Source organism: Mytilus galloprovincialis, chromosome 5, assembly GCF_965363235.1.
Source record: "Mytilus galloprovincialis chromosome 5, xbMytGall1.hap1.1, whole genome shotgun sequence".
Lineage (NCBI taxonomy): Eukaryota > Metazoa > Mollusca > Bivalvia > Mytilida > Mytilidae > Mytilus > Mytilus galloprovincialis.
The window spans coordinates 82,871,289-83,015,467 of NC_134842.1; the positions used below are offsets into that span (position 1 = coordinate 82,871,289).

At 32.2% G+C, this 144,179-nt stretch overlaps 1 protein-coding gene and 4 long non-coding RNA genes across 6 annotated transcripts; all 5 read left to right on the forward strand.

Moving 5' to 3' along the window:
- Positions 1-4,811: 4,811 nt before the first annotated feature.
- LOC143076530 (uncharacterized) lies at positions 4,812-22,576 on the forward strand. Of its 2 annotated transcripts, none has more exons than XR_012978683.1 (3): positions 4,812-4,870; positions 11,923-12,011; positions 22,461-22,576. It is a non-coding gene; the product is annotated as an uncharacterized LOC143076530 (long non-coding RNA). The 2 variants fall into 2 exon arrangements; XR_012978684.1 differs by lacking the exon at positions 22,461-22,576 and adding an exon at positions 22,338-22,377.
- A 2-nt stretch (positions 22,577-22,578) lies between these two features.
- Positions 22,579-26,128, forward strand: LOC143074170 (transmembrane protein 45B-like; the record flags this gene model as incomplete). The annotated part of the gene is made up of 2 exons (XM_076249719.1): positions 22,579-22,813; positions 25,237-26,128. Coding segments are annotated over 2 exons (855 nt in total), but the record flags the coding sequence as incomplete, so codon positions are not given.
- A 37,019-nt stretch (positions 26,129-63,147) lies between these two features.
- On the forward strand, positions 63,148-70,059 carry LOC143076532 (uncharacterized). The gene is made up of 2 exons (XR_012978686.1): positions 63,148-63,985; positions 69,476-70,059. It is a non-coding gene; the product is annotated as an uncharacterized LOC143076532 (long non-coding RNA).
- Positions 70,060-74,565: 4,506 nt separating this feature from the next.
- On the forward strand, positions 74,566-79,602 carry LOC143076533 (uncharacterized). Its single transcript, XR_012978687.1, has 2 exons — positions 74,566-75,664; positions 78,983-79,602. It is a non-coding gene; the product is annotated as an uncharacterized LOC143076533 (long non-coding RNA).
- Positions 79,603-86,827: 7,225 nt separating this feature from the next.
- LOC143076531 (uncharacterized) lies at positions 86,828-91,704 on the forward strand. Its single transcript, XR_012978685.1, has 3 exons — positions 86,828-87,292; positions 89,277-89,412; positions 91,574-91,704. It is a non-coding gene; the product is annotated as an uncharacterized LOC143076531 (long non-coding RNA).
- Positions 91,705-144,179: the final 52,475 nt, after the last annotated feature.

Below are 144,179 nucleotides of genomic sequence, written 5' to 3' on the forward strand. Positions count from 1 at the left end.
AAAGGTTTGTACCAAATATTATGATAGAAGCATGTTAATAACACCTTTTCACATACTAGCCTTCGATATTGGGCTAATTTAAGTATGATGTCCGCCATTTTGAATTTTACCGGAAGTGAGTTATGTTTTTCAAATGCCTCCCTATCTGAAATAAAAGAGAAATAGTTGAGGAAGGTATATCCCAAATTTCATGCTTGTAGCAGGATGTGCACAATTTTTCACAAAGCCGCCGTACTAGGATGGATGCCTTGCTTTAAGCCTCAAAATGTTCACTGGTCCATGAACATTAGCTGAAGAAGTGTTTGTTATAGTTAATCTTTTACGACTTCTCTTGGCTGTTAACATACATTTACTATTGGAATAATGGTATCTGTTTCTTCATATTCATAAAATCTATATTCACAACCTGCTCTTTTTAATATCTGATTTTTTTCTTTTGAATTGTTGAACATTTCTGGGGAACTGTTTCGGCATTGTATGGCGTTTGCTCGAAAAAACCCAAGTGCGTGATGTGAGTGCCATTGGTGCATGATTTGAACCTTTCAATAGTGTTGACGGACAGCTGCGTCGAACTTCGTCGACTCCAACATATAGCAGTTGACCGAAATCAGGTTTCAGTCAGTCTTGTTTCCAACCTTCCGTGAAAAATGATTTCCTGTAATCTATATCTCCATTTAAACTAGAATATGCGGTCTTCGAATCTGTTGAATCTATGCATTTGGTTGCATCATTGACAGTTGTGTTACAATAAGAGACGAATAATACTGCAACTTTTAGTATCTGGAAATGAAGTAACAAAACGTTAAACAATTTATGTGCAGAGAAAGAATCAAAACACATGCGTAATACAACAGGATTTACTTTCTTTCTCATCATAGTCCGATGTGTACGCCAGTAATTATCATTATCTTTGAATAAACACAATTTTTCACTGGCTTGTAATACTGGGATGATCTATAACTAATTTACAGTTTTAAGTTAGAAATGACCGCCACAAGTCAACAGACGAGAATAATATACATACAGGTTCTCATAAAAAAATCTTGCATATTAAAATCCAACAATGCAGAAATTAGCTAGAGTGTTCCTCTGCTTATTTTGTGTTTTTGCTCCTATCCAAAAGCAAAGAAATGTACCATGTTTTAGCAGAATCATTTGATAATCCATATAACAAGCACAAATAGTGTTTCCTCATGGACAATCTTAAAATGAACATTTGTTTATAACCGACACTGCAAATGTGCATTGTTTAATTCGTGTATGATATCCAGGGTTACACAGATTAACATAGAACACTATGGGAAAAACAACACAGAATTTTATTTTTGTCAGAAAACACTGTCAAACATTCAAGCATACAATGTATGTTCCACACTGATCAGTGTCCACACTTGTCTTAAATATAACATTGATATAAGACGACAGAATTTTTGATACTTAGGCATCATGTTATGAAAATTTAGCCTGTTGATATAAACCCTGACTTTGATAATGCTTAATGCTGAACCCCACCAAAAAACTTGGGTTGATCTCAGGTGCTCCGGAAGGAAGACCCTGCTCCACATTTGACACCCGTCTTGCAGCTCATTGCAGTAAAAACCCGGTAAATAGTCTAGTTATTAGGTCACATTCGCGAAAAGGGAACGGGATTGTAGTTTCTACATTTCTGCTATCATCTATGAAACGGATATCCATAACGGTCAACAAACTCGTGATGGCGTCCGTCGAATTTACGGAGGGAATATTTCAACTTCAACATTTGGAACTCCTGGTTTTTATAGCTCCATTGTGAAAATCATGATAGGAAATACAAGTCCCGGAATATCAGTTGGGAGATATATACTTCATTGTATGAGCTGCTGTAATGCTGCTACATAAAAATGGAAAGTTCACAATTGTGAATCTGAATTCATCTCGTGTATCGTAAATTTATATTTTCAACCGACCATCGTTGTTATTTTCTAGATGTAAGTCAAGATATGAGGCATATACTTATGTTGGCACTAGAGATGCTCTGGTCAATTATTGTATAACAACTTGTACAACTTGTAGAAATAATGAAATGTTAGTTTCTATTGTATTACATGAAATAGTTAACCCTTGTACACATATTTATATAAATTATTAAACGAGTGGATAACTGGTCTTGAAAGATATGTAGTTATCATTATTTTGCAGGATGAGTTACATGAAATTGTATAAATTGTTTTTCTGTTTGAATTGTTTTACACTAGTCATTGTTGGGCACTTGATAGCTTGCTGTTCTGTGTGAGCCAATGCTCCGTGTTCAAGACCGTACTAAGACCTTTAATGGTTTACTTTTACAAGTTGTGACTTGGATGGAGAGTTGTCTCATTGGCACTCATACCACATCCTTTCATATCCGATTAATTATTATAATGTATTTCTATTTGATGAATTTGTGCATGAGTTTACTTGAACCCGGTATCATTTTTGAAAATGTCAGTGCAGTAAATTATTAGAATAACTTGCTTTTTCTATTATCCTAAAGTTTGAATTTATTTCTAATACATAATTGACCCCGTCAAATGCAAAATGATTTTCTAAAGTTTTCATATGCCTTACTCAATACTTACTTTTCAAATATATTGTAACATCAAATGAATGACATAGCGAGAAAATGAAAATGAGAAACAATATTTAACTTTCAATTTCAGTTTTCTTCGTATGCGCTACGTCATTATAGATCTAATATCTATAACAGTTAGACAGATAAACAGTTTGTGGATTTAACGCTTTTCCAAACAATTCTTTTTGTAAAACATTTAAAATATTTCAAATTCTTGTCATGTAAGTACAGTATCATATCGATCGCCTGGTACTTCCTACTAACTGGATTATTCAAATTCATAAATGAATACCAAACAAGAATGTGTCCCCAGTACACGAATGCCCCATCCGCACTGTCATTTTCTATGTTCAGTGGACTGTGAAAATGGGTGAAATCTCTATTGCCATTACAATTAGAAAGATCATAGCATAGGGTACATGTGTACTAAGTTTCAAGTTGATTGGACTTCAACTTCATCAAAAACTTCATCGACCAAAAACTTTAACCTGAAGCGGGACGAACGGACGGACGGACGAACGAACGAACGGACGCAAAAAACAAAATGCCCATAAATGGGGCATAAAAATGAATAAAGCAGATAACGATAAGATGTGTCTAAAATTAGAATACATTATACATGTTATAAATAAGGAGGTGTGCTATGGATGTCAATGACACATCAGTTTGCTGTCAACCAGAAACCAAAGGACTGGGACGCAAACAACTATAGGACAATGTACATCAACAATTAGAGAGACCCAAAAGCTATAAAATGCCTGGCATGCAAACCATAGTTTTAAAAAAAAATCGAAAGAGAAAACTAACAAACTGTCTGATTTATGCTTGTACCAATAAAAGAAACCAGCGAAACACATATGGGGCAGAAAAGTTCTTATAATATACAATAACGTAGTCCAAAGGCTGAGAGAGATTTATTATAGCAGTAGAATAAAGAAACCAACAACTCTCAGGATATATTTTTCTCACAATTTGGCCAGTTTGACATGCAATACAAGTTATTCCAAATCCTAATCTGAGCATTTCACTTAATTAAAAAGAATGCATTTGATTTGAAACTGTTACAAAGTTTAAGAAGGAGCAGTGGTATGAATGCCAATAAGAGTATGCCCAAGAGTTCAAATGAAGGATATAAGTAATTATAGGTCGTACATGTACTAACTAGTATGGAGTTTAACCATAAGGAAAAAAACACATGATGTAAAGTCAGCTATATAATAGCATGCTTAAGGTGACCAAAAATGCTGAAATACTTAATTGTAGCAATCTGAGGGATGAAATATGACCCAATAGATTTTTCATCAAAATGTTTATGATTTCTCACAACAAATATTCGAATTCCTAATGTTTTCGGTAATAGAAATACAACCAATGATTCAACATGTTCATGCAGGCCCCATTGCTTTTTATGTAAAATTTAATTTCTGATTCTCTTCATTCCGTTTTTTTTTTTTTTTTTTTTTTTTTTGTTTGTTTAATTAAATCGATTTAATTATAAATTAAGTATATCAGATGTCTAATATATTTTTTTATAAAATATCTTCTAAAGTTTATAAGTTATCTCAAGGACGTATAACTTTCTATGCTACTAATCATATAATTAAAGTCAATAGAGACGAGTCCCGTTAGTATAGACTGACCCTGCTAACATATACGTCCTTGGTTATCTTGTAAGCTGTACATAAACTAAATAATTGTAAAAAATTAGGCAATTTCTGTACTAAGGTTATTTTTTTTTTATTTCGATTCCTATTAGTTCAACAGAAAAAAAGGACATTAACAAAAATGTATGCTTCTTCCGGATGCTGATTGCAATGCCGGTGAGCTTAAATGAACGGTGACCCCATTTTTTTTTTTATTTCATTTATCTTTTAAGTATATGATAAAGTTTATTTATAAAAAGTTATAGCGAAATCCTATATTATTACTGAGACTACTATATAGTAGTCTCAGATTGAGAATAGTAGTCTCAGATTATTATTAGAAAAAAAAAGATTTATACCCAGGAGCCGCCACTTAAGTGTGCTTTTCTTCATCAGTTTATATGAAACTTAATTCATTGTTATGTAAAATTGTATTATTGAATTGTTTTAATTTCGATAATAAATACTGTTACTGTACCATTTTATATAAATGTTTATCTCTATTAGACTAGAGCTACGGTTCCGCAGCTATATTAGACAGAGCTCTATAATAGAGTCTATTTCCACAATACACACGAGTTACCTCCCTTACACTCGACTTCAATGGATGAAAAAGTTTACAAACAAAGAAGAAAAGGTTTGTTATGTTCGTGCTTGGTAAGCTATGTAAGACATGTAAAGCATTTCAATATGACTTTAAGATTTATATATCCACTGAATTAATGATTACTGCTGCCATGACGTAGATTTTACTTATAAAGCGCTACTGTATAATTTACTGAAAAGTTTATGATCAAGAAGATGATGATACACAGATGCACAGTAGACAGTGTAATCGCAATCCTTTCAAAGATCATATTTCATTTCAGATAAGGGTGCTTATCTTCTATGAATTGTGAAAGCAACCGCAAAGCGATGTTGAGAAGTCATAAAACTTTTTTTCTGACAGTGTAATTCCAAATTAGTAATTACACCATTTAGCAATTTTATAAGTGAACGACCATTTTAACTTTAAAAAAAAGGGGGGGGGGGGTAATGGTTTTTCTCGGAATCTTCTTAAAATAAAAATTCTGATCCCAACTTTGATGAATTTCAACTTTTTTAATATGTTCACACCTAGTGTTAAAACAAACTTTTCTGACTCAGACAATAAACCTTACCCCCTCCCCCCCTTTTTCTTGGTTGCTCCCATGAATACTAGGGGAGTTTGGTACAATGTAGCACTTGATTAGAGTAACTGACTTTCATCCATCAATTCTGTCAGGTTTTTTTTCTTTTTATGTAGAATGAGCTAAAATATTTGGAATTTTTGACAAATTAGGAAATAAGTTATCATCATGATCATGGTTACTGTACATGTACTAAGTTTTCATGAAACACGTGAAACACAAAGTTTGTATTATTTTTTTTATTTCATTACAATTTCTTGCAAGAATCATTCTGAAATCTTGTAAGGCTAATTTTAATTTTTACTCAGTGATGCCTTTCGTGGAAGGAAGACATCGCTGCAAGAACAAAACCAGCCTTACAAACCTTCTAAATAAAACCAGCCTTTGGGGCCCTTTATACATGTAGCTTGCTGTTCGATGTGAGCCAAGGCTCTGTGTTGAAGGCCTTACCTTGACCTTTAATGGTTTAATTTTATAAATTGTTTTTTGGATTGAGAGTTGTCTCATTGACACTCATACCACATCTTCCTATATATCTATTTACAAGTCGTCATAATTATTTGGATTAACAAATTTTTTATTTTATTTTAAAGTACTTTATACATGTAAACTAATACCATGAATAAAGTTATATATGGGTACTAGTAGCTACGTGAAGAAGTTAAAAGTAATATACTCATCTAATAAAATTGAGAATGGAAATGGGGAATGTATCAAAGAGACAACAACCCGACCAAATAAAAAACAACAGCAGAGGGTCACCAACAGGTCTTCAATGTAGCGAGAAATTCCCGCACCCGGAGGCGTCCTTCAGCTGGCCCCTAAACAAATATATACTAGTCCCGTGATAATGAACGCCATACTAATTTCCAAATTGTACACAAGAAACTAAAATTAAAATAATACAAGACTAACAAAGGCCAGAGGCTCCTGACTTGTGACAGGCGCAAAAATGCGGCGGGTTAAACATGTTTGTGAGATCTAAGTATATTAGTAAGATACTTTTGAAATATTAATGATATATATATGCAATTGAATTTTACTTGTATAAGCATGTGATAAAGTAAATTATTTTAATGTATTGTACATTTGTAAGACTAATCATGAATGCTAATTAGTTATGATCTTGTAGACTTTCAGATTTTTATACTTCATGTACTTTTAGAAGTAAAATCTTTTCTTGAATTTCACAGTATTTCTTTGCCATTCTTGCAGATGTCTTTTTATTTTACTAATCTTTTAAGTAAAATTTCATGGACAATAAAAATCTCATTTGTCTGTTATCTTCAAAACACTGCTCATTTAAATTAAAAGCTGCCAAATGGCAATTTTTAAAGGCCTTGTAGTTTCTTTGTTGGAATTTTATGAGATGTTAATAAAAAAAAATAAGCGCTAACCAAATTGTTTAAGGTCTGTTTTTACATATAAAAAAACTTGAGAATTTTAGGGATTTAAAAAAAAAAAAAAATTATGGTGAGATTATTCAAACTTTATAAGAAATTATGAATAACAGGGCCGTAGCATAATGTAGGCAACTGAGGCAAATGCCTTCCCTCACTTTTGAAAAGACGACCAAACTTTAGAAACTTGTGTCATTTTTTTTCAATTATGTATTTTACATTATCAATATACGACAGTGGCGGATCCAGAAATTTTCATAAGTGGGGGCCCACTGACTGACCTAAGAGGGGGCCCGCTCCAGTCACGCTTCAGTGATTCCCTATATAAGCAACCAAATTTTTTCCCAAAAAGGGGGGGGCCCGGGCCCCTGGCCCCCCCTCTAAATCCGCCTCTGTACGAGTTTTGAATTTTAAATTATCTACTGTCACACTACATACAGTGTGTCCAATCTGCAGCACGTTAAGGTTATAAAATAGCCGTGACGGTAGAAAAAAGTGTTCCAAATACAAATCAATATAAAAAATTGAAACAAGTCTTAATGTTGTTACAAAACTGGTGGAAGACAGGTTCTTTAAAGAGAAAAAAAGATGAAAAAGATAATTGATGAGTATAAACACCCCCTAAAAGTATTCCTTGCATTGGTTTATCATGAGTTAGGGATGACATGATCAAAAGTTCAATGTAGGATAAATAACTTAATTCATATAGTTTTTTCACTGCCCCCCTACCCCCCTCTTAACTTAATTTGGGAAAAATTGATTGACCAATAAGGATATATATGAAATTGATGTCAATTAAACAAAAACTTGCAGCATTTTACCTTTAATAAAAGTATGAAATATATTTTAGGTATTGTTTGAAAAATCTCGGGTTTTTCATTTTCTGATTATGATCAGATCTGGTTGTATGCTAGCGTGTTCCATTGATTGTAGTGCGGTTGACAAAGAACGTGTGTTGAAGCTTGTCGATTGTACAGGTCACAGGAGAATTGGAAAGTTTTTGTTGACCAACAGAGATTAACTTTAATATTGAAACTTCTTTTGTTACTTACTTAAGGCTAGATAATAAAAAAACGCATTTCTGTTATATTTTATAAATGCATTGACCTTTCCCATAGTAATACTGAAATAAGCTTCTCCAGTTTCTGTCAAACCCTAAAAAAAATTTTGCTCAAATTTTTCGCCTGGCACCACTCGTCGATTTCCCTCATTTGATTTGGACAGGCGCAACGGCCTTGAATAAAACAAATTTTCTTATATAAATGTAAATATGATACATGTATTATTTATTTCTTCAATTAAATAAAAATCATTTGTAGAAGTACCCTTGACTATAATTTTGGGATAATTTAATGTCGGCAGTTATTTTTTGATTCAATCATAACTTTGTCAGATTTTAAATGACAGGACAAAATCAAAAAGTTATACATGTTAAAATATACAACATTTGTACAATGTATATATGTCATGTATGTAATGTGACAGGACAAAATCAAAAAGTTATACATGTTAAAATATACAACATTTGTACAATGTCATGAATGTATATATGTCATGTATGTAATGTGACAGGACAAAATCAAAAAGTTATACATGTTAAAATATACAACATTTGTACAATGTCATGAATGTATATATGTCATGTATGTAATGTGACAGGACAAAATCAAAAAGTTATACATGTTAAAATATACAACATTTGTACAATGTATATATGTCATGTATGTAATGTGACCATGGTGACAGGACAAAATCAAAAAGTTATACATGTTAATATACAACATTTGTACAATGTATATATGTCATGTATGTAATATCTCTATATATCCATCTTTATCATGTTTATGAGCTGAAAATTGGCTGATACATTGCACATACAGTTTGTTTTGAGAAAAAAAAATATACAATTGAACATGTACATGAAAAGTTGAAAAAATGGATAGTGAACTGTATTGTTTTCAACAATTTTAAGAAATGAGAAATCATAAACTGATATTTGAGTTAATCATTGTTAATCATTATCAAATAGATATAGGAAGATGTGGTGTGAGTGCCAATGAGACAACATTGAACTCTCCATCCAAATAACAATTTATAAAGGTAAACCATTATAGGTCAATGTAAGGCCTTCAACAGGGAGCCTTGGCTCACACCGAACAACAAACGGGAAAACCAACCGTCAAAGTTCATATGTTCTGTCAATGTGTGAATAACCAAAATAAGCCTGATATTTTAGCCTGGAATTTTAAAACACATCTAAGCAATACAAGCCAATTGGAAACACTGAAATCATTAACACTTTATATAATAGATAGACTGCACAGCATGTGAATAAAAGCAACCCAACAACACAATGAAACTTGAAAGTACATCAGTAGCCCTTTTCACAATAAATCTCAAGTGTAAAATTTATTGTAAGTTTTAAATATTTCTTAATAATTCAACTAAACGTACATGTACATGCTAAATATTTTTATCGTAAGATTAATTTTACACTTAAGATTTTTTGTGAAAAGGGCTACTGGTACCTTAAGCAATGAAATACATGTAAGTGTCTTTACAGAGGGGGGATAGGACCTTTATCAGGACTCCTGGATCGGGTGTTTCGGGATTGACCCTATCGGGTTTAGGGAAATCTTTTTTAATTTTTCGGGATGTCAGGATTTCAATTTATTTAAATTCAGGACCTCAGGATTGTGTGTTTTTAAGCCAGAGATTTAGGGATCAGGACCCCTCCTATCCCCCCTCTTTACAAATATGTGTGAACCACTGAACATAATCATTTCTTACATAGATGAAGCTAAGGTCATTGCATTTATATACATTGTAGTTGAGTTTCTTTGGAGTTTAGTATAGATATCAATGTACAGACATGATATCTCAGAAGCATGAGTTCAAATCCCATTGAGGGAAGTACAAAAAATTTGCAAAAGCAAATTTACAGATCTAACATTGTTGGGCTGATGTTTAGACGAATTATATATATACATTTATGGAATAAGTGAGAAATCCACACCTACTAAAAAAATCAATTTTGCTTAACAGATTTAGATAAATTAGGTATCTAGGTATTCATTAAATCACCCCAATCTTATTATTCATATATGTGGATAACACATAGGTGTAAAAAGGTATAATTATCTATTAGAAAAGGCCACACTAAAGCAATATTATATGTTACACATCAAATTTCATAATTGTAATGAAAAAAACAATTGGCATACAATGGTCATGTTATAATTTGTGTATTCCACCTGTTTTAATATAATCTTTCTTCAATTTTTTTTTAGAAAATTCATGTTTTTTTAAATTTTGATACCTGATGAGTCAGTCAGGGTACTACATTTACTTGTATAAGTAAGTTTTACTTACTTGAAGAAAGTTTTATGTATATACTTATATAAGTAAATTTGTAGGATACTTATACAAACTTGTGAACCTTATTTACTTGTATAGGTAAAAAAAATGGTTTAGTTATTAGACATTCAGATTTTTTTCTTATACAAGTGAAAAAGTCATCCTATCTTCTTTTCTTAAATTCTAAGACTTAGGATTTCTTTGCTCTAATAGAATTTTAAATTGTCTGCCCTTTCCAGATGTCTTTACTAATCATTCAAGTGTAATGAAAATCCTATTTGTCGGTTATCTATTTTAAGTCAGCATTTACCGTACTGTTAAAAAACTGCCATTGAGATCATTTTGTTTTCAATTTTTTCATACTGAACTATCCTAAAAAAAAATAAGATAAAAATATATCTCAGTAGCATGAGTTCAAATCCCATTGTGGGAAGTACAAAAAATTTGCAAAAGAAGATTTTAATCAAACCCTTGACTCAATTATAATAATGACCTCCCCCCCCTCCCCCTTTTAATCCTTCTTATCCTTTGTCATCTTGTGTCTTGCTAACCGATGGTTTGATCATGTTGATGGTTTTATGTCAGATCGTTATTTAAAATCATTAAAATTGCCAAGTATTCAATTTGACTAAATAAACAAATGTCTGCCCTTTCCATTTATATATATATAACTCGTCTAAACATCGACCCAACAATGTTAGATCTGTAAATTTGCTTTCGCAAATTTTTGGTTCTTCCCTCGCCGGGATTCGAACCCATGCTACTGTGATATCGTGACACCAAATCGCCTGCACTGCAGCCGTCCCGCTAGACCACACGACCACCTGGGCTCTCAAAAAAGGAGCTTTTGCTGGCCGTGTGTTACCTTTCCTCGTCAGTTTTAATCTAGTGGCGTACTACAGTACATGATATATACATGTAAGGCATGAAGATGTTATTGTTACAGATCAGCTAAATTATCTATAGTAAATTTATAAAGGATCCTACAAATTAATGTAATATACAGTCACAGAAAATAATTATATTTATAAGTACGTCTATATATAAACACAGAGGCAGATTTAGGGGGCAGCGTGCCCACCCCCTCCCTTTTTGTGGGAAAAATTGTTTGATTATATAGGGAAGCACTGAAGCATGACTGGAGCAGGTCCCCTCTTAGGCAGTCAGTAGGCCCCTCTTACATATAAAAAAAACTGTATCTGCCACTTTTACATGTAAATGACAATAATACAACACTGTTTTAAAAGGGTGTCTTAAAAAGAGGTCATTTGAAAATCCTTTAACTTCTGTTGGCTAGTTAATCTAATTGTAGTATGATCTAGGGTCTTCATGGGGTTAACAGATTGAAAAAAAGTGGGGGGAAAAGGGCAAAATAAAGGGTGAAAATACAAAATAGAGAATGTGGTGTAAACATCATTGAAAATATAACTAAAAGAGAAAACTGGGCAAAAATGAATACAGACAATGACAGATAGAGAAAAATTTAAGAAAATTAAAAGAAATGAAGAACCCCCCTCCCAACCCCCCAATTGCAGCTGACTGTCAGTATTTGTAAGAGACTGTATTTGTGTCAACATTCTACATACTAATCCATAAGAGAATATCTTCAGGGAAAACAATGTGACGTATAGAAAGATGGCTATACAAAACATAATTTGAATTTAATAGTTTACTCTTTTTAAAGGGCATCAAATACATAATCATTCATGTAAAATTTCCTTTTAATTTAGAAAATGATATTAGCTTTGCCTTTATATTGACAGGTTTTCATTGTGTACAAGACCTGATATGTTTTTCAACAGATGAAAAGAATTGTGTGGTATATTAAAACAGATAAAGTTCCTTTGTAAAGGTAAATATATCATGGCATGAATATAAGCATTTATGTTACAAAAATATCAATGTTTAGGAAAATAATCTATGTATAGTGTTGGAATTCCTAGATAATATGTGTTATGTTGAAGGTAAGGTAATGTATCATGTGTATAGCTACATGTAATATAGAGAGAAATAACCTTATCTTATTGATTTAGATTAACTGATTTCCTCTACATATTAATTATCCTCAGTGTTTAAGGTCTCATTGTGACTTTGAGATGATGAACAGCAATAAAACTGTGTTTTTGTGCTCTTTATCTTCCTGTGCATATCTGATTTATACCCCCAAAGTGGCGGAGGAGGAATTTTAAGTTTTACCCTTTATCTGCATGTCTCTACCTCCATGTCACCTTCGAAATTAGATTCCTTTCTCTAACTAAAGTTTGCATCAACCAAATGTTATGAAACTTATATTCAAACATTTTGCAACAAAACTTAGAAGTTAGATTAAGATGAATTGGAGTTAGTGTCTACTTTCCATTTCAACATTCTTGAATTAAGTACCTTTATAACGTTCTATGCAAACAATGGCATAATCTGTGTCCCACCAACTGTATTATTCCCCTTTTATTATCCCCCTTTACAGATTAAGTCTAAATGGACTTTTATTTTTTGGGTCCTGTATAGCTTGCTGTTCGGTGTGAGCCAAGGCTCCATGTTGAAGGTCGTACCTTGACCTATAATGGTTTACTTTATAAATTGTTAATTGGATGGAGAGTTGTGTCATTGGCACTCATACCCCATCTTCCTATATCTATTTAGTCAGTCAGTCAGTCCAGCAAATCAGTTTTCCACCCTTTTTTTCTTTTCCTGCTTGAAGATATTGATTTGATATTTGGTATATTGATTTATCATGACAAGCTACAGATCAAGTTCAAATTTTGTGCAGGTCTGATAATGTTGTGCAGAGTTATGGTCCTTGGACTTAAATTTACACCCAAATAATCAGTTTTCCACATTTTTTTGCATCATGCTTGAAGATATTAATTTGATACTTGGTATATATAGTTTTCTCATGACAAGTTACAGATCTCAATTTAAAATTTGTATACAACCTGATGATTTTGTGCAGAGTTATGGTTTTTGGACTAAATAATCAGTTTTCCTTTTTTAGCTCACCTGGCCCAAAGGGCCAAGTGAGCTTTTCTCATCACTTTGCGTCCGTCGTCATCGTCAAAAATCTTCTCCTCTTAAACTACTGGGCTAAATTAAATCAAACTTAGCCACAATTATTATTAAGGTATCAATTTAAAAAAATGTGTGCAGTGACCCAGCAAACCAACCAAGATGGCCACCATGGCTAAAAATAGAACATAGGGGTAAAATGTAGATTTTGGCTTATAACTCTGAAACCAAGCATTTAGAGCAAATTTGACAAGGGGTGAAATTGTTTATCAAGTCAATATTTATCTGCCCTGAAATTATCAAATGAATTATTATTAGACAACTGGTTGTTGGGTTGCTACCCCTAATTTGAAATTTTGCCGTTTTTGGTTATTATCTTGAATAGTATTAATAGATATAGTTAAACTGTAAACAGCAATAATGTTCAGTAAAGTCAGATCTACAAATAAGTCACCATGACCAAAATGGTCAGTTGACCCCTTAAAGAGTTATTGCCCTTTATAGTAAATTTTTTACAATTTTCATTAATTTGGTAAATTTTTGTAAATTTTTACAAAATATTTTCGTCTGTAACTAAAGGGCCAAGTTTATTATACATGTAGATAGAGAAAATTGTAAGTAGCAAGAATGTTTAGTAAAGTAAGATGTACAAACACATCACCATCATCAAAACACAATTTTGTCACGAATCCATCTGTGTCCTTTGTTTAATACATGTATGCACATAGACCAAGGTGAGCGACACAGGCTTTAAGAGCCTCTAGTTTCATCATGCTTGAAGATATGGACTTGAAATTTGAAATAATAAGTTTATACCATGACAAGTTATAGGTCATGCTAGCAGTTCAACCAGTTGGTTCCAGTACAATGAAATTATTTACTGGTAGGGCACTATATGTATTGCCATGCAATACTCTCAGAATGCTTGTTTTGTCCTAAATTGATAACCCCATATATCCTTTGTTTTTATACGACCGCAAAAATTTTAATTTTTTGGTCGTATATTGCTATCACGTTGGCGTCGTCGTCTGCGTTGTCGTCGTCGTCGTCCGAATACTTTAAGTTTTCGCACTCTAACTTTAGTAAAAGTGAATAGAAATCAATGAAATTTTAACACAAGGTTTATGACCACAAAAGGAAGGTTGGGATTGATTTTGAGAGTTTTGGTTCCAACAGTTTAGGAATAAAGGGCCAAAAAAGGGCCCAAATAAGCATTATTCTTGGTTTTCGCACAATAACTTTAGTATAAGTAAATAGAAATCAATGAAATTTTAACACAAGGTTTATAACCACAAAAGGAAGGTTGGGATTGATTTTTGGAGTTGAGTTCACAACAGTTTATGAATTAGGGGCCAAAAAGGGGCCCAAATAAGCATTATTTTTGGTTTTTGCACCATAACTTTAGTATAAGTAAATAGAAATCTATGAAATTTAAACACAAGGTTTATGACCATAAAAGGAAGGTTGGGTTTGATTTTGGGAGTTTCGGTCCTAACAGTTTAGGAATAAGGGGCCCAAAGGGTCCAAAATTGAACTTTGTGTGATTTCATCAAAAATTGAATAATTGGGGTTCTTTGATATGCCGAATCTAACTATGTATGTAGATTCTTAATTTTTGGTCCAGTTTTCAAATTGGTCTACATTAAGGTCCAAAGGGTCCAAAATTAAACTTAGTTTGATTTTAACAAAAATTGAATCCTTGGGGTTCTTTAATATGCTGAATTTAAAAATGTACTTAGATTTTTCATTATTGGCCTATAGTTTTCAAGTTGGTCCAAATGGGGGTCCAAAATTAAACTTTGTTTGATTTCATCAAAAATTGAATAAATGGGTTCTTTGATATGCCAAATCTAACTGTGTATGTAGATTCTTAATTTTTGGGGGTCCAAAATTAAAAAAATTAAACTAAGTTTGATTTTAACAAAAATTAAATTCTTGAGCTTATTTGATATGCTTTATCTAAATATGTACTTTGATTTTTGATAATGGGCCCAGTTTTCAAGTTGGTCCAAATCAGGATTTCATATCAAGTATTGTGCAATAGCAAGAAATTTTCAATTACACAGTATTGCACAATAGCAAGAAATATCTAATTGCACAATATTGTGCAATAGCAATTAATTTCCAATTGGAGTTATCTTTCTTTGTATAGAATAGTAGTTGATAATATATGTTGGAAATTTGCCAGACATGACTATGATGTCATTTTCTATTTTTATTTGCCAATAACTTTATGTAAATAACTTCATTGGAAATTTGCCAATATAAAATGTTGCTGATGAAGCTTTTTTTAGTGGAAGAAGACGTCAAGTCTTCTGAAGACTTAAGGGGCTGACCATTGGCATTGAGTCTCCGTATGCCGCATTCATTTCGTGTATTACAATTTCAAAACAACTTAAGATTCCTGACACCGATTTTTACGCATGATTAGGCATCTGAATCATTTAATTTGTAAATTATGATTGTAAAACAATCACTATCGTAAATATGACCCTTTTATTTATGTAAATTATTAGATTTCATCTCATCCACATGAACGTTATTTGTTTACTTGTAACAGGATGTTTTAACTGTAGATATTTGTATTACGCATGCGTGAATTTGGTATCGGGACAACTCGCCCTGTTTACAAGTTCGCCCTTGAAGTTACGAATTTGCAATCCTGCAGACAAGAAGATTTTGTTTTTATATAAATAAAAAGGATATATAAAGTGTTGTCTTTATTCATGGTTTTCCTTTGTCATGTGAATTAGATGCCCTTCGTAACATACATGTGAACCTCCCGACTGGAGCACAAAACTCCCGTTTTCAGGGGTCTCCTCCCGTCCTCCCGTTTAGGAGAAAAAACTGCCGTGTATGAAATATTTCATGAATGAAAATTTTCAGACGCCATATTTGATCATTTCTTACTACTGTACGGGTGTAATTGACACCTGTGTTAAATTTTACCTGAACATCAAAGAAGATGTATAATTATATGGCTTCACTTGACAGCTTGGGTGTCAAACATACTGGTAATCAACGATGTTTACCTCCGGCTAACTGCCGTTGTGTTATCAAAACGATGTGTATTGGGAATATTGAAATACTTTTTTGTTACTTCCCTTTGTTTTATCCTGTTTTCAGTTATTTTGCTTTTAAAAATGTAAATTGTAAAAAGACTATAAATGATTAATATTTTAATCAAATAATCATAAAAGGATGTTGATTAAATGAATTTAAATGATTTTGGACAAATAAAAAAAATAAAATTTATAAATTATTTTAGCAATCTAGACCTCCTTTCAAGGATTAAATTGAAGTTTATATGATAAATTTGTTTATTACTGATTAGAAGCCAACATACAATATGTGCAACTAGACAAATATTATCAAACAATGCAAAGAAGATAAACTGAAATATGACCCTCTAAAAGGTTGGGACCTCTTAAAAAAAACAAAAAAAAGAAACAACAATAAATTTCTCAAGGGTTCAAGCAAAAATTAGTAAATCAAAGTTGAATAAGTTATATGACTCACTTTTAGCTGAAGAAGCAAAACCCTCTCAAAACTGCTCTATAATAAATACAATTAAGGACGAAATAATAGCAATTGAAACAAAAGAGAAAATAGGTACATTAATCAGATCACGTGAGTGTTTTTATAAAGAAGATATCAAAAATATCGAAATCTTTAAAATAGCAGAAGAAAAAAGAGGCACAAAGAAGGAAATAAAATCATTACTTGATAAAAACAATAAAGCTACTGACGATAAAAATTCAATATTACAAATAATTCTAGATTTTTATTCTGAGCTATATACTTCTGATGGCTTTAATGATCAAGAGGTTGATGAATATCTAGGGAAAATAGAATTAAATGAATTAAAAGAAGAAGACTGGTCAGTTTTAAACCAATTTATAAGCAAAGAAGAATGTCTAAATAATATTAAAGATTTCGAAAACAATAAATCCCCAGGTATAGATGGCTTAGGTAAAGAGTTTTATCTAAAATTTTGGAATGTAATTGGGGATGAAGTTGTTGAAATTGTAAATAATATATACTTAAAAGGGGAATTAACCGAAACAATGAAAATGGGTATAATCACATTAAATTATAAAAGTAAAGGGGATAAAAAAGACCTAAAACAATGGAGACCTATAAGCTTATTATGCTTTGATTATAAATTATAAAGTAATAAATAAACTAGTTGATATAAAACAAACAGGAGCTGGCGAAGAAAAAAATATTTTGATAATATTATCTCGATTTCAGACATTTTCGACCATATGAATTTGAACGATATAAAAGGTTTTTTAATAAATTTTGACCAAGAAAAAGCATTCGACAAGATTAAACATGAATTTCTTATTAAAGTTTTAAAGAAAATGAACCTACCAGTAGAATTCGTAAGATGGATTAAGATACTATATAAAGATATAAAAAGTAAAATACAAGTCAATGGTCAGTTAACAGAAGAAATTTTAATTACAAGATCAGTTAGACAAGGCTGTCCGCTCTCTATGAATTTATATGCCTTAGCTATTGAAACACTGGCAAGCTCAATAAGAAGAAATAAAAACATAAAAGGCATTAACATTCCAAATTTAAAAGATCCAATAAAACTTTTCCAACATGCTGATGATTGTACAACAATAACAACAGATATTAAAGATTATTACTTATTTATGAATGAATTTGAAAAATTTGGTAAAGCATCAGGAGCAAAGATAAATAAAAACAAAACAGAAATATTAAATATTTGTAATGCCCCAGAAGAAGACGCTTGTTTAAAACTTTTAACAAAGGAGAGCGTAAAAACACTGGGCATTTGGTTTGGTAAGTCGAGTCAAAGTCAAAGTTGGCTACCCATTATTCATAGTATAGGAAATACAGTAAAAAAATGGGAAAATAGAAAGCTAAATTTTAAACATAAACTTATTGTTATAAATACCTATATCATAAGTAAAATCTTATTTGTTGCTAGAGTTGTGTCCCCTTTACCTGAATATATCACACAAATAAATAGATATATTTACACTTTCTTTTGGGGAAGGAGTAACTCGGAATATATAAATAGAAAGTCTCTATCACAAATGTATGATAGAGGTGGACAACAAATACCGTATATAAATCTGAAAATAGATGCCATGCTTCTCCAAAGAGCAACTTGTTTTTTACAAGGAAATACATCTGTTTGGACATGTTTTATGATATATTACTTAGGTTACACATTAAGGGAGTTTAATGCAGAATTAGGAAATAATAAATATCAACATACTATGATCTTACCAAGAGTTTATACAAAATTAAAAGCTCTCTTAATAAATCATAAGAATAAAATTGATCTACAAAGTATAAACCCCAAAAATATTTATAAGAAAATTCTCGAAATTGATAATCATAAACATAAAATTGAAATAAAGTTTAGCTATGTCGATTTTACAGATATATGGAGTAATATTAGGAATATCAAAAGCAATTACCAGCAAGATTTTATTTATAGAGTTGTGCATAATGCTCTTCCTACTAAAGATAATAAAAAAAGACGAAATTATAGTAACGTTTTTCCAATATGCTTTTTCTGTAACTCGGAAAATGAAACACTAAATCATTTACTGCTACATTGTAAAAAATTAAGACTATTTCGAAAATATATAAATGACTTCATTAGAATAGAAATAAATGATGAAACTTTTGTTTTAAATGAATTACACTGTTTGTTATTTAACATACCACAGGAACTATTCCCATCTATGTATGCATATGTTTATTCAATTTATCAAATTAGTTATGTAAACAATTCAGGTGGTTTAATTCATACTCTTAACACCACATTTCATAGAAATAGAGATATATATATAGATAAAAACAATATTACTTAGTAAAATATGTTACTTATTGTTATAATTTGTGTGTATATGTTATATATTTTTTTTCCAATAAAATACTTTTAATGTTCGGAGCACAATGATGACAAAATTTTGGCCACATATACCTCTTCCACCAACATGAGAATGAAGGTTGAGGCCTGCATCCCAATATTTTTTATTATGAATAAATTGTTTTTAAATTATTGGTTAAATATAGCTTTGTTAACTCACTAGACATCCGTTAATAAATAAAGCACAAACCCAGCTTCTTTCTATGCATATATGTTCATCACTCTTTAACAGCTATTAATTATTAATAATAAAAGGTCTAGTAGTTAGATTAATTCCTAGTAAAATCTTCAAATTTAAATTTGTAAATGTTAGTATATATTAGATTTTATTGTGTAAGCTAAGAAATAGCAAGACATTTTACACTGTTTTTAAGTCTTTTTAAGCTTTCTACAAATATGACTTTCATAATGCTTAAAAGCCATGCAGTACTAGTGTTAGTGTATGTTATTTTTTTAATTAATTTACGATGTTGCAAATATACATGTGGAGCTTATTTCTTTCTTATTTGTCTATACATTTACAAATGATAAGGAGATGGAGACATGAACAAAAATATATACAGATAAGATATATAAATATAATGATTCATTTGCAAGCAGTGAACAATCATTTGTCAAAAACAAAACAAAACAAAACAAGAAACAGATTCTTCTTATTATTTTATTTTATTCAAATAGAGAGGCAATAAGGGAACTATAAACATTACAATTTGATGGAAATTTGAAGAAAAAACACAATTTCTACATCATTTGGTTACATTTACGACAAAATTTATGTCGATAAAAAAACATGATGTTTTGACCATTCAGTACTTAATAGATGCATAGTTCTTGGGGAAAAGTTTCATCAAATAATATGAATATAAATGACTTTTTTTGTGCTCATTTTTTACAGTGGGTTGTGATGATCTTCCAGTTAGGTTACCCTCATTTGGAGTGTTGTTCCCAACCTGTTAAAGGTCCATCTTTGTGCATAATTCAAAATTGGAAATTTCAACAAGCATCTAATATTCTTAATCTGGAAAATAAACCCTGGTCTGCTAGCTTCATGTATATTTTTTCTACCGATTTAATATATAACTAGAATCATGCAAACAGACTTAAGGAAAAGGCATGTAAGTTCATCATACAAATATGACACTTTTTCTAGACAATCCAGATCTTGCAAAATACGTCGCTAAAAATTGTAACCTTTAAAATTGTTGTGCAGTAAAAACCCATATGGGAACTTTCAAAAGTTGGCGGGTATGTAACAAGTCTTACTATTTTTATGCTCCATTTATGGGCAATATGTTTTCTAGTCTGTCCGTCCGTCCTGCTTCTGGTTATAAAGTTTATGGTCGAGGTAGTTTTTGATGAAGTTGAAATCCAATCAACTTGAAACTTAGTACATATGTGTTCCTCTTGATATGATCTTCTTAATTTTACTGCCAAATTAAAGATTTTACCTAATTTTCATAGTCAACTGAACATAGAAAATGATTGTACGGATGGGAAATCCATGTACTTATGACCTTTTCTTGTTTGAAGAAAAAAATACATTTTAACGATAATGGAACAAAGCAGTCTGGGTAAGTGGGGCTGCTTCTATGGTAATTCAAGTTACCTTTTATTCACCTTCTTCCACCTCAGAGCTATCAGCTCTTTGATTCCTTATCTTATCTAAAATGTTTTTAGATAATGTATGTTGGACATTTGCCAGACATGACTATGATGTCATTTTCTATTTTTATTTGCCAATAACTTTATGTCAATAACTTCATTGGAAATTTGCCAATATAAAATGTTGCTGATGAAGTTTTTTTTATTGTTTTATACAATAAACAATGTATATTCACTTTTACTACCAACCCATCTTTACCATTCAGTGATAACAAGCACTTTATTTTACATTTTAATATTTTATGATGTATTTAAAAGAGTATTTATTGTTGCAAACTCCATTAGAAATTTGAATTGATATCAGTTTTGGAAAAAGGGAAACAGGGATGTGAAAAAAAGGGGGGGGGGGGTTAAATTTTTCTCATTTCAGATTTCATAAATAAAAAGAAAATTTCTTCAAACATTTTTTTGAGAGGATTAATATTCAACAGCATAGTGAATTGCTCAAAGGCAAAAAAAAAACTTTTAAGTTCATTAGACCACATTCATTCTGTGTCAGAAACCTATGCTGTGTCAACTATTTAATTTTAGATTTAAAAAGTTTGAAGAAGAAATCTTTAATTGATTTGTAAAATCTTGACATTTGTTTTGTGTAAAAAAAAAAACACCATGTAATTTCAAAAATTTGATCACAATCCAAATTCAGAGCTGTATCACGCTTGAATGTTTTGTCCATACTTGCCCCAACTGTTCAGGGTTCGACCTCTGCGGTCGTATAAAGCTGCGCCCTGCGGAGCACCTGGTTCTATTAGCAGAAAAAGATGATTAAGTTTGTTTATCTTTCTCTAAAGAGAAAAAAACAATAAATTTAAAAAATATAATCAAATTAAACAATAATTATCAAAAGAAATTCATAATCATAATAAAAAATAATCAGACTAACGTTAGTTGTAAACAAACAACTGAACACACTTGTCTTAATAGAGTTTCTGCCTTGTAAAAGATCTGCAATTTTTTTTATCAAATCATGTTAAAATATGCATATTTTAGAATAATATATATTTTCGATCAATTTTATTTGTAAGATTGATTACTGATAGTTTATCCCCTTTCCACAGGCCCTACGTCCAATACAGATCATTAGAATCCAGTGTCGGATCCAGAAATTTTCATAAGTGGGGGACCACTGACTGCCTAAGACTGGAGCCTGCTCAGTGCTTCAGTGGATCCCTATATAATCAACCAAGAACCAAGAAAGGGGGTGGGGGGGGGCTTGGGCCCACTACCTCCGCTAAATCTGCCTCTAGAATCTACAGTGGATACAATTTTTATTTTTCTTAAATATCTGTGTTGTGCAAAATTCATCATAAAGACGCCCTGCCAACTGAAAATTTTTAAATTAAAATAAAGTCTTTGGCCATTGTTTTAAAAAAATAATCAGACTTTTAAAGACAAAAGACTAACTAACTGGGTTTAAAATACTAACAGAAGTATTTACAGTCATGAATTGATTGTTGGCATAAATTAATTTTTGTGCAAATCTGTTCAAATAATGTAAACTTTGTGATAGCATATCAAACATGTCAAAGATCATGAAGATTCTAATTAATGATGGAAAATTGAAACAGATATATTGATTGTTGATTGCAGAAAAATAACTGTCCTGGACGTAACACTACATTTATCGGGAGTGATTTTCCTGATGTATGGAAAATTGAAACAGATAATTTGATTTTTGATAATTTTAAATTATCTCCCTTCTTTTTATTCCAGAAAAATAGCTGTCATGGAGGTACTACTACATTTATTGGGAGTGTTTTTCCTGATTTGTAGAAAACTGAAGCAGATAATTTGATTTTTGATATTTATTTAATTATCTCCCTTCTTTTTCAGAAAAATAACTCTCATGGACGTATCACTACATTTATCGGGAGTTTTTTTCCTGATTTGTGGGATATGGTGGAGCATCCAAATCACGAAAAAGTTTTACTATGCAAAAGATCAACGAACCGACTTTAAAAGCTCAACATCCTATACATGTTGTTATTCATGTCGAACATTTCCTATAGAGAGTTTTACCAAGTTTGCCTTCAGTATTAGTTACATCATTTACGAAATAGTATTAGGCTTAAATTAAAATATTGTTTGTTTGCATTTTACCGACCGACCCTTGAAAATCCTCCCGACTGTGAAAATTTTATTGCTTTAAATTTGAAGAATTTTTTTTTAATACTTCTATTGACGTGATCCGGAACTTTGGGTCTTTTCAGGAAATGATTTAAAGTCTGGGTCAATTACGCATTTCAAGTTCGGTTTTTCTTAGCTTCCCGTCAAGCGTTCATGTGACCATGTAATGATAAAGCACATGGAAATTGGTTACAGGTATCCATGAAGTCACGGAGGAGTACTTTACGCTGTCGTCTCGTGTCAATTTTAAGACAAATAACAAACAAAAAAGTTTATTAGTAAACTGTTTATACAGATTCAGGCACATGTAATGATGTGTGATGATATCATTGACGATGATGCAGCGGATATTCATAACTGACACGATAACCATTCTGTCTCAAACAAATCGGGTACAGAATCTGTGGAGCCTGACTTTATGGAACCAATTTCATACAGTGGTTAAATAATTCGACAGCAGCTTGAAGTATGGCATATTTTCTACAAATCGTTGTGAAGACGACAAAGATGAAACAACTCCTCCGTGACTTAAATCTTCATGGATATCTGTAAACATGCCTGTACGGAGGAAGGGCTCATTTGAAGTGTTAATGGATATAGATCATGCCAAATCAATAAGAAGCAACCCTAACTACACAAAGATTTAGGGAAAATGAATGGTTAGCTTGAAAAATAAATATACTCTCTCTATATTAAATCTATCTTCGATTGCAATGAGTATGCTCCTTTAGGATAAGGGGGGGGCTGCCCCACTCATTGCAATTATTCTCTTTCTTACAATATTAAATAAACTCAAACTGCATGAACTGTGTGGCCTGTGTGAATTCAATTAAAACATGTCCTTAGGAGCTATGCTGCCAATTTTTTTTATGCATTAAAACATTTCAGTACAGACCATTTACTCTTAATGGGGTGCTATGGATTTCACCCCAAACTTTAGATTTCTTTGGTTTTCATTAACATGATTAAAGCCTGGCAAAAATATAACATTATCACGTATAATTAAATATATTGTTAGAAATATGAAAACAGTCAAATGTCTTAATACTTTTTTTTCAAGTTCCCTTTTTTAGCTCACCTGGCCCTTGGCCAAGTGAGATTTTCCCATCACTTTGCGTCCGTCGTCCGTCGTCCGTCGTCGTCGTCCGTCGTCGTTAACTTTTACAAAAATCTTCTCCTCTGAAACTACTGGGCCAAATTACACTAAACATGGCCACAATCATCATTGGGGTAACTAGTTTAAAAAATGTGTGGCGTGACCCGGCCAACCAACCAAGATGGCCGCCATGGCTAAAAATAGAACATAGGGGTAAAATGCAGTTTTTGGCTTATAACTCAAAAACCAAAGCATTAAGAGCAAATCTGACAGGATGTAAAATTGTTGATCAGGTCACGATCTATTTGCCCTGGAATTTTCAGATGAATCGGATAATCGGTTGTTAGGTTGCTGCCCCTGAATTGGTAATTTTGAGGAAATTTTGCTGTTTTTTTTTGTTATCTTGAATATTATTATAGATAGAGATAAACTGTAAACAGCAATAATGTACAGCAAAGTAAGAACTAAAATTAAGTCACTATGACCAAAATAGTCAATTGACCCCCTAAGGAGTTATTGCCCTTCATAGTCAATTTTTAACAATTTTCTTAAAATTTGAAGATTTTCAATAACATTTTCCACAGAAAGTACTGTTATAGGTAGAGATAATTGTAAGCAGCAAGAATGAAAAGTAAAGTAAGATCTACAAACACATCACCATCTCCAAAACACAATTTTGTCATGAATCAATCTGTGTCCATTGTTTAATATTCACATAGACCAAGGTGAGCGACACAGGCTCTTTAGAGCCTCTAGTTTCAATTGAGGAAGATTCAATGGTTATTTTATTTTTAAAATACACTCTTTATTACATTGTCTTATAAATCTTTAATATCTACATTTTTCTGATGAAAATACTCTACTCATGAAAACATTCTAGTCAAGAAGCATGCATGTCTGAATATATTTCTTTAAAACAGTTCTAGTCATAATGACATTCCTTGTTTATAAGTGTTCCAGTATTTAATAATTATACCATATTTTATGTCATAAATTGGATAATGACACTATGTTAAAGTTTCAGTTTTGGTTAAAAAGTTTTATTATCTGAAAATGCCTGTTCATTTGATGTTAGTTTTCAGCATGTCCAGTGTTTGTTGTTTTAAAATGTTTTTTTTTCTTCACAAGAAACTTGGTTTAGTGTAACTGCTTGTTCAAACTGTATTTTGGCTGATAAAATAAAATATTTTTCCTACCTACCGACCCTTCAGTCTGAAGGTACAGTCGGAAAACTGCAAACAAACATATTTTTAAGGTTGGCCTTAGCGACAGATTTTGGTCATGCTAAAAATTTACACTATGAGAATCTCCTACACATGACTGTTTTTGCCTTTTTTTCATTTAGTTTTATCATTGAGATTATTCAGCATTATAAGATCAAGTTGATTGTAAATGACCTTGAATATGTGACCTTGATATTTGCCTTTGGTGCTCAGGCCTTACTTTATGGCTGCCATTTTGCAACAGAATATTCGGTAAAATGTGTAGTACACAATCTCATTCAGTATACAGCCGTATTATGTTGTGTTGTCACTGCCTTAGAAATGAAGTTTCGAACTAACCTAATTTTCCCATTGTTTCGTGGAGTCTTCGTCATGGTACTTGGAACATGGACTTTACACACGTCGATCATTTTGGAAGACAAAGAACTGTCAATAGATACAAAAGACAATGCGTGGATGGTCACACTATATTTTACGTGGCATTGTGCAATAAACGGAGTACTCATGTTGTGTATTTGGTTGATTACATACAAACTATTTACCCACAATAAGTGTTGTTGTTTACCTTTAGATTATAACATCACAGATGATAATGTTTGTTTACACAACAGAGTTCGCTTTGATTATCCACTATTGAACAGATTTGATTCTGATGTTGAATAATGTTTATAACAATCAGAAAGAGTTGTCTACCCTTGTTTTGCTTTTTTCCCTATTATATCATGACCATGGTGCTTTTCTGTAGATTTGTTGTTGCACATTCTGTACATGAAATAATTCAATTTAGATGCTAAAATATTTTAAAATTCTACTCAAATTAATGTGACTTTGAACAATTGTGAAGCTTTTTGATTATTTTATATATCGGAAATTCAATAATGTAAAGCATTAGAATCTAATTTTTTTATCTTAATATCTGGGTATTTTTTAGTTACGTTGAACAATTGTGAAACTTTTTGATTATTTTATAATTTAATAATTATCATAATGTAAAGCATTACAATCTTTTTTTTTATCTTGATACCTGGGCATTTTTAATTTTTTTTTTTAATATTCTGCATTTGGAAAACAAGGTTGATCAACCAAATTTCTTAATCAGAGATTAAATTATATCATGTACAACTTTACCATATTTTTTTAATATTTATTTGTCATATTCAAGCCAAATACAGCCAATAACATGATTAAAGTCCCAAATCCCTATAAAGAATTTTTACAAAATGTGTTTGTGTAAAATATATATACTTGTGCATGTACTTTTTACAATACTATATTTATTTGTTCATTTTACAAAATGTGTGTTTGTGTAAAATATATGTACTGGACAATGTGCATGTTCTTTTTACAATACTGAGGTAATATTTGTTTAAATATGGTTAAGAAATTGTTTTATTTTTATGCATTGTTTTTTTGTAGAAAATACATTACATGTTTGTTTCAAGATTTTGTTAATATTTTTAGGTCTTTTTTTAAACCAAACCATAGATATATTTGTATAACACACAGATTTTGAGTAATGGGCATCTTTATATGGTTAATGCATCTACTTTTTGCAATCCTTCAACTTGTATTGATTTTATATTTTTTTAAGGTGTTTTAACGCCACTTTTAGCATCCTTTTGGGCTTCTATGGAATCTTTTATTTTCGTGAGTACCAATTTTCATGGATTTAGAAAAACTTGCATTTTTGTGGATATTTGAATTTGTGGTTTTGCCAATGTATGCACACAACCTTATGGAAAATATGTAATTCATTAGACTTTTGATTTAGTGGTTAATCTGTACCAATGAGATACACGAAAAAAAATGGTGCCACACCAATAAAAATGATGCCGCAGTATTTCATGTCATTTATTGGTGGTTGAAGCCGGAGTTCCAAGACAAAACCACCGCTCTTCGATAGGTAAACTGACAATCCTAATCAATTAAGATTGAAGTCAAGTGCACCTGCACGAGAGGGGTCTAATTCAACAACATCAGTGTTGACTGGCTAGTGATTATAGTAGTAACTACTTAGACCCCCTCCCCCTTTTATGTTGCATTGTATTATTATGTTTTGAGCAGTGCATAATACTTTCCATACATGGTATTTTGTATAGATAGTATTACGCTGCACAGTACATTCTATTGAAAATATGCTACCATCTTTGTGAATGAAAGATTTGTGCACCGCACAGAACATTAAAAAACAGAATAAACATATAATTTATTAAAAAATTCAAAAAATAGAAATTATGCAAATTTCATATTAAAAAAATAATTGTAAGTTGAAATATTAGCCTGTTCATGCTGTTTAGAGCAATGCTTTCAAGAGAAATTCAAAAAAGGAGAAAATAAGACTTTTAACTAATTGAAATTTAAAAAAAATGAATTTCTAAGGGATAATACTCCACCTCCTATCTATTTTGCCAGTAAATAAATAAAACACTTGTATGAGATTTACCCCTGACTGCTATTGTTGTCTATTTTATGTTAATGTGTGCCTGTACCAAGTCTGAAATCTTCATTCATTTTGTCAGTGTCACTTTTTTTTTTTTTACAATTTTTTGTGGGCATTATATATATCTGGAAGGTAAATTTTATCCATCCAGATTGAGTTAAAGCTTTATATGTTGTATGATAGCTAAAACGTTGTGAAGATTTGTTAACCTGTATAGTTCAGTTGCTGTCTTGTTGACATTTACGTTTTATTAAGTCTCCCAAACAAAGTTTGGAGACTTATTGTTTTTGCTCAGTTCTTATTATTTTTATTATTCTTCTTCTTCTTCTTCCTCTTCTTCCGCCACTTTAAAAAATGAACTTGTCCGCAGCGTTTCTCCAAAACCACTTGTCAGATTGACTTAGAATTTCATAAAATGGTAGACTAATATGTCTAGGTGAGCCATCAATCTTTCGTTTGTGCATTTGGGTCTATTAAGGGGTATTTTGGGGGTTAGAAAGGAGGAAGGGGTTTACTATAGAACCCTATGGGATTTTATTTTCTAAAATTTTCAAATGAATATGACTTGAAAACTGTTAGTGATAGATACATGCAGTCTTCAGAATTGATTATAGGACAATAAAACAAATCACATGAAATATAGGGAGAGTCCCTGGGAGTTCATCCCCACCCCCTTCAATTTGAGAATATGCTTATATTTTGTAAACGGTCCAGATCCCCACCCCTAAACCATATATATTCTTGAATGGGACGATAAAACAAATCAAATGAAATTAATGGGAGGTCCCAGGGGGTCATCCCCACCCCAGTCAATTTGAGAATGTGCTATTATCTTGTAAACGGTCCAGATCCCCACCCCTAAAGTACATATATTCTTGTAGGGGACAATAAAACAAATGAAATGAAATTAAAGGGAAGTCCCTAGGGGGTCATCCCCACCCCCTCTTGTTTGAAAACTTGTAAACGGTCAACATTCCCACCCCTAAACCATATATATTCTTGTAGGGGACAATAAAACAAATGAAATGAAATTAAAGGGAAGTTCCTAGGGGGGTCACCCCACCCCCTCTTATTTGAAAATTTGTAAACGGTCAACATCCCCACCCCTAAACCATATATATTCTTGTAGGGGACAATAAAACAAATTAAATGAAATAAAAGGCAATTCTGTAGGGGGTCACCCCACCCCCTCTTGTTTGAAAACTTGTAAACGGTCAACATCCCCACCCCTAAACCATATATATTCTTGTAGGGGACAATAAAACAAATTAAATTAAATTAAAGGGAAGTTCGTAGGGGGGTCACCCCACCCCCTCTTATTTGAAAATTTGTAAACCGTCAACATCCCCACCCCTAAACCATATATATTCTTGTAGGGGACAATAAAACAAATGAAATGAAATAAGAGGGGAGTCCCTAGGGGGTCACCCCACCCCCTCTTGTTTGAAAACTTGTAAACAGTCAACATCCCCACCCCTAAACCATATATATTCTTGTAGGAGACAATAAAACAAATGAAATGAAATAAGAGGGGAGTCCCTAGGGGATCACCCCACCCCTTCTTGTTTGAAAACTTGTAAACGGTAAACATCCCCACCCCTAAACCATATATATTCTTGTAGGGGACAATAAAACAAATGAAATGAAATAAGAGGGGAGTCCCTAGGGGGTCACCCCACCCCCTCTTGTTTGAAAACTTGTAAACAGTCAACATCCCCACCCCTAAACCATATATATTCTTGTAGGGGACAATAAAGCTAATCAAATGAAATTAAAGGGAAGTTCCTGGGGGTTGCCCCACCCCGCTCAATTTAAGAAAGTGCTATTATCTTGTAAACGGTCCAGATCCCCACCCTTAAACCATATACATTCTTGTAGGGGACAATAAAACAAATGAAATGAAATGTAGGTAAATTCCCTGGGGTCACCATAACCCCTCCTGTTTGAATACTTGTAAATGGTGGAGATCCCTACTCGTAAGCCATATATATTCCTGTATGGGACAAAAAATCAAATCAAATGAACATGGGACCATATGAATGGCGAGTTATGGGAGCTTTGTTTGGGAGACTTCGTAACAGCATCCTGTTACAATTACTTCTTGTTTTATTCATATTTGGTGCTACATGTACATGTACATTGTATCATGTCTCTGTAAGTTAATATTTTTGAAGATGACAGTCACCTTTGCTCCTTTTGTTTTTTGCATTTTTGCCAGATATTCGGAATCCTCTGGTTTGATCCCTGTAGTGCAATTTTAAAAGTTTCCTCACTAATCCCTTCTTTTTTCTTTTCATAATTTAATTATATAAAGTTGAAAAAAAACATATTTGAAAATGCTGTAAAATTATGTTACCGTTTCCTAATTTTTGTCGAGCCTGCAACTTTTGTTGCAGAAAGCTCGACATAGGGATAGTGATCCGGCGGCTGCGGCGGCTACGGCGGCGGCGGCGGTGTTAGCTCACTTCTTAAAAGCTTTATATTTTAGAAGGTGGAAGACCTGGATGCTTCATACTTTGTATATAGATGCCTCATGTTACGAAGTTTCCGTCAGTCACATGTCCAATGTCCTTGACGTCATTTTCATGGTTCAGTGACCACTTGAAAAAAAAGTTCAGATTTTTCGTAATGTTGAATTCTCTCTTATTATAAGTAATAGGATAACTATATTTGATATGTGCGTACCTTGAAAGGTCCTCATGTCTGTCAGACAGTTTTCACTTGACCTCGACCTCATTTCATGGATCAGTGAACAAGGTTAAGTTTTGGTGGTCAAGTCAATATCTCAGATACTACAAGCAATAGGGCTAGTATATTCGGTGTATGGAAGGACTGTAAGGTGTACATGTCCAACTGGCAGGTGTCATCTGACCTTGACCTCATTTTCATGGTTCAGTGGTTATAGTTAAATTTTTGTGTTTTGGTCTGTTTTTCTCATACTATATGCAATAGGTCTACTTTATTTGTTGTATGGAATGATTGTAAGGTGTGCCTATCTAGCGGGCAGATGTCATGTGACCTTGACCTCATTTTCATGATTCAGTGGTCAAAGTTAAGTTTTTGAGTTTTGGTCTTTTTATCTAATACTATATGCCATAGGTCATCTATATTTGATGTATGGAAATATTTTATGATCTTTATGTCAGTTGCGCAGGTTTTATTTGACCGTGACCTCATTTTCACGGTTCATTGCACAGTGTTGAGTTTTTGTGTTTTGGTCTATTTTTCTTAAACTATAAGTAATAGGTCAACTATATATGTTGTATAGAAGCATTGTTAGCTGTACATGTCTGCCTGGCATGGTTCATCTGACCTTGACCTCATTTTCAAGGTTCATTGGTCTTTGTTTAGTTATCTTGGTTAATGTTAAGTTTATGTGACAGTTGTATTAAAGCTTAGCTTTATACTTAGGACTATCAACATAATATCAATGATTAGTATAGAAGGCGAGACATTTCAGGGTGTGCACTCTTGTTTAAAGAAAAAGGGTCCCAATTTAAAATATATGAAGAGTCTAGAGAGAATTATTTCCAACATAATTTTCAATGACTTACATGTGTATATATCTAGAAAACAAGCACACTGACCCTTAATTTTTTTTCCTGCTTTTTTCGTTACAATCAATGTATTACAGTTTTTAAAAAACTTGTTATTTTGAAGCAGAGTAGTAATCATCTTTAAGATAGATGTCACAGAGTTCACATCTGCATTTTCTAATACCACCGTGCATGGAATTACTGTGGATTCATTTATTTTCATGGGTATTAATTTTCGTCGATTGCTAAAAACTTTCATATGAATTCGTGGATATTTGATTTCGTGGTTTTGCCAATCTCTGTATACAAAGCCTATTGAATGCATTTTATTCGTTGAACATTTGAATTCGTGGTTAACCTGTATCCAAGAAACCTACGAAAATTGGTATCCAACGAATAATAATGAATCCGTCATATAAAAATAGCATTATTTCCTTTAAATTATACTGCTAAATTATAGAGAATTTCATATAGCTTTTTCAATATTACACACTGTATCAACACAAGACACCAATATAAGCCAAAGAGCTTTGCACTTTGTAATATATAAATGTACTAGATGCTTTTCACATCACATTATACAGATTAGGTGGTTTGATAAATCCTTTTCAAACATCACATGAACTAATATCAATAACATAATATATATAGATATATATAGATAAATGGTTTGATAAAGCCTTCACAAACATCACATGAATAAGGTTATATATCAGTGATTTGATAAAGCCTTTGTAAACATGACTGACAGTTTTACCCTCACATCTGGCTGAAACAGCATGGCCAGTAGCCACTGATTGTATAATTTATAAAATTTATTTGTTATCACAACTTAAAATATTGTGGATTCATTTATTTTATTTTGAACTAATTTCCGTGGATGAGAGTTTCGTAGATTTAATACCTTGGTTTAGCCAAAGTCTGCATATATACAATTTATTGGAAATATATTATACCTTGAATATTTAAATTCATTGTTCACCTGTACCCACGAAATCCACAGATATTGATATCCAATGAAAAACAATGAATCTACAGTATTAAAAATCCTATTTTAAAAGATAGTTAGATAGCACCATTGGACTCTGATGCTATAAAGATTAATAAAACCCTGGTGCTATATATATCGATAAAGCACTTGTGCTATAAAAATTGATAAAGACCTGCTACTATAAAGATTGATAAAGCCCTGATGCTATAAAGATTGATAAAGCCCAGGTGCTATATATATTGATAAAGCACTTGTGCTATAAAAATTGATAAAGCCCTGGTGCTATAAAGATTGATAAAGCCCAGGTGGTATATAGATTAATAAAGCTCAGGTGCTATAAAGATTGATAAAGCCCAGGTGCTATAAAGATTAATACAGCCCAGGTGCTATACAGATTGATAAAGCCCTGGTGCTATAAAAATTGATAAAAGTCCTGGTGCTATAAAGACTGATAAAGCCCTGGTGCTATCAAGATTGATAAAGCCTTGGTGCTATAAAAATTGATAAAGCCCTGGTGCTATAAAGATTGATAAAGCCCTGGTGCTATAAAAATTGATAAAGCCCTGGTGCTATAAAGATTGATAAAGTCCTGGTGCTATAAAGATTGATAAAGTCCTGGTGCTATAAAGATTGATAAAGTCCTGGTGCTATAAAGATTGATAAGGTCCTGGTGCTGTAAAGATTGATAAAGTCCTGGTGCTATAAAGATTGATAAGGCCTTGGTGCTATAAAGGTTGATAAAGTCCTGGTGCTATAAAGATTGATAAAGCCCTGGTACTTTAAAGATTGATAAAGCCCTGGTGCTATAAAGATTGATAAAGTCCTGGTGCTATAAAGATTGATAAAGCCCTGGTGCTATAAAGATTGATAAAGTCCTGGTGCTATAAAGATTGATAAAGCCCTGGTGCTATAAAGATTGATAAAGTCCTGGTGCTATAAAGATTGATAAAGCCCTGGTGCTATAAAGATTGATAAAGTCCTGGTGCTATAAAGATTGATAAAGCCCTGGTGCTATAAAGATTGATAAAGTCCTGGTGCTATAAATATTGATAAAGCCTTGGCCGTTGCTATATATATATTGATAAAGCACTGGTGCTATAAAGCCTATGGGACTTCTGGATTATCCATTCCTTAAATCATTGGTTACAGCACCACATTTTTCACTTGCTAAGTATATGTACTAATTTGTATGTGGGGACTTTATATATGGCAATCAATTGACAATTTTTCCAATGATAATTATTTTGTAAGGGGAATATCCCATTTAATGGCCAGTATAAATATGAAAATTATTCATATTTTATTACTCTCTAGTAGTTTAGGCATAAAAGGCATACTAGCAGTCACTGTTTCGACTTTGTCATATTATTTGGACTTTTTTAATCATTAAATTGAATTTGTGATTTGTTGTTTAATTGTGTAATATAGTCATGATAGTGCCTGTGACATTTATGTCTATTTTACTTTTTATATCAGCAAGTATTTCATAGTCAATTGTTTTTATTAAAAGATGGGTTATCTTCCTGTAACAATACTCTTATTTGATTCTTTCCAAGAAGTTATATAGGTACATCTTTTACATACCAGTTGTTTTCTGACAGGGTATTTTAATAAGCGTTATTTTTTTTTGACATATTATTTATTTTACGTATCACTTACTATGTGTTAACATCATGAATTAAGAATTTAAAATGAGAATTGATTATATATTGGTGCAGATATATCTTGAATCTTAAATTAAAAGTCTTGTAACTTTGGTTTGATCAGGTGCTACAAGTGTTCATAAGACAGCAGAACTTTATGATCAGAACTTGAAAGTTAACTATCCAATGAAAGTTAAATTTGGTTAATTATATAGGCAATCACTGAAGCATGACTGGAGATGGCACCCTCTTAGGCAGTCAGTCATTTATAGTCTTTTTCAGAAAAGTTCTAATTGTTTTGGGTAGGTCCCAATTACAATTTTACACTCTAGAATTCGGCATCAGTTAGAAGCTTCTGGAATAAAGTGGTGGCTATGGTGTACTGTTTTGTGTTTGTGCGTATGTGTGTTTGTGTTAGGCGTTATTACACTTCTTTCATGTATTTGTCTTAAGGGATGGAGTAAAGCAGATCAGTTACATCAGCTTTCTGCTTTATTTGAGTTCTGGCATAATGGTATACACCATATCGATCTTAGAAACAAATGCCTTTACGAGTAGAAGGACGAATGCTGCAGGACATTTTTTATGCATACCACAACTTGAAACAGTGTATTTGTGATAGCACAATTAATGTTTTGATACCGGCATACAGTACCTCAAATTAAAAGAAGGAAAAAAGTGGGTTTTTTTTTTAATAATTTCAAGGATATGGCTTAAATAGAGAGCAATTTCATGAATTCTTGGAATATGTTTTTTCTGTGACATAGTCACTTGTTTCAGAATATTTCCCCCTATATACCTTAATGGTATATTAAGGTATAATAAAGGAAATTTTTATTGTGAAACGAGTGCCTGTGATCTGTGATGTAGCGCAGTTTCTCTCATCGCTCTAAGAAAGTTAATGATGATGAAGGCAGATTTGGCCTTACTTATTTAAGAAGTATAAACACGGTATGAATACTTAAAGATAACAAAAACATATTTATAAGATAACAAAATAATTCTTTATATTGGTGATCATTGGTATATATTAATTTTAAACATTTCAAAACAAACAAAAGAAATTAAAGATAATAATTTTATACACAAATGTCTTTGATAAACTAATGAAAAATACGAGTATCTAGTACATTACAGATTTTGTAACGATTTTAAATTCAATAAAAAAAAACTACATGTATAAGATAAAATTATAACCCTGTTCAAGGTTGACAATCAACATATTGAATTTGTTTGCATTCTATAAATTTTAGAATTCTAATTGTGTCACAAATTCCGGTTAAGATTTGACTAAATACCAATATCCTGATATCGTCAGGTACATATGCTACTTAATAGTGCCTTTAATCATGTTTGTTATGTGTCATTATGACTGATGAATTACATGTAGATATATTTTACCAAGGAGGTTATATGAGAAGAAGAGAGGACGAAAGACGATAATTACACATAAAATGTTACCAACTTTTCTGTAAGTGGGTGTAAATAAGTTGAGATCGACTCTGTCACAGAGGGAGATTCTGTCCTAATTACATACCGAGTAAGTACGGAAAAACCCGAGGTGTCATAAACTGACCGAATATACAATTATTGACATGTTAAAAAGATTTTTTGTGATATTTTTTATTAAAGTAATTAAAAATTACAATTTTATGTTAAAAGTAAACTTATTACCAATAGAAATGAAACGAATATTCGTCTCATTGCCGTCAATGTTAATATCAACAGGAAGTCACTTTTACGTTGTTTTCGATAAATTTCTCTATGTTTCAATTGCAAATATTCCTTCCGGTCGTTACCGGTCACCGTCACTAAAGTACTTTGCATATTCGTATATTTTCTATGATTATTTCCTGCCAATTATCATAAACAGAAATAGAAAGGTGAAGCAAAAATCTTTTTTTAAAGCAATGTAGTGTTGAATAAAAATCGCACACTAGCTTTCCCTTACTTAAACCCTCGTAACTTTGTCATTTCTTAATCTTTTTTTTCACCGTAGACAGACGATTGATTTTGAAATTGCGCTTCAAATCTTTTTCCAAATCATTAACACCTATACACTGCATTGTTACCAAAAATACACCTGTACTTTAATGACCCAGTCACTGATAACAATCACGTGACATATATGTGATTTATCTAATAGCACGAACTGCTCGTGTTAACAGCCCGGTACATCAGAGGGCTATGTCAAATGGGTGATAAACATGTCGGTTTCTTTATGAGGGTCTGGAATGGGGGGGGGGGTCTGTTATTCTGAAAACATTTAATTTTCACCCCTTTTTTTCTCTAATCTTTAAAAAGTTAACCCCTTTTTTCTCTAATCTTCAAAATATTAATCCCTTTTTTCTCTAATCTTCATTTTTATGCAGTTAAGCTGCATTATGCGAGCACTCTAGATTTGTGTTCTACCCAATAAATGCTGAAATACTTGCCGTCGTTATTTTCTAGCTGGCTACTATGTTATATATAACTAATTGAACACGTTTTTAATACTTTTTATTCTGGATTACAAAAAATATGACCTGAAAAACCTTAAATGATCGTCGAATCAGCCAAAAATTTTGAAGTTACACATAAGAAGTAGTCCTCTGTAAGAGTCCTTGTGTAGTTTATTATGACCTGTGCTTTTGGCTAAGATGTCAAAGAACAATTGTATGACATATTTAATCGCCGAAAATCTCTAAAGACAAGTAGTTTAGATTTCCCAAATGGCAAAAGTCGTAGGAATATTCTTTGTCATCAATACGTAGTACAACTACGTCAGTAGTCTATTTATTATAAGTTCAACTGTTCATGGCTGTTGGCGGCAATTTCAAATTAGAAGACGAAAATTTCGTATCTTTTCAATTTTGTGGTAGGGGTGCAAATTAGTGGTGTCCGAGGTCCGCGGCTTCCCACTTTTGCACGCGGAAATTCGACTTGGTTTCTAGCAACAAAAATGTACTCCCGACGGACTCAACTTCCAATTCAAAGAAAGTTAGAAATAACTTTGCAAACCTTTTCACCAAAGTCTCCAAATAAACGATCTAAAAACTTATTTTCATCATAATTCATGACATCGCTTCATTTTGTTCAACCGCTAGCTCTATACGGAAAACGTAGACAAATAATGTGTAAATGTGAGTAAATTCGTATCTGATTAACAAAAAAAAAAACAATTGCGGCCGTGAAGATAAAATTTACAATATCGGATCCGATTCCGGAAGCGGATAAGGGTAATTCCGGGTTTAGGCGATTTTCTACCAAAAAATCCAGGCAGGTGACAAAATACATCTATGCATGGCAAATGAATATAAACACTAGAATTGAAAACTAAAATATATGTAAAAGATAGAAAAAGCTGAAAATATTTTATATAGACACTCAAAATTACTTTTGGAAAATTTTAATGTCAAAATCCAATACAATGTGACAGCTGGGAACAGTATATCTAAAAATATATATGTTCATGGCAGTGGCGGATCCAGAACTTTTACTAAAGGAGGGGGTGCGCGCTGACTGACCTAAGGAGGGCCCGCTCCAGTCATGCTTCAATGATTCCCTATATAATCAACGAACTTTTTCCCACGAAAGGGGGGGCCTGGGCCCCCCAGCCCCTTGGATCTGCCTATGCATGGTCACAGTATAAATTTTCTTTTTCAGTGATAAATGATGATAATGCATGTGAGATGCTTTTAAAGACTAAGTGTAAACCTATTACTGCAATTTTGAAGGGGTATTTTTTTCTCAATTTTGAAGGGTCAAATAAAGTACCTGGAAGTTTTTTACTTTACTTTCACAAATTATGCAGCTAAATTATATAAGCAAATCATATGATATATAGGTGACGTCCTTTGTGCCACTCCAACCCCTCCTGTTTGATAACTTGGAAACGGTCGAGATCCCTACCCCTGAACCATATATTCAAGTATAGGACAATATAATAAATCAAATAAAATATAAGGGGAGTCCCTGGAGTCACACACCCCCTCTTGTTTGAGAACTTGGAAACGGTCGAGATCCCCACCCCTTAACCATATATATTCATGTTTATGACAATATGAAAAATTAAATGAAATATAGGGAGAGTCGCTGGGGGTCATCCCACCCCTCCTGTTTTAGAATTTAAAAACGGTCGAGATCCCCACCCCTAAACCATATATATTCATGTATAGGACAAAATAACAATTCAGATGAAATATAGGAGGAGTCCCTTGGGTCACCCCACCCCTCCTATTTGAGAATTTGGAAATTGTTGAGATCCCCACCCCTCAACCATATAAATTCATGGATGGGACAATATAACAATTCAAATGAAATATAGGGGGAGTCCCTGGGGTCACCGTACACCCTCCTGTTTGAGAACTTGGAAATGGTCAAGATCCTCACCCCTAAAACTTTAATTCTTATGTATGGGACAATATAACAAATCAAATAAAATATAGGGGAAGTCCCCGTGGTCAACCCACCTCTCCTGTTTGAGAACTTGGAAACGGTTGAGATCCCCACACCGAAACAATATATATTCATGTACGGGCCAATATAACTAATTGAATGAAATATAGGGGAGTCCCTGGGGTAATTCTACCCCGTCCTGTTTGGAAACTTAGAAACCAATGATATTCCCACCCCTTAACCATATATATTCATGTATGGGACAATATAACAAATGAAATGAAATGTAGGAGAAGTCCCTCGGGTCATCCTACCCTTCCTATTTGAGAACTTGAAAACCATCGAGATAGTATACCCACCCCTTAACCATATATATTCATGTATGGGACAAAATAACAAATCATTTACATTTACTTTCGGCAGGTCAGTCAGACCTCACCTTTGATCCCTGTAGTAGTTCAAATATTTGTCTGATTCGTGTCTCATAACTTTTGTACTATAGAACACAAACTCAGTTTTCTTTCCAGGGAAACCAGTCCATTCATACTATTACATGTTCGTACTAGGTCAACGTGTACTACTAGCAGTCAACTAAAACCAACGTTGACTACCAAGTAGAACAACTGCAATCATTGCAAACTTGTACCATAAAAAATATGCATTGATGTATGCATAATTGCTTTTGAAACCTTGATAACATATTTATTTGCCTTAATAATTAATTCATTAGATAAACATAAATGTACTCTATATGAATGTTTAATGTTCAAGCAACATTGCTACAGTTTTTATAATTTGCCTTGGTTTTGGGTTTTTGGTTAACTGCCTTCAGCGCTTACAGCGCTTTGATTTTTGCCCGTTATTCTCTATTGTCTATATCTTCATTTTTTAAGGGCATTATTCTTTAATCATTTAACCCCATCCAAACCCTCCTTTATATTTATCATTTTTCTCTGATTGAACTGCTATCCTGGGGATGCTAATTTTGTATCAAGCAGAGTTTTCACTCTCCTTCTCATATAACCTCCTTGATTTGACAAACTTCTTTTATACCTCAGCATATTTTATGTCATAATTATATATTCTACCAGCTGTAATTTAACCATTTAAACCTGGATTTTGTTAGAATAAAAAATGCATTGAATTTTACATTTGTTATAATATTTGCATAGTGATCACCAGTATATGTCATTTATTTGGAACACTGTATTGAAAATGTACAGTGTTAACGCCTAGAATAACTAGAATACAGTGTTAACACCTAGAATACAGTGTTCAGGCCTAGAAAACAGTGTACGCCTTTGAAATACAGTGTTCAACCATACAAATTGTACAGTGTTAACCCATATAAAACAGTGTCACCCAATAGTACAAGTAACATTGTTAACACCTAGAATACCGTGTTCATGCCAAGAATTCAGCGTTCACCCTTAGAATACAGCGTTCACCCCCTAGAATACCGTGTTCATCCCTATAATACAGCGTTCACCCTTAGAATACAGTGTTCACCCCTACAATACAATGTTCACCCCTAGAATACAGTGTCCACTCTAGAATAAAGTATTCATCCCTAGAATAGTATTCAGCCTAGAATACCGTATTCATCCCTGGAATATCGTGTTCATCCCTAAAACACAGTTTTCACCCTATACAGGGAATTTCTATAGTACTATGTTAGTCCCTGGCCTATAGTACATTGTGAACACTTGAAATATAGTGTTCAGTCCTGGAATACAGTGTCAATGTCTGGAATATCGTGTTCATCCCTGGAATACAGTGTTAACCCATAGAATAAAGTTTCATCATTAGTATACAGTATTCAACCCTGCATTATGATCAATAACGCCATCCATTAGACCATTGAAATGTCACTGATTCATTGAAACTATAGCACTGCATGCACTGTTTATACACGCATATAGAGAATATGACATTGTTTTTTCAAACAAGTACTGCTGCTGCCTTTATTCGACTCAGTGATGCTCGTGGCCAAAATATTTGAAAATCCAAAGTTTATCAAAAAGATGAAGAGCAATGCTCTGCGGAGTACAGCTTGGTACGACCGCAAATGTCGAACCCTGAATAGTTGGGGTAAGTATGGAGCTTGCTGTAATACAGCTCCAAATTTTGATTGTGAAGGTATCTGACAATGAATGTGGTCCAAGAAATGAACAATTTTAAATTATAATTTTATCTATTATTGTCGAATCTTCAAAATTTTAATACACGGTAGATTCAGCATAATTATCAGAAAATCCCAAGATTTTAAATTTTGATAAAACTAATTTTGATCTTGGACCCTTTTGACCTCAACGTTGATCAATTTAAAAACAGGGTTAACAATTCAAAATTTAAATACACAGTAAGTTTCAGCATGTCACAGGACTATTATTTTCAACCCTGTTTTGGACCAACTTAAAAACTGGACCAAAAATAAATTGATATAAAAAAATATCAAAATTATCAAACGCCGAGGAAAATTAAAATCGGAAAGTTCCTATTAAAATGGCAAAATCAAAACCACTTCAAAGAACCCCATGATTTCATTTTCTTTAGTCGAAACAAAGTTTAATTTGGGACCAATTTAGACTGTAATGTTGACCAATCTACATCAACTTCCAACATAAAAAAAAAAAAGATTCAGCATATCTAAGAACCCAAAGAATCACTGTTTTTTTTTCAAACAAATTTAACTTTTAAGTCTTTTGAACTTAATGAGTAAATGGTAAAAAAATATGCAATTTATACACAGTATTAGTATTGTTTGTGGCCCATTTCCAAAATCAATCACAACATTCCTTTTATCGTATGGAACCTTGTAGTACAATTTCTTAGAAATCCATAGACTTATTATCAAGTTTATTCTCCTGAAACAAGAAATTCCTCTTTAATTTGTTTTTGCCATTTTTGGTCCAGAATTTCTAAACGGTTTGGGCCATAACATCAAAAATCAATCTAACCGTCCCTTTGAGGTAATGAACCTTCTCGTCAACTTCCATAGGGATTCATACACAAGTTATTGTCCTGAAATAAGAAAAAAAACTAGTCTTAGCTCCTTTTTAGCCCTTAATTTCTAAAAAGTACGGACAATTACCCCCAAACTCAATAATCTTCCTATTGAGGTATTGAACTTTGTGGTACAATTTCATAGATATCTTTATACTTTTACTCAAGTTATACAGCTATCGCAATGACACAATACGAACACACAAAATTGTGCTGTCGTATAAAAATGAAAATAAACAATCATAATAATAATTAAACAGTCAAGGTTGTTAAAAACTTCCAAATATGCTAACATTTTGGTTCACGATATCTCAGTGGCATGAGTTCTAATCCCGGCGAGGGAAGAACAAAAAATTTGCGAAAGCAAATTTACAGATCTAACATTGTTGGGCTGATATTTTAGACGAATTATATATACAGAATTTACACAGCCATGTATCACCATCACTGCCGGTGATCCGATGGATCAATATGTTATAGAGTTGTCACTGGTTTATACGTACTTAATACTCTTTGAGAGTATCTTGCATTAATTTGTAGGATCCTTTACAATAGATATTTCAGCTGATCTGTAACAATACCATCTTTATGCCTTATATATCATGTACTGTATTACGACGTTAGATTAAAACTGACGAGAAAGATAACACCCGGCCACCGAAAGCTTTATTTTTGTGAAGCCCAGGTGGTCGAGTGGTCTAGCGCGTCGGATACAGTGCAGGCGATTTGGTGTCACGATATCTCAGTAGCACGAGTTCGAATCCCGGTGAGGGAAGAACAACAAAATTGCGAAAGCAAATTTACAGATCTACATTGTTGGGTTGATGTATTAGACAAATTATATGCAAGTCTAAATTGAAAACAATGTTCAAACCTATGATTAAGTTGGATAAAAATATATATAATAAAAATGATGATAAAATATATCACCTAAAAGCGTTAGAATACCATATATACTCGTGACGCTCCTCAGAAAGGATGCTAACACGGAGCATATCCACATATTAATCGTTCACCGTTCGTTAAGACTGGGACATATTATACTATTTCCAGATTCAGCGTCTGCGTACGAGTTCAGCGTTTGATTTGCGTTCGTTAATCGTTCATGAATCATTTATATCGTTAACTTCTACGTAGCCGGACTGTAATTATATCAGTGCAATGTGCATTTTATTGAATTTAGGTAATAATAGTTGATAAATAATGCAAACATAGATATATTTGGATAGATACATTTTATCATTAAATCAAATAGAAGATATGTTCAACATTAGTTTATTCTCTGTCAAAACAGTATGGAGATGAAGTTCTTTCTTTTGTTCCTAGTGTTCCTCACCGCTCATGGATTTCTATTGGATAAGTCGCAAGGTACCAGCGGTCAATCAGGAACATCAAATCAATATGTGACGGCGTCCCAATTTTACGACGAGACTAAGGCGAGACATTTGGAAGATCAGCAATTGCGTGGCTATGTTGATAACGCTCTTGCTGTACTAACATCTCAACTGGAACTAAAGTTTGTTACTCTCGATCAGAAATTTATAAAGTGTGAAAATCAAAGCGTTCCTCGCCAAGCATATGAATCTTTAGAACAAAAGTACACTGATCTTGCAAGCAAATATGCGGATTTAGAACGCAAATATAATCAATTGCAGTCAGTGAATAATGAATTCAATTTAATGAAAAGTCAACTTTTGTCAGTACAAAATAAGACTAGGGAAATTAGCAATGACGTTTATATCTTGAAACAACTTGGAAACATCAAACCATTGCAGGAAATTCAAACTTTGCAACAGGAATTAAAGTCAGTTTCTGCTCAAACACACTCTCTAACTGTAAACGAGCGTGCACGGAGTCAAGATTTTCTTGCCTTATATAATATTACTATAAAACAAAAAACAACATTGAGTGTTTTAAATACCACCTCGGGGGACCAGTTAATGAAGCTTCGGGAACTAGAAACGAATAATTCTAAGCAATTATTGAGACTTGTAGAACTGGAAAGCAATACGGATAAACAATTATTGAGACTTGAACAGAACCACAATTCGACAACAGCTGGTATCATCAGTAAGATTGATGCAATGGAGAATCAGGAGAATAAGACCATGTCTGTAATGCAGAATCAGATAAACAAGAATGCTGAAAGAGGTAAGACTAGAGAAACTTTTATTTTTTCATCAAAATGCCCTACTTACATTTTAGTACTAGCTGGACAGCGACGAGAACGGATGTTTAGTATTTGTACACCAAAGTTGGGATATCAATTTGGCTTAGTTAAATGCTGATTTATTTTGTGTCTTAGATGTAAGAGTCAAAAGAAAACGGTAAAATTATCTAAGCATACTAATTTGAGCACATAAAATATTGCAAAAAATTATTACTTTTGTCATATAACGAACAAAACAAATACGATAATTCATTTTTCTTATTTGAATTTCGTGAAGGTGTTTTTAGACAAACTTTTATTCAAATTTTAAAATCAGAATTATGGTTTTCTTCTTGTATCTTTTTACCAAATATTTTTGAATAAAAATGTCTCTGCTGTCTGTACTTGTTTTAGTTTTGAAAACGGCATCACTCCATTTCGGCCTATAGTCTTAGTCTTTCATCAACTGAATGATAAACACGCGTAAAAATGAGATGCCACTTGAATATGAGAAATAACAATTAGAATAAACCACCGAAAGGGTTTTGTTTTCACAGTTTCAATCGAAATATATGACGTAATTCTTCTAGTAATATTAGGCACTTTTTACAGGAAAATAACTTCAAAACTATTGCATCATATCCGTGTTTTTTTCATCATCCGTTATAACACATAGGTATATGAAATAAAACACAAGATTTATAACAATTTTACTTAAAACCTGTTCAATTTGGTAGATCTAATTCAATTTATTTTTCAACTATTTCAGTTGCCATGACTGCGCATCCATCGTTTCAAGGAATGATAAGCAACGCCATATTGAAATTCGATGATGTAAAGTTTAGTGTTGGTATCACCAACCTGGCCACATACAAGACCACAGGAAGGTTTACATGTGAACAGGAAGGACTGTACATGATATCAGCTTCAGTGATGTCTCAAACAAGTGGTGCGTACTACCGTATTAGTCTGAATGGGAATTATATTTCATATACATACATCAGCCAAAATAGTAATAATTACATACATACTGGTGCAGTGATAATCACGCAGCAGTTAAAGCCGAATGATCAAGTCTGGTTGTATGCTTCTGGGTCTTGGTATCTTTTTAATGGCGTGTACTCAAAATTAACAATAATCAAAATAAAATGAGTACATATAATCTAGCTTTGAACAAATTATTTTTATAGATGATAGTAATGAGATTACAGTATGCTCCAAAGTACATGATTGTGTATATTTATTTTGAATGATAATCTGTGATGTCAACAACCAAATAATTTCTATGTAATGATTAATTTTGTATTTAATGAATCTTATTTCGAAAGTAAATGATGATATGTACTGAATTATAAAATATTTCTTTTTCTTCTTTCAACTTGCACATTTGTTCTCCGTCTGATCGAGATTTGAGAATTCAAGATGGCCACCAGCAGAGACTGATACCCTACATAAAATACAAGCAAGTGCTTCGTATCGAGGAGCTCTGAATGGAATGAAAGCAAACATGGAATAAATGTTCCTTATGAGGTGCTGATGAAGATCTAAATACATGTATCTTTATATATTGAGATATACTGTAAACTTCAAATTTGTCAAGAAATGTAGATATACAAACATTTTGTTGATAGCATAGTTTGTGTTGAATTTTTTTAAATATAAAAGATTTTTGTACAATAAAATTCATTTTTTGATAGTTGAAGAATAATATAGCCTCCGAAGAGGGTTTATATGAACATTTATATTGTTTTAGCATGTTTTTTAGGCCATTTTACTGTTTGACAGTCGTATTTCCTATCCGTACCGCCTATAGGTCCAGACATTATTGTAGTCCTTTGTGACATATTCACCCCCTCCCCCCTTTTTGCAACATTTGTATAAAATAAGTGGAGATTGTTGCCATGGTTACGCAAAAAAGAGATTATATTTCACCTTCATAACTATTGAAAATAAAATCTATGGAAGATTGTCCTTCCAGAAATATACACGTGCATTACACAAATAGTAAGCATAGTTTATTAGACAGGAAGTAAAAGAGGGTGGTTTAAATTGATGTCTGTCAATTTTAAGTTATTTTCCTAACTGTGTATTGCTCCCTTTATACCGCTATGAACACAATGCATAACGCATACCAGTCGCCTAGCATACATTTTCGCCCCAAAACATCTATGATATGCGCCCCTATTTACACAATGTATAACGCATTACAGTCGCCTGGCATATATTTTCGCATCATAACATCAATGATAAGCTCCCTTACTTACACAATGTATAACGCATACCTGTTGCCTGACATATATGTCCGCCCCATAACATCTATGACACGCACTCCTATTTACACAATGCATTACGCATACCAGTCGTCTGGCATATGTTACGCCCCATAACATCTATGACACGCACCCCTATTTACACAATGCATTACGCATACCAGTCGCCTGGCATATATTTCCGCCCAAAACACCTATGACACGCAGTTCAATTCACACAATGCATAACGCATACCAATCGCCTGGCATATATTTCTGCCATAACATCTAAGACACGCGCCCCTATTTACACAATGCGTTACGCATAGCAGTCGCCTCGCACATATTTCCGACCCAAAACATCATGACAGCATTTTAATCTGGTGTTGACTTATATTTATGTTTGTTTAACTTTTGTGGAATATCAATTTTCTGATAGTAAGATACTCCATGGTCCATGGTCATGGGCAACTGGGTAGGCAATTTCCTCATTTAATATTAAATTTAATTTTGGATGCAACGCGTCTTCTGATTGGCTGACGTCGTTTTGTTTATCATATCATAAACACAATTTTGTCATGTGACCACGACGTCCTCAGGGTTTTTCATGATTTGCGCCGGTTTAAAATTGAATTCAGAATCAAATTATAAGAAATAACCGTAATATTTTCCCTGTCTATTCGAAATAACATTCCTTAAGTATAAAACGAAGTTGGAATATTTCTTCATAGACAGAAAAAATATTGCAGTCATTCCTTAAGTATAAAACGAAGTTGGGTATTGTCCATAGACCTTTATTAGGATTTTGTATGCATGCATACAGAAGAAAGCACCTCGACACCATTTCTTATACTTATAATCATAATTTAGGTTCTGGCACATGCTTTCGTTCAAGAAAGTTAGTACATACAGGTATACCTATATATCGTATAGTTTAAGTTTTATATGATATGTTTTGTTTTTGTTTATTCCACCAGTTTATATGTGTTTTATTCTGTGTCTGCTTACAATACAAACTAATGGCTGGATCCAATACCTTAGTATCTTCTATATTAAGACCTATAAGTGCAACTTCTAGGACACTAGTTTCCATCAAAGTCTACACACCTGAGAATCTGAGTTAGGAATAATCTCCCGAAGGCAATCACTACGCGAGCTATAAAAGTTTCCGGTAACTTATTAGAGATCTCTGATTGGTTGACACGGAGAAATTATTTTGAATGATTTTGCATAGTTTTACGCCACAAAGATTTATGAAGAAAAATACTAAAATTAATAAAATAATTATGAAGATGTAAATAAATATCACTCAGATGAATTAAACTTTAGCAACTCAGAATAATATCAGATGTCATAGTGGCGCCACTCAGAAAGAAGGCAGAAACACAGACCTTGTGCACCGTTCATTCAGCGTATTGTTTACTATATTGTTCAGGCATCATTTGGTCTGTATTAAATCAGTACACGGTACATTTGTATTTAGTTTATCAACAAATAAAATTATGTTATAATACAAACATACTAGTAGATATATTTTTATAAATATTCTTTTATCACAAAATCAATAAACGAGAAATTAAACCTTACTTTACTCATTTTACAAACCAGTATGGCGACGAGGTGCTTTCCTTTTTTTCTTGTGTTCCTTTCTGCTCATGGATTTCTATTGGATAAGACACAAAGTACCAATGGTCTATCAGGAACATCGAATCAATATATGACGGCCTCAGAACTTTTTGGCGAGACCAAGACGAGATAATTGGAAGATCAATTACGTCGCTACATCGACAATGCTTTTGCAGTACTAACCTCCCAACTGGAACACAAGTTTGATGCTCTCGATCAGAAATTTATACGATGCGAAAATCAAAGTGTTCCTAGCCAGGCAAATGAAACTTTAGAACAGAAGTACATTGATCTTGAGAGAAAATTGACGGATTTAGATCGCAAACATACGGATTTAGATGCCAAGTATACGGATTTAGATCGCAAATACATGGATTTAGAAAATAAATACATTCAGATGCAGTCTATGAATAATAATAAATTCTATTTGTTAAAAAGCCATTTTCTGACAATACAAAACAAAACCAGTGAAATAAGCAACGATGTTAATACTTTGAAACAACTTGGAAACAGCAAACCACTGCAGGAAATTCAAACTTTGCAACAACAATTTACGGCTGTTTCTGCTCAAGTACACTCTCTAACTGTAAACGAACGTGTACATAGACTAGATTACCTTGCCTTATTTAATACTACGATAGAACAACAAACAGCACTGAGTGCATTAAATACCACTGGCTCCAGAAACCAATTGATGAAGCTTACAGAAAAACAAACGAATAATTCTAAGCAATTATTGAGACTTGGAGAACTGGAAACTAATACTAGTAAACAACTAGTAGGACTTGAAGAACTGGGAACTAATACAAGTAAACAATTAGTAAGACTTGGAGAACTGGAAACTAATACTAGTAAACAATTAGTAAGACTTGCAGAACTGGAAACTAATACTAGTAAACAATTAGTAAGACTTGAAGAACTGGAAAGCAATACGAGGAAACAATTTTCAAGACTTGAACAGAATCATATTTCGACAACAGCTGGTATCATCAGTAAGATGGAAGCCCTGGAGAAACAGGAGAATAAGACCATGTCCGTGATGCAGACACAGATAAACAAGAATACTGAAAGAGGTAAGACAAATAACTCTTTTATTTTTCATAAACATGACCTACATGCATTTAGTAGTAGTAAAGCGAGAATAAATGTTCATTTTTTGTACAGATAAGTTATAATATCATTTTGGCTGTAGTAAAAATTGGTGTCTTAATAAATGAAAGTGTCTAGCTTAATGCTCAATTTATGTAAGCATATTAATTTGTGAATATGAAAATTAAAAAAAAAATATACGTTTTCTCATTTAAGGTAGAAAACGAAAACGATGACCCCATTTTCTTATTTTTTTAATTCGATTTGGGATTTTTAGAAAATTCGATCATTCATATTTTGAATACGAAAATATCATTTTCCTTCTAGCACATTCTCATGTCTCGCCGGTAGTCGAAGGGTTTATTAAGTGTTAGCCTTGACCGTCCGTCTGTCTTTCAGTCCGTCACATTTTTGTTTCCGCACTTTTTTAAACTAACAATTTCCTCATCCAAATTTTATGAAACTCGCAGACATAGCTCAAATTTGGGCAGTGAAAAACTTACCGTTCTAAAGTTATTCCCCTTTATAACTTGGAAATTGCAAATTCTTTCGTTTCCGCACTCTTGCTTAAATTCACCTAATGAAAATGTTTGCAAACTCATATACAATGCTAAAACCAAACTTGCAGACAGACCTTGAGCTTAAGCAGTGTGTCAATATCTGTTCTATATTTTTGCCCTTTTATAACTTGGTAAATTGCTAATTTTTGTAATTGATTACACTAACTAAAGTTAGTCTCATGTAAACTATTATAGTGCTATGAATCAAAACACACACAAAGTTCACATTTGGACACTTTATATTTGATTGTCACTTACTGTTCTAGAGTAATGCCTTTAAGTGTACGTAATTAACTTCTCATATATTTTTTTTTAATTTTACATGTGAATTCAATTTGTAAAAATACATTAGAAAATAAAATAAAAAAAAAGGTGGTAACCGTTTACGTTTTTCCGAAACACGCTGTTTACATTTAACAGCACAATACGTCAAAAATACAAAGGACATATCAGGAAAATCATAAGATCGGCAGATATTTTTACTTTATCAAGATTTGCTAATTCGTTGGTCCACAGAATTTAAAATAAAATCGAAATGCGATTTAAAAACAAACGTCGAATGCATTAATGGTGCAAAGAAAGGCTTAGCAACCGTGCTAGTTTTCAATCGATATCTCCTGGATTTTTAACTTTTAGCGAAAAACATAAATGTCACCACAAATTCTACTCCATACCGCTTTTATACCAACCGTACAGTGTCAAAACAAAAATCGTGAGTGTGTACAACACATTTTCCAAATTATTACAAATTCTCAAGCGTAATCTATTTATATTGGTTCTTAATGTTTTAAACCTCGGTTATATTATTTTCATTGCGTAGACATGACTTTTCTAAAAAAATAAAACTCCCTATTTCTGCGTCTGTGTATTTGAAAATAAATAATAATTATCTGCATCTTTTCATCCTCGCCATTTTCAGCGCTTTTTTAGGTATGGCGTACAAAACCAATTATGTTTGCCAGGTTCACACAACTCTGCAATTTTATTCGAAAATTTCCTGTCTCGCTCGCTTTTCATTTTCTTTAGATACACAAAAAAAAGCATGTTACAATGTTTGCTTGAGTTTCAATAACAAAGGAAAAATTCTTGGACCATTATTTGTTAAAATTTTATCAACATGTACAACTTAAATCAATAGAAAACTGCATCTGCATATTATCTTGAGATAATTTGTATGGCTGTTATGAAGTCAAAAGAAGAACCCACATATGAATTTCAGCAAAACAAAATAGATCGGAGTTTTTGATATAACTTCCCCTAGCACAGATCTTCAGTGTTCTGCCTTAGCATGGTAGAGTGTAATTATTAAGCTTTTTCTATAGTGATATGCTTTAAATGTATAGGCGTAAAAAATGCTATAAATGTACGGCCGTAAAAAAAGTATAAATGTACGGATGTAATGCTATAAAAATAATTCCATTCATTATGATGCTTACAAAATATATCTAGTGTACAATAAAATACCTAAAACTTGAAAGTTTGAACTTTCAAAAAATTACCTGTCGTAAAGTATAGTTAACATTTTTTGTGGGTTTTTTTCAGGAAAATAATCCGTGACCCCCTATTATTTATAAGTCATTAGTACTAATGAAAGGCAATTTTCTCATCGAATTTAGCCAATTTTATAGTTTAATGTTTTCCTCAATACGTAATTGATAGGGGTGCCACAGGGATTCGGTTACCCCACCCTTATCATATATTAAGATATTAAAAATTTATACCTTTTCATATATTGCGGAGTTGAAAATGAACATTTTCCCATATTGGTTTGGTCTCTAGTGGTGTGTTGGAAAAGTTAAATATTAAGGTCTAAGATTCTGTATGTAATGTTTACTTACGGCGAGACTTTTGCAGCTTTGAAAAATGACAGGGATTGTCACTTGTTTGTTTGCTTATTTGGTCAAATGTTTTTGTTTAGGCGTTTTTACTTTCTGTTAAACACGAGTCGTATTCACGGTATTGTGTATTAGCTCCTCCAATGCTGAATGTCTTCACGAAAAAAACAAAAACAAAAACAAAGCGGTAAAAGAGTCAGACTAACTAATACGAAAATTTCTTATTGGAGTCATTCTGATAATTTATTTGAAGTTTTTAGATAGCATAGAAATACTTGAATGGATTCACGATAGACCGCAGTAAGTCGTTTCACTTTCATGTACCCATTTTTCCTATCTTGGAATAGTGTGGATAACTTGCGTAACTAACAACGCACGTTTTGTCACTAGAGGCGTGCAATTACGTACACTTTGTTCCCCACTCTAATTATAAGCTACGTCAAATGCTCTTAAAGAGTTTGTTTGCGTATCTACAATCAAGCTCGAGACGGAACATTAATGTCCTCAGACACATTCGTCTTTTATGTACCAAATTTTGACTTGAAAATAGGTTCTGCTGCACGTATTCTTATCTTCCTTTTTTTTTTTGAAAATGGCATATTGTTTTTTTTCTTTTTCATTTTGGCTTCATAGTCTGTCGTCAACTAAATGATAAACCCTTTTGGGAAACGTGTACAACTTGAAGAAGAAGTAACCAAGAGAATAAACCACCGAAACTGTTTTGTTGTCACATTGTTTATTCTGAAAAAATACGCAATTCCTTTGATAACGAACTTTTTATATAGGCAAATGGTCCTCCAAACCTAAAATAATCCTTTTTTTTTCTATCTGATCATCCATGTTAACACCTGATACAATAGAATTAAAAAAAAACACACAAGAAACATAGTACGGTAAACTATAGTTGTTAATATCTGTGTCATTGTGGTCTCTTTTGGAGAGTTGTCTCATTGGCGATCATACCACATCTTCCTTTTTTTTTTAAATATAAATCGATTAAGCGAAATCAAATCCAGGTCTCAAATCAAAACCGAGGGAAATGCCTCAACTGTATGAGGAAAACAACTCAACAACAGAAACAATTAGCTGCTACAAACAATAACGCCAACGTACACATAAAAGAGGGACGAAAGATATAAGAGGGACAGTCAAACTCATAAATCGAAAACAAACTGACAACGCCATGGCTAAAAATGAAAGACAAACAATAGTACACATGACACAACATAGAAAACTAAAGAATAAGCAACACGAACCCAACCAAAAATTAGGGGTGATCTCAGGTGCTCTGGAAGGGTAAGCAGATCCTGCTCCACATGTGGCACCCGTCGTGGTGCTTCTGTGATAACAAATCCGGTAAATAGTCTAATTCGGTAGGTCACATTCATGAAACGGACTATGTGATATCAACTGCCATATTCGTGACTTCACACAGTACATTTTAAAAAAGAAATGATTGGTTGAATCTGGGTTTATGGCTAGCAATATCTTCGGCTTATATAGCAGTGTTAAAAAAAATACCGCTAAAATGACAACATTGTCGTGACAGGAATACTATACAAAAAAACGCAAGAAGACAACGAACAAAGACATACATACATACCTGTGACTTTCTCTTAGTTATGTCCACCCTCTTGTATGGTCACCATTGAATGGTGGCCTTTTATTGGGGTAATCAATCTTCAGATTTGGCCATTTATTGGGGTCATTAAACATAGTTTGATGTTTAATCTAATTATGTTGCCTGTTAAAATCAGTCAAGGTTGAAGTTTTCACTTTGAATGTTTTATTCAAATTTACCTGTACATGTTACTCAGGTTTCTTCTCAAATTGCCATTACACCTTTTCTTGAAAATGTGGATTAGAATGTTGTTATAGTCTTTGTTAATTCATATCATTTGTTGATTTTTCTGTCTTTAAATTTATATGTTTTCCTTTTTATCTAATGTTTATATTTTTTTATGTCATTTTTTATTTTTTATCTTTTTATTTTTTTGCTTCTTATTCCATGTATTCTTTAAATCTATTCATGGAAAGAGTCTTGAGTAGAAATGACAAAAATTCAAAGATTAGTTATTGACTAGCATTTGAAAACAGAATCCTTAAAATAATTATTTTTTTCAGTAAAACAAAATTTGATGTACATGGTATTCAATAGTTCGTTTGTATTATTAAATGAATTATTAACAATTATAACCATGAAACAAATAATTTGACAAGCAACAAATTAGTTGCAACAAATTAGATTATCAGTATCAATATCAATCCTTTTACAATAAATTTTGTTAACAAAGTTGTACAATCTGGTATCTCGATTATGATATTCAGGAAAACTACAAATATAAGTATATGGTATAGGAATAAACAATCTTTGTTTACCTTTTATATTTTTCAAATCTCCAAATGGCTTACCTAGTTACAATCTAATTTTGATAAATGCTAATCATAATAAAAAAAAATGTTCTTATCACTGAATAAAGTAAGTCTTATTAAAAGAAAAAAATGTCTTGTTTTTTTAAACAACTGTAAACTTAACTAATATGTTATCTTCAGTTTGGCTTATTTCGTCAGTTAACGGGCAAAATTATCTCCAGAAAAAAAGTATACTTCTATATAGATTGTGACATTTTTATGGTTATCAATCAAACCTCTTTTTGTTCTGTGTATTATATTGTAGAAACTGCAGGACTGGCATATGCATGATACATATTCACTCCACTAAGGCCTTTTCGATACAGTAAATAATTGCAGGGACTTGAATGAACTAGATTCTTTAAAGACCTTGATCATGTTGATTAAAAATGAATTTTTAGAAAAAAATAAGAATATTTTTGAGAATAAAATTAAAACTTATGATGAAAACAATAAACTCAAATGCTTCATTAAGTAATGATTAGAAACCAATGAATTAGGGGTCATAATTTAGAAATAGAAAATGGTGGATTACAATTCCTATAAAGAATAGAACATAACAACTTAAAGATAATCTTTATGAAAATTGTTAACTTTCTCATAATAATGTCCCTGTTCTGTTTATGAATAAAATCTTAACCAAGAACAAAAAATAAAAGAAATACTAAACCTCTATAACTTGATTATATTGTAATTTGTTTATATGACAATAAAAAATCAATTTTGTCTGTAATGAATAGTTTGGATATACATGTATTTATTCAATAGAGAAATAATGAATTGCCTAAATTTTAGTTAGCATAAGTCCTAAAGATAATATTAAACATTTGTAAAACAATGTCAAATGCAATAGGTATGAATAATTTTGATTTTAGAAAATTGATTTGAGAAACACATGTTCAACGGAAAAAGGCATGCGTTGTGAAAGTTTGCATTAAATAAGAAGATGATATTCATTTATCATTCACTTGCCAAAAATCACATATAAAAAATAACTAAAATTAATAGAATTTTTTAAAAGGTATAACATCAAAACAAACAGTGATGAAAAAAAATTTACAAAAAAAGTAAGAAGCTTTGTTTTCAACATGTTCAAGTAGTTTTATTATTTCGTTTTATTTTAGAATGTTCTTTTCACAGTAATTAAATTTGACAAACACATATATTTTACCTGTGACACTTTACCTGTTAGTTATATAATTTTAACACTTCAATGCAGTTATGATTTCTCTTCATCCTTGACTAGTTTTTGATTTATACCTTGTGTATTAGTTAAGCAACAGGAGGTATAATGATGGAGATATAGTGCCATCAAGGTGACCTTTTTTATGGCCACCATTAATAAGATAATGTCACAAGTAATATTGCACATAGTATAGTAATACATTACAACATGTAAACCACAGAAATATAACAGACAACTCCCATTCATTTACGACAGCACACCAGTACACAAGAATATAGTTATGATTTGTGCGTAACACGTAAATTTAAAAAAAAAAAGATCAAACATTTGGATAAACTTTTGAATGTTTTTATTTATGTATTTTCTCACCATTACAAAAAATTTATATAGTATTGTGTTTAACATATTGTTTTCATCAATGTCGTTTTGATTAATTTAATATGCACGTTTGATCTTCCTCTGATCAAGATTCTTGAAGAAATATTAAAGATCAATGCAAATCGAATAAGTAAAGTCAGATATTTTGTTAGCAATATTTTAGACTTGTTTCGAACCAATAATAATTTTAGTAACCCCTTGCTGCTAGTATTATTTTTATTATGTCGATATGGGCCTGTACCCCTTCTTATAGTCACTTTTCGTTTTCTGTTGAAATTTTAGTGCTGGCATTAGAAATACTTGGTAGGTAAATTGTATCCATCCAGATTGAGTTAAAGCTTTATATGTTGTATGAGAGCTCAAACGTTGTGAAGATTTGTTAACCTGTATTGTTCAGTTGCCGTCTTGTTGACATTTACGTCTTGTTTCATTCATATTTGGTGCTATATGTACATTGTATTATGTCTCTGTAAGTTAATATTTTTGAAGATGACAGTCACATTTGCTCCTTTTGTTTTAGAATTTTTGCCGGTTATTCAGAATCCTCTGGTTTTATCCATGTTGTGCCATTTTAAAATATTCCTCACTATTCCCTGTTTTTTTTTTCTTTTCATAATTTAATTATGTATAGTTTAATAAGCCTTATTTGAAAATGCTATAAAATTATGTTATATTTTCCTAATTTTTTAAAGAAAAAGGGTGCCAATTTTAAAAATATGAAGAGTCTACAGAGAATTATTTCCAACCAAATTTTCAATGACTTACATGTGTACATATCTCGAAAACAAGCACACTGACCCTAAAAAAATTTCCTCCTTTTTTAGGTACAATCAATGTATTACGTACAGTTTTTAAAAAGCTTGTTATTTTAAAACAGAATAGTGAACATCTTTAAGATAGATGTCACAGTGTTCACATCTGCATTTTCTAATACCACCGTGCATGGGATTACTGTGGATTCATTTATTTTTGTGGGTATTAATTTTCGTCGATTGCTGAAAATTTCATACTCATGGATATTTGATTTCGTGGTTTTGCCAATCTCTGTATACAAAGCCTATTGAATGTATTTTATTCGTTGAACATTTGAACTCGTGGTTTACCTGTATCCACGAAACCTACAAAAATTGGTATCCAACGGATAATAATGAATCCATAGTATAAAAATAGCATTATTTCCTTTAAATTATACTGCTAATATATAGAGAATTTCAGATAGCTTTTTCAATATTACACACTGTATCAACACAAGACACCAATATAAGCCAAAGAGCTCTGCACTGTATAATATATAAATGTACTAGATGCTTTTCACATCACATTATACAGATTAGGTGGTTTGATAAATCCTTTGCAAACATCACATGAACTAATATCAATAACATAATATATATATAGATATATATATAGATAAATTTGATAAAGCCTTGGTAAATATGACTGATATGGATGGCTCATACAGCACGATTGCCACTGATTGTATTACATGTATTTATACATGTACAATTGACTCTATTTATGACTTATAACACAGTGGATTCATTTATTTTATTTTCTACCAATTTTCGTGGATTGAGGAAAACTTGCAGTTTCATAGATATTTACTTTCATGGTTTAGCCAAAGTCTGCATACTCGCAAGCCTATGGAAATAATATTATTCCTTGGATATTATTTTAATTCATGGTTTACCTGTCTATGAGTTTGACAATCCCTCTGGTATCTTTCGTCCCTCTTCTATACCCAGAAAATGCACAAAAAATGGTATCCAATAAAAAAATAATGAATTTACAGTATTAGAATTCTATTATAACAGATATGTTGATAGTACCACGGAACCCTGGTGCTAAAAACATTGATACGATGATAATTTGTATACTTACTGTAATTAATTGAACCCTGACCTGAGACATAATATATTGTTACTCTAAGAAGTCTCAGCTGAACCCTAGCTGTAGTGAGATAACAGATTTTTAAACTGTAAGACATCATTATTTTTATTGATATTTAAGAAAAGCTATAAAAAGCTATAATGAAAAATTACTATTAGAAATACTCATACAACTGCATTGTCCTATACTCATATCTTAATTTCATTGATTACATTTTGGTACAGAAGTACAGTTTTTGGGAAAAGACGGCTTCAAGCCGTCAATCCCTTATGGGGTTGACCAGAGTGACATTCCCTCACATCATTCATTTTGTTTTTATAGTTTGGAAAACCCCTCAACAAATCTTACTGAGATTGATGAGAGGGAGACACACAAATGAATAAATTGACTTTAAACACTTTTTTTACACATTTCCCTTCTGTTTCTCTCCAAATTATCGTATCTTGAGCTCTCCTTTACACTATTTACGTTTCTTTTACAATCCGGAAAAATCAGTATGCCGAGATATTCTAAATATACCCAACCTACATTGTATTGTATAGTGACGTCATTGTTGGAATGCCACACTACGCAAAAGCAGGGATATCCTTCACTGGTTATTTAAATCAATCTCAGAGATCGTGCACTAATTAAAAATTGGTATTTGTTAAATTTAAACATAATAATGTTTGCTGTAGATGATTCAAACATCAACATGCAATACTTTAATTTGTAGGTCATTTTACAAATTTACAAATATTTCAAAATGTAGGATTTGGAAACAAGCTTCACACAGTTTACATCAATCATATTGTGTTTTTATTAGTACCTGTATCCCTGTGATGAGAGTGGTAACTGGGAACTTTATCAATGGAAATTTAAAACTGAATAGATTTTTCAGTCCAAACTTTCTTAAGAAAAAAAATTAAAATCTTCGAGTGCTGTCACAGAAAATGGAAAATGGCCCTAGCCTGCAGTTCAGTGGTACACAATTAAGATTTCCAAAAATATTGTAATTGTTGTTAAATGACAGAATTCAGTTGAATTTTAGATGATTAACTATCATCTTTAATCGAATGTTTAGATTTAGAAGATGCAGATATCTTCAATTGGTCCAAATTGAATCCTAAACTAAGGAAACGAAACTACATTACACAATTGATTTCAATATTGTCAACCTTTCTACATGTTCTAGCTGTTCTTTTTTTAATTCTTTATATGAAGACTATCAAAAGATACTCCCCCCCAAAAAAAAATAAAAAAAAAAATTAAATAGAAACAAGGGCCGTCTTTCCCCTCAGAGCTATTCAGCTCTTTGATTTATATATAGATATAGGAAGATGTGGTGTGAGTGCCAATGAGACAACTCTCCATCCAAATAACAATTTAAAAAAAGGAAACCATTATAGGTCAATGTACGGCCTTCAACACGGAGCCTTGGCCCACACCAACCAACAAGCTATAACTTTTTTCCCCCTCAAATCTTGAGCCTCCTCATGGATTTTTTTTATTATGTGATTACTTTGCTGTTTTGATAGTGATTATTTGATTATCAGACCAAATATTTCTTAATTATTTGATTATCTTGTCTTTATTTTTTAGCATAAATTAGGCCGTTAGTTTTTTCGTTTAAGTTGTTTTACATTGTCATTTTGGGGCCTTTTATAATGACTATGCGATATAGGCTTTGCTCATTGAAGGCCGTACGGTGACCTATAGTTGTTTATTTCTGTGTCATTGTGGAGAGTTGTCTGATTGGTAATCATGCCACATCTTCTTTTTTATAGAAAAAAAAAAATTAATGAATATGGGATTATATAAAAATTGTGATTAAGTGATTACATTGACACAGAAATGAGGGTCCTCAATCTTTTAAGATTAAAAGTCTTGAAACTTTATTTGATCAGGTGCTACAAATGTCCGGAAGTCTGGATGGTAAAATATCCAATGAATGTTTAATAGTATTTAAAACAAGAGGGCATTAATTGAAATAGCAACATGTATGACTATCTACTGTCATCTTTGTGTAAAGGAGAAGAATTATATTAAATGATTTGTACATCATTTACATACTTTGCAAGCTTCTTAATTGTTATTTAGTGCCTTTACTACTGTTTGTTGTGTGTCTTTATGACGGATGACCTAGATATTTTTGAAGCATGTTAATCATAGTTATTATTTTGGAGAAATTTTTTTATACTGTTGACATTTATGTCAGAGTTCTGTATTTTACAAGCTGTATTTTTACCTTTTAAACATGTATTTTGTTTGAATTAAAGTTGCATTGAATTCTACATTTGATATTGTATTCGCATAGTGATCACAACTATATAGCATTTATTTGGAACAATGTATTCATAATGTACCTTGAGATGTCTTGTCACACTTGTTTGAAACGTTTTTGGTTTTCGTTTGTTTGTGTTTTTATTTTTTGCTTTTCCAAATCAGATATCATTCTCAAGTAAGAATACAGCTGTGAGGTTTCTCATAGCAGATCTTCACATCTTTAGCACTTTTGTCCAATTTGGGCATTTTGACTTATTTCCACCTTTGGAACGATCTCCGGACCAACGCCTTAAGCTGAGACTGCTATATAATAATAGTCTCAGTCTAAAGTATTAAATGTTGCGAGTTTGAGACCCTACCTGTACCTGTGCAAGGTAAACACTTAAAAAATGATATTTTAAGAGTAAGAGCAGAGACTGTTCAGATCCAGTGTTCCATCTTAAATCTGAGTCCAGTAGGGTATTAGTGAAAAAAGTACACTTGAGTGCAGTGCTGTTTATTTTTTCGGGCTCCATGATAGTATGCTGAGTTTATTTTCCATTCTTTTTTAGTAGAGTTTAATGAAGCTACGGTACTGAACGCTTTTATCACTTTGCATGATAAGAAAACTAACCTGTCTTGGTTAGCATTTTATAGGATGACACTACAAGAAATATTGCATAGGTTTGGATACACGAAAAGAACAGGTTAACATTCGTTTTTCATGCACCACCAAGAGACATTATGTTTTTCGGTCTGTGCGTCCGTCTGTCCCGCTTCAGGTTAAAACTTTTGGTCAAATAGTTTTTGATGACTATCAACTTGAAACTTAGTACACATGTTCCCTATGATATGATCTTTCTAATTTTAATGCCAATGAGTTTTGACCCAAATTGTACGGTCCTGTGAACATAGAAAATGATAAAGCCTGTGGGGCATCCGTGTACTATGGAGACATTCTTTGTTTTTTGTTAAAATATCACTACAAACCAGTAAAAGTCTTAAATGACCTCTATCTGTACTCGACTGCACTGATTTTTACTCGAACAGTCTGAATTGGTCTGAATTTTACTCAACATTGCTCGACCCCATTCTTAACCATACTCGACTGTTCTGATTTGTACTTGATCCTTATCTTTGCCATTGCAAATAGTCTAAACTATTACTCGACCAGTATGAAACAGTCTTACCCATTCTCGACCAGTATGAAACTTTCTTAATCCCATTTTCGACCTGTACTTGAACTATTTTTTTCATTCGAAACCATACTCGACCAAACGTCTGAACAATATTCGACCAGTAGTCACCATACGTGACCAAATAGTTTCTACTTTATTTTAAATTTGACTGTTAAAATAAACTTCTTTTAAACTGACATGACAACAGCCACAAGAAAAAATAAAGATATATATAATTATATAAAAACAGATTTGTACATCCTTACATGATTCTCAGATTAATCAAATAGAAATAGTTAAATCAAAATCATCTAATATAAAAATTTTGTTATATTAATTTTAAAAATAAAAAAAGATTTTATTTTACTTAAAAACCATATAATTATCTTTTAATGAGGTAACAACAGCCAGCAAAATCACTGACATTGTTTAGCCTTATATTAGAAAAATATATATAATATTATAGTTTGTGTATTATCTTACCTCCTATAGATTTATAGAGATATAGTTGGTTAAAGGACTACACGTGGTGACTATGTATATTTGATTTAGGGTGTCCTAAAAAAATATAGGGTTAACAACCATACATGGTTAGTTACCATATGGGGTTAGTAAGAAGTAAATAATAAGTTAATAAAACATAATTAAAGCTAACAAGTTGTTATTGTTGGCATAACGGAGTTACTTCCCTCTTTCAAAACAAACGAAGAAATCTGAAAGGATTCAACAGACGAAGCAATTGATACATGTAAAGAACGATTGAAATAAATTCCTAAAACAAATTTAAAGCTAAAAAGTTTCTATAGTTGGCATTTGTTTTTTGTATAGACAAATGTTAGTAGGATATCTTAATACTAATAATGGAAGACTTGATCACTTTGATAGGCCGTTAGTCAAAATACCGCATGTGAAGATATTTGGTAAGATAAATTCGTTACACGGTGTGCTAGTGACCTAATACGATATATATGGGGTCAGAAAATTTCATATGTGGATTCGAACTTCGCTCTCAACCCATATGGAATTTACTGACCCCGTATGCATATATATTGTATTAGGGACTAACACACCGTGTAACTTATAATATAGTATATATAATTTAAATCAAATTGAAAGAAGAATTAAAATTTAAAGAAATTAATAAAATTGTTCTTCTGATAAGTGGTGAAGTAAATAATATATCCTGCTTGGGACAAACTCATTAAACAGATCACACTTGGTCAGAGAGTAACTCAGGAGAGTAATAGATTCTTAATAGCATTCATCCAAATTACAACATCCTGTTAAACTTAAATCTCAAGGCCTTTTGAATTCACTATATAGGTAATACACGAGTTATGAAAAATAGGACTTTCCTTTTTCATGTAAATCACTCTTGTAATGAGGTAATCAAACCTGATTAAAGTTTTCGTATGTCATGTCTTTAATTCTTACAAACATTATTTAAATTTAATTAAAATAAATATATTGTCACTGCAATTTTGGAACACATTTTCTTTTTGTAAAGGTTATCAAGGATTACAATGAAAGTTTTATTATCATGATTATATTAGATTTTTTGTTTTAATAAATACAAAGATGTCATGTTTTAAATTTATTAAGTTAATGTATATTATATTTTTTATTAATATTTTATTGGAAAAATAAGGTTCACTGCATTATAAATTAATTCAACTGACACTCTAAATATACACTAGGCTTTAAGTTTAAATGAAAAAAAAAAAATGCCCAGTAACCATAACACATTATCTAAAATATTAAAAAACCAAAAAACACTTTGAAAATATTATAGTAGTTTCAATTCAGCTTTGATATAATTTGATCAGCTTGTTTTATTTTTAATTCAAATGTGATATCTATATGTAAATATGCAATTCCTGTAATTGTTGATGAATTCGATGATGATGATCATCATCACGAGCATACTGTAGACACTCGCTTATAAATCGAGAATTTTGGAACATGGAGAATGAAATAATAGATTCAGGATACTTATATAGGAGAGATCTATTGCCAGGATAAATTCCTCATCGAAACCATCTTTAATCGCACATATAGAAGAAAGTTCCCTTTTACCGACAAAGGTTTATACACCATGCAGAAAATCTAAGTTGGGAATGATTTCCAAGAGACAATCACTGCCCTAGCTAAATGTGTGACAAGCCGTTCTATTACTTATTCTAACTTCAAGATATCTCATAAATTATACAAGATATCTCATACAAGTTTTTATTAAAGATCTTGTAAACTTTTTGATATATCTTATATACTTTATTAGATATCTCATATACTTTAAAAGATACATCATATACTTATAAGATATCTCATATAGTTTATCAGATATCTTATAAAGAAAACTATAAAATATGTCTTATAATTATATGATACATCTTATAAAGTATATGACATTATGTGAAGATATAAATATTAAATGATTATGACAAGCCGTTTTAACTATTTATTATAACTTCAAGATATCTAATAAACCTTATAAAATATTTTGTATAGTTTAGAAGATATCTCATATAATTTTCTTTATAAGATATCTTAAATCAACTGTAAGAAATATATTATAAAAATTGTAAGATATCTTATAAACTATATGAGATATCGCATACAGTATAAAGTATATACAATAAATTATATAAAAAATATTTATAAGATATTTTATCTAAAAATAGGAGATAGCTGATAAACTTCATAATATATCTGATAAACTATATAAAATATCTCATATAATATATAAGATATCTTATAAAAATGAAATTAAATAAGATATCTTTTATATTATATGAGATATCTTGAAATTCGAATTAATAGTAAAACGGCTTGCCATAAATACTAGTTAATCTTTAGTGACCAACAAACGTTCCTATACCATATCGTGTGATGAAATTTCCGACAGGATGCTTATACAGATCATACACACATACATTGTACATCGTTCGTTTATCATCCGCATTCAACTTTCGGACAGTGCATGATTTTGCATTCGTACATCGTTCAAACATCATTTGATTTCTGAATGTCATCTAATATGACTGTAATTGTATCAGGCCAATGTGCATTTTATTAAAATATGGTATTAATATATATTTGATAAATAATACAAATATAGATATATTTTGATAGATACATTTTATTATTAAATCAATAGACGAGATGATAAACTTCACACTATTCTTTGTCAAAACCAGTATGGCGACGAAATTTGTTCCATTGTTTCTTGTATTCCTCTCTTCTCATGGCTTTTTACTGGATAAGACACAAAGCAGTAGTGGTCAATCAGGAACACAGAATCAATATGTGACAGCGTCAGAATTTTATGGCGAGACCAAGACGAGACAATTGGAAGATCAACAATTACGTCACTACGTCGACAATGCTCTTGCAATGCTTACCTCTCAACTGGAACACAAGTTTGATGCTCTCGATCAGAAATTAATTAGTGGCGAAAATCAAAGCGTTTCTAGCCAAGCATATGAATCGCTACACCAAAAGTACACTGATCTTGAGCGCAAATATACGGATTTAGAACTTAAATATAAGTCAGTGAATAACGAATTCAATTTAATCAAAAGCCAATTTGTGTCAGTGCAAAACAAAACCCGTGAAAATAGAAACGACATTCATACGTTGAAACAACTTGGAAACATCAAACCATTGCAGGAAATTCAAACTATACAACAGGACTTAAAGTCAGTGTCCGCTCAAACACACTCTCTGACTGTAAACGAACGTGCGCGTGGTCAAGATTTTCTTGCCTTATATAATATTACTATGAACCAAAAATCAGCATTGAGTGTATTAAATGCCACCTCAAGGGACCAGTTAATGAAGCTTCGAGAACTAGAAACGGATAATTCTAAGCAATTATTGAGACTTGAACAGAATCACAATTCGACAACATCTGGTATCATCAGTAAGATTGAAGCCATGGAGAAACAGGAGAATAAGACCATGTCCGTGATGCAGACACAAATAAACAAGAATTCAGAAAGAGGTAATACTAACGAAACCTTTATTTTTTTCATGAAAATGACCTTGATGAATTAAAGTTCCAAACAGTGGGAACATATGCTCAGTCTTTCTACATATAAGTTATAATATCATTTTTACTGAAGTACAATTTGGTGTCTTAGTTGGAAAAGTCTAACTAAATGCTCAATTTATCTTAGCATACTAATTTAAAAATATAAACAATCAGAAAGTTTATTCATTTTCTCATTATTTAACGTAAAAAACGAATACGATAACCCCATCTTCTTATTCTTATTTCGTGATTTTTTTTTGGAAAGATTAGAACTTGTTCTAAATCTTTACTTAGGCACTGGCCTTCCTAACAATAAGACAGGTTAGCTACTATTACTAAATGTATTCACACTGAATTAATTTATCATAGATACAAGGACTTAATTTTATATATACACCAGACGCGCGTTTCGTCTACAAAAGACTCATCAGTGACGCTCGAATAAAAAAAAGTTAAAGAGGCCAGATAAAGTACGAAGTTTAAGAGCATTGAGAACCAAAATTCCTTAAAGTTTTGCCAAATACAGCTAAGATTATCTATGCATGAGGTAGAAAAGCCTTAGTATTTCAAAAATTCTAAATTTTGTAAACAGTTAATTTATAAAAATAACCATATAAAAAAAATCCGTAAGGGTTCCACGGAACCCAGTGTCTCGCCTACTTTTGCTGTTAATCGCAGACTCAACAAAAATGAGGAAAAACATCAATAAACATTTCCCTCTCGATACTGTCTTTTGATTGAAAGAAGCTTCCAAGTTTGGTAAAAAAATCCAGTATAGTTTATGAATCTAATAAATGTTTTATACACTTTAACTGCAGACTGTATGTAATGTTAACTGGAAGAAAAATTAAGTCCATTTATAAGTAAAATACGGAAAAAGTGAATTTTTTTTTGCAAAATTTACTTCTGAATAATATCTTATGATTAGAAACAAGCTTTTATCTAAGTTTGGTAGAAATCCAGGATAGTTTAAGAACATTATAAACATTTTAAAAACTTAAACCACAGAGTGAATGTTTTGTTTCTGGCAAAAAAACTAAGTCCATTTATAAGTAAAATACGGAAAAGTGGAAATTTATTTTTACACAATTTTCTTCTTAATACTATCTTATGATCATAAACAAGCTTCTGTCCAAGTTTGGTACAAATCAAGGATAGTTTATGAAAGTTATTAAAATTTTTAAAACTTTAACCACAGAGTGAATGTAAGGTTTCCTCGCAGAAAAACTAAGTCCATTTATAAGTAAAATATGGAAAAAATGGAATTTTATTTTTACAAAATTTACTTCTGGATACTTGCTTATGATCATAAATAAGCTTCTGTCCAAATTTGGTAGAAATTCAGTATAGTTTAAGAAAGTTATTAAAATTTCAAAAACTTTAACCACAGAGTGAATATTTGTGGACACCGCCGACGACGACGGAATGTAGGATCGCTTAGTCTCGCTTTTACGACTAAAGTCGAAGGCTCGACAAAAATGGATATATTTTTGGAGCAGTTCATAAAAGAATATATATGTCATTAAGGTGTGTTCATGTGCAGGCTTTTTATACGACTGCAAAAATTTTAATTTTTTGGTCGTATATTGGTATCACGTTGGCTTCGTCGTCTGCGTCGTCGTCGTCCGAATACTTTTGGTTTTCGCACTATAACTTTAGTTTAAGTAAATAGAAATCTATGAAATTTTGACACAAGGTTTGTGATCACAAAAGGCAGGTTGGGATTAATTTTGGGAGTTTTGGTTATAACTGTTTAGGAATTAGGGGCCAAAAAAGGGCCCAAATAAGCATTATTCTTGGTTTTTGCACAATAACTTTAGTATAAGTGAATAGAAATCAATGAAATTTAAACACAAGGTTTATGAACACAAAAGGAAGGTAGGGATTGATTTTGGGAGTTAAGATCCCAACAGTTTAGGAATTAGGAGCCAAAAAGGGGCCCAAATAAGCATTTTTCTTGGTTTTTGCACCATAACTTTAGTATAAGTAAATAGAAATTTTATGAAATTTAAACACAAAGTTTATGACCATAAAAGGAAGGTTGGGATTGATTTTGGGAGTTTTGGTCCCAACAGTTTGGGAATAAGGGGCCCAAAGGGTCCAAAATTAAACTTTGTTTGATTTCATCAAAAATTGAATAATGCGGGTTCTTTGATATGCCAAATCTAACTGTGTATGTAGATTCTTTATTTTTGGTCCCGTTTTTAAATTAGTCTACATTAAGGTCCAAAGGGTCCAAAATTAAACAAAGTTTGATTTTAACAACAATTAAATTCTTGGGCTTCTTTGATATGCTGAATCTAAACATGTACTTAGATTTTTGATTATGGGCCCAGTTTTCAAGTTGGTCCAAATCAGGATTCAAAATTATTATATTAAGTATTGTGCAATAGCAAGAAATTTTCAATTGCACAGTATTCAGCAATAGCAAAAAATCTTCAATTGTACAGTATTGTGCAATAGCAAGAAATTTTCAATTGCACAGTATTGTTCAATAGCAAGAAATCTTCAATTGCACAGTATTGTGCAATAGCAAGTATTTTCAAACTCACAGTATTCCGCAATAGCAAGAAATATCTAATTGCACAATATTGTGCAATAGCAAGAAATTTTCAATTGGAGTTATCTTTCTTTGTCCAGAATAGTAGTTGAATCAACTTAAATCATTGTTTTATACAATATACAATGTATTTTCACTTTTACTACCAACTGATAAATTAAAACAATCTTTATCATTCAGTGATAACAAGCACTTTTTTTTACATTTTAATATTTTATAATGTATTTAAATGAGCAGTTATTGTTGCAAACTCCATTAGAAATTTGAATTGAGATCAGTTTTGGAAAAAGGGAAAGGGGGATGTGAAAAAAAATATTGGAGGGGGTCAATTTTTCTCATTTCAGATTTCATAAATAAAAAGAAAAAATTCTTCAAACATTTTTGTGAGAGGATTAATATTCAACAGCATAGTGAATTGCTCAAAGGCAAAAAAAAATGTTTAAGTTCATTAGACCACATTCATTCTGTGTCAGAAACCTATGCTGTGTCAACTATTTAATCACAATCCAAATTTAGAGCTGAATCCAGCTTGAATGTTGTGTCCATACTTGCCCCAACCGTTCAGGGTTCAACCTCTGCGGTCGTATAAAGCTGCGCCCTGCGGAGCATCTGGTTTTTAAAACATTTTGATTAGGTAATTGAGTATTGATACAATACGAGCATGATTGACAACTGTCATTATCAACAAACAATCAGAGACGAGGTAAACCTTTAATTACAATGCCACACCTCAATCAAATTGACTACATTACCTTTCAACCTCTGTGTTACATAATTATACTCTAATATACAACTCAATATACAAATATTTGACCTCATAATTGAATACACAAATGTTAGATGTTTGATATATATCAGGATGATAGATGCATTTATTACATATTTCTTTTGATCTACATTACATAAAGTGATTCTATAAAAAAGGAAATATGAATATAGATATGAATAATTAAAAGGTATTCAAGTAAGGCCTAATAATTCACTTAATAAATTTCCAATCATCATCTGTAATTAATCAACAATTTAGATTAGTTCATTTATTTTTTTTATCAGGATTTGGCGTGAAACAGTTTTAAAATTTAAAAACTTTTAATTATAACAAACCATTGTTAATTAGTTTATTCCCCATCAATCATAATGTCCATTTTAGTCATTTGAACTTTTATTAGAAGTGAATATATAATTTTGCAATCAAGAAAGAATCCTGTTTTCAATAAAGATAAGTTTTTTAATTTGTTTACGTTGAAAAAGTACACTTTCAATGCCCTGTGTTGAAAAATACTTTAAAAATTGAGGCACTCTACAACTTTTAAGCTTCAATGTCATATTAAGTGTGAGTTCGTGGTCTAGTGGTTAAGACCGATGGCTACAGTGCTGAAGGTCCGAGTTCGATTCTCACTCGGGGTGCTAAAAATATCAATACATTAGAAGGGTAATTTTCACCCTCTTACACACATCTCTGGTACCCAGACCGGAGTTTAAACTAGAATGGGTACGTTGGGGGCCTCGGTTGGTCAAGCTGTCCCCTACTTTGACCTGGAGATCAATCTTCTGATATCTCTCTGGTTTGTCTGTTTCCACCGAGTGGCCCGGTGGTTCTCTCCGAGTACTTCGGCTTCCTCCACCATAATAACAGACTTCCCGGTGTCCTAGCACACCCTTTGTGTTGGTTGGGGATTGATTGTCCTTGTAAAAATAATTGTATAAATATACGTTAGTGACACATCTCCATTAATCCCGTTAGGGAGTGTACATGGATGACACTGTACCCTCGCAGCTTTCGAGGGGTTCTTCGGATATCGGAGGCATTTACCAGTACATACATACATACATAACCTATGTTTCAACTTACAAAATGCCACAAAACAACATTTTAAGATTATTTTTGTTGACACTTTAACGTTCTTAGCTGTTTGTCTAGATTTTATGTCTTACAAGGATAGTTGGTATCATTTACTTAGTAGAAGAATTTTTGATTTGCAATTTTTTTGTTTTTTTGCAACATGTTCAGAACAGGCAACATTATTTGGATAAGATATAAACTGCAGTTTAAATAAAATGTGTAAATTTAGAGAGCCATATTATTTAATTTGAGCTAATTTCATCCTCATACTGGATAAACACTTTTCCTTCTAAAGACCTGTTTTTAATGCCATTTTCTTCAATAGAGTTTATTAATGTTCATTCATCCCCCCACCCACCCCTATCCATTAATATGTAATTATTCAAACTACTCTTCTAATCTTTCCTTGAGTGATTTCCATCACTTTGATGTAGAGAATTCATTCATTCAGATTTTGAATACGAAAATACAATTTTCCTTCTAGTATATTTTCATGCCCCGCCACTAGGCGAAGGGGTTATTAAGTCTTATCAAATTAATATAACATACAAAAACAAAAACAGCTCGCAGGCAGAGTTTGAAAAAAACAAGAAACAAAAAATAATCTTCAAAAGTTTGTCGTGTATCTATAATCAAGCTCGAGCGCAGAAATGTGTGTTCCCAAACACCTTCATCTTTTATGTACCAAATATTTTGACTTAAAAATAAGTTCTGCTGAGCGTATCTTGTTTATTTTTTCCAAAACAGAATCACTTCATTTTGGTTTTATAGTCTGTCATCAACTAAATGATAAACCCTTTTAAAAATCGTATACAACGTAAACATGAGAATAAACCACCGAAAATGTTTTGTTGTCACAGTTTTTAATCGGATAAGTTACACAATTCTTTTGACAACGCTTTTTTTATAGGCAAATAGTCTTCCAAAACTTGATTATCAATTAGATATTAATACCTTAGACTGCGAAATTTGAAAAAAAGAAATATAGCATTTACATTTAAACAAAACCTGTTCCATTTCTAAGTTTTAATTAAGTTTGTTTTCCTTTTTTGTTCAGTTGCCATGACCGCTCATCCATCGCATACAGGAACAATAAGCAATACCATAATGAAGTTCGACGATGTAAAGTTTAGTGTTGGTGTTACCAACCTGGCCACATACAAGTCCACGGGAAAATTTACATGCGAACAAGAAGGATTTTACATTATATCAGCTTCTGTGATGTCTCGCACTAGTGGTGCGCGTTATTGGATTAATCTGAATGGGAATTATATTTCAGATACATACATCAGCCAAAACAGTAATATCTACATACATACTGGTGCAGTGACTGTCACCCGGAAGTTAAATCCAAATGACCAAGTCTGGTTGTATGCTTATGGGTCTTGGTATCTTTATGGTAGCATGTTTTCAAAATTGTCAATAATCAAAATAAAATGAATACATTTATAATCCAGCTTTGAACAAATTATTTTTATAGATGATAGTAATGAGATAACATTATGCTCCAAAGTACATGAATGTGTATATTTATTTTGAGTGATAATCTGTGATGTCAACAACCAAATAATTTTCTATGTAATGATTAATTTTGTATTTAATGAATCTTATTTCCAAATTAAATGATGATATACAATTGTATACTGAATTATGATATATTCCTTTTTAAAAAGAGATTATTTTCCTCATTTTTTTCATTCAACTTATAAAAAAGAAGATGTGGTATGATTGCCAATGAGACAACTATCCACCAAAGACCAAAAACATTAACAACTATAGGTCACCGTACGGCCTTCAACAATGAGCAAAGCCCATACCGCATAGTCAGCTATAAAAGGCCCCGATAAGACAATGTAAAACAATTCAAACGAGAAAACTAACGGCCTCATTTATGTAAAAAAATAAACGAAAAACAAATATGTAACACATAAACAAAAGACAACCACTGAATTACAGGCTCCTGACTTGGGACAGGCACATACATAAATAATGTGGCGGGGTTAAACATGTTAGCGGGATCCCAACCCTTCCCCTAACCTTGGACAGTGGTATAACAGTACAATATAAGAACGAACTATAAAAATCAGTTGAAAAAGGCTTAACTCATCAGATAGACAAAAAATACAAGTGGACGTGGCCTGCACATTTGTTCTCTGTCTGATCGAGATTTGAGTTCAAGATGGCCACCAGCAGGGGATTGAGACCCTATAGAAAATACATACAAGTGCTTCTTATCGAGGAGCGCTGAATGGAATGAAAGCTAGCAAACATGGAATAAATGTTCCTTATAAGGTGCTGATGAAGATCTAAATACATGTATCTTTATATATTGAGATATACTGTAAACTTCAAACTTGTCAAGAAATGTAGATATACACATATTTATTAATTAACTACACTGTTATTGGACTTAATATGATGAAAACTGCCTATGCAATATAATGTGTAAACTAGGCCAATACAGAATAACTCGGCCAATACAGATTTTTTTCTGTATTGGCCGAGTTATTCTATATTGGCCGAGTTGACACAAGTGCAGGAATTCGGAACGTCTCTAGATTTTACATCGAAAGTCACGATAAACACAAACTGAAAGTAAACAGTTGTTTTGAAGACGCAGTTGTCATTTTTTTAATAGTGATCTTAAACATGCTGAAAATGTCAGTATGGCATACATTTCAGGCGAAAGACGGTCACATTCATTTAAAAGGTATTTTGAAAGCAGACGATAGAACTATTTCAGGTTTGGGGAACGAGTAGATTATCACAAAGTTCATTTCTTGACGACCTCATAATTTCACGATTGTACACATCGATTTTAAATTAGTTTCTGCATAACACATGCAATGGCAGTACCTTTCCAATTACTATTTATGTGTTGCGTCTAAATTTAAGTTGTAACACTTTATAGTGACTGAAAAGGGTAGAAAAATTCATCAGATGAGAAAATGCTGAAGACACCTGGAAACAGCACCAGATCATTATGTATTGCATCTAATACAAAGAAACAAACTGAGATTTGGATAGTTCCACTTCAAGGTAAAAATATTTATCTCTTGAAATGATATTAAAAAAATATTGTAACACTGTAGTTAATTAATAAAGATATTATTACGTGTATTTCTGTATTGGCCTTGTTATTGGTCCTCGGCCAGCTGTATTGGCCTTCGGCTTCGCCTCAGGCCAATACAGCAAGCCTCGGACCAATAACAAGGCCAATACAGAAATACTTACGTAATAATATCATAATATGCATTAAGTCAACACGAGCAAAATTGTCAACTGACATCTTGTTGGATTTATTGTTCTTATAAAGTCATTTTAGACAATTTCAAAGAATTTATCAGTAATTTCTGTAAACTTTACAAAAGTTTTCTGTTTTTGATTAAATTACGGGGCCAATATCAAACCGAATGTGGCCTAAATCATTATTTGCGTATCGGTTATGATTTTAATCTGTTTTACATTATTTTCAAAATCAAAAAAGAATCAGGTGAGCAACACTAGATTTTGAGAGTCTCTAGTTCAAAAGGTTGGATTTTTTCGGATTCATTATGATAGTGATAATATCTCTAGACCAAATGTTCTGATACCTAAACACAGTCATAGATGATACAATACAGATCAAATACGTATTTGATGATTTTCTTGTTACCTTAAACGTTAGATGTTTTGTGTGTTTCTCTTTTAAAATTTAACACTTTGTGATGGAACTACAGGTCAAGTTGGATATTGATGATTTTGACATTTACAGTCCAAAAGTTATTCTCTAGATGTTCACAATTAGATTCCCCTTTCCAGGCACAGTGGCAAATATAAAGGCGGAAATATATGTCAGGCGACTCATACCCGTTAAACATTTTGTTGATAGCATAGTTTGTGTTGAATTTGTTTAAATATAAAAGATTTTTGTACAATAAAATTCATTTTTTGATAGTTGAAAAATAATATAGCCTCCGAAGAGGGTTTATATCAACATTTATATTGTTTTAGCATGTTTTTAGGCCATTTTACTGTTTGACAGTCGTATTTCCTATCCGTACCGCCTATAGGTCCGACATTATTGTAGTCTTTTGTGACATATTCACCCCCCCCCCTTTTTGCAACATTTGTATAAAATAAGTGGAGATTGTTGCCATGGTTACACAAAAAAGAGATTATATTTCACCTTTATAACTATTGAAAATAAAATCTATGGAAGATTGTCCTTCCAGAAATATACACATGCATTACACAAATAGTAAGCATAGTTTATTATACAGGAAGTGAAAGAGGGTGGTTAAAATTGATGTCTGTCAATTTTAAGTTATTTTCCTAACTGTGTATTGCTCCCTTAATACCGCTATGAACACAATGCATAACGCATACCAGTCGCCTAGCATACATTTCCGCCCCAAAACATCTATGATATGCGCCCCTATTTACACAATGTATAACGCATTACAGTCGTCTGGCATATATTTTCGCATCATAACATCAATGATCAGCTCCCTTACTTACACAATGTATAACGCATGCCTGTCGCCTGGCATATATGTCCGCCCCATAAAATATATGACACGCACTCCTATTTACACAATGCATTACGCATACCAGTCTTCTGGCATATGTTCCGCCCCATAACATCTATGACACGCACCCCTATTTACACAATGCATTACGCATATCAGTCGCCTGGCATATATTTCCGCCCAAAACATCTATGACACGCAGTTCAATTCACACAATGCATAACGCATACCAATCGCCTGGCATATATTTCTGCCATAACATCTAAGACACGCGCCCCTATTTACACAATGCATTACGCATAACAGTCGCCTCGCACATATTTCCGACCCAAAACATCATGACAGCATTTTAATCTGGTGTTGACTTATATTTATGTTTGTTTAACTTTTGTGGAATATCAATTTTCTGATAGTAAGATACTTCATGGTCCATGGTCTTTTTGGGTTGGCAATTTCCTCATTTAATAATTTAATTTTGGATGCAACGCGTCTTATGATTGGCTGACGTCGTTTTGTTTATCATATCATTAACACAATTTTGTCATGTGACCACGACGTCATCAGCGTTTTTCATGATTTACGCCGGTTTAAAATTGAATTCAAAATCAAATTATAAGAAATAACCGTAATATTTTCCCTGTCTATTCGAAATAACATTAAAAAAACCGCGTGTTATTCAGTGTGCACCACATTTTTTTATGTTATTTCTTCATAGACAGAAAAAATATTACAGTCATTCCTTAAGTATAAAACGAAGTTGGGTTATTTCTTCATAGACAGAAAAAATATTACAGTCATTCCTTAAGTATAAAACGAAGTTGGGTATTGTCCATGGACCTTTATTAGAATTTTGTATGCATGCATACAGAAGAAAGCACCTCGACACCATTTCTTATACTTATAATCATAATTTAGGTTCTGGCACATGCTTTCGTTCAAGAAAGTTAGTACATACAGGTATACCTATATATCGAATAGTTTAAGTTTTATATGATATGTTCTGTTTTTGTTTATTCCACCAGTTTATATGCGTTTTGTTCTGTGTCTGCTTACAATACAAACTAATGGCTGGATCCAATACCTTAGTATCTTCTATGATAAGACCCATAAGTGCAACTTCTAGGACACTAGTTTCCATCAAAGTCTACACACCTGATAATCTGAGTTAGGAATGATCTCCAGAAGGCAATCACTGCGCGAGCTATAAAGGTTTCCGGTATCCCTGATTGGTTGACACGCAGAAATTATTTTGAATGATTATGCATAGTTTTACGCCACAAAGATTTATGAAGAAAAATACTAAAATTAATAAAATAATTATGAAGATGTAAATAAATATCACTCAGATGAATTAAACTTTAGCAACTCAGAATAATATCAGATCTCATAGTGGCGCCACTCAGAAAGGATGCAGAAACACAGACCTTGTGCACCGTTCATTCAGCGTATTGTTTACTATATCGTTCAGGCATCATTTGGTCTGTATTAAATCAGTACACGGTACATTTGTATTTAGTTTATCAACAAATAAAATTATGTTATAATACAAACATACTAGTAGATATATGTTTATAAATATTCTTTTATCACAAAATCAATAAACGAGAAATTAAACCTTACTTTACTCATTTTACAAACCAGTATGGCGACGAGGTGCTTTCCTTTTTTTCTTGTGTTCCTTTCTGCTCATGGATTTCTATTGGATAAGACACAAAGTACCAATGGTCTATCAGGAACATCGAATCAATATGTGACGGCCTCAGAACTTTTTGGCGAGACCAAGACGAGACAATTAGAAGATCAACAATTACGTCGCTACATCGACAATGCTTTTGCAGTACTAACCTCCCAACTGGAACACAAGTTTGATGCTCTCGATCAGAAATTTATACGATGCGAAAATCAAAGTGTTCCTAGCCAGGCAAATGAAACTTTAGAACAGAAGTACATTGATCTTGAGAGAAAATATACGGATTTAGATCGCAAACATACGGATTTAGATGCCAAGTATACGGATTTAGATCGCAAATACATGGATTTAGAAAATAAATACATTCAGATGCAGTCTATGAATAATAATAAATTCTATTTGTTAAAAAGCCATTTTCTGACAATACAAAACAAAACCAGTGAAATAAGCAACGATGTTAATACTTTGAAACAACTTGGAAACAGCAAACCACTGCAGGAAATTCAAACTTTGCAACAACAATTTACGGCAGTTTCTGCTCAAGTACACTCTCTAACTGTAAACGAACGTGTACATAGACTAGATTTCCTTTCCTTGTTTAATACTACGATAGAACAGCAAACAGCACTGAGTGCATTAAATAACACTGGCTCCAGAAACCAATTGATGAAGCTTACAGAAATACAAACGAATAATTCTAAGCAATTATTGAGACTTGGAGAACTGGAAACTAATACTAGTAAACAACTAGTAGGACTTGGAGAACTGGAAACTAATACAAGTAAACAATTAGTAAGACTTGGAGAACTGGAAACTATTACTAGTAAACAATTAGTAAGACTTGCAGAACTGGAAACTAATACTAGTAAACAATTAGTAAGACTTGAAGAACTGGAAAGCAATACGAGGAAACAATTTTCAAGACTTGAACAGAATCATATTTCGACAACAGCTGGTATCATCAGTAAGATGGAAGCCCTGGAGAAACAGGAGAATAAGACCATGTCCGTGATGCAGACACAGATAAACAAGAATGCTGAAAGAGGTAAGACAAATGAAAGTTTTATTTTTCATAAACATGACCTACATGCATTTAGTAGTAGGAAAGCGAGAATAAATGTTCATTTTTTGTACAGATAAGTTATAATATCATTTTGGTTGTAGTAAAAATTGGTGTCTTAATAAATGAAAGTGTCTAGCTTAATGCTCAATTTATGTAAGCATAATAATTTGTGAATATAAACATTAAAAAAAAATATACGTTTTCTCATTTAAGGTAGAAAACGAAAACGATGACCCAATTTTCTTATTTTTTTAATTCGATTTGGGATTTTTAGAAAATTCGATCATTCATATTTTGAATACGAAAATATCATTTTCCTTCTAGCACATTCTCATGTCTCGCCGGTAGTCGAAGGGTTTATTAAGTGTTAGCCTTGACCGTCCGTCTGTCTTTCAGTCCGTCACATGTTTGTTTCCGCACTTTTTTAAACTAACAATTTCCTCATCCAAATTTTATGAAACTCGCAGACATAGCTCAAATTTAGGCAGTGAAAAACTTACCGTTCTAAAGTTATTCCCCTTTATAACTTGGAAATTGCAAATTCTTTCGTTTCCGCACTCTTGCTCAAATTCACCTAATGAACATGTTTGCAAACTCATATACAATGCTAAAACCAAACTTGCAGACAGAGCTTGAACTTTAGCAGTGTGTCAATATCTGTTCTATATTTTTGCCCCTTTATAACTTGATAAATTGCTAATTTTTTAATTGATCACACTAACTAAAGTTTGCCTCCTGTGAACTATTATAGTGCTATGAATCAAAACACACAGACAAAGTTCACATTTGGACAGTATATATTTGATTGTCACTTACTGTTCTAGAGTTATGCCTTTAAGTGTACGTAATTAACTTCTCCATATAATTTTTTTTAAATTTTACATGTGAATTCAATTTGTAAAAATACATTAGAAAATAAAATAAAATAGGTGGTAACTGTTTACGTTTTTCCGAAATACGCTGTTTAAATTTAACAGCACAATACGCCAAAAATACAAAGGACATATAGGGAAAATCATAAAAATCGGCAGATATTTTTACTTTATAAAGATTTTCTAATTCGTTGGTCCACAGAAGTTAAAATAAAATCGAAATGCGATTTAAAAACAAACGTCGAATGCATTACTGGTGCAAAGAAAGGCTTAGCAACCGTGCTAGTTTTCAATCGATATCTCCTGGATTTTTAATTTTTATCGAAAAACATAAATGTCACCAAAAATTCTACTCCATACCGCTTTTATACCAACCGTACAGTGTCAAAACAAAAATCGTGAGTGTGTACAACACATTTTCCAAATTATTACAAATTCTCAAGCGTAATCTATTTATATTGGTTCTTAATGTTTTAAACCTCGGTTATATTATTTTTATTGCGTAGACATGACTTATTTGAATATCATTTATAATTATCTGCATCTTTTCATCCTCGCCATTTTCAGCGCTATTTTAGGTATGGCGTACAAAACCAATTATGTTTGTCAGGTTCACACAACTCTGCAATTTTATTCGAAAATTTCCTGTCTCGCTCGTTTTTCATTTTCTTTAGATACACAAAAAAAGCATGTTATAATGTTTGCTTGAGTTTCAATAACAAAGGAAAAATTCTTGTACCATTATTTGTTAAAATTTTATCCACATGTACAACTTAAATAAATAGAAAACTGCATCTGCATATTATCTTGAGAAAATTTTTATGGCTGTTATGAAGTCAAAAGAAGAACCCACATATGAATTTCAGTAAAACAAAATAGATCGGAGTTTTTGATATAACTTCCCCTAGCACAGATCTTCAGTGTTCTGCCTTAGCATGGTAGAGTGTAATTATTAAGCTTTTTCTATAGTGATATCCTTTAAATGTATAGGCGTAAAACATGCTATAAATGTACGGCTGTAAAAAAAGTATAAATGAACGGATGTAAGGCTATAAAAATAATTCCATCCATTATGATGCTTACTAAATATCTCTAGTGTATATTAAAATACCTAAAACTTGAAAGTTTGAACTTTCAACAAATTAACTCTCGTAAAGTATAGTTAACATTTTTGGTTGGTTTTTTTTTTCTTCAGGAAAATAATCCGTGACCCCCTATTAATTATAAGTCATTAGTACTAATGAAAGGTAATTTTCTTATCGAATTTAGCCAATTTTATAGTTTAATGTTTTCCTCAATACGTAATTGATAGGGGTGCCACAGGGATTCGGTTACCCCACCCTTATCATATATTAAGATCTTAAAAATGTATACCTTTTCATATATTGCGGAGTTGAAAATGAACATTTTCCCATATTGGTTGGGTCTCTAGTAGTGTGTTGGAAAAGTTGAATATTTAGGTCTAAGATTCTGTATGTAATGTTTACTTACGGCGAGACTTTTGCAGCTTTGAAAAATGACAGGGATTGTCACGTGTTTGTTTGCTTATTTGGTCAAATGTTTTTGTTTAGGCGTTTTTACTTTCTGTTAAACACGAGTCGTATTCACGGTATTGTGTACTAGCTCCTGCAATGCTGAATGTCTGCAAGAAAAAAACAAAAACAAAGCGGTAAAAGAGTCAGACTAACTAATAAGATTTCTTATTGGAGTCATTCTGATAATTTCTTTGAAGTTTTAGATAGCATAGAAATACTTGAATGGATTCACGATAGACCGCACTAAGTCGTTTCTCTTTCATGTGCCCATTTTTCCTATCTTGGAATAGTGTGGATAACTTGCGTAACTAACAACGCACGTTTTGTCACTAGAGGCGTGCAATTACGTACACTTTGTTCCCCACTTTAATCATAAGTCACGTCAAATGCTCTTAAAGAGTTTGTTTGCGTATCTACAATCAAGCTCGAGATGGAACATTAATGTCCTCAGACACATTCGTCTTTTATGTACCAAATTTTGACTTGAAAATAGGTTCTGCTGCACGTATTCTTTTCTTTCTTTTTTTTTTGAAAACGGTATATTTTTTTTTCTTTTTCATTTCGGCTTCATAGCCTGTCGTCAACTAAATGATAAACCCTTTTGGGAAACGTGTACAACTTGAACATAAGAAGTAACCAAGAGAATAAACCACCGAAACTGTTTTGTTGTCACATTGTTTATTCTGAAAAAATACGCAATTCCTTTGATAACGAACTTTTTATATAGGCAAATGGTCCTCCAAACCTAAAATAATCCTTTTTTTTTTCTATCTGATCATCCATGTTAACACCTGATACAATAGAATTTAAAAAAAAAGAACACAAGAAACATAGCAAAGAAAAGCTTAAAACATTTGTTAATTCTAATTCAATTAATTTTCCAATTATTTTAGTTGCCTTGACCGCTCACCCATCGTCACGTGGAACAGTAAACAGCACCATAATAAAGTTTGACGATGTAAAGTACAGTGTAGGGATAACCAATATATTGGCTTACATGACCACGGGAAAGTTTACATGTGAACGGGAGGGACTGTACATTATATCAGCTTCTGTGATGTCTCATACTAGTGGTGCGGAATACTTCATTCGTCGGAATGGGTTATCTATTACAGGTACATATATCGGCGATCATAGTAGTACTAAGGTTCATACTGGTGCAGTGACTGTCACCCAGAAGTTAAACCCAAATGATCAAGTCTGGTTGTATGCTTATGGGTCTTGGGTTCTGTATAATGACGTGTATTCAACATTAACAATAATCAAAATAAAATGAATACATATATATAATCTTACTTTGAACCTATAATTATTTGTATAGATGATAGTAATGAGGTTACAATATGCCGCATAGTACATGTCTCTATGTTTTAATGATAATCTGTGATATCAGCAGACAAATGATTTGCCATGTAAGGATTATTTGTAAAAGGTGAATTTTATTTTCATAATTATATGATGATATATACCGAATAACAATGTATTCCTTTTTTTAATAAAGGCAACAGCAGTATACCGCTGTTTAATAGACAAAGGCCATACGGTAAACTATAGTTGTTAATATCTCTGTCATTTTGGTCTCTTGTGGAGAGTTGTCTCATTGGCATCATACCACATCTTCCTTCTTTTTTTTTTATATAATTCGATTAAGCGAAATGAAATCAAGGTCTCAAACCAAAACCGAGGGAAATGCCTCAACTGTATGAGGAAAACAACTCAACAACAGACACAATTAGCTGCTACAAACAAAAACGCCAATGTATACATAAAAGAGGGACGAAAGATACCAGAGGGACAGTCAAACTCAAAAATGAAAAAGACAAACAGACAAACAATAGTACACATGACACAACATAGAAAACTTAAGAATAAGCAACACAAACCCCACCAAAATTAGGGGTGATCTCAGGTGCTCTGGAAGGGTAAGCAGATCCTGCTCCACATGTGGTATCCTTCGTGTTACTTATGTGATAACAAATCCGGTAAATAGTCTAATTCGGTAGGTCACATTCATGAAACGGACTATGTGATATCAACTGCCACATTCGTGACTTTACACAGTACATTCTAAAAAAGAAATGATTGGTTGAACCTGGTTTTATGGCTAGCAAAACCTCCGGCTTATATGGCACTGTTAAAAAAAATACCGCTAAAATGACAACATTTTTGTGACAGGAATACAATTCAAATAAACGCAAGAACACAACGAACAAAGACATACATATATACCTGTGACTTTCTCTTAGTTATGTCCACCCTCTTGTATGGTCACCATTGAATGGTGGCCTTTTATTGGGGTAATCAATCTTAAGGTGTTGGCCATTTATTTAGGGGTCATTAAACATAATCTGATGTTTAATCTAATTATGTTACCTTTTGAAATCAATCAAGGTTGAAGTTTTCACTTTGAATGTTTTATTCAAATTTACCTGTACATGTAACTCAGGTTTCTTCTCAAATTGCCATTACACCTTTTTCTTGAAAATGTAGAATAGACTGTTGTTTTAGTCTTTGTTAATTCATATCATTTGTTGATTTTTCTGTCTTTAAATTTACATGTTTTCCCTTTTATCTAATGTTTACATTTTTTGATGTCATTTTTTTAAATTTTTTATCTTTTTATTTTTTGCTTCTTATTCCATGTATTCTTTAAATCTCTTCATGGAAAGAATCTTGAGTAGAAATGACAAAAATTCAAAGTTAAGTTATTGACTAGCATTTGAAAACAGAATCCTTAAAATAATTTTTTTTTCTTCAGTAAAACAAGATATGGTGTACATGGTATTCAATTGTTCGTTTGTATTATTAAATGAATTATTCACAATTATAACTTATATTCATGTTTAAAAGAACCATGAAACAAATAATTTGACAAGCCTGTTTCTTAACAAATTAAATTATCAGTATCAATATCAATTCTTTTACAATAAATTTTGTTAACAAAGTTGTACAATCTGGTATCATGATTAAGATATTCAGGAAAACTACAAATATAAGTATATGGTATAGGAATAAACAATTTTTGTTTACCTTTTATATTTTTCAAATCTCCAAATGGCTTACCTCATTTTACCTAGTTGCAATCTAATTTTGATAAATGCTAATCATAATAAAAAAAATGTTCTTATCACTGAATAAAGTAAATATTATTAAAAGAAAAAAAATATCTTGTTTTTTTAAACAATTGTAAACCTATCTAATATGTTATCTTCAGTTTGGCTTATTTCGTCATTTAACGGGCAAAATTTATCTCCAGAAAAAAAAGTATACTTCTATATAGATTGTGACATTTTTATGGTTATCAATCAAACCTCTTTTTGTTCTGTGTATTATATTGTCGAAACTGCAGGACTTGCATATGCATGATACATATTCACTCCACTAAGGCCTTTTCGATACAGTAAATAATTGCAGGGACTTGAATGAACTAGATTCTTTAAAGACCTTGATCATGTTGATTAAAAATGAATTTTTAGAAAAAAATAAGAATATTTTTGAAAATAAAATTAAAACTTATGATGAAAACAATAAACTCAAATGCTTCATTAAGTAATGATTAGAAACCAATGAATTAGGGGTCATAATTTAGAAATAGAAAATGGTGGATTACAATTCCTATAATGAATAGAACATAACTACTTAGAGATAATCTTTTTGAAAATTGTTAACTTTCTCATAATAATGTCCCTGTCCTGTTTATGAATAAAATCTTAACCAAGAACAAAAAATAAAAAAAAATACTAAACCTCTATAACTTGATTGTATTGTAATTTGTTTATATGACAATAATAAATCATTTTTTTCTGTAATGAATAGTTTGGATATACATGTATTTATTCAATAGAGAAATAATGAATTGCCTAAATTTTAGTTAGCATAAGTCCTAAATATAATATTAAACATTTGTAAAACATTGTCAAATGCAATAAGTATAAATAATTTTGATTTTAGAAAATTGATTTGAAAAACACATGTTCAACGGAAAAAGGCATGCGTTGTGAAAGTTTGCATTATATAAGAAGATGATATTCATTTATTGCCAAAAATTACATATAAAAAATAACTAAAATTAATAGATTTTTTTAAAAGGTATAACATCAAAACAAACAGTGATGAAAAAAAAAATTACCAAAAAAAGTAAGAAGCTTTGTTTCCAAGTAGTTTTATTATTTCGTTTTATTTTAGAATGTTCTTGTCTCAGTAATTAATTTTGACAAACGCATATATTTTACCTGAGACACTTTACCTGTTAGTTATATAATTTTAACACTTCAATGCAGTTATGATTTCTCTTCATCCTTGACTAGTTTTTGATTAATATCTTGTGTATTAGTTAAGCAACAGGAGGTATAATGATGGAGATATAGTGCCATCAAGGTGACCTTTTTTATGGCCACCATTAATAAGATAATGTCACAAGTAATACTGCACATAGTATAGTAGTATATTACAACATGTAAACCACAGACATATAACAGACACCTCCCATTCATTTACGACAGCACACCAGTACACAAGAATATAGTTATGATTTTCGCGTAACACGTAAATTTAAAAAAAAAAGATCAAACATTTGGATAAACTTTTGAATGTTTTTATTTATGTATTTTCTCACCATTACAAAAAAATTTATATAGTATTGTGTTTAACATATTGTTTTCATCAATGTCGTTTTGATTAATTTAATCTCCCTCTGATCAAGATTCTTGAAGAAATATTTAAAGATCAATGCAAATCGAATAAGTAAAGTCAGATATTTTGTCAGCAATATTTTAGACTTGTTTCGAACCAATAATAACCCCTTAATTGCTGCTAGTGTTATTTTTATTATGTGGATATGGGCCTGTACCACTTCTTATAGCCACTTTTTCGTTTTCTGTTGAAATTTTAGTGCTGGCATTAGAAATATTTGTTAGGTAGATTTTATCCATCAAGATTGAGTTAAAGCTTTATATGTTTTATGAGAGCTCAAACGTTGTGAAGATTTGTTATCTTGTATTGATCAGTTGCTGTCTTGTTGACATTTACGTCTTATTTTATTCATATTTGGTGCTACATGTACATTGTAGTATGTCTCTGTAAGTTGATATTTTTGAAGATGACAGTCACCTTTGCTCCTTTTGTTTTTTGCATTTTTGCCAGATATTCAGAATCCTCTGGTTTTATCCCTAGGCTGTAGTGCCATTTTAAAATTTTCCTCACTAATCCCCGCTTTTTTCTTTTCATAATTTAATTATGTATATAGTTTGAAAAGCCTTATTTGAAATTGCTATAAAATTATGTTATCTTTTCCTAATTTTCTACAGAAAAGGGTGCCAATTTTAAATATATGAAGAATCTAGAGAGAATTATTCCCAGCCAAATTTTCTATGACCTATATTTTGAAAACCAGCACACTGATCCTTATGTTTCCCCTGCTTTTTAGTTACAATCTATGTATTACAGTTTTTAAAAGCTTGCTATTTTGAAATAGAGTAGTGAACATCTTTAAGATAGATGTTACAGTGTTCACTTCTGCATTTTCTAATACCACCGTGCATGGGATTATAAAAATAGCATTATTTCCTTTAAATTATACTGCTAATATATAGAGAATTTCATGTAGCCTTTTCAATATTACACACTGTATCAACACAAGACACCAATATAAGCCAAAGAGCTCTGTAGTTTATAATATATAAATGTACTAAATGCTTTTCACATGACATTATACATTAGGTAGTTTGGTAAATCCTTTGCAAACATCACATGAACTAATATCAATAACATAATATATATATATTTCATATAGATAGGTGGTTTGATAAATCCTTTGTAAACGTGACTGATATGGATGGCTGAGTCAGCACAATTGCCACTGATTGTATAAATTATACAATTTACTTGTTATCACGACTTATAATACTGTGGATTCATTTATTTTATTTTGTACCAATTTGCGTGGATTGGGGTAAAATTACACTTTCGTAGATATTTATTTCCATGATTTAGCCAAAGTCTGCATATACACAAGCCTATAGAATATATATTATTCCTTGAATATGTTTTAAATTCATGGTTCACTTGTACCTGGAAAATCCACAGAATTTGATATCCAATGAAAAATAATGAATCTACAGTATAAGAAATCCTATTTTAAAAGAGAATTAGATAGCACCATTGGACTCTGATGCTATCAAGCCTAGTAGACTACTGGATTATCCATTCCTTACATCATTAGTTATCACACCACTTTTGTAACTTGCAAAGTATGTGTACTACATGATACAGTGTATGTGGGGACTTTATATATGGCAATCAATTGACAATTTTTCCAATGATAATTATTTTTTTACAAGAATATCCCATTTAGTGGCCTGTATAAATATGAAAATTTATTCATATTTTATTACTTTCTAGTAGTTCTAGACATAAAAGACATAGTCACTGTTTCGACTTTGTCATATACATGTATTATTTGGACTTTTTCAATCATTAAATACAATTTGTGATTTATTGTTTAATTGAGTAATATACTGTCTCGTGAAATTTATGTCGATTTACTTTTTATATCGGCAAGTATTTCATAGTCAAGTATTTTTATAAAATGATGAATTATCACTGTAACAATACTCTTATTTGATTCTTTCCAAGAAGTTATATATGCACATCTTTCACATACGTGTTGTTTTCTGGTGGTATTATGATTATAATAAGTGTTATTTTTTTACACATTAAGCTCAGTTGAGTGATTTGACATTATTTATTTTACATATATCATTCACTACGTGTTAAAATCGTGAATTAAGAAATTATTAATAAAATTTGTATCATAACTGTACCTAGCTGTAGTGAGATAATTGATCTAAAACTGTATTTTAATCAAAACAATGCTATAATAAATAATGAAAAATTACTGTTAGAAATACTGATATAACTGCATTGTCATATACACACTATATACATTTAACTATGATAACTTAACTTTATTATTGATTATATATTTGTGCAGATATGTCTTGAATCTTAAAATAAAAACTTGTAAATTTGGTTTGGTCAGGTGATACAAATGTTCATTAGACAGCAGAACTTTAGAAAGTAAATTATCCAATGAATTTTAAATTTGTTTAATTATATAGGGAATCACTGAAGCATGACTGGAGCAGGCCCTCTCTCTTATGAAGTGAGTGGGCCCCACTTATGAAAATTTCTGGATCGGCCACTGTTATAACCAAAACATTGCAAAAGGACATTAATTGAAATAGCTATATTTATCTACAGTCAACTTTTTGTGAAGGAGAATAATTATTGCATGATTCATACATCGTTTATACATACCATGCAAGCTTTTTTGTTCTTAATAGTGCCTTTAATCATGTTTTTTGTTTGTGTCATTATATTTATGACTGATGAATTAGATAAATTTGACAACTTCTTTTATACCCTGAGCATTTATGTCATATGTCTATATTCTACCGGCTGTATTTTTACCTTTTAAACATGTATTTTGTTAGAATAAAAAATGCATTGAATTTTACATTTGTTATAATATTTGCATAGTGATCACCAGTATATGTCATTTATTTGCAACACTGTATTCAAAATGTACATTGTTAATACCTAGAATAGCTAAAATGCAGTGTTTACACCTAGAATAATGTGTTAACACCTAGAATAACTATAATACAGGGTTAACACCTAGAATACAATGTTAACACATAAAATAATGTGTTAACACCTAGAATACAGTATTAACACCTAGAATACAGGGTAAACACAAAGAAAACAGTGTTCCCCTCTGACATACAGTGTTCTCGCTTGGAATACAGTGTTCTCCCATTAAACACAGGGTTCTCCCCTTGACTGTAGTATAATCCCGTGGAACACAGTGTTCTCCCCTAAAATACAGTGTTCTCCCCTAAAATACAGTGTTTGCCCTTAGAAAACAATGGTCACTCTCTAGAATACAGTGATCACTCCAAAATAATAGTGTTTACCCCTTGATAGAGTGTTAACACCTAGAATACAGTGTTGAGCCCTATAATTCAGTGTTCTGTCCTAAAGTACAGTCTTCACGTCTAGAATACAGTGTTTACCCATATAAAACAGTGTCATCCTATAGTACATTGTTAACATCTAAAATACCATGTTCATCCCTAGAATACAGAGTTCCCTCCTAGAATACAGTGTTTACATAAATTTATGTGCGGTATGCGTACGAATTTTCGGATCTATTTCAGTCTATTGTTTAGCAATAGAATAAACTAGTTATGCAAATTAGTAAGGTATATAATGGATTGAAAACGGGTTTTCAAGTTTATCGAAGGCTGGGCGGTGACCACTCGACTTGCAGACAATTTTTCAAGATGTCCGATTCAGATCTAGACCTCGATGATAGAGAATTAACCAAGTCTCCTGACAAGTCAATTGAAGCCTTACGTTCGGCTACTGAACCAACTAAGAAAAAAGGTAATTCAGAGCATGATAGGGCACCTGAAGTTTCAAATGCAGATTTGTTTTCTTTGATGACCACTTATTTCAATAATAAACTTTCCGGCATAGAGAAGAATTTCTCAGATACTACAGAGACATTAGTAAAGAGAGCAAAGAAAGCAGAGAATACCTTTAAATTTAAGGGGAATCAGTTACAATTTGAGCTTAACTCTGATATTCAAGACAGTATCAGCACGGCAATTGGTTATATTGAGAAGAATAGACCTAAAAAGGCAGTTAGGGTTTTAGATTAGGGTTTTAAGATTCGTCCGTTCAGCTCAAGAAGAGAAATAAATTAATTAGAATTGCGGATAAGTCCGAGGGCGGTTGGAGAACGGTGAACGAATACCTTTCAGATGAAGTGGCCAGTGACTCGGAGGACGAGAAAAGAATACGCGCAGCAGATAATAGGGCAGTTAAAAAGATCAAAGCAGAGAAAACAGATAAACGCAGCAGTAGAAAGCGTCCGGCAGATGCATCTGGTTCAACAGCTCAAATGGCACATAATGGTACAGGTGGTTCTGATGCTACATTTCGCCTCCAGCCCTTTCGAGGGGGCTTGGCCGCCAGCGGCCAAAGTTTCGGCAACCAAAATAGCTTCAAGACCTCAGACGTCTGCTACAACTGCGGCATGCAAGGGCACTGGGCAAGAGACTGCAGGAAGGGAAAGGCAAGGACAGGACCTCCCAGAGGATCTTCTTCTTAAAGACCATAACAGTGACATTTTCAAGGTACAAGATTATGATATTGTCGAAACATTTTATGAATATGAAAATTGTAATTCTGATATTTATGTTAAAGGTCGTTTGAAAAAATCTATTAACTTTTGGAAACAAATTAATGCTTCAGATTTTATTTTGAATGTTATTACAGATGGTTACAAAATTCTTTTGCTTAATGAGCCCGAAGAAATATTCTTAAGAAATAACAAATCAGCATTTGATAACAGCGAATTTGTCTCAAAAGCTATTTTAGATTTAATGAAAGGGGGCTTGATACGTGAGGTATCGAGTAAACCGCATGTGGTTAATCCTTTGACCGTCTCGACTGCGGAAAATAAACACAGGTTAATTTTAGATTTACGACACGTAAACAAACAGGTAGTCGATAGCAAGATTAAATTTGAAGATTGGAAAGTAGTTAAACAGTATTTATCTTCTAACTGTTTCGGATTCGTTTTTGATAAGAAATCAGGATATCATCATATTGATATTTTTAACGAGCATCAGAAATATTTAGGTTTCTCCTGGAAATTAGGAGGTGTAACAAAGTTTTTTTGTTTTTACTGTACTTCCTTTTGGTTTGAAATCTAGCGGATATATCTTTACTAAAGTAGTTAGACCTTTAGTAAAACATTGGCGAAAGAAAGGAATCAAAGTTGTTGTTTATTTAGATGACGGGTTCGGTTTAGCCGATAATGAAAACACATGTAAAATGCATTCTGATTTAGTAAAGTCAGATCTTATTGCATCGGGGTTCGTACCAAACAGAGATAAATGTCACTGGACACCAACACAAAAATTAGAGTGGTAAGGTTTTATATGGAATTTAGATATATGTAAACTCAATATACCAGATAGAAAAAAAGAATGATTTAATTGAATTAGTTAATATTATACTTAACAGTTCCTGCAAAGTGAAAGCAAGATTGTTAGCAAAAGTAGCTGGTAAAATCATTTCTTTTACGCCTGCTTTAGGTCACATTACACAGATCATGTCGAGAGGTTTGTTTGAAGTTATAAATTTAAGACAAGATTGGAACCATTCTATTAATATAAATCATTGTAACGCTTGTATCAGAGATCTGATATTTTGGAGAGATAACATTTTTGAGTTAGAACCAGTTTCATTGTTAGGACTGGATTCTGAATTTTACATATTTACAGATGCAAGCAATACAGGGGCTGCTGGATATATTGATAATCTAAAACAGATTATGCATAAATCTTGGTCGGACGATGAGAAATTGAAGAGCTCCACTTGGAGGGAAGTCAAAGCAATAGAGTTGTCTACTAAGTTTTGCACGTTTGCTTAAACATTGCACGGTATCGTTTTATACAGACAATCAAAACGCTGTAACAATAGTTCACAAGGGTAGTAAAGTACCAGAATTACAGTCTTTAGCTTTATCAATATACGATTGTTGTCGCAAAAATGATATTATTATTTTTGTTAACTGGATTCCAAGGGAACAGAATGAACAAGCAGACATGCTAAGTAGAATTGTCGATATTGACGACTGGCGTATTTCAGATGCATTTTTCACATTCTTGAATGATTTATGGGGTCCATTTTCAATGGATAGGTTTGCTAGCTTTGAAAATACGAAATTACAAAAGTTTAATTCCTTATACTGGAACCCAGGTTCTTTATGCGTCGACGCTTTCACGTGCGACTGGTCCGGTGAGAACAACTGGCTAGTACCTCCAGTAACCGAGGTTAGCAGGGTTATAAATCATTTAGTAAAAATGCAAAGCTAAAGGAACTTTGATAGTTCCGAATTGGCCTTCATTGCCATTTTGGTCGTTGATTTTTGACACTGGTCGAAAATATAGAAAGTACACAAATGATGTGCTTCAGTTCAATGAACCAGAGAGAATTTTCGAATCGGGAAATAATTTGAACGCTATTTTTGTGAGAGGAGATTTCAAAGGAACTATGTTAGCTGTTTTGTTAGACGCTTCATATTGTTAATATTAAGTTTTTTATTTACAGAATTGTTTTTACTATATGAATATTGATGTAATGTGTGTGTGTTGGAAGTCACTGGACGTTATGCTCTTTGGTCACTGGACTAAATCTTTTAGAATACTGTATGGTCACTGGACCTGATAGATATGCATTGATTCAGGTAAATATGTTATGTATGTAATAGAATTTTTATCTTTTTACAAAAAGATTATAATTACTGTATATCTATTTTTAGAACATTTTTTCGACTGGATTCTGGTCACAGTTAAGTTCGGTTAAGCACACAGAACTCAGATTACTTTACTCAAATCTAAATGCAACTGTCTTAGATTCGAGGGCCAAGACGACTGTTACAAAATATATTGGAGGTTTCAAACGTTTTCTAAAATGGACACAAAAATACAAAGAGATAACTTCAGTACTTCCCTGAAATAAACTTTATGTGGGTTTATACTTGCAACATTTGATTGAGTCATCCGAAGGTTTTAGTTCAGTAGATACAGCATTTTATAGCATAAAATGGGCTCATCGTATTGCTGGCGTAACTGATCCAAGCGAATCTGAACTGGTCAAGAGTATACTAGAAGGTGCTAAGAGAATACTATCTCGTCCGAAAAAGGGAAAAGAACCAGTTGACTCGAATTCAATGATTAAACTGTTTGATAAATACCAAGATCGTAACTCACTAATTATAAAAAGAAGTGCGTTTATTGTTAATGTGTTCGTTAATGTATACAGGATTTTTGCGTTTCAACGAGTTATGCAACATCACAGCTAAAGACATAGTTTTTCATACTTCGCATGTCAATATCTTTATTCGTAAGAGCAAAACAGACTGTTATAGACATGGTAATAATGTCGTTATTTCTAGATTAGACAGTTCCTACTGTCCTGTAAAGCTTTTGCAAAGTTATCTAGTTTTAGCTAAGATTGAGAATAATTCAGAATTCTTTATATTTCGTGCATTGTCTTTTTTAAAGAAAACTAATTCTTTTATATTGAGAAGTAAAAATGTAAAAATTTCGTATACTCGAGCAAGAGAGTTAGTCAAAGAGGCCTTATCACAAATTGGTTTAAATGTAAACAAATTTGGTTTACACAGTTTCAGAGCAGGCGGTGCCACAGCGGCCGCTAAATATGATATACCAGATAGACTTTTTAAAATACATGGAAGATGGAAATCTGATTTAGCTGAAATCTGATGGTTACGTATCAGATAATTTAGAAAAACGAATATCAGTTTCTAAGAATTTAGGTTTATAATAGTTATCAAAAGTACCAGGATTATAATTTTATACGCCAGACGCGCGTTTAGTCTACATAAGACTCATCAGTGACGCTCAGATCAAAATAGTTAAAAAGCCAAATCAATACAAAGTTGAAGAGCATTGAGGATCCAAAATTCCAAAAAGTTGTGCCAAATACGGCTAAGGTAATCTACTCCTGGGGTAAGAAAATCCTTAGTTTTTCGAAAAATTCAAGGTTTTGTAAACAGAAAATTTATAAAAATGACCATATAATTGATATTCATGTCAACACCGAAGTGCTGACTACTGGGCTGGTGATACCCTCGGGGACGAAACATCCACCAGCAGTGGCATCGACCCAGTGGTGTAAATAGTTATCAAAAGTACCAGGATTATAATTGTATACGCCAGACGCGCGTTTCGTCTACATAAGACTCATCAGTGACGCTCAGATCAAAATAGTTAAAAAGCCAAATCAATACAAAGTTGAAGAGCATTGAGGATCCAAAATTCCAAAAAGTTGTGCCAAATACGGCTAAGGTAATCTACTCCTGGGGTAAGAAAATCCTTAGTTTTTCGAAAAATTCAAGGTTTTGTAAACAGAAAATTTATAATTTATAACATTTTCACTTTCTGCTTTCTTTGTACGTCGAAATGGTCACCGTGCCTGTTAGTATCAGAACTATTCTTGTCTTATTTATAGACATATATACAATATGAGTCAGTTTAGAACAGAAATTAGGAGCAGAGTTGTACAAGAAAAATAGAGCAATTTAGCACATAAATATGTTATGTTCGTTTGAACATCGTGAATTAAGAACATAAATAAATTTATGTGCGGTATGCGTACGAATTTTCGGATCTATTTTAGTCTATTGTTTAACAATAGAATAAACTATTTATGCAAATTAGTAAGGTATATAATAGATTGAAAACGGGTTTTCAAGTTTATCGAAGGCTGGGCGGTGACCACTCGACTTGCAGACAATTTTTTTTTGTATTGTTAAATGTGTATATGACGTCTGCAGTGAATATGTATTTATAGTATACTGATTTGTAATGTTTATTTTATAGATTTGATATGATGAAGTGTTTATGCAGAGATGTTTAGGACATTGTTTGATGAAATGAAATGAAAAGAAATTTATAGAAAATTGATTACTAGTAGATTGTGAATTATGATGAATAAATAGAAATGGTCACCGTGCCTGTTAGTATCAGAACTATTCTTGTCTTATATATACATATATACAATATGAGTCAGTTTAGAACAGAAATTAGGAGCAGAGTTGTACAAGAAAAATAGAGCAATTTAGCACATAAATATGTTATGTTCGTTTGAACATCGTGAATTAAGAACATAACCATAGAATACCGTGTTCATCCCTATACTACAGCGTTCATCTATAGAATGCAGTTCATACCTACAATATAGTGTTCACCCATAGAAAAGCGTGTTGATCCCTGGAATATCGTGTTCATCCCTGGAATACAGTGTTTACCCATAGAATACAGTTTTCATCATTAGTATACAGTATTCAACACTGCATTATGATCAATAACCGCCATCCATTGAACCATTGAAATATCACTGATTCATTGAAACTATTGCACTGCATGCACAGTTTACACACGTATATAGAGAATATGACATTGTTTTTTTTTCAAACGAGTTTTGCTGCTGCCTTTTTTCGACTATCAATGTCTATTCATGGCCAGCATATTTGAAAATCTAAATCTAAAAGGATAAAAAAAAGAGTAAAGCCAAAGCCGGACAAGGAATCAGATCTTCGCATGATGGAGATACGTTCCTTACTTTTAAATAATTTCCCAAAATTTGTAGTCATGGTACAGCTTAGTACGACCTTTGGAAACTTAATTAGTGTTACTATTTAGTGAAATATTCTACATGGGAACGTTCATTTGAGAAACACACAATATCAAAATGCTCCGCGGGGTACAGCTTGGTACGACCGCAAACCCTAAACAGTTTGGTTAAGTATGGAGCTTGCTGTAAAACAGCTCTAAATTTTGATTGTTAAGGTATCTGACAATGAATGTGGTCAAAGAACTGAACAATTTTAAATTATAATTTTATCTATTATTGTCGAACCTTCAAAATTTTAATTCAGCATAATTATGAAATCCTCAAAAATCAATCTATCCGTCTCTTTGAGCTAAGGAACCTAATGGTTAAATTTCATAGGGATCCATACTCAAGTTATTGTCCTGAAATAAGAAGGAAACTAGTTTTTAGCTCCTCTTAGCCCTTAATTTCTAAAAAGTATGGACAATTATCCCAAAAAAATACTAATCTTCCTACTGTGGTATTGAAGCTTGTAATTCAATTTCATACAAATCTAAAAACTTTTACTCAAGTTATTGTCTGGAAAGAAAAATGTCTTCGGACGACAAATATCTTCGGACAACACATATCTAATATCTTCGGACGACAACACAGACAACGCCATAACACAATACAAACACATACAAATTTGCGGTCGTATACAAATGAAAGGATTTTTATGATAATAATAATGATGACGAAAGATATCACCCACAAACTTTAGAACTGAGAATACCATTTGTATCGTGACGCTCCTCAAACAGGATGCTAACACAAACATATTAATAGTACACCATTCGTTTCAACCTGAGAAATATTGTACTATTCCCAGGTTCAGCGTCCGAGTACGACGTTCAGCGTTTGGTTGGCAATCGTACATCATTCAAGAATGTATCATTTATTTATATCGTTAATTTTTACGTAGCCGATTGTAATTATATCAGTACAATGTGCATTTTATTGAATGTCGGTTATAATAGTAGATACATAATACAAACATAGAAATATTTTGATAGATATATTTTATCATTAAATCAATAAACGAGATTTTAAACCTCACATTATTCTTTATCAAAACAAGTATGGCAACGAAATATTTTCCATTGTTTCTTGTGTTCCTCTCTGCTCATGGCTTTCTATTGGATGAGACACAAAGCACCAGTGGTCAATCAGGAACATCAAATCAATATGTGACGGCGTCAGAATTTTTTGACGAGACTAAGGCGAGACATTTGGAAGATCAACAATTACGTCGCTACGTCGACAAGGCACTTGCTGTACTGACCTCTCAACTGAAACACAAGTTTGATGCTCTCGATCACAAATTTTTACGAGGCGAAAATCAAAGCGTTTCTAGCCAAATATATGAATGTTTAGAACAGAAGTACACCGATCTTGAACGCAAATATACGGATTTAGAACATAAATATAAGTCAGTGAATAATGAATTCAATTTAATCAAAAGCCAATTTTTGTCAGTACAAAACAAAACCAGTAAAAACAGAAACGACATTCATACGTTGAAACAACTTGGAAACATCAAACCATTGCAGGAGATTCAAACTATACAACAGGACTTAAAGTCAGTGTCCGCTCAAACACACTCTCTGACTGTAAACGAACGTGCGCGTGGTCAAGATTTTCTTGCCTTATATAATATTACTATGAACCAAAAATCAGCATTGAGTGTATTAAATGCCACCTCACGGGACCAGTTAATGAAGCTTCGAGAACTAGAAACGGATAATTCTAAGCAATTAGTGAAACTTGGAAAATTCGAAACCAATACTACCGAGCAATTATTAAGACTTGGTGAACTAGAAACCAATACTAGTAAACAACTAGTGAGACTTGAACAGAATCACAATTCGACAACATCTGGTATCATCAGTAAGATGGAAGCCATGGAGAAACAGGAGAATAAGACCATGGCCGTGATGCAGACACAAATAAACAAGAATTCAGAAAGAGGTAATACTAACGAAACCTTTATTTTTTTCATGAAAATGCCCTTGATAAATTAAAGTTCCAAAACGACAGCAGTGGGAACAGATGCTCAGTATTTCTACATATAAGTTATGATATCATTTTGACTGAAGTACAATTTGATGTCTTAGTTGGAAAAGTCTAACTAAATGCTCAATTTATCTAAGCATACTAATTTTGAAAATATAAACAATCAGAAAGTTTATTCATTTTCTCATTATTTAACGTAAAAAAACGAATACGATGACCCCATTTTCTTATTCTTATTTCGTGAAGTTTTTTTTTTTGAAAGATTAGAACTTGTTCTAAATCTTTACTTAGGCACTGGACTTCCTAACAACAAGACAGGTTAGCTACTATTACTAAATGTATTCACACTGAATAAACTCATCATAGATACAAGGACTAAATATTATATATACGTCAGACGCGCGTTTCGTCTACAAAAGACTCATCAGTGACGCTCGAATCAAAAAAAGTTAGATAGGCCAAATAAAGTACAAAGTTGAAGAGCATTGAGAACCAAAATTCCTAAAAGTTTTGCCAAATACAGCTAAGATAATCTATGCTTAAGGTAGAAAAGCCTTAGTATTTCAAAAATTCTAAATTTTGTTAATTTATAAAAATAACCATATCAATGATAATTCATGTCAGAAATATAGTTCCCTATAGTTCTCATGTATGTGCACATTATACACATATAAACTAAAAAAATGGATATATTTTTGAAGCAGTTCATTTAAGAATGTATGTCATTAAGGTGTGTTGATGTGCAGGCTTTTTTTTAAACATTTTGATTAGGTAATTGAGTATTGATACAATACTTGTATGATTGACAACTGTCATTATCAACAAACAATCAGAGACAAGGTATACCTTTAATTACAATGCCCCACCTCCTAAACTGTCAATCAACTTGACCACATTACCTTTCAACCTCTGTGTTACATAATTATACTATAATATACAACTCAATATACAAATATTTGACCTCATAATTGAATACACAAATGTATATGTTAGATGTTTGATATATATAAGGATGATAGATGTATTTATTGCCTATTTCTTTTGATCTACATTACATAAAGTGATTCTGTAAATTATGTCTGAAAGATAAATAATGGATTAACAAGATCTCATAAAAAAATGAATTGTGAATATAAATATGAATAATTAAAAGGTATTCAAGTAAGGCCTATAATTTACTTAATAAATTTCCAATAATCATCTGTAATTAATCAACAGTTTAGATTAGTTCATTTTTTATCAGGATTTGGCTTGAAACAGTTTTAAAATTTTAAAACTTTTAATTAATTATAGCAAACCATTGTTTATTAGTTTATTCCCCATCAATCATAATGTCTATTTTAGTCATTTAAATTTTTATTAGAAGTGAATATATAATTTTGCAATCAAGAAAGAATCTACATTTCAATAAAATAAGTTTTTAATTTGTTTACGTTGAAAAAGTACACTTTGAATGCCCTGTGTTGAAAAATACTTTAAAAATTGAGGCACTCTACAACTTTTAATCTTCAATGTCATATAACCTATGTTTCAACTTACAAAATGCCACAAAACAACATTTTAAGATTATTTGTGTTGACACTTTAACGTTCTTAGCTGTTGGTCTAGATTTTATGTCTTACAAGGATAGTTGGTAACATTTACTTAGTAGAAGGATTTTTGATTTTTGCAACATGTTCAGAACAGGCAACATTATTTGGATAAGATATAAAGTGCAGTTTGAATAAAATTGTGCAAATAAAGAGAGCCATATTATTTAATTTGAGCTCATTTTATCCTCATACTGGATAAACACTTTTCCTTCGAAAGACCTGCTGTTAATGCAATTTTCTTAAATAGAGTTTATTATTGTTCATTCATCCCCCACCCACCCCCATCCATTAATATGAAATTATTTAAATTAATATAACATACAAAAACAAAAACTCGCAGGCAGAGTTTGAAAAAAAACAAGAAACAAAAAATAATCTTCAAAAGTTTTTCATATATCTATAATCAAGCTCGAGCGGGGAAATGTATGTTCTCAGACACATTCATCTTTTATGTACCAAATATTTTGACTTGAAAATAAGTTCTGATGAGCGTATCTTTTGCTTATTTTTTCCAAAACAGAATTACTTCATTTTGGTTTTATAGTCTGTCATTAACTAAATGATAAACCCTTTTAAAAATCGTATACAACGTATACATGAGTATAAACCACCGAAAATGTTTTGTTGTCACAGTTTTTAATCGGATAAGTTACACAATTCTTTTGAAAACGCACTTTTTTATAGGTAAATAGTCTTCCAAAACTAGGTTATCAATTAGATATTTTAATTGATAATCTAGTTTTGGAAGACTATTTGCCTTGAAAAGTGCGTTTTCAAAAGAATTGTGTAACTTATCCGATTAAAATACCTTAGACTGCGAAATTTGAAAAAAAGAAATATAGCATTTACATTTAAACAAAACCTGTTCCATTTCTAAGTTTTAATTAAGTTTGTTTTCCTTTTTTTTTCAGTTGCCATGACCGCTTATCCATCGCATACAGGAACAATAAGCAATACCATAATAAAATTCGATGATGTAAAGTTTAGTGTTGGTATCACCAACCTGGCCACATATAAGACCTCGGGAAAGTTTACATGTGAACAGGAAGGACTGTATATCATATCAGCTTCTGTGATGTCTAAAACAAATGGTGCGTACTACTACATAAGTCTGAATGGGAATTATATTTCACAAACATACATCGGCAATCATAACGGTGCTATCGATCATACTGGTGCAGTGACTGTCACCCGGAAGTTAAATCCAAACGACCAAGTCTGGTTGTATACTGATCGATCTTGGTATCTTTATAGTGGGTTGTATTCTAAATTAACAATAATCAAAATAAAATGAGTACACATAATCTAGCATTGAACAAATTATTGTTATAGATGATAGTAATCAGGTTACAATATGTTCCAATTTACATCTTTATATTTTTAATGATAATCTGTAGCATTAACGGCTTATTCTCATTTCGCCTTAGGTGTCAAAATAATTATATAAAATTAATCCCAGTTGGTCTTATACAAATTTTCAGGTACATGAGAATTGAATGAATGAATTAATATTTTATTTGCGAAAGCATAAATGATATGCTATGGCAATACATAAACAAGTATATACAATGTGACAAAACAACAGATAGCAGAGAACAATACATAATATAATTAAAAACCAATTGTTCAGAGAACAATTGAAGGTCTTTCCACCAATAAGGATCTATTTTGATATGAAAATATTAAAATTCAGTTGAAAATGTCAGTTCCTATGGCTTAATGATGTATAAATATGAATTTTGAGCAAAGGTCAAAATCTAGAACGTCAAATTTACTGATGACCTTGACCTATATTTCAAGGTCATAAACCAGGGACCCCAAATAAAAAGACCCTAGGTCTGTAATATGTATAGTTAATGAGTTATATCACTTTACATTTAATTCTTAATATAGGAGGGGCAAAAACTCCCATTTTATGTCTACACACCCTTTTAACCAAAATATATAAGTTACGACATGTCGCAACTAACAATTTAGTAAAAATAATTTGTCGGTATCTTATAAGGTTAATGAAAATTAGTGAAAATAGGCCAAAATCAAAATTTAGAATATGACCTTGACCTTTGACCTTTACCTAATTTTCATTTTTTTGGACCAATGATCTCAAAACAAAAGACCCTAGGTCTCTATCACTTATGGTTTTCCAGTTTAAAATACATTTCAAAATTTCAAATACAAAAGGGGAACTAACTCTCATATTGAGTCTCTATATGGCTTCGGTCAAAATGAAACAGAACATCCTGAGGATGTAACGAGCAATTTGGTAAAATAAATTTGTCGTAATCTTTTATGGTTGCGAAGGAGTAGTGGCCACAAGAAAAACAGTGTTTGGGGAGATAACTCTTACAACGTAAAGTATTTGGTTACGCAGTGGTCAGTTTTAAAAGTGCATACGTTTTACGATATCATATTCCAAACATCTAAGCGACATCTTTTGAAACATCAATACTACGCAAGAAAAGAATTAGGCGGAAGAATAAATAAAAATAATAATAATAATTAAAAACCAATTGTTCAAAGAACAATTGAAGGTCTTTCAACCAAAAAGGATCTATTTTGATATGAAAATATTAAAATTCAGTGGAAAATGTCAGTTCCTATGGCTTAATGGTGTATAAATATGAATTTCAAGCAAAGGTCAAAATCTAGAACGTAAAATTAACCTATGACCTTGACCTCAATTTCAAGGTCATAAACCAAGGAACCTAAATCAAAAGACCCTAGGTCTGTATTATGTATGGTTCAAGAGCAATATCACTTTACGCTAAACTCTAAATATAAGAGGGGCATAAACTCCCATTTATTGTCTACGCACCCTTCCAATCTAAATTTATAAGTTACGACATGTTGCAACTAACAATTTAGTAAAGATAATTTGTCGAAAACTTATAAAGATAATGAAAATAAGTGAAAATAGGCTGAAATCAAAATTTAGAATTTGACCTTGACCTTTGACCTTGACCTAATTTTCATTTTTTTGGACCAAGGATCTTAAATCAAAAGACCCTAGGTCTCTATCACTTATAGTTTACCAGTTAGAAATGCATATCACTTATATCATATATAAAAGGGGGGATAACTCTCATATGAAGTCTCCGGATAGCTTCGGTCAAAATGAAACAGAACATCCTGAGGATTTAACGAGCAATTTGGTAAAATAAATTTGTCGTAATCTTTTACGGTTGCGAAGGAGTAGTGGCCACAAGAAAAACAGTGTTCGGGGAGATAACTCTTACAGGGTAAAGTTTTTTGTTACGCGGTGTCAGTTTCAGAAGCGTATTAACTGTTCGATATCATATACCACATATCTTAGCGACATCTTACGAAACAAAAAAACAGTGAGGGAAAAAAAAGTTGGCGGTAGAAAAAAAAAAAAAATAATAATAATAATAATAATAATTAAAAACCAATTGTTCAAAGAACAATTGAAGGTCTTTCAACCAATAAGGATCTATTTAGATATGAAAATATTAAAATTCAGTTGAAAATGTCAGTTCCTATGGCTTAATGATGTATAAATATGAATTTTAAGCAAAGGTCAAAATCTAGAACGTCCAATTAACCTATGACCTTGACCTCAATTTCAAGGTCATAGACTTAACATCTCAAATAAAAAGACACTAGTTCCTTAATATGTATGGTTCATGAGTAAAATCACTTTACGCATAATTCTTAATATAAGAGGGGCGAAAACTCCCTTTTATTGTTTACGCACCCTCACAACCAAAATTTATAAGTTACGACATGTCGCAACTAACAATTTAGTAAAAAAAAATTGTCGATATCTTATAAGGTTAATGAAAAAAGGTGAAAATAAGCCAAAATCAAAATTAAGAATTTGACCTTGACCTTTGACCTTGACCTAATTTTCATTTTTTTGGACCAAGGATCTTAAATCAAAAGACCCTAGGTCTCTATCACTTATAGTTTACCAGTTAGAAATGCATATCACTGATATCATATATAAAAGGGGGGATAACTCTCATATGGAGTCTCCGGATAGCTTCCGTTGAAATGAAACAGAACATCCTAAGGATATAACGAGCAATTTGGAAAAATAAATTTGTCGGTTTCTTATACGGTTGCGAAGAAGTAGTGGCCACAAGAAAAACAGTGTTTGGGGAGATAACTCTTACAAAGTAAAGGTTTTTGTTACGCGGTGTCAGTTTCAGAAGCGCATTAACTGTTCGATATCATATACCAAATATCTAAGCGACATCTTGTGAAACAAAAAAACAGCGAAGGAAAAAAAAGTTGGCGGAAGAAAAAAAAAAAAAATTAAAAACCAATTGTTCAAAGAACAATTGAAGGTCTTTCAACCAATAAGGATCTATTTAGATATGAAAATATTAAAATTCAGTTGAAAATGTCAGTTCCTATGGCTTAATGATGTATAAATATGAATTTTAAGCAAAGGTCAAAATCTAGAACGTCCAATTAACCTATGACCTTGACCTCAATTTCAAGGTCATAGACTAAACATCTCAAACAAAAAGACACTAGTTCCTTAATATGTATGGTTCATGAGTAAAATCACTTTACGCATAATTCTTAATATAAGAGGGGCGAAAACTCCCTTTTATTGTTTACGCACCCTCGCAACCAAAATTTATAAGTTACGACATGTCGCAACTAACAATTTAGTAAAAAAAAAATTGTCGATATCTTATAAGGTTAATGAAAAAAGGTGAAAAAAAGCCAAAATCAAAATTAAGAATTTGACCTTGACCTTTGACCTTGACCTAATTTTCATTTTTTTGGACCAAGGATCTTAAATCAAAAGACCCTAGGTCTCTATCACTTATAGTTTACCAGTGAGAAATGCATATCACTGATATCATATATAAAAGGGGGGATAACTCTCATATGGAGTCTCCGGATAGCTTCCGTTGAAATGAAACAGAACATCCTAAGGATATAACGAGCAATTTGGAAAAATAAATTTGTCGGTTTCTTATACGGTTGCGAAGTAGTAGTGGCCACAAGAAAAACAGTGTTTGGGGAGATAACTCTTACAAGGTAAAGGTTTTTGTTACGCGGTGTCAGTTTCAGAAGCGCATTAACTGTTCGATATCATATACCAAATATATAAGCGACATCTTGTGAAACAAAAAAACAGCGAAGGAAAAAAAAGTTGGCGGAAGAAAAAAAAAAAAAAAAATAATAATAATAATAATAATTAAAAACCAATTGTTCAAAGAACAATTGAAGGTCTTTCAACCAATAAGGATCTATTTTGATATGAAAATATTAAGATTCAGTTGAAAATGTCAGTTGCTATGGCTTTATGATATGAAAATATGAATTTGGAGCAAAGGTCAAAATCTAGAACGTCCAATTAACCTATGACCTTGACCCCAATTTCAAGGTCATAAACCAAGGATCCCAAATCAAAAGACCCTAGGTCAGTAGTATGTATGGTTCATGAGTAATATCACTTTACGCATAATTCTAAATATAAGAGGGGCAAAAACTCCCGTTTATTGTCTACGCACCCTTCCAATCAAAAATTTTAAGTTATGACATGATGCAACTAACAATTAAGTAAAAATAATTTGTTGATATCTTATAAGGTTATTGAAAAAGAGTGAAAATAAGCCAAAATCAAAATTTAGATTTTGACCTTGACCTTTGACCTTGACCTAATTTTAATTTTTTTGGACCAAGGATCTTAAATCAAAAGACCCTAGGTCTCTATCATTTATAGTTTACCAGTTAGAAATGCATATCACTGATATCATATATAAAAGGGGGGATAACTCTCATATGGAGTCTCCGGATAGCTTTGGTTGAAATGAAACAGAACATCCTAAGGATATAACGAGCAATTTGGAAAAATAAATTTGTCGGTTTCTTATACGGTTGCGAAGGAGTAGTGGCCACAAGAAAAATAGTGTTCGGGGAGATAACTCTGACAAGGTAAAGTTTTTTGTTACGCGGTGTCGGTTTCAGAAGCGTATTAACTGTTCCATATCATTTACCTTATATCTAAGCGATATCTTGTGAAACAAAAAAACAGCGAAGGAAAAAAAAGTTGGCGGAAGAAAAAAAAAAAAAAAAATAATAATAATAATCAGAACAAACCCTATAGGTCTTTCAACTGAAAAGTTGAAAGACCTAATAATAATAATAATCAGAACAAACCCTATAGGTCTTTCACCTGAAAGGTTGAAAGACCTAATAATAATAATATTTAAAAACCAATTGTTCAAAGAACAATTGAAGGTCTTTCAACCAATAAGTGTCTATTTAGATATGAAAATATTAAAATTCAGTTGAAAATGTCAGTTCCTATGGCTTAATGATGTATAAATATGAATTTTAAGCAAAGGTCAAAATCTAGAACATCCAATTTACCTATGACCTTGACCTCAATTTCAAGGTCATAGACTAAACATCTCAAATAAAAAGACACTAGTTCCTTAATATGTATGGTTCATGAGTAAAATCACTTTACGCATAATTCTTAATATAAGAGGGGCGAAAACTCCCTTTTATTGTTTACGCACCCTCGCAACCAAAATTTATAAGTTACGACATGTCGCAACTAACAATTTAGTAAAAAGAAATTGTCGATATCTTATAAGGTTAATGAAAAAAGGTGAAAATAAGCCAAAATCAAAATTAAGAATTTGACCTTGACCTTTGACCTTGACCTAATTTTCATTTTTTTGGACCAAGGATCTTAAATCAAAAGACCCTAGGTCTCTATCACTTATAGTTTACCATTTAGAAATGCATATCACTGATATCATATATAAAAGGGGGGATAACTCTCATATGGAGTCTCCGGATAGCTTCCGTTGAAATGAAACAGAACATCCTAAGGATATAACGAGCAATTTGGAAAAATAAATTTGTCGGTTTCTTATACGGTTGCGAAGTAGTAGTGGCCACAAGAAAAACAGTGTTTGGGGAGATAACTCTTACAAGGTAAAGGTTTTTGTTACGCGGTGTCAGTTTCAGAAGCGCATTAACTGTTCGATATCATATACCAAATATCTAAGCGACATCTTGTAAAACAAAAAAACAGCGAAGGAAAAAAAAGTTGTCGGAAGAAAAAAAAAAAAAAAAATAATAATAATTAAAAACCAATTGTTCAAAGAACAATTGAAGGTCTTTCAACCAATAAGGATCTATTTAGATATGAAAATATTAAAATTCAGTTCAAAATGTCAGTTCCTATGGCTTAATGATGTATAAATATGAATTTTAAGCAAAGGTCAAAATCTAGAACGTCCAATTAACCTATGACCTTGACCTCAATTTCAAGGTCATAGACTAAACATCTCAAATAAAAAGACACTAGTTCCTTAATATGTATGGTTCATGAGTAAAATCACTTTACGCATAATTCTTAATATAAGAGGGGCGAAAACTCCCTTTTATTGTTTACACACCCTTGCAACCAAAATTTATAAGTTACGACATGTCGCAACTAACAATTTAGTAAAAAAAAACTGTCGATATCTTATAAGGTTAATGAAAAAAGGTGAAAATAAGCCAAAATCAAAATTAAGAATTTGACCTTGACCTTTGACCTTGACCTAATTTTCATTTTTTTGGACCAAGGATCTTAAATCAAAAGACCCTAGGTCTCTATCACTTATAGTTTACCATTTAGAAATGCATATCACTGATATCATATATAAAAGGGGGGATAACTCTCATATGGAGTCTCCGGATAGCTTCCGTTGAAATGAAACAGAACATCCTAAGGATATAACGAGCAATTTGGAAAAATAAATTTGTCGGTTTCTTATACGGTTGCGAAGTAGTAGTGGCCACAAGAAAAACAGTGTTTGGGGAGATAACTCTTACAAGGTAAAGGTTTTTGTTACGCGGTGTCAGTTTCAGAAGCGCATTAACTGTTCGATATCATATACCAAATATCTAAGCGACATCTTGTAAAACAAAAAAACAGCGAAGGAAAAAAAAGTTGTCGGAAGAAAAAAAGAAAAAAATAATAATAATAATAATAATTAAAAACCAATTGTTCAAAGAACAATTGAAGGTCTTGCAACCAATAAGGATCTATTTTGATATGAAAATATTAAGATTCAGTTGAAAATGTCAGTTCCTATGGCTTTATGATATAAAAATATGAATTTCAGGCAAAGGTCAAAATCTAGAACGTCCAATTAACCTATGACCTTGACCTCAATTTCAAGGTAATACACCAAGGATCCCAAATCAAAAGACCCTAGGTCTGTATTATGTATGGTTCATGAGTTATATCACTTTACGCAAAATTCTAAATATAAGAGGGGCAAACACTCCCATTTATTGTCTACGCACCCTTCCAATCTAAATTTATAAGTTACGACATGTCGCAACTAACAATTTAGTAAAGATAATTTGTCGAAAACTTATAAAGTTAATGAAAATAAGTGAAAATAAGCCAAAATCAAAATTTAGAATTTGACCTTGACCTTTGACCTTGACCTAATTTTCATTTTTTTGGACCAAGGATCTTAAATCAAAAGACCCTAGGTCTCTATCACTTATGGTTTACCAGTTAGATATGCATATCACTTATATCATATAAAAAGGGGGGATAACTCTCATATGGAGTTTCCGTATAGCTTCGGTCAAAATAAAACAGAACATCCTGAGGACTTAACGAGCAATTTGGAAAAATAAATTTGTCGGTTTTTTATACGGTTGCAAAGCCTTAGAGGACACAAGAAAAACAGTGTTCGGGGAGATAACTCTTACAAGGTAAAATTTTTTGTTATGCGGTGTCAGTTTCAGAAGCGTATTAACTGTTCGATATCATATATCATATATCTAAGCGACATCTTGTGAAACAAAAAAACAGCGAAGGAAATAAAAGTTGGCGGAAGAAAAAAAAAAAAAAAAATAATAATAATAATAATAATAATTAAAAACCAATTGTTCAAAGAACAATTGAAGGTCTTTCAACCAATAAGGATCTATTTAGATATGAAAATATTAAAATTCAGTTGAAAATGTCAGTTCCTATGGCTTAATGATGTATAAATATGAATTTTAAGCAAAGGTCAAAATCTAGAACGTCCAATTAACCTATGACCTTGACCTCAATTTCAAGGTCATAGACTAAACATCTCAAATAAAAAGACACTAGTTCCTTAATATGTATGGTTCATGAGTAAAATCACTTTACGCATAATTCTTAATAAAAGAGGGGCGAAAACTCCCTTTTATTGTTTACGCACCCTCGCAACCAAAATTTATAAGTTACGACATGTCGCAACTAACAATTTAGTAAAAAAAAATTGTCGATATCTTATAAGGTTAATGAAAACCAAAATCAAAATTAAGAATTTGACCTTGACCTTTGACCTTGACCTAATTTTCATTTTTTTGGACCAAGGATCTTAAATCAAAAGACCCTAGGTCTCTATCACTTATAGTTTACCAGTTAGAAATGCATATCACTGATATCATATATAAAAGGGGGGATAACTCTCATATGGAGTCTCCGGATAGCTTCCGTTGAAATGAAACAGAACATCCTAAGGATATAACGAGCAATTTGGAAAAATAAATTTGTCGGTTTCTTATACGGTTGCGAAGTAGTAGTGGCCACAAGAAAAACAGTGTTTGGGGAGATAACTCTTACAAGGTAAAGGTTTTTGTTATGCGGTGTCAGTTTCAGAAGCGCATTAACTGTTCGATATCATATACCAAATATCTAAGCGACATCTTGTGAAACAAAAAAACAGCGAAGGAAAAAAAAGTTGTCGGAAGAAAAAAAAAAAAAAATAATAATAATAATAATAATTAAAAACCAATTGTTCAAAGAACAATTGAAGGTCTTTCAACCAATAAGGATCTTTTTTGATATGAAAATATTAAGATTCAGTTGAAAATGTCAGTTGCTATGTCTTTATGATATAAAAATATGAATTTGGAGCAAAGGTCAAAATCTAGAACGTCCAATTAACCTATGACCTTGACCTCAATTTCAAGATCATAGACTAAACATCTCAAATAAAAAGACACTAGTTCCTTAATATGTATGGTTCATGAGTAAAATCACTTTACGCATAATTCTTAATATAAGAGGGGCTAAAACTTCCTTTTTTGGTTTACGCACCCTTGCAACCAAAATTTATAAGTTACGACATGTCGCAACTAACAATTAAGTAAAAAAAAAATGTCGATATCTTATAAGGTTAATGAAAAAAGGTGAAAATAAGCCAAAATCAAAATTTAGAATTTGACCTTGACCTTTGACCTTGACCTAATTTTCATTTTTTTGGACCAAGGATCTTAAATCAAAAGACCCTAGGTCTCTATCACTTATAGTTTACCAGTTAGAAATGCATATCACTGATATCATATATAAAAGGGGGGATTACTCTCATATGGAGTCTCCGGATAGCTTCGGTTGAAATGAAACAGAACATCCTAAGGATATAACGAGCAATTTGGAAAAATAAATTTGTCGGTTTCTTATACGGTTGCGAAGGAGTAGTGGCCACAAGAAAAACAGTGTTCGGGGAGATAACTCTTACAAGGTACAGTTTTTTGTTACGCGGTGTCAGTTTCAGAAGCGTATTAACTGGTCGATATCATTTACCTTATATCTAAGCGATATCTTGTGAACCAAAAAAACAGCATAGGAAAAAAAAGTTGGCGGAAGAAAAAAAAAAAAAAAAATAATAATAATTAAAAACCAATTGTTCAAAGAACAATTGAAGGTCTTTCAACCAATAAGGATGTATTTTGATATGAAAATATTAAGATTCAGTTGAAAATGTCAGTTCCTATAGCTTTATGATGTATAAATATGAATTTCGAGCAAAGGTCAAAATCTAGAACGTCCAAATAACCTATGACCTTGACCTCAATTTCAAGGTCATAAACATAGAATCCCAAATCAAAAGACCCCAGATCTGTATTATGTATGGTTCATGAGTAATATCACTTTACGCATAATTCTAAATATAAGAGGGGCAAAAACTCCCATTTATTGTCTACGCACCCTTCCAATCAAAATTTATAAGTTACGTCATGTCGCAACTAACAATTTAGTAAAAATATTTTGTCGAAATCTTATAAAGTAATTGAAAATAAGTAAAAATAAGCAAAAATCAAAATTTAGAATTTGACCATGACCTTTGACCTTGACCTAATTTTCATTTTTTTGGACCAAGGATCTTAAATCTAAAGACCCTAGGTCTCTATCACTAATGGTTTACCAGTTAGAAATGCAAATCACTTATATCATATATAAAAGGGGGGATAACTCTCATATGGAGTCTCCAGATAGCTTCGGTCAAAATAAAACAGATCATCCTGAGGATATAACGAGCAATTTGGAAAAATAAATTTGTCGCTTTCTTTTACGGTTGCGAAGCCTTAGTGGCCACAAGAAAAACAGTGTTCGGGGAGATAACTCTTACAAGGTAAAGGTTTTTGTTACGCGGTGTCAGTTTCAGAAGCGCATTAACTGTTCGATATCATATACCATATATCTAAGCGACATCTTGTGAAACAAAAAAACAGTGAAGGAAAAAAAAGTTGGCGGAAGAAAAAAAATAAAAATAATAATAATAATAATAATTAAAAACCAATTGTTCAGAGAACAATTGTAGGTCTTTCCACTAGTAAAGATCTATTTTGATATTGAAATATTAAAAATCAGTTTAAAATGTTAGTTCCTATGGCTTTATGATGTATTTATATGAATTTAAAGCAAAGGTCAAAATCTAGAACGTCATATCAACCTATGACCTTGACCTCAATTTCAAGTTCACAAACCAAGGACCTTAAATCAAAAGACCCAAGGTCTTTAATATGTTTGGTTTATTAGTAATATCACTTTACGCGTAATTCTAAATGTAAGATGGGCAAAAACTCCCATTTATTGTCTGCGCACCCTTTCAATCAAAATATACAAGTAAGGACATGTCGCAACTAACAATTTATGAAAAATTATTTGTCGATATGTCATAAGGTATTTGAAAATAAATGAAAATAAGCCAAAATCAAAATTTAGAATATGACCTTGACCTTTGACCTTGACCTCATTTTTATTATTTTCGACCAAGGACCCCAAATCTAAAGACCCTATGTCTTTATCACTTATGGTTTACCATTTAGAAATGCATATCACTTAATTAAATGGAAAAGGGGGAATAACTCTCATATGGAGTCTCCGTAAAGCTTCGGTCCAAATGAATATCCTAATCCTGAAGATGTAACGAGCAATTTGGTAAAATAAATTTGTCGTAATCTTTAACGGTTGCGAAGGAGTAGTGGCCACAAGAAAAACAGTGTTTGGGGAGATAACTCTTACAACGTAAAGTATTTTGTTACACAGTTGTAAAGTTTTAAAGCGTATAAACTATACGATACCATATTCCAAATATCTAAGCGACATCTTTTGAAACATCAATAATACGCAAGAAAAAAAATTAGGCGGAAGAAGAAAAAAAAAAATAATAATAATAATTAAAAACCAATTGTTCAGAGAACAATTGAAGGTCTTTCCACTAGTAAAGATGTATTTTGATATTGAAATATGAAAAATCAGTTTAAAATGTTAGTTCCTATGGCTTTATGATGTATTTATATGAATTTAAAGCAAAGGTCAAAATATAGAACGTCATATCAACCTATGACCTTGACCTCAATTTCAAGTTCACAAACCAAGGACCTTAAATCAAAAGACCGAAGGTCTTTAATATGTTTGGTTTATTAGTAATATCACTTTACGCGTAATTCTAAATGTAAGATGGGCAAAAACTCCCATTTATTGTCTGCGCACCCTTTCAATCAAAATATACAAGTAAGGACATGTCGCAACTAACAATTTATGAAAAATTATTTGTCGATATGTCATAAGGTATTTGAAAATAAATGAAAATAAGCCAAAATCAAAATTTAGAATATGACCTTGACCTTTGACCTTGACCTCATTTTTATTATTTTCGACCAAGGACCCCAAATCTAAAGACCCTATGTCTTTATCACTTATGGTTTACCATTTAGAAATGCATATCACTTAATTTAAGGGAAAAGGGGGAATAACTCTCATATGGAGTCTCCGTAAAGCTTTGGTCCAAATGAATATCCTAATCCTGAAGATGTAACGAGCAATTTGGTAAAATAAATTTGTCGTAATCTTTAACGGTTGCGAAGGAGTAGTGGCCACAAGAAAAACAGTGTTTGGGGAGATAACTCTTACAACGTAAAGTATTTTGTTACACAGTTGTAAAGTTTTAAAGCGTATAAACTATATGATACCATATTCCAAATATCTAAGCGACATCTTTTGAAACATCAATAATACGCAAGAAAAAAAATTAGGCGGAAGAAAAAAAAAAAAAAAAATAATAATAATAATAATAATCAGAACAAATTCAATAGGTCTTTCCACGGAAAGGTGGAAAGACCTAATAATCAGAACGAATACAATAGGTCTTTCAACAGAAAGGTTGAAAGACCTAATAATCAGAACAAACCCTATAGGTCTTTCAACTGAAAGGTTGAAAGACCTAATAATAATAATAATCAGAACAAACCCTATAGGTCTTTCACCTGAAAGGTTGAAAGACCTAATAATAATAATAATAATCAGAACAAACCCTATAGGTGTTTCACCTGAAAGGTTGAAAGACCTAATAATAATAATCAGAGCAAACCCTATAGGTCTTTCACCTGAAAGGTTGAAAGACCTAATAATAATTAAAAACCAATTGTTCAAAGAACAATTGAAGGTCTTTCAACCAATAAGGATCTATTTAGATATGAAAATATTAAAATTCAGTTGAAAATGTCAGTTCCTATGGCTTAATGATGTATAACTATGAATTTTAAGCAAAGGTCAAAATCTAGAACGTCCAATTAACCTATGACCTTGACCTCAATTTCAAGGTCATAGACTAAACATCTCAAATAAAAAGACACTAGTTCCTTAATATGTATGGTTCATGAGTAAAATCACTTAACGCATAATTCTTAATATAAGAGGGGCGAAAACTCCCTTTTTTGGTTTACGCACCCTTGCAACCAAAATTTATAAGTTACGACATGTCGCAACTAACAATTAAGTAAAAAAAAAATGTCGATATCTTATAAGGTTAATGAAAAAAGGTGAAAATAAGCCAAAATCAAAATTTAGAATTTGACCTTGACCTTTGACCTTGACCTAATTTTCATTTTTTTGGACCAAGGATCTTAAATCAAAAGACCCTAGGTCTCTATCACTTATAGTTTACCAGTTAGAAATGCATATCACTGATATCATATATAAAAGGGGGGATTACTCTCATATGGAGTCTCCGGATAGCTTCGGTTGAAATGAAACAGAACATCCTAAGGATATAACGAGCAATTTGGAAAAATAAATTTGTCGGTTTCTTATACGGTTGCGAAGGAGTAGTGGCCACAAGAAAAACAGTGTTCGGGGAGATAACTCTTACAAGGTACAGTTTTTTGTTACGCGGTGTCAGTTTCAGAAGCGTATTAACTGGTCGATATCATTTACCTTATATCTAAGCGATATCTTGTGAAACAAAAAAACAGCGAAGGAAAAAAAGTTGGCGGAAGAAAAAAAAAAAAAAATAATAATAATTAAAAACCAATTGTTCAGAGAACAATTGTAGGTCTTTCCACTAGTAAAGATCTATTTTGATATTGAAATATGAAAAATCAGTTTAAAATGTTAGTTCCTATGGCTTTATAATCCTGGTACTTTTGATAACTATTTATGATGTATTTATATGAATTTAAAGCAAAGGTCAAAATCTAGAACGTCATATTAACCTATGACCTTGACCTCAATTTCAAGTTCACAAACCAAGGACCTTAAATCAAAAGACCCTAGGTCTTTAATATGTTTGGTTTATTAGTAATATCACTTTACGCGTAATTCTAAATGTAAGATTGGCAAACACTCCCATTTATTGTCTGCCCACCCTTTCAACCAAAATATACAAGTAAGGACATGTCACAAATAACAATTTATGAAAAGTTATTTGTCGATATGTCATAAGGTATTTGAAAATAAATGAAAATTAGCCAAAATCTAAATTTAGAATATGACCTTGACATTTGACCTTGACCTCATTTTTATTATTTTGGACCAAGGACCTCAAATCTAAAGACCCTATGTCTTTATCACTCATGGTTTACCATTTAGAAATGCATATCACTTAATTAAATGGAAAAGGGGGAATAACTCTCATATGGAGTCTCCATAAAGCTTCGGTCCAAATGAATATCCCAATCCTGAAGATGTAACTAGCAATTTGGTAAAATAAATTTGTCGTAATCTTTAACGGTTGCGAAGGAGTAGTGGCCACAAGAAAAACAGTGTTTGGGGAGATAACTCTTATAACGTAAAGTATTTTGTTACGAAGTTGTAAATTTTTAAAGCGTATAAACTATACGATACCATATTCCAAATATCTAAGCGACATCTTTTGAAACATCAATAATACGCAAGTAAAAAAATTAGGCGGAAGAAAAAAAAAAGAAAAAAATAATAATAATAAAAATCAGAACAAATTCAATAGGTCTTTCCACGGAAAGGTGGAAAGACCTAATAATCAGAACAAACCCTATAGATCTTTCAACTGAAAGGTTGAAAGACCTAATAATCAGAACAAATACAATAGGTCTTTCAACAGAAAGGTTGAAAGACCTAATTAAAAACCAATTGTTCAGAGAACAATTGCAGGTCTTTCCACCAGTAAATATCTATTTTGATAATAGAATATTAAAAATCAGTCTAAAATGTCAGTTCCTATGGCTTTATGATGTAAAGATATGCATTTTAAGCAAAGGTCATAATCTAGAACGTCAAATTTACCTATGACCTTGACCTCAATTTCAAGGTCACAAACTGAGGATCTCAAATCAAAAGACCCTAGGTCTGTAATATGTATGGTTAATAAGTTATATCACTTTACGCATAAATTTAGATATGATATGGGCTAAAACTCCCAGTCATTGTCTACGCACCCTTTCAACCAAAATTATTATGTTACGACATGTCGCAACTAACAATTTAGTAAAAAAAAAAATGTCGATATCTTATAAGGTTTATGAAAATGAGTGAAAATAAGCCAAAATTAAATTTAGAATATGACCTTGACCTTTGACCTTGACCTAATTTTCATTTTTTTTGGACCAAGGATCTCAAATCAAAAGACCCTAGGTCTCTATCACTTATGGTTTTCCAGTTTAAAATACATCTCAAAATTTCAAATACAAAAGGGGAAATAACTCTCATATGGAATCTCGATACGGCTTCGGTCAAAATAAAACAGAACATCCTGAGGATATAACGAGCAATTTGGAAAAATAAATTTGTCGGTTTCTTATACGGTTGCGAAGCCTTAGAGATAACAAGAAAAACAGTGTTCGGGGAGATAACTCTTATATGGTAAAGTATTCGGTTAAGCAGAGTTGGTTTCAAAAGCATATAAACTGTTCGATATCATATTCCAAATTTCTAAGCGACATCTTGCGAAACAAAAAAACAGCGAAGGAAAAAAATTAGGCGGAAGAAAAAAAAAAAATTAAAAACCAATTGTTCAGAGAACCATTGATGGTCTTTCCACCAGTTAAGACCTTTTTTATATTAAAATATTAAAATTTGGTTTAAAATGTCAATTTTAGCGCCAAATGACAGCTTATTGAACGCTTATTCAAAAAATATATGGTTTCTATAAAAAAATATATCGAAAAGGGAGATAATCTTTTACTTCCGGTTTAAAAAGTTTACTTCCGGTATTGTTTGATAGTTTACTAGACACTGATTCCAAAAATATATGGTTCTATATACTTTTACTTTGATTTAGTACAAAAAATAGCTACTTCCGGTTTACAAAAGGTCACTTCCGGTTGTGTTTTTTAAGGTCACATTGCTTACAACTTAATGCAAAAAGTCCCATGGCTTTATCATGTGTACATATGAGGTAAAAGCAAAGGTCAAAATCTAGAACGTTTAATTAGCATATGACCTTGAGCTCAATTTCAAGGTTATAAACCAAGGACCTCAAATCAAAAGACTCTAGTCCTCTACTTTATATTGTTAATGAGTTATATTACCATACGTATGATATTAGATATAAAAATGGGGAAAACTCGCGTCAAATGTCTACGTACCCTTTCGACTAAAATTTATGTGTTACGACATGTCGTAACTAACAATTGTGTGAAAATATTTTGTCGATATCTTGTATGATTACTGAAAATAAGAGATAACAAGACAAAATCAAAATTTTAATCATAACCTTGACCTTTGACCTTGACCTCATTTTAATTTTTTTGGACCAAGGACCTCAAATCAAAAGAGCCTAGGCCTCTACCACTTATGGTTTTCCAGTTAAAAATGCATATCACTTATATCAAATATAAAAGGGGAAATAACTCTCATATGGAGTCTCCGGATAGCTTCGGTCAAAATGAATCAAATCATCCTGAGGATATAACGAGCAATTTGGTAAAATAAATTTGTCGGTTTCTTATACGGTTGCGAAGATTAAGCGATAACAAGAAAAACAGTGTTCGGGGAGATAACTCTTACATGGATAAGATTTTGGTTACGAGCTGTCAGTTTCAAAAGCGTATTAATTGTTCGATATCATATACCATATATCTAAGCGACATCTTGCGAAACAAAAAAACTGCGAAGGAAAGAAAATTAGGCGGAAGAAAAAAAATAATAATAATCAGAAGAAAACCAATAGGTCTTTCCACGGAAAAGTGGAAAGACCTAATAATAATAATCAGAAGAAAAGCAATAGGTCTTTCCACGGAAAAGTGGAAAGACCTAATAATAATAATAATAATAATCAGAACAAACCCTATAGGTCTTTCACCTGAAAGGTTGAAAGACCTAATAATCAGAACGAATTCAATAGGTCTTTCAACAGAAAGGTTGAAAGACCTAATAATCAGAAGAAGAAATCCAATAGGTCTTTCCACGGAAAGGTGGAAAGACCTAATAAAGGTACAATTAATTCACAATACATGATCTAATTTTCCAAGCATATTTCAGATAGTTACAAAGTTTAATTGTGATTGATTTTGATTTAGGCGAAATGGGAGTTTCTGTAAACATTGTAATTAAGTTATGTTTGTTTGTATTGCAATTATTTGATATTTGTTATTTTGATGTCAAGTTTTACCATGAAATATTTTTTTTATTTTGGTGTCCTACTTTTTAAATTATTTTTTTTATAGATGCTCTTCTTTTGCTGATTTTTTACTCATGTGTTACATTTTGTAAATAAAATCTTATTAAATATGAAAAATTGTACATGGATATTTCATATTTTAATTAATAAATAAAGACAAATACCATACATCATAACAAACATTTTATTTATGAATCAGCACTAAATTCAAAGCACAATTTTAAATTTGCATACTAAAAGAGAAAATGTACATGTTATAAATAATAGCATGAGAAAAAAGCACTAATACATATAACATAAGAATTATTTCCATATTGTGAAAAACAAGGCACTGATGTACACATTGGAATGTTCAATGTTCATTAAGTTTCCAAGTTTGAGGATGTAAGATGCTGCATCACCATACTGAATATAGTCAGTTGTACCATTGTGTAGGCTTTCCTTCAAATTGGTGAATCTTTCTTCTATTTCTCTATACTTCTTTGCTTTTCCCCTCATCTTGTCACCTACTGCATATTGTGCTTTCTTTACCTAGTTAGCTGCTTGCTCTTTCTTAAACATAATTTCAAATAATTTTGGATGTGCAGTTTGACTCTTTTTCAGCTTGTTACGTCATCTCCTAAATGATTATTTGTCCTTGGTCCCTCTTTTTGGTGGTGGTTCAAGGTTTGTTTTGGGTATCTTCCCACTATCCATGTCTTAATTACATAGTTGGTTAATTTGGTACTAGCATCTGACTGTGGTGCGTTTTCGAAGGCGTGTAACCAATAGTCTTCTAAACGATCTAAGGTCAGTAATGGTACGGCTGCTGCACGACAGACGAGTTTGTTGACATCTTGGACATCTTTACATCAAAGTCAACGCTAACTCTGTCAGGCTGGAAGTATTATCTTTATGATATATATTAACACAATTGAAAATTAGTTTTTATATTATTTTCTGTATAAATATATATATACAAGTTTGTGGGAATTCATTTTTTTTTCTTCTTTTTTTTTAACATGTTTAACTCTTTGTGTTGCACGATGTAAAAGATAATAGAAATAGAATTTTGAAAATTATATTAAATTAAGCATAAAAGAAACAAATTTCCTACTGACTCATGTTTTATTGTAGATTTTTTTCTGATTTCATAACCTTTAAAATCATAAAAATAGTAACTTTTATTAGAAATAATAATTCAAGAGAAACAATTGTCTAAACAAATGTTGTTCAAAATTGCTATAAAAACACAGAGGTTTAATTTGTTTACTTAATATTTTTATCTAAATTCACATTTCGCCTTAGTTCAATTCCCATCTGGCCTCCGTATATTTTTTACCTTTTTTACCTGGGATTCACAGCTAAGGCGAAATGAGAACACACGGTATCAACAATCAAATAATTTTCCTAAGTTATGATTAATTTTGTATTGAGTGAATTTAATTTAGAAATTATATATGGATACGAAGTTAGCAGCCGGTACTTTATTCGATATTCGATATTCAATTTGAAAATAGATAAAAAAAAAAAAAATATTTGATTACATTAAAAGCAAAATTTTCATAGTTGAAATGAGCGAAAAGATACGTAAGAAGTCGTTTTATGACCCAATCAAGTTGTCTTAAACTCTCGTTTTCCTCGAATATAAACCCTTATCAATGCTTATGTAAATTGCATATTTGTCTTTGTTGTTGACAAATTAATAGAGCAGTCGTATTAAAAAAAATACCAACTCCTCGGGAACAGATGATTCATCTTTTGTCTACATGAACACGTACACAAACAATAATTGCTATTATGATAGTGTTTTTTTTGTAGAAACGGCGGTCGGTAATTCATTGTTCAATTGACACAAAAAACAGAAGATCAGCTATGTTTTAGTTACAGAGTCTATAAATTTGTTGAATTGTATGGACATTGACAGACCAGGGGTGGTCTCACCCGCATTTAAACGGTTACAGGTAGGTTTTAACTATATATTTGGAATATCCAACTGTCACTTTGGGCACTCCGTAAATTGGAAGACAGGAAGTGTACCTAAATTCCGTTTAGTTACGTTGGGATCTACCGATTAACTAAATGTCTTTATAATATTAGAAAGATTGAGATATCAGGGGACTCTCACAATTGCCCTGTGCCCTTCGTCCTAAAATCTTTACAATTTTTAGCTGAAAAGTGACAATCTAAGACATCCGTAGATATTGAATATGACATTATTCTAGCAAATCCTTCTAATACAACCTTTATATATACAGAGTCTATGATTTAGTTGAATGTTATGGACATTGAAAGACCAGGGGGTCTCACCCTCATTTAAGCGGTCTCGGGTAGGTTTTCACTATATTTTTTCTTTTATGGGCTTTCTTTAAATATTTCTATTTATATTCCTTAATGTTTCTAGAGTTATCGGTTTTTCTTTTTGTTTTAAGAACAAGTAACTTTATTTTATGACATAGTACTAAGTATATAATACAATAACAAATTGTAGGATTGTTAGTCTAGACCCGTACGACATGTATATAATAAGATACATTTAACAGGGGCGGATCCAGAACCTCGGTGTTTAGGGGTAATGGGGTTCAGATTTAGATATTTGTATAGAGATGTATATATGCGAGTATTGGCAGTAATGGTTATGGTGTGTGTGAGGGGAGGGGAAGGGGGTTCAGATCAAAGATCGTTTCTATAATTCTATATCTTTTACTTTTTACCATTTCACTCTATTCTTTATTCTTTGATCTCTATTATATTTGTCATAAACATGCGTGAAATATTTGCCACTGGACATAAGGCAACCAAAAAACAATCAACGTATTCTTTATAGTTCATCATTTCTTTATCATATTATCTTTAGGTTTGGTCCCGCCCCTTATTTTTTTTTTTGGCACATTGTTCTCTCTTTGTAAGCCCAATTCCTGTCCTGATAAACGGTGACTCAGACTAAAAAAACATGTTTAACCCCGCCGTATTTTTACGCCTATCCCAAGTCAGGAGCCTCTGGCCTTTGTTAATCTTGTATCATTTTTAATTTTAGTTTCTTGAGTATAATTCGGAGTTTAGTATGACGTCCATTATCACTGAACTAGTATACATACTTGTTTAGGGGTCAGCTAAAGGACGCCTCCGGGTGCGGAAGTTTCTCGCTGCATTGAAGACCCATTGGTGGCCTTCGGCTGTTGTCTGCTCTATGGTCGGGTTGTTGTCTCTTTGACACATTCCCAATTTCCATTCTCAATTTTATAGCATCATATTTGGTTATTCAAATAAGAAACATATTCATATTATAATAATTTACTGTATTCTTGGACTTATAGATAGATGTCATTAGTCCAAGATCATGTAGTAAAGTTGGTCTTGACTTATAAAAATACAGTAGCATTTTAATGATGATTATAGATATGTATATATATTTAACATTTTTTGGTGAAAAAAGGGTAGGGGCAAGGCTTTTTAAAGCATATTAATGGTGCGCGTTTTTTTGTTCTTCGGTAGAGAGCCAAAAGAAGTCAATTTCTATTTTTTTGCATTGGGAAGATCTTTTGACTCTCTTCCATCTCTTCTTTTTTGATAGATTGTTTAGACGGCAGAGACACCTAACAAACATATGACGTCTTTTAGCCTAAATGATGGTAATGAATTTATGAATGCAGATATATTAGAATGTGAGCTGTGTTATAAACAGTTTTTATGGTATGACAGCCTTAGTAGGACATCCATGTAGGACGATACGCTGGATAAATATAAGAACTACACCGTCGGACAATAACAGTTAAGGGACGATTATTTGATATTCTAGGGAAGGGATTTTGATTGATTGTTGTTTAACGCTACTTTCAACACTATTGGGCTATTCCGTGGTGTTCAGTTTTAAATTTATAGATGAAGGATGGGGAAGGGAAGAGAGGTCGTTATTATTCATTTTTATCTGTCGCTAATCATGCCTATTGTTCAACTCCTACCAGGCAATGAAATCCTTCTGCCCCCACCCTAACAAATAAATAAATATCAAATGGTTTTCCACTTATTTAACACAAGTTTAAATTGATGGATTGTTTGTTGCTAATTTGTAACGCCCATTGACAAATATGTCATGCTTGTTCAGGAAAACACGTGCTTAGAAGTCAAGTATATAATATAAAAACGAAAAGATGGGATATGATTGCTAATAAGGCAACTATCCACCGGAGTTCAAATATGAAGTGGATGTAAGCAATTATAGACAATCGTAAGGCCTTCAACAATGATAAAAACCTGATACTGTAAAGTCGTCTATAAAAGGCCCGACATGAAAAGTGTGAGCAATTCAAACGAAAAAACTAACGGCCTCAAATATGAGTCGAGACATGAACCAACGACAAGCACTAAATTACAGGCTCCTGACCTGGGACAGGCAAATAAAGAATATGGCAGGGTTGATATAAAACGAAGATGTGGTATGATTGCAAATGAGACAACTCTCCACAAGAAACCAAATTACACAGAAATCAACAGCTATAAATTACCGTACGGCATTCGACAATTACCAAAGTCTACACCCCATAGTCAGCTATAAAAGGCCTCGAAATCACAAGTAAGGGAGGATTTTATATTTTGAGACTGTCTCATTTTCTCAAGAGTAGATTTTTTAAAGAATATTGCAAAAAACTAAAATTTTACCTCAAAATATTATAACTTTATCAATATTCAAAAACTTACCAATTTTTTCTTTATTCTTCTATATTTCTTCTTTCTGAACATTGATGAAAAAGAACAAAAGCTCAGGCAAAAATATCTCTGCACTTGTTTAACTATATATCAAGGACAAGAGATAATCCCAAATGAGCAATCATTTTTATTCTGCTGTACAATCTTCATCAGTCCTGAAGCAAAAAAGTATCAAAAGATAAAATGTTAGCTTAAATCAGTAAGTAATGTAAAGGAGAGCTAAAATTTTAGCTGGTTCTTTTTCAGACCAAAAGCTAAAATTTTAGCATCCACAACTTAGATAAAATTTTAGCTTTGCAGAAAATTGATAAAATTTTAGCAAACATGTATACAAAGATAAAATTTTAGCATTTGAAAAAACATTATATTGCAAAGAAAAATAGACTTTAGCGTAGAGTTACAGGTATTTTAACACTGAAGATGGCATTACCCCTGTTAACCTTAAGTTTAATTGATTGTTGGTTGTTTAATGTTCAGCGGCAACTAATTCATGCACTTTCAAGACAAGAACAAATAAATAGACAACAGGTAGGTCCTGTAATAGGACTTGATGAGGAGGAAATTTGGACTATCACCATGATCACTGGCTGGTAAATTGGATAGCCCATATGATCAGAAATTTGACCTTTCAAAAATCAACCTATGGACTGATCAGACATAAACAGTAATCAATGCTGAACAATTTCTCATGGTTATTGGTAAAATACAAACAAGTGGCTATATGGGACTCTGGGCATAGGATCAAATACTGACTCGGAGAAATTAACAGTATTAAATGCTGAACAATTCCTCATGTCATGATTATTGGTATGAACAAATAAGTGCCTAAGTATATGAGAAACTGGAGATAGCATTATATACTGATCCAGAGACAGTAATCATGGTAAAAATGCTGAACAATTACTCATGGTTGTTGGTATGAACAAACAAGGGCTTATATGAGAAACTGGACTAAATGCTGAACAATTCCTCATGATTATTGGTATGAACAAACAAGTGGCCATATGAGTAATTGGACATCAGGTCATATACTTACTCACTGACATAAACAGTAACAAATAAAAAAGGGGGGTCCATTCCACAAGCGCCTGTGAGTTCACACGGACATATATTGTGAATTGAATGTGCATTCAAATGTGAATTGACGGCGTCAAACTTTTTCACACGGACATCAAAGCGAATTCAATGCACATTGAAAATATTGAAATGTTAAACATTTTCTAATGCGCATTCGATAATGAGAATTAATTTGCATTACATGTGAACAAGGCATAAGTTCCAAGTGTACAATAAACTCCATTTGAACAGGTGAATTATGGCGTCCATAACTCAGACACAAGGAGGTTATGAACAAATGTAATAAACATTTTACATGTATAAACTACGTATTTATTCCATGGATTACAAATGGCGAAAAGCACATATTACATGTATTATGATTTTATTTTATCATGTCACACATAAATTACTTTTGGCATTTAGGATAAATTTTCAATGTTTGTATCATCAGTGTCCCGATATTTCTGTGTCTGTTGTTATGAACAATGAACAATATAGTTTCTCATTTGTAATTCTTAGCAATTAATAAATTCATAAGTTAGTTAATGAAATTCAGGAAAGTTTCAATTGTATCATTTTAACATCAAAAGTTGTTTAAATTGCCTGAAATCTTTTAAAACAAGAGTGGACACACATAATATAATTTGTTGAAAGTATAAAAAAGAAGTTTATACCACAAGCATGACATTAAATAAACTGTACATGAGATGAAGGTGAACTAAAACCTTTCAGACAGAAATGTAGTTTATAGACTCATTCCATACAACAAAAGTTTTCCTATTGTTAAAGGTATCTCAAATTAACCTTATTAAAAAATAACCTTGACAAATGAACCATGAAAATTAGATTAAGATAAACTAACACCTACTTAACAGACATACACACCTTACAATTACTGCCTTTACCAAATATAGTTCTATTTTCGCTATAGTATCTGAAAAAACACCAAATCATTGATATTTAACATTGACCAATGAACCATGAAAATGAGGTCAAGGTCAGATGATTATTGCCAGACAGACTTGTGCACCTTACCAACATTCCACAAACCAAATATAATAGACTTGATGCTTATAGTATCTGAGAAATAGACCAAATCACAAACTTTAACTTTGACCAATGAACCCTGAAAATGAGGTCAAGGTCAGATGATTATTGCCAGACAGACATGTACAACTTACAAACATTTCATTCACCAAATATAACTGACTGGATGCTAATAGTATCTGAGAAATTGACCAAAACAAAAATTTTTTAACTAAGACCACTGAACCATGAAAATGAGGTCAAGGTCAGATGATGCATGTGAGTTGGACATGTACACCTTACAATCATTCCATACACCAAATATAATTGACTGAATGCTTATAGTATCTGCAAAATAGACCAAAACACAAAAATTTAACTTTGACCACTGAGCCATGAAAATGAGGTCAAGGTCAGATGTCACCTGCCAGTTGGACATGTACAGCTTACAATCATTCCACACACCAAATATAGAAGACCTATTGCTTATGGTTTCTGAGATATGGACTTAATCCTGTAAACTTAACCTTGTTCACTGATCCATGAAATGAGGTCTAGGTCAAGTGAAAACTGACTGACAGACATGAGGACCTTGCAAACATTCCACAAACCAAATATAAGAGACTTGATGCTTATAGTATCTGAGAAATAGACCAAATCACAAACTTTAACTTTGACCAATGAACCCTGAAAATGAGGTCAAGGTCAGATGATTATTGCCAGACAGACATGTACACCTTACAACATTGTACAAACATTCCATTCACCAAATATAATAAGACTGGATGCTAATAGTATCTGAGAAATTGACCAAAACAAAAACTAGAGGCTCTCAAGAGCCTGTGTCGCTCACCTTGGTCTATGTGCATATTAAACAATGGACACAGATAAATTCATAACAAAATTGTGTTTTGATGTAGTGATGTGTTTATAGATCTTACTTTACCGAACATTCTTGTTGCTACAATTATCTCTATCTATAATGAACTTGGCCCAGTAATTACAGTGGAAAATATTTTCTAAAAATCTACAAAAATTTATGAAAAATGTAAAAAAATTTACTATAAAGGGCAATAACTCCTAAAGGGGTCAACTGACCATATCGGTCGTGTTGACTTATTTGTAAATCTTACTTTGCTGAACATTATTGCTGTTCACTGTTTATCTCTATCTATAATATTATTCAAGATTATACTGTAAATTCATTTATTTTCGTGGGGATCAATTTTCGTGGATATAGAAAAAAAGACGTTTCGTGGTATACGTAAATTCGTGGATCGCTGATTACAACAACAAAAAATTAGATACGTAATTCGTGGATTTCTTTTTGATTTAGGATATCATATAACCTCCTTGGTTTGATCAATTAAACAAACAAAAAACAAAAAAAAGAAGGAATTAATTGAAAAAGTTTTGAATCGTCAAAATCCTCGCTTGGTCATTCTAGGGTAAAGTGTTCATTGATAACTTATGTGTTTGTTTTACAATTTATAAATTCTTGTTTGAATCCTATAAGGCATTCAAAACTTTATGATTGAAAGCTCATTTCCCTAATTACGATATAATAAACAGTGATATAAGTATAAGGTGTGAAAATAAATGTTCCTGTCATAAACAATATTACCTACGGGCAATATCCCTGTACTTAATCCTATTGATTTTTAATCAGTGGTAAACCAAACTATGCCACGGTAATTAACATGAACAGTTTTAATAAATTTTATAAAGTAAATTATCACTGATATTCGATATATTTATTATAGATTTAATCAAAATACTTGTATCTTCTTTCAATAAAAAACATGTTTTATGTTACAATGTTAGTCCCTAGTCAACACTATACTAGAACTGCATAACATAACCGGAAATAAAAATCCGACTCCATACAGATTTCTTGGAATTATTCTTCGTTGAATTCTTAAATTTGTGGTTCGCTGTGACCCACAAAACCCACGAAAATTGGTATACCACAAATAAAAATGAATCCACAGTAACCAAAAACAGCAAAATTTCCTTAAAATTACCAATTCAGAGGCAGCAACCCAACAACTGGTTGTTCGATTCATCTCAAATTTTCAGGGCAGATAGATCTTGACCTAATAAACAATTGAACCCCATTTCAGATTTTCTCTAAATGCTTTAATTTTTTAGCTATAAGCCAAAAACTGATATTTACTCCTATTATCTATTTTTAGCCATGGCGGCCATCTTGGTTGGTTGACCGGGTCACCGGACACAATTTTAAACTAGATACCCCAATAATGATTGTGGCCAAGTTTGGTTTAATTTGGCCCAGTAGTTTCAGAGGAGAAGATTTTTGTAAAAAATTACTAAGATTTACGAAAAATGGTTAAAAATTGACTATAAAGGGCAATAACTCCTACAGGGGTCAACTGACAATTTCAGTCGTGTTGACTTATTTGTAAATCTTACTTTGCTGAACATTATTGCTGTTTACAGTTTATCTCTATCTATAATAATATTCAAGATAATAACCAAAAACAGTAAAATTTCCTTAAAATTACCAATTTAGGGGCAGCAACCCCATGTCAGATTTGCTTTAAATGCTTTGGTTTCTGAGTTATAAGCCAAAAACTGCATTTTACCCCTATGTTCTATTTTTAGCCATGGCGGCCATCTTGGTTAGTTGGCCGGGTCACCGGACACTTTTTTTAAACTAGATACCCCAATGATGATTGTGGCCAAGTTTGGTTTAATTTGGCCCAGTAGTTTCAGAGGAGAAGATTTTTGTAAAAGTTAACGACGACGGACGACAGACGACGGACGCAAAGTGATGGGAAAAGCTCACTTGGCCCTTTGGGCCAGGTGAGCTAAAAATGTAGAAATAAATGTTATTATTACTTAATATAAGTTCTTTAATAATTCAAAAGTATGTTTAGAGCCAACATATTTTAATAAACAGCTTTTAACATAGGATTTTTAATCTCAGTAGGTGTGTCCCGTACAAAATGTCCACTACGAAACGAAGTCATTAAAATTTGCTAATAAACAGTTTTATAAAATCAATGTAATTTTTGTTTGCAAGAGATATAAACATTAGGGTCTTACAAAAGAAGTGATGCTTTTATAACGGCAATCAAATTGTTGGTAAGAAAAATTGAGCACATCAAATGGACCAGACTGATACCGTATTTTTGTTAATGTCCACTACGAAACGGGTCAAATCTCCTTCAGTATCTGGTTTTAAAATTATGAAAAAATATCAGTGTACAGCTTAGTACGTGCTTTGATGAATACAATCATTCTTGTTACTATTGCAATATAGGGATTGTGGGGAAAAAATAAAACATGTGAATATGTCCCCTACGAAACGGTCACCTACGAAACAAGTATGGGAGAAAAACGTTTCGTAGTGGACACTACCACTACCATGCAGTCTTTTTTTTTACTCTTTTTTCAATTATATTTGTGCAAAACAAATAACAAGGGTTAGTTTCATGTAATTTTTATTATGTTTTTATTAACATAGAATAGGGTTGATGTCAACTACGAAACTTTTTGTCCACTACGAAACGCATCAAAATGTCACTACGAAACATGAGTTGTTCCTTCATATGTGAAGTACTGTCTAATCTTTATCTATAAAAAATGGTTCTCCAATTCAGAAAAAAATCAGATTTTTCTGGTATATAAAGTAAACAAACTGGAATGTCTATAGGAAACATTTAAAATTGCAAAAATATGTGTGTTTAGAAGCAGTTTTGTAGGTGACAAAAGTCCCCTACGAAACAGTACACAAATTATGAAAATAATATCATTTTAAAGAGTGTTTAAGATTGCACTTTTTGTTTACATACAGGTCTATAATAGAGATATTCAAAATAACTCTTGAAATTAAATTTTAACAGAGCTCCAGATAAGCTGCGTATTTGCATGATCACGCAATACAAATAATAAAAAATCCAATGCAATTGTACATTGCCATTACATTGCAGGGTTCAATAACCCAATTAATTCAAAGGAAAACCCAATTATATGCCAAAACCATGAGTTCTTGACCCTTTTATTGGCTACCATTTGCGTTATTTACCCTTATCTGTTTACAGTCGTCGCGTTAACTATTTTTATTATATTTATAATTGGAAATTTCCTTTCATTCTAAAAATAGATCCCTGCATCAAGTAACTGAAATGGGTCCCTGTTAGAGTTTTCCGTTGTTCAATAGGTACACATGTTTTTGAAAACATTTCGATCTTCTCAGCGTTTATCCAATTAGCGTGTGTCATGTAGTCAAATTTTTTTCGCATTGCTCGGGATTTATCATAACATACATTAAATTGAAACGAAAGTGAATGTCCGGTAAAAATATTGAATAGAAGCATGTTTTCTGCTTCTTTTGAAAAGCTGAGGGAAAGTTATGATGCTAACAAGACTCAGTCAGTGTTTTTAGGAAGCGTCAATCAAACACACAGGCGTGTGTGCATATCTTAACGAGAACATTCCTGATAAAAACGGGGTTTCCTCAAAAAGAAATCAGTTGGAAAAAGTGAAAGGCCAAATCAATTATGACATAATAAAGCATCAGAAACCAAAAGTTCTAATAAAAGACAACTAAACCCAGATTTATGAAAATTGGAATAAAACAAACACATTCAAGTTTAATTAGAGTTTATATACTATTTTTTTTTTTCATTTTACGGTTAATTAATGAATACACACACAGGCACTGGTCTCAGAATTTATTATATAAAGGTATAAGACGAGTGCCTGTGAATACACATATCTGTTTTGTATCAGTTTATATGAAAAAATACAAAACTAGCAGAAGGTTTGAAACAGAACACAAATTAAACCTACAATTGCTCCTCAGTGAAAAAACCAAATGAAACAGCTAGCAAATAACCCTAACCCTAACCCTAAACCAAATGAAACAGCTAGCAAATAACCCTAACCCTAACCCTAAACCAAGTAAAATAGCTAAACAACGAAAGAAACATATTTAAAATGGAAAAAAATCTGGGGTTGATATTCCCTAAATATTCAATGTTGTGTTGATGAAAAAACCCAATACATTAAGGAGCTTGGTGGTGAAAAACCCAATTTGATATTTACATGAGGGGTGAATATGAATTGATAATGCAATTAAAAAACTTTTATCACCCAATTGTATAAGAAAATGGTGGGTAAAAAACCCAATTTGTGAATTCTTATCTGGAGCTCTGTTTAAACAAGTTGATTTTCATTTTTTTTTAGGTCTGAAAGTCACGCTTTTATTGAAAAACGCCCATTTACAAAAGTCTTACAGTATTTGCTGACCATGCCTGACTTTTCGTCCTTGAGACCGATAGTATCACCAGCCCAATAGCAGTTGAGTAGTCAGCACTTTGGTGTTGACATGAATATCAATAACATGGTCATTTTTATAAATTTCCTGTTACAAAACTTTGAATTTTTCAAAAAAAATAAGAATTTTCTTCTTCTTCTTCTTGGCTATAATATCACAGTACCCAAATTGCACTGATTTGCAATGAATTTTCAAGAACCAACTTAAAAGCAATAAAATGTCTCGCCAAGCCAAGCCTGATACAACTGCAGATGTAGATTCAGCATATAAAAAACACAAAAAATGTTATGTCAGTGAAAATCAAACATATTTTAATTTTGGACCCTTCAAACTTTAATATGGACTAAATTAAAAACAGGTATCAAGTGAGCCTGAACATTTCTATTCAGCAGCATGCCATTCTCCAACTACATAGCTCCTTATTTTATAAGATAGTCTCAGTCTGACAAAAATGTTGAAAATGTGTACATGTACGTTTAATTTTTTTTCTGGGTTCTCTTGCATGTCATGCATGTGAAAACAGTACCTTTTCGGTCACTAGTTATGTGTTGCGTCTAAATATGAATTGTAACACTTTTTAGTGACTGACCAGGTCAAACAAATACTTCTCAAGAAACATGAAGAAAAAGAAGACAACTTGGAACAGCACCAGCCATGCAAGACTATGTATGAATAAAAACTCAGATCAGAATAGCATGGACGATATGTTATTTGGTATCTTTCGTCCCTATTTTAGTTATATGTCCTTATGAATAGTAAGGAAATCTATCAATAATTCTTCAGATAACGCAATTTTATTAGGTTTATCATACATTTTCTATTCAAATTTTCACACAATCAGGGAATCATTCAAAAGGGCTAAAATAAGTTTTTATTACTGAAATAACTCGTGGGTTTCTGTGAAAAATGGTATGTGCAACTTTGTGAATTAAAGGTTAAACAGATCCTTTTGCGGTGCACTGGAGTATGTCAATTGTAAACTGACCCAGTATATTTTCTTAATCATGACAAGTCCACTGATACTGACGTCAACATTATCAAGGAGTACACATCACAGGAAAAATGTACAAATTACCGATAAAATAACTTACACGCCCTGTTTCGTTTGTATCTCCTGTTATATCAGTATTTGATGCAAAAATTATGGAAAAAACAACCCAAAAATGTTGTTTATGACAACTGACTCCTAATCTGTTGGTACCATAACCCCCAAAATCAATTCTTACCTTCCTTTTCTGTGTTGAACCTTCTGGTACAATTTCATACATTTGTCATAGAGGTCCATTCGCTTAAACTAAAGTTATTGACCGCAAACCTAATGTGTCTTTAAACAACAACAGCGACGTGATAGCATTACTCGAAAGCAAAATTTTTGACCTTATTCCCCATTTCCATTCTCAATTTTATTTTGCCGTCAAAATAAAAACTTTAAAAGAAAGAATAACACAAAATGCAAGAAATGTTTTAAAGCTGACTCTGAATTAGTACATGTACGTTACATTGATGTAGAAACCCACAAACAGAAGATGATCAGGAATACATTTATTCTGCTGAGCAGCGTTATCCCCTCAAATTTTAAATAGCATCCATGAAAATCGACAAAAAAAAAGTTAATAAATTTATGGATTGTATAACAGAATTCATATTTTTTTAAATTTAACAAATGTCATAATGTTTTTGTCATGTTGTTATAAATGTTATGCTCTTAATGAGCCCTTTAATTTGGAAAATAAAAATATTGTATTGTATTGTATTGTATAATGTTTAAAATTTGGTTACATTTGCAAAGAAAGAAAAATGGATATAAAAACGGCACAAGATAATCAGTGTTCTCCCCAGGATTTTTGGATAGCACCAGGGTAACGCGTGTCGAAATGATTTGTAAAATACGTCGTGTCGCGTTGCATCGCTTATTTTTTTTCTTGTTAGTTTTTACGCCATTACCTTTTTGTCTTTTGTTTTGTTTACTGTGTTATGTAGACTTTGGGTAAAACAATACTGGTAAAAAAGTAAATCAAACAGTTTGTATACTTTAATATCTTTTAAGAATAAATATCAGAATTCACTTTTAGTCTTTAAACTAGTAACTTTTTATACTTTAATCATTCCCCATTTTTGTTGGATTACACCATAACAATTAACTTTAAACAAGATTAAATTTTAATGCAGAACCTTTAATAAATTAAATACTATTTTCCATAGCTTTAGACATGATTCTTTTAGACATCAATAAAATTATTATTAGAATCATGTTTGTGTTATTTCATGATAGACATGAAAAGTATACTTATATTATCTAAGTGGACACTCGTGAAAGGTTATCATGTCTAGCTGAGTTGCAATCATTGTAAATTTATTTGTCTTTTTAATAATTTAAACTTCTTTAATTCAATGCAACTATATAACAATTGGAAGTTTTAAGGAACCTTGTTTAACTATACTGCCCTAGTACATACACTCAATAAATATATATAAGAAAGTGTTTAAAAACCTTGACTGGCTTTATAGCCCTCTCACAGTTGGCTAGGTGCTGAAAGGCATTTAGTAAGCTCAAAGTCAGGTGATATACTATCTATTTAATATAATAGGTTTGTGCTTTAATAAAAGTATGATTGTCAAAAATAATTTGCAATATATTTTTGATGGTATGTTTAAAGAAAGTTTTTATCCTGGAAGTAACATCCTTATATAACTTTGCATTCAATTTGTACTTTATTTCTATTTTAAATGATGGATAATATTTTAGGAGCACATTTTTGGAATAACCTAAATCAGGGGAAGTAACTCCACGTTTAAAATACGCAAATCATCTATGACCAAAGGCTGGAATAATAGAGTTAATTAACAAATGTCTGCTTTTCCCTCAAAAGTCTGTGATCATTAAGTTATGATCTCTTAATTAATTAAAACACAAGAATCGTGTACATCGATTAAATCCAATCATCATCAAGGTTAACCTTAAAAGGTAAATCGATCACGTGGTGTAAACAATCTTCGTTGTCAGAACTGGTTTGAACTGGTCAATTTTCATCTGAAATTTTCATACTCCACGGAAAGGTTTACCGATTTATGATTTTTTTTATCGAAAATTTTAGCACCACGGTGAAAAATTATACATCGCGGCAAGAACGATACCACCACGGTAGAAAATTATACATCGCGGGCCCGCGGTCTTTTAAGGGCCTGGGGAGAACACTGAAGATAATGAATGTAAGCATGGTCATTTATATAAATCACCAATAAATTAATGTTCAGCAGAAAGAAACATCACTTCCGGTGAAAGTAAAATTTAAAATCCGTTAAAATTCGACAGAACCGAATTTCCGGACAATGTAAATCAAACATTCCGGAAATTCGGATCCATTAAAATATACCAGATTTTAAATTTTATATTCACCGGAAGTGACGTTTCGTTGGTAATTATGGGAAATCATTTCCAAACAAAATAAATATTCCCCCTTTTCAAATGGAATCGTATCTTATTTAATCCTTTCTTTTGGATATTTCTGGAAATATTTTACATTAATAAGCACAAAAAAGATAGGACTTTGTAAACGTAAAAATTTCTAACCGGCAATGAAAATTTCTTGTCAAAATTAGGTGTCAAAGTTCCCGAATCCGGGTCTGTTCGCACCCATCCACGTTCGCCCCCTTTCACTTTCGCACCCTACACATTCGCACCCAAAGTCCGTTTGCACCCTACACGTTCGCGCCCAATTCTACCGAGTTTTAGTAAGTGTATTGCTATAAATATATATCATTATTTCTAAATAATGTGAGATTCTGACAAGTTTTTTTTGTATCATGGTAAGTTTATTGCTATAAAAAAAATCATTGTTTTTAATTTAAGTGTGATTCCGACAACAATATTGAAATAAATGTTTTTTTTCTTCATTGTTTCTAGTCAAGTGCAAATCTGACAACATTTTGAATAATAAGCATGGTAAGTGTATTAATGCTATAAATATTTTTTTTATGTGTTGGATAAATCTTAATCATGTTTAGGTATTAGTTAAGGTTTAGTGTATTACAAAAATGTACTCTCTATATATTTTTTTTTCTTTGTTTCTAAATAAAGGGAGATTATGTGTTTATAAAATCTTAATCATATTTTGGTTAGTGTATTGCTATAAATATTTCTTTGTCATTGTTTCAAAAGGAATTGGGATACTTACAGAGTTTTATTATGTGTTGAAAATAGTTCGTAATCATCGTAACCAATACAAATTGGGCGCGAACGTGTAGGGTGCGAACAGACTTCGGGGGCGAACATGTGAGGTGCGAACGTGTAGGGTGCGAAAGTATAATTTGGGCGCGAACGGACCTGATACCAAAGTTGCCCCCAAAATTTGCTCTCAAACTCCAGACGTAAAAAATGGCTTCAGCGTTATGACGTCGTAGGAAGGCGTCCCAGAAAAAAATTAAAATAGCCTTGCCAGAAAGCGTCCCAGAAAAAAATTAAAATAGCCTTGCAGACGTCATAATTATTTGGACTAGCTGGGGGACAGTCCCTTATTTATGGGAAGATAGTGCATGTGCTGCCTGCTGGATACCATAAGAAGAAGTATTTAAATTGTTAGTTATATAGATTTCGTACTCCTTCGCAGATAAAACCTGTCTCATATTAATATTGCAAACTTACTTTGATATATTTTGTTTATCTTTTATCTTATCAGCCGCCAAAGGAAAGCGGGAACGGAAGTAGATACACGGAAGTACCGCTGTTGCTTAACTCGGCCTAAAACAAACTCGACCTATAACTAACTCGGACCATATGTATGTATGTACGTAGATCCCTCCGTTATTCGGAGCACTCCTCGAGAGCTGAGAGGGTACAGTGGAACTCCCAATTGGGATTAATGGAGATGTGTCACGAACGTATTTAAAACAATGTTTACAAGGACAATCCCCACCACAACACAAAGGGAGACAGTCCGAGTGCTAGGACACCGGGCAGTCTGTTATTATGGTGGAGGAAGCCGAAGTACTCCGCGGCGGAGAGAACCACCGGGCTGCTAGGCGGAAACAGACAAACCGAAGAGATATCAGAAGATTGATCTCCAGGTCAAAGTAGGGGGCAACTTTGACCTACCGAAGCCCCCATATTACCCATGCTAGTTTAAACTCCGGTCTAGATACCAGAGATGTGCGTAAGAGGGTGAAAATCACCCTTCTGATGTACTGTAATTTCAAGCGCCCAAAGTCAGAATCGAACTCGATCGGGACCTTCAGCACTGTAGTCATCGATCTTAACCACTAGACCACGAACCCACACAGACCATAACAAACTCGGCCTATAAATAACTCGGACCATAACAAGCCCGGCCAACCATTATTTATATTTAAGGAATAGGTAACTGTAATATTTTTCTGTCTATGAAGAAATAACATAAAAAAAACTTGGTGCACACTGAATAACCCGCATAGCAGGTTATTTTAAAGTGTGCATCACTTTTTTTATATGTTATTTCGAATAGACAGATAAAATATTACAGTTATTTCTTATAATTTAATTCTGAATTCCATTTTAAACCGGCCGGTAAACCATGAAAAAACGTTGATGACATCACGATCACATGACTAAATTATGTCTATGAGCTGATAAACAAAACAACGTCAGCCAATCAGAAGACGTGTTACATCCAAAATTAAATTATATAGAAAAAAGTGAATAAACTCGGCCTATGTTACTTAGATTTTGTTTTTTATTCTGCTTTTCAATATTTTAACAATGTTTTTATTCACCTAATTTTTAGCCACTTTATAATTATAAACATTAAGATAAAACGTTGAACTTGGATGCACACGATATCGTTTATAATGTGTTTATATCAAATACAGCCATTACAGGGGAATTGATATATGAGTATTTTATTTAATACGTTATGAATAATGACTGCTGTTGGATATTTGTATGTGAATTTCCAGTCTTTATTTTGGTCAATTTGTTGTATTGTTGTATTTTACCTGTATTTACATTGTTTCATAGATCAAATTTATTTGTTCAGTGTATGTTCACTTTTTTGTGTTAATATGTTTTTTGATTGAGTTAAGCCATTTCAATTGCTATTTTATAGTGTGTCTTTATATGTTGTGATGTTACACTATTGTTTCAGGTAAGGGTGAAGGTTGGTACCTATTAAATCGTTTAATACCGCTGCATTTGTTTGCACCTGTCCTAAGTCAGGAACCTGATGTTTTCAGTGGTTGTCGTTTGTTGATGTGGTTCATAAGTGTTTCTCGTTTCTCGTTTTTTTATATAGATTAAACCGTTGGTTTACCTGTTTGAATGGTTTTAAGTCATTTTTGGGGCCCTTTATAGCTGTTCGGTGTGAGCCAAGGCTCCGTGTTGAAGACCGTACTTTGACCTATAATGGTTTACTTTTACAAATTGTGACCTGGATGGAGAGTTGTTTCATTGGTTCTCATACCACATCTTCTTATATCTATTTACTTTTATAGACTTGTCTGGCCTGAAATGGAAGCCTCAGGTATGGATATTTTGGTAAACTTGTGTTTTAATAATCTGTCTTATGCTCTAAGAACGATGTCAAACAACACATTCAAGAAGATTCCATGATGGAATAGAAAAGTATTTGGAATTTGGAGCCGTTATAATTTACAGTTTCAAAATTTAATTTTCATTAATTTTAAAGAAGTTGGCCTTATATCAAAAACTAAGTTTTAGAATTCCAAACTTTTTTTTTTTCATACATCTTTCTTTGGAGTTTTTTTTTTTTTATTCCGTACAAGGAATTATTACCCAAGCTGAGTATAGGTTTTTTCTTTTGATGAATGCATGAAAAGACTTTTGTTCGCATAGTATTAGAATACAATAAGCAATTATAATAAAATAAAGATTTCTTTGAAAATAAAATTATTTAGTACATACATGTACCTGCCAACATTGCAAAATGCCCACGGGGCTTTTGTGTGCAAGATGGTTCTTATAGTCCTACAAAACCTTCAAGGAGGCCTTCAAATATATTTTAATGATGTTTTTTTTTTTTTTTTTTTTTTGCTTCTTCATTCTTTTATACAATCCTATAGCCACATGGTATAATTGTTTGTTTTAATTAAAATTATGGACAACATTGCTCTTTCAAAATTTCAATTTGGAAGCTTTCATGGAGGAAATCCCCCGCAAATAGTGACAGTTGGCAGGTATGTTAGTAACATACCTGCCAACTGTCACTATTTGCGGGGGATTTCCAACAGTTTTTTTTTTTTTATATTAAATTGTCATGTATTATTTACTTAAATAAATAGTATACTCGATCAATATCATTTCCAGAATTAACCATCGAAATAGATTTCAAATAAATATTTATATACATTTTATATATCATGTTTATGTACAGCACTAAAATAAACGTTATAAGGTTATTTTAATAGTTTACATGGTTAAACACTGTTCTTTGAAAAGTTGGAACAAAATGGAAACTTGTCACGAATTGGTTGGTACGAATCGGAGTTGGAACGAATGTATACATGTATGTTTTAATGGTGTTAAGTCTCTATTTCTCACAATTGGTATTCAATCATAGAGAACTTCAAAAGCCCAGAAAAAAACTAACGGCCTGATTTATGTACACAAACAAATATGCCGATATTCGGCAAAAAACGATATCCCTTGAATTACAGCCTCCTAGCTTGGGACATGCACATACAAACCGGACTTTCTGCCTGTCAGAGTCTGCAATATATTTTCGACTCCAATCTTAATTGACAAGGTCTGCCAGTTTTTTTGTTTTGTTTTTTTGCGTGAACCTTATATATTGGTGAGTTTTGGAAGTGTCTTAAGTGTCTTGTCTCCGTATTTGCCTCCTTTAATTAGGTGCACCACCATGAGTTATGGCGTATAAAGGAGGACATGTTGAGTCTGTATCGGTACAGATTAATGTGAGCATTTGACTACCCAGTTCCCCAGCTAGGCCGAGCTGCTTCTGGGGGAAGTGAAGAATGTCTTAACGTCTGATTGCGTAAACCCTCAGTTTACGCAGTATATATTGGTAGACCTCCGTAGTTTTTCGGAACACCGGAAGTCTTTTCGGAATACACCTGTTCTTTTCTATGACCACCTGCGTAATGGTCCAAGGACACAGTTATCGTCCTTTGGTTTTCGTTGTCCCTAGTGTAAACAGTGTGTAACTTGCAATTTTTTTTATACACTTTCCCAATTTATTTCTTGATATTTAATGCATGAAATATTAAGTAGGGGGATGAAATTACATGTTAAAAAAATTTGGGTGCTGAATCTTTAGTAGTGATTTGGTCCAGTTAAAAAAGGTCAAATGTTATTACGTCTGAATTAAGCTGTCAAACTGAATTTTATACCCCCTTAACACAGACTTGTCAATATTTTGAGTTAGAGCTGGTAGAAGTTTCTATAATTTTGATATTATTTGTCCCACTAGTAGTACACTACACTGTTAAAATCTTTTTGAGAAAGAGCAGGTGTGATTTTTTTTAATTTGAATTTATTGTCTAATAGAAATGCACTACGAAATAACTGTGTTCTCGGGTAGGTAATTAATTGCTATAATGAATATTTATTACCGTTATACCGTTGTTGAAGAGATAAGTATTTATCGAGACTATACATATATTTGATATCCTCTGGGACTATATTAATGATACTAATATATTTTGTCACAGATATCCTACATCTATTCAGTAGTTAATTGATAGAAGATGATGTGTGAAGTTTTCTGAAGCACAATTAAGCTGTGCTCCAATATAGGATAAGATTTAAAGCGAAAAAAGTGACTGTCAGTGAATAGATAGGGCGTATTTACCTTCAACATAAGTTCCATCATATAGGAACATAAATATTTGTTCGTACTCTTCAGCCTTCATGTTTCAGTATGATACATTCAGGTGTTGTGTAGAGGTTAATATGTCTAACTCCTTAACGCTTTTCAAATTACATAATAATCATATAAATTAGCATTTAAAACCTGTTTTGATTTAGAATATAAACATTTAAAACTTTTTGTGATTTAAACACTAATCAGCATTTAAAACTTGTATAAATCAATCAGGTGTAAACTTCAGTATAACAGGAACATTTGTTATACTCATCATGCTCATCAACATATAAGATAATTATATAAGTTCCTGATATCAGTGGAACAAATAAAATACAGATGGAAAAAGTATTCCATGACAGAATTTCCGCAGAACATATATTATTATGATATTGTTTCCCTAAGGAACAAATATTATTAGGAACAAATATACGTTGACAAGATAGCTACGGCAGATAAACAGCTGATTAGAAGAATAGAAAACAAACAAGGTGAGTAATATTGTTGCATGTGTGAAAGGAAGCAAACACCAAGCATCACGGTTTAGTTATGGGCAAGGGTTTCAGTGCACTATAGTTTGTTTAATGACCCCTCTAGCTGGACGTCTATGACTATAGATGAAATTATAATTGAAGGCAGCAATGAGCAATTTGAATTAATATGATCGCATCTTATTTCCTGAAAACCCAAGATAATTGCAACACAGCCAGGTCCCAAATGATGTTCGCATGTGGGGTAGAATGTACTCATACATGATGATTTATTCTTTGGAGTCTTGGACATCACAGGCGGATCCAAAAAGGGGGGGGCCCTCCCCTTGGTTGATTATATAGCCCCCCCCCCCCCCCCCCTTTATGAAAATTTCTGGCACTGCCACTGTACACAGTGGCGCTCAGCAGTCATTGTTAATTGATATATCAACAGCACTGAGAATTGCATTTGATAGATAAATCCAATTCTAATTTGTTCACATTACAATGTATCAGGTCTTACAATAAGTATATAATTTCGTCGTGATTATAATTACAAAATGTTTGATTCACATGCTCGAGATAATCAATTAAGGTTTCCCATTTTCAGATGGTGCTGCTATTTTGCTAACATTTTCAAATGTGAATGTGCTGATACTATATGTATAATCATCAATATACAATGGTGCTGAGTTTAATCTATCGGCTGTATTTGTATAAGTATTTGTAATATGTGATATGGAACTGACTTTGTAAAGGCTCTAGAATATAGATGAGCACATGACATCATGAACATAGACGTCCCTTAACTAGTGCCGAAAATAAATTTTTCAAATGCATCTATTGAAAATAAATTATTGCATGCGTTTCATAAGTTCTGCTTTAGACATAACTGAATAACAATGCCGAATATAATGGAAGCATACATTAAGTTAAATTTCTTTATTTTTCACTTACATGACATAGCATCTGACAGCATTGAATGATACGATATGAATCAGCAGATTTATCGTTGTTTTAGAAGTTCTACGAGAAGTTATATATTTTACTTAGTTGGGTGGATAACATAACATTTATCTTGTCATTATAATATAAAAAAAGAAGATGTGGTATGATTGCCAATGAGACAACTCTCCAAAAAAAGACCAAAATGACACAGAAATAAACAACTATAGGTCACCTTACGGCCTTCAACAATGAGCAAAGCCCATACCGCATAGTCAGCTATAAAAGACCCCGAAATAACAATGTAAAACAATTCAAACGAGAAAACCAACGGAGTAATCTATGTTTGCTCAGCATTCATCATGAAAACAATCACATTATAAATCATTTTAGGAAAGCACTGTGTAAGCAGACATTTCAGGAGGCCACAAGTCTGTAGGCTGACTGTATATTATCTGAACAAGTTCATTTCTTGTCAACTTCATAATTATTTCAAACATTTTAATAGATGTCACCCAAATTTGGTCTATTTCTTTTAGCTTAATATTCTTGCTTTTACAAAGTCATGTTCATTTATTTTTCAACCGCGCTCAGAAATATGCGGCTACCTTTAATTTCAGAAACAGATTAAGGGAAAGGTGACCTGGGTCCCCCTTTTAAAACCTACATTTAATGTTAATGCAGACATTTTACTTGTTCCACACCAAACCTTGTCAAGTTTGGGGCACCCCTTTTTTCCATAATTCATCCTACATCTACTTTTGAATTTGTTGCTTATTTGTTCTTTGGTCTATGAATATCTGTCTATATATTGACAATGAAACCACATCTTCATGGTCCCACAAAAATGTTGAAAATGTGTACATTTCATTTTTTTTCTAGCTCCTCTCATATGATAGCAGTACCTTTTTGGTCACTATTCTGTGTTGCGTCTAAATATTAATTGTAACACTTTATAGTGACTGAACAGGTAAAACAAATACTTCTCAAGAAACAGATTAAGAAGACTACTTGGAACAGCACCAGACTATGTATGAATAAAAACTCAGATCGAAATAGCATGGATGATATATTTATACATCCTTGTGAATAATGCCAATTAAAATTAATTGATAGATTTTCATCCCCGCCCGCCCCTCTGAAATCTTCCCGCCCCGATTTTATTTTTATTTTAGAAAATACGATTTCCGGATTTTGTTCATTTCCGATACCGGTATCCGTCGATAATTTCGTTTCATGTAAAACTTCCTGTTTCAAATTTCGGTTTTCGTATTTCTTAGCGTATTCTTACTGAATGATTAAGTCGATATATTCTGCTGATCTATGATGACAACATCATTTACCGAGAATAGAGATTGATTACGAGAAGGGCGTGAAATATTCGGGTTACGAGTAATACGCTGTGTCCAAGAACTCAAATCGCCGTATGTCACAACTTATATATGACACAAATGTTTGTGAGTAAAACACCTTGGATTTATTTTATTTATGCAATGACTTTCTGTCAAGAAATTTGGACTGTGAATGAAACCCAAAAGCGTTAGAATCGTGGAACACATTTGACTGGAATAAAGAAATTGAACTTTTTAGATTGGTGACCGTAATAAGGGAGCTACCATTTGATTTTTATGGGGGGGGCTAGGATGAAAAATTTTGTCCTGCATTTTTATTTAGTTGTAATCTCTGTCCTGCCTTTTTATTTTTCACTCTATTCGGTCCTGCCTTTTTTTTTATTAGTTTATCCTGACTTTTTTTACCTAAATTGTCATCCTGCCTTTTTTTTTTGCAAAGTGTCTCATCCTGCCTTTTTTTTTTTACTCAAAACTCCTGTCCTGCCTATTTTTTTCAAATTTCATCCTAGCCCCCCCATAAAAATCAAATGGTAGCTCCCTAAATAAATTGAACTTTTTAGATTGGTGACCGTATATTGAGTTCAAAAAATCGACAAACATAATACCCATTTTTAATTTATTAATTTATAGCAAGCTCTTAGATTTAGATTTAGCCTTAATTTCGTTTTTTTGTAGAAATAGAGAAAAACAATACCCACGATAGAGTCATTAAACAACTTTATGTTCTACATTGTAATTATATTTGCATCTTGCATATTAAGGACCAACACTGTTTGAGTTTTCATTTTATTCTGTACTTATCGTACTTGTGTTGCATATCAATGCATTTGCTTCATTTCATTAGGACAACAAAACATTGCTTAGAAAGCAAAATACATTTGATGTAGGTAGTCCAACTGAAGAGAGTATTTCTCCACATTTCTGCTGTTTACTATAAAATAGGTTTCTAAAGCGGCAATTACATGTAGAACAGTGGTTGCCAATCAGAGATATATATTTATGAATTTGAAAAAGCGGCACTAGCATATGGAGTATATGTGTCTCAGTTGACACGTTACTCTAGAGCTAGCTCAAAGTACGTTGATTTTGTTGAACGAGGAATACTGCTTTCTCAAAAGTTGCTAACCCAGGGCTATGAATCAATCAAATTAAGGTCATCACTCAAGCAATTTTATGGTCGCCATCATGAGCTGATTGGCCATTACACAATGCATTATGACAAAATTGTGTCAGAAATCATATCTCAGTGATATTCTTCCTCAGTCATAACAACCTTTCATCATTACCGAACTGAACAAAGAAATAGCATGACGGGTGCCGTATACAGTGCAGGAAATGCTTACCCTTCCGGTGCACCTGATTTCACTCCTGGTTTTTAGTGGAGTTCGTTTTGTTTCCTACTTATTATTTGTAACTGTTGATGTAAATGTCTTTTAGTTTTATGAGTCTTTGGTTACTCCTTGGTTTTAATTGTTATTGTCTTATACACGATACCTTATGGATGTATTTACATGATATAAGCTTATTATTACACTTGCGTATATGAATAACACATGACAAGAAGGTTTCATATGAAATAAAATTTAAAAAATAAAATCCTCCCACCCGCCCCATTTAAAAAAAAAATTTAGATGAAAATCTGTTAATTAATTTTAGTTGGCCTAAGCAAAGAAAGCTATTAATAATAGTGCATTTTTAAAAGTTTATTGGGTTTTTCATTCATATTCTGTTCGAATTTTCACACAATCTGTCAAAAAGGCAAAACTAACTTTACTGAAACTTTCAAACAATATGAGAAGTGTTTCATTCACCAAAACACTCTTGCGATTCTGCAAATAAAAAATCATGCATGATTTTGTGAATGAAAGGGGAAAGAAGATCCTGACACAGCACACCTGTGCATGTCAATTGCGAACTGACCCAATAATTTATATATCACGACCAGTCAACTGATACTGACATTATCAGAGAGTACATGTGCACATCAAAGGAAATATGCACAAATTACCGATAAATTGTTATATATGTTTATTATAGAATTAAATATGTTTTATTACAAAAAATGTGTTCTCAATCTTGTCGATAGATATAACAGAATGTCATATCAGTATTAAAGACAACTCTCCATCCAATTCACAATTTGTAAAAGTAAACCATTATAGGTCATTGTAGGTTGAAGTACGGTCTTCAACATGAAGCCTTGGTTCACACCAAACAGCAAGCTATATAGTCCATATCAATCTTGACCATTAATATAAACAAATAAAACAACTATCGCTTACTAATAATCCTGACTATATGTATTGCATGAACTGGTTGCCATCAGAAATAAAAATATAAGTATTTCAACTAACAAAAACATATGCTTACACATGCAACCAAATATAAAGCACTAAATGCTAATACCAATATGAAGCTCTCATCTATAGAACTTGCAAAAAAAAATGTCAAGATTACAAACAACAACAAAATATTAAAAAATATAAGAAGCCAGCTGACAACATGTTCTAGAAAATTATTTGCAATTTATATTTCATTCTAAATCCATTACCACAAAACATCTTCTTACAGTAATATTACATCTGGAAATAAGTAATAACAACACTTAACCTGTACCTTCAAAACTAATTGCTTCTTCTAAGACAAAAGCCAGATGAGATATTCATCACTTGAAGACTTCTATACATATAAGATGTAATATTCTCATATAGTAGTCAGAGGCGGATTTAGAGAGTTTTTCAGGGGACCCCCCCCCCCCCCCCCCCCCCCTATTGTGGGAAAACTTTGGTTGATCATATACATGTAGTGAATCACTGAAGCATGACTGGAGCGGGCCCCCTCTTATGAAAATTTCTAGATCTGCCACTGGTAGTCCATTTTATCAAGCAGTAATCCTCAAAAGTAAATAATACGTTTTTCTTATCAACTTGATTATAACCTTGTAAACTGTTACATAACTGTCAAGACACAGTATGCATGTTAAAACTACTTGCATTGTCATAAAGAGTAAACAATCATATTCCACAAAACAAAGAAAAAAGTGTTTGTATCTTTACTCTAGCTATTACAAACCATATATATATATTTTCATAAGTTACTAAAAAGCCTCCTTCCATGATAATCCTGATCCACCAATACTACAACTAAAATCAAAAACCAGGAGAAAAAAAGACACTATATATACATAGTGCTTGGAGTGCAAGATTCCAATAAAGAAACCTATACCCACAAACCGCCGATCTCAATATAAGCAGCTAAAATACGGCAAGCTTTTTAGAAAAGCTATTACTTGTTAATATGATTCCAGATGATGTAAACAAATCTATAAATAACCTGATTAGTAAGCATCGTCTGTTTGTCACGTTGCAGAGCAACAAAACAATTTATTTATAAATATTTTACACTATAAGTGCCTAACAAGATTTTGTGAGGGAATTCGATGTTTGCTATACCACTGTTTATTTCAACGCACTTTATAACAATACTTCTGTACCAATCGAAATGAAAATTTTTGCATTGTTTTGAGAAATGATTTTACTTTGTAGTTAGGTATTGTTTTGGAAACATGTTATGTTTTAAAAGGACACATTTTCTGTATAAAGTCAATAATTATGTGTACTTTTTAAGCCCAAACTTTGTATGGCCTTAAATACATACATGAAAGATCCAAAAACTGTTCGAATACAGAACGACATGTTTATGAAATTAAAGCAAAACTTTTGGTTGACAAATTTTTATCCGTTATTGCAAAAAAAATTATTTTGAATATCTTTCATTTTCTCCCTACCTAGTTTACCCCTATTACTTTTTATAATGTGGACCGGTCATTGTTATTGAATATTACGCAATTTGATTGGGTTAAGTTATTATTAGTTTACCTTCAAACTGTTTATGCTATTATTGATTAACTCAGAACGTGCATGAATGTGACAGTAACTAAAATGACCTTTAAACTGGACACTGGATGAGTCCATGTTATGTTTTATCAATGAAAGTATTGGTATGAAAGGTAAGAATTGCCAATTCTCCTATTTTCACAAAATTATCCAAATACACAGTAAATAGATTATTTTTTAAAAGTCAATTGCGGAGAAAATCAGAAAAAGTTTACAAATAAGAAGTTTTATTCTAATCAACAAGTCATTTTCGGAGAGAAATGCCGAAATACACTTTACACACGGCTACGCCAGGTAAAATTATTATTTATCTTGCAAAAAAACAACATTTTTCAGTTTCATAGGAACATGCTAATTACAATTTATCCCAAACTAAGGAAGTCATTAAATAAAGTCATAATATGTCCGATCTACCTATTTTTGGAACAAAAAAGTCAATACGATCGTTTTAAGGTCAATTTCGTCTACCTTACAAAATCTTGTTAGGCACTATACCAGGTGCTACAGGTCATACGCCTGGAAATTACATTTTCACACGCTGTTGTACAATATTAATAGAGATGCAATTTATAACAGAAAGTGTAATTATGAGTTTATTTTATATAAAACTATACAATCACACTGTAATTTAATTTGTGGAATGAGCACGTGTTGAGGTTCTTGAAACAGCTGAGAGGAGCGGAGCGGAAAGGGAAACGAGCAGTAACCGTACACAAAAACGATTGCTTGATAATTTTCAGTTTCAATGAGCTCGTTGTCGAGGTCCTGAACTTGTCCCAGTTGAAAGGTTACGGAAAATAAAACGAGCAATAATCATTCACAAAAACGATGCTTGATAAGTTAGGTGTGTGTACAATAAATTATACAGACTCCGGTTCACGGCTTCATCTACCACTCAGAATACTTCTAAATTTTTCATGCGTTGAACTAGATTTTAGAGTTCAAAGTTCGTCATAACGTACTATTCCGAAGAGCCCATTGCACAATCATATTCTCGCCAATATATCCTCCGCGTAGGCCTACGCGATAATAGGAAAAAACAGGGGGGGGGGGGGGGGCACTTACTATGTAATGAGTGGTAGGGATGAGCCGCTGGAATAGGTCACTATTTCATGCTCCATGATATATGAAAAGGGTGAGAAATTCAGATTAATATATATCAATAGGTTGATATTATCACTTGCTAGATTATATCATAAGTATCTGAAACTAATCAGATGTCAGTATTTATTTTTGATGTTGTTAAACCACAGTCGTAAATGTATCAGTTATTTGTCAAACCAATTAATCTCTTTTTATTCCAATGTGGTATTTCCACTGATGCTAGTAAAATTATAGATGCTATAAATCCGACCATTTTGACATTTGCACCTAGTTAACATTCAAGGGTTTGTATATACATGAAACATGATAACAATTATTAAAAGAAATTCCATAGTGTCAGCGTTCTTTAAGAGGGAACGGCTTTTTCTCAGTTTTTCGCACTCAGCGAAGGTGTAACTTTCTTAGGTGTTACTGCATTTATCTGACCAAACATATTTTTTGTCTATTGAAATTGATTTTTTTTTCATACTGAAAGATAGAAAAGGGGCAAATAGAGGAAAATGTTTAAGATGTGACGAATTTATTGGAAAAGTTGAGTGTGATTGTTACGATTGTGTTGCTTCTAAACATAAACATGATGATGAGTGGGACCCCAAAAAAATCTCTATACTAATGTACCAGAAGATGAAAAATATTCAAATATATCTATAGGTCTGTTTTTTGTTAATTGATATATGACAAGGTATATATTTTTGATAAACAAAATATATAAAGGGTGGGATACTTGATGTCTCATGCAGCTGCTCACCCCTACCAAAAAATATTGAAGCGCCCCCCCCCCCCCCCCTCTCCCACCCGGCCGAGCATTTTGCATCCACGGTCTATTTTTGTCCATCCTGTTAATTTTCTACAAAATCTTCTTCTCTAAAACCACTGGAGCTATTGCAACCAAACTTAATCAGAATTATCTTCAAAATATCGGGTTTGAAATGAGTTGAAGTCTGGTAGCTCGAGTTGATCGAACAACATGGATTTCTCGAACTGATATCAATATGATGAAAGAATAGACTTTTTCCCTATAATATGTTTAATGTAAAACAAAATAGTCCTTGTTGATTTTTAAAACTTACGGTATAAATCTAATATTCTAATATTATGTCCTTCTCTCGCTTTGTAAACAAAGCCCATAAATAAGGGGCTGCACGTGCCGGATGTCGCAATCAAAATTGCATCGTCAGTTGAATTTTGAACGCCGATGGAGATCAAACTGACTTTATATTGGTGTTGCTTACTAGGAAATTTCAATACAATCACATTGTACACTTTTAAGTCGTTCATAGAACCTGTTCATACAATCAAAATATCTTAAATATAGGTCAGTTTCAAAGTTTCCCTATTTCGAATTGAAATAATGTTGTAATGTCATGCTCTATATAAAATAGGAAGATGTGGTATGATTGCCAATGAGATAGTTCTCCAAATGACGT